General features: G+C 40.5%; 6 protein-coding genes across 6 annotated transcripts; 4 read left to right on the plus strand and 2 right to left on the minus strand.

The window, feature by feature from the left end:
- Positions 1–3,309: 3,309 nt before the first annotated feature.
- vps53 (VPS53 subunit of GARP complex) lies at positions 3,310–27,289 on the plus strand. Its single transcript, XM_076100093.1, has 22 exons — positions 3,310–3,455; positions 3,984–4,064; positions 4,627–4,676; positions 4,772–4,838; positions 10,367–10,453; positions 10,941–11,056; positions 11,659–11,778; positions 13,841–13,919; positions 14,067–14,210; positions 14,303–14,445; positions 14,974–15,115; positions 15,784–15,882; positions 16,470–16,564; positions 17,630–17,872; positions 19,572–19,719; positions 20,053–20,135; positions 20,248–20,326; positions 20,525–20,673; positions 20,780–20,849; positions 21,054–21,191; positions 25,312–25,416; positions 25,830–27,289. Exons 1-22 carry the CDS (start codon positions 3,339–3,341, stop codon positions 25,995–25,997), a joined length of 2,523 nt encoding a protein of 840 aa, XP_075956208.1. The 5' UTR covers positions 3,310–3,338; the 3' UTR covers positions 25,998–27,289.
- A 413-nt stretch (positions 27,290–27,702) lies between these two features.
- On the plus strand, positions 27,703–30,782 carry rflnb (refilin B). The gene is made up of 3 exons (XM_076100163.1): positions 27,703–28,410; positions 28,842–28,936; positions 29,200–30,782. Exons 1-3 carry the CDS (start codon positions 28,213–28,215, stop codon positions 29,516–29,518), a joined length of 612 nt encoding a protein of 203 aa, XP_075956278.1. The 5' UTR covers positions 27,703–28,212; the 3' UTR covers positions 29,519–30,782.
- Positions 30,783–32,024: 1,242 nt separating this feature from the next.
- On the plus strand, positions 32,025–34,318 carry dus4l (dihydrouridine synthase 4-like (S. cerevisiae)). The gene is made up of 6 exons (XM_076100164.1): positions 32,025–32,381; positions 32,529–32,650; positions 32,835–32,952; positions 33,227–33,349; positions 33,579–33,805; positions 33,931–34,318. The coding sequence occupies exons 1-6, from the start codon at positions 32,290–32,292 to the stop codon at positions 34,194–34,196; spliced, it is 948 nt and encodes a 315-aa protein (XP_075956279.1). The 5' UTR covers positions 32,025–32,289; the 3' UTR covers positions 34,197–34,318.
- A 706-nt stretch (positions 34,319–35,024) lies between these two features.
- Positions 35,025–38,982, plus strand: bcap29 (B cell receptor associated protein 29). Its single transcript, XM_076100165.1, has 8 exons — positions 35,025–35,172; positions 35,767–35,884; positions 36,018–36,118; positions 36,350–36,497; positions 36,583–36,718; positions 36,924–37,026; positions 37,136–37,236; positions 37,510–38,982. The coding sequence occupies exons 2-8, from the start codon at positions 35,793–35,795 to the stop codon at positions 37,543–37,545; spliced, it is 717 nt and encodes a 238-aa protein (XP_075956280.1). The 5' UTR covers positions 35,025–35,172; positions 35,767–35,792; the 3' UTR covers positions 37,546–38,982.
- Positions 38,983–40,261: 1,279 nt separating this feature from the next.
- Positions 40,262–57,109, minus strand: LOC142959155 (solute carrier organic anion transporter family member 1C1-like). The gene is made up of 14 exons (XM_076100355.1): positions 57,011–57,109; positions 51,343–51,484; positions 48,558–48,690; positions 47,933–48,054; positions 47,710–47,856; positions 46,681–46,779; positions 44,944–45,198; positions 44,301–44,465; positions 43,378–43,573; positions 42,649–42,814; positions 41,942–42,114; positions 41,618–41,682; positions 41,058–41,175; positions 40,262–40,499 (listed from the first exon to the last, which is right to left on the minus strand). The coding sequence occupies exons 1-14, from the start codon at positions 57,107–57,109 to the stop codon at positions 40,262–40,264; spliced, it is 2,118 nt and encodes a 705-aa protein (XP_075956470.1).
- A 13,836-nt stretch (positions 57,110–70,945) lies between these two features.
- On the minus strand, positions 70,946–111,122 carry LOC142959173 (cGMP-inhibited 3',5'-cyclic phosphodiesterase 3A-like). The gene is made up of 16 exons (XM_076100377.1): positions 110,214–111,122; positions 89,484–89,534; positions 81,627–81,869; positions 78,466–78,611; positions 78,262–78,377; positions 77,754–77,997; positions 77,444–77,520; positions 77,059–77,255; positions 76,569–76,706; positions 76,048–76,159; positions 75,339–75,446; positions 74,247–74,446; positions 73,800–74,003; positions 73,413–73,574; positions 72,093–72,354; positions 70,946–71,262 (listed from the first exon to the last, which is right to left on the minus strand). The coding sequence occupies exons 1-16, from the start codon at positions 111,120–111,122 to the stop codon at positions 70,946–70,948; spliced, it is 3,486 nt and encodes a 1,161-aa protein (XP_075956492.1).
- Between the last annotated feature and the right edge of the window lie 15,122 nt (positions 111,123–126,244).

Genomic DNA, 126,244 nt, shown 5'->3' on the forward strand with positions numbered 1-126,244 from the left:
ATTTAATGGTAGCATGGATAGCATTTCTAGATGAGTGGTGGAGCCCAATTGGGAAAAGTAAGAGCTCAAATGGCAAGATCTGAATGTTTAGTTTCATCCGTTTTCAAGCTTGATCAGAAAGCTGTCTGGATGCTGCTTGGAGGCTGGCAGCCTTGAATCTTGTTAGCAGCTAGCTCTTCACCTGTGATATTGGTGGTGGATTGTTTGTGCAGATTGTTTGTTTCATGCTGTTTTCCACTTCTGTGTGCCTTGTGATTTATGCATTGTTATTATCTTGAAGAGGACAGACAAGCTGTTCAAATGATCTAATCTGACTTTCATCAGTCCTGATCCAAACCATTCTAATCAACTATGAACACCTTTGCAATCAAAATTAATTTATGTTTATTAATCTAATGTTTGCATCTTACAGGTCTGTGCAGATTGCATGTTCCTTGTCACTCACCTAGAGCCAAGTGAGAGCACAGAACAAGAGAAGATGCAATAAATGTTTGTATGCATGTCATGTTACCTCGATGTCACAGGAGTACAAATCCTGAGCCAGTCAGAGATCTTAGCCAATTCGTTCTCAAGCTTTTTGAAGAAGTTGTTGAATTAACTGAACTTTTTCTCGTCAAGCAGAACATCTTGGACTGGATGTTGAGGGAAATTTGGTTCTGCTTACATCGTTCCTTTATTTTCTTCCAGGAGTTGTTAAACCCCTGGACCACACTCCATGACTGTTGCATCCACTTTGCAAATCTTCAGTGCTTTTCCAATTGAAAAGTATGCCAAAAGCTGCTGATTTTGGGGGAAAGACTTTCAACACAACTTTGGAGGTGGTGGTAAGTGGAGTTTTACATATTGGTATGTTGAAATAAACTGTGTACAGTGATGCTAGTAGAGTAGTTCAAAACACATGAATTATGATACATATCAAGGGTAGGGTCTCCTTCTCGGGGCTTTGAAACAGCTGTTCTCATAAATGCTCTGAATCTTAACTTACCGACCCTGAAAGACATCACATCCACAGCAAAGACCTTGATGACTTCATCCTGACATGCACTAATCTCATCTGCCTTTCTTTTTCTCTCCAGAAACTCAAGTATGCCTCGCCATGCTGAACCACTTGCTTTCGCTTGACCTTAAGTCTCTTGTTTCTTCAACTCTGCCGGCCAACAAGAAGAAAAGAAGCGGTTAGTGACAACAGTACAGCATAGTCAGCTCAAACATTAGCAGTAAATGGCTTTCCACAAGCTATCAGAAATTGTCTGGCTAATTAAATGCTATCATGTCTGTGGTTATCGACTCATTCTGTCGACCGAGCCTTTTCCAATCTGGTTGTGAATGTGTTTCTACTGTTGCTGACGAACAAATTTGTCTCAATTTCAACCACTGCAGATGTAAATTCAGCGGAATTATGAAGCCATTTTTCTTTTGTAGCTTATAGGCCTATCATACGCACTCTTAACCTAACCATGACTCACTGTTACACTCCATTTACATATCACAGTTATGTATTGCATTATCCCTACCACACTCATGTATACACACACACACACACACACTGCTTGTCTACGTTGTTAGCTGTGGCCCCTTGTGAGTTGTGCAACTTTATGTATTTTGACTGTGGGAGAGATATCGTCCGTCTCACAGCTGCTCTGTTCCACACTTACACAACACAACAGCTGTCTCTTCACTCTTCCTGCCCTCTTTCTCTCATTATTTTCTTTAACCTCTTCTGTGATCCAATCCCATTCTCTTTCACATTTCAGTACATTCCAGCACCCTTTAAAATGTCAATAAGCAAACAATGCCTGTTTGCTAATGAATTGTATGAATTTGATCAAAAGTCATTGCCACTTTGTCCTACGAGTTATGAAATCCTTTCGATGCTCCTTCAATGTCTTTGCACGATGTGTAAGATGAGGACATGTTACACCTGATCACCTCATGTCTTGTTCTACGTCTCCTTTTTATCCATAACCTATTGATTTTCATCCCTATAAATAATATGCTGTTAAACCTGATACTGTCATTTCTGTTTTCTTCTCTCTTTTCTGTCCATTTTTTTTCTCCTCAACCCCATTCTCGTTCTTTTAGACTTCGTCCTCTACTCTCCTTACTCTTCTATCATTCCTCCTCTCATTATTTTCATCTTTCTTGCCAAGCCTTTTCTCTTCTTCTGTCGAGTCCTTTAAATAACCTTTCTAAAAGCTCTCTTATGGGTTTATGTGCCTCTTTGGAATAAAACAGAACAGTATAATGATTAGAAGCTGCGGTTTATGGGAGCATTCGTGTGCGTGTGTTGCGTCTTCTATCAGCAGGGGGCACTGCTGCTTCTTAAATAGACTTGTGCGCCGATGATAGCAATATTTCACAGGAGGCAGGTTTCCTAATACAGTAGATGTGGTAGAGACAATTTTAGTTCCTAAAATTGTTACTGCAGGTCGCATTGTTAATTGAGAACATGTACAGGTCAGGATACCCCATGATGTATTAAGATCTGGGCAGACAATGTGGTGAGAGACTTCAAGACTGTGTAAAATTCAATTAAAATAGTTTGAGAAGGGATTTTCATCACCTTGGCTCACGTAGGGCTTCAGAGAAGCAGGTGGACTATAAAGTGAAAAGTGCATATGTTTTAATTGCACTTTATCTGCATTTGATGTAGGTTAATTTACCTGTAATGATTGTCAATATACAGCCATTGATGCAGTCAGCAGAATAAGTGGCATTTTGATGCATCCACAAGGTCTAATAAATTACTTTTAGTTGCCCTTGTGCACATTGGAGATCATGATACTGTTTCAATAAAAAATGAAATACTACCCTTATATCACTAAACCAAACAGACTTCGGCTGCACCCTGTGGAGTCTGAAGCCCACCTTAAACATATCGTGCTCCTGTGGGTGTATTAATTTGTAAAATGTGTAGAACTAATAATATAAACAGTTGTTATGTACTTCGAATGTCAGCCAACAATATGCTGCAAACATATAAAGGATTACAATTAATTATACTCGTCATTTTTTTGACTCCCTGCCTCTAATTCTTACATCTTGCCAACCAATAATTTATCAAAGGCCTAGTTATAAACCCATATAATCGACGTATTTACCACTTTGTTGGATCAAATGTTCATGTGCATTTTCAAAAGGGAGATGGATCTGACTAAAGATTAAAATTGCACCCAATGACAGGCAGGAAAGGGAAACGGGAGAAAGATGAAGCGAGAGACGTGTGTGGGTTAAAATAATCCGACACTCAAAATGTAGTTCAGATTTCCGATAGTCATGAAAGCACCGCTTTTCCAGCGTCGCCTGGTTTCCCAGAAGCCTCCTCACCAGGAAGTGGTATGCCGGAGAGCTCTGGTTATGTTTTGACAATGATGGAGGAAGAAGAATTGGAGTTTGCTGAGGATTTGGAGGCTATATTGCATCTAACCCCAGAGGTGCAACAAGCCATTGAACAGGTAGCCGTTTGACCTCGTTACCTTCGCGGGTTTTTAAACACTGTTCACCGGGTGTTGCTAACAGACCAGCTGTGTTATCAGGCTAGCTGGATGTGACACTAACGTTACTGTGTTATGGCCGCTAACGACAGCTTTAAAATCGATTATACTGTATATACTATATAAACATCGTTTAGCTTAAGAAACGTTTGTCGGGTAGTTTAACTACATATTGGGGTGACGTCAACGCTAGCTGGAAATAAAAAATGCGTTACAAAGCTGAATGTACCTGTTACTGTCACTTGTATGAGGCTTTCATAGTGAATGTTAGGAAAACATTGACATCTGTAGTTATTTATACATGACTCATTTAACGTTAACAACGTATAGCTATATGTACAGGTTGTCTGTAATGTAATGACCGTTGAATAACGACGACGTTAGCCAGTAGGAGTCATTAAGTCATCCCAATGAATACACCATTAAATATTCAGTGTAATTGTGCCTGTCACTCTCTGACTAACTGTTTTTTTGTCCCTTGTGAACAAGGTGTTCCCCAGCCAGGACCCGCTGGACAGAGCAGACTTCAATGCTGTAGAATACATCAACACACTGTTCCCCACCGAGCAGGTACACTGAAGTGACACAGAAATATCTGCAGCCAGACTCACCCTGGTGTCACGCAAACTGATATCCATTTTAGTGTGAAACCTAAAAGAATGTGTTTTTTTAAATTGTATATATGGTTTATAATATACTTAATCCGTATACATGTCTGTGTGTATACTCTATCACCATGAGGGGTCACTGTAGTTTGTGCTTATAATTAATAAAAGGGTTCCTAGTAGTCTGCATGCCTTTTTACCTAATTTGATTGTGTGTGTGTGTGGTTATTCAGCAGGTGAGGGGTTACACATGTAAATATAATATAACATCTTTTTTATAATTTAAAGCAAAGTAATCAGCTTGTTTAAGCACAAATGCATTAAACGCTACAAAGTATGTATTGCTTACAGATGTGTTTTGTTTTGTGTAAAATATAGGGTCCACAGCACAACATATTAAAGAGCAGGATCATATAATAAAGTGTATTACTGATAGAAAGGTGTTTGGTTGTTTATTCATCCATTCTCCTCTGTTTGTAAGGTTGCTTCATGTTTCCCTGATTTCTTGTCGTTGTGTCTCCCCTCAGTCTTTGGCTAACATTGATGACGTGGTAAACAAGATCCGACTGAAGATCCGGTGAGTCGACGTCAACGACTTGATAACGCATTTCTTACTTTTATCTGTAGTTTACCCTCAGTCTGACTTTTGTCATCTTGTGTAACATACGATAGGCGCCTGGATGACAACATCAGAACAGTTGTGAGAGGCCAGACCAATGTGGGCCAGGATGGCAGACAGGTGAGTCGAGCTGAAAGTCATCTGGGGACCAATGGTCATACAAACTTCATCAACAAAACTTCTTTTTCTGCAATGACGGTCACCTTTCAGACAGAAATATCACATTTCTTTTATTTTCGATACATTTTTCATTAGGTGTCGTACTTACAGAAGTTCTTGAATTATATTATTTTGTTATGATGGTCACTATAAACAGATTCTGCATTCATATGCAGATTCTGTAGGCAACGGGACAGGATTTTGACATCGGAAAAGTTCTGGTTTCCACTTGGAGACCGAGTAGTAGTGACCAATGACACGTGAGCAGGGTTTGGTTGGATGCAGGTAAACAGTCCGTGTGGAAAGTAAATGAAGTGGAATTGGCCAAAATGCAATCTCTGAACCCACCGGCTATTGTGTGACGATGTAAACACTGAGCAGCACACAGAAATGCTGGCTGTACCTGACCCCAAAACATATAGCCCCTTGCCCCCAGAGGCTTATCTGTTATGAGTTATTCACAAAGGCTGATCGATATTTGTGTTGGTCTTAGTTTGTAAACAGTATTGTTACTCACACATTATTGTAGAAACATGTAGACTTTGCATGTCCTGATGGGGGATAATGGGGGAGATTTCCAACTACTTTTGCATATTTTACTTACAAACCACCAGACCTGTTCATCACTTGTGGTGCTCAAAACAGTATCCTTAGAATAGTGCCACTGGTTGCTCCCAACTCAGAGTCAACCCGCTGGTCTGCTCATTCCGCTCTCCACATTGCTTCCATGGAAAAGGACAAGATGACTCAGAACCATTCCAACTGCTCAAACTGCCCCTCTCCACGGAAATCACGTCTGGGAACTATATTCTCGTATGTAAATACTTAAACTTCTTTTAAACCCAGGCTTTTGAGTCTTTGCCTTTTCTTGTGGGAGGATGACGGAAAAAAAAAACTGCCCTCGCTGATTCAATCCAAGTCCTCACTCTATCAAGGAGTGGTGGCTTTAAGGGAATGTGACACCTGACGGGTGAGTCGTGCACGTTGTGACCAGTTGACATGATTAGGTGTGCGTTGTCGTCAGGGTGTCTGGCCTGGTGGCCCCGTCTTTCCCAGTTAGCTGCCGTTTGGTAGCGGAAACACTCCAAATCCCCTCCAGACCAATAACATTATACAGTCGCACACAATCATTTTAGTTTGTTTTTCCAACCCCACAGTGCCATTCCAACATTTCCAGAGGGAAAATCCTTTCTGCAGACGGAAAGACGGGAGAGGTGTACATTTCAAGATGGCGATTGAAACATAAAGACTGCAGTAGAATAAAAGCAAAAGATCAGCAATTTAGTAATTTCTGCTGTTGACTGAACTCACTCACTGAGCTAAAAGCAATCCCATGGTTGAAATCCTAGACGGCAACATTTATGCAGGAGGGAGAGAGCAAGACAGGAGGAGAGAGAGCAAGACAGGAGGAGAGAGAGAGCAAGACAGGAGGAGAGAGCAAGACAGGAGGAGAGAGAGCAAGACAGGAGGAGAGAGAGAGCAAGACAGGAGGAGAGAGAGAGCAAGACAGGAGGAGAGAGAAAGTAGGGGGAGTCTGAGCTGGGGAGTGATTTGACCCTGACAGCTAATAGAGCTGATATTTAGTTTGTTGATGGCTGTGTTTCATTTGTAAGAAAACAAACAATAAACACTGAAATGTATATTGTATTACATTAGGATGGATGCATACATACAAGCCTAAATGGTGACGGTATGATTGACTGTGATACATGGTGTCCAGTGGCAGAGAGACAGACCCGTTTATAATGACGTCATTAAATAGAAATGATGGCAGTGCTCATATGCGGCTAATTTCTGCACAATCCAGACTAATCCCTTTTAATTTGGGACATTTCATGTGGTCAAAATATTACAGATGTTATTTCCTAAAGTGCTAAAGATGAGCGCAGTTTGTTGAATATCCCGACCACTCTGGTTGTATCTGGCAAATGTACACAACTTGACACACACACACACACACACACACACACACACACACACAGAAGATATCTGTATCTGGTTGTAGTCTGCCAGGTCAAGAGTTTATACCCCATATGCTGTTGTACAATTATAAAGTTTGATCTGAAAAGTAACTAAAGCTGTCAGACAAATAGTATTGGGGTAGAAGTAGAAAATTGCATAATATGGAAATAGTCAAGTAAAGTACAGGTAACTTGAATTTGTACCTGAGTACTTGAGTAAATGTACTTAGTTACATCTTCTCAGAACTCTTACTCTTATATGCTCTAAACACTTTCTTTCTTCTGCCTCCTAATTTATGATGTTTATGACTTTTTGTTTTCTGTATTTATATATTTTTTAAAGTGTCACACTCTACATACCTTATCAGTCTGTGCCTCTTATGTTTTTCCAGTATAGCCTATTAACTCTGACTCTAACATCATCTGCAAACACCAGCTGCGCCAAAATGTCGTTTCGCTTTGCAAATGGAAAAGCATTCAAGGAAATGTGTTGCAGCGTATTTATAACAAAGTACATTAGAAGAAGTGGTGCTTTGGGTATTATTTACTGTCAGGCTTAGCTATGGTTAAACAATTGTTTTAACACTAGGAGGGCTTCTATACAAAAGCACTTCATGTGCTATTCTTTCCTCTGTTAAGTGAAGCGCTCTTCTCTTTAAACTGTCTCTTTAAAAATGTTTACATGAAGCATTGTGCTCAGGCAATGATCCAACTGTCAAAATAAACCTGTTTGGTTGATCAGATTTATTCTATTTGGCCCTCAATTCAGAACTTACACTGATGTCTGTCAGAGGGGGAAGTGCATCCAAAGCCTGTTTAAGCTTCTCAATGGGAACTCCATAATACCACCTATATGTGCCTTGGGACCTGTGCTGCTCATTGCATGTTAGGGACACACGGACTTGGTGTGTTTGTGTGTGAGAGCAGATAACAATCTTGGGCAGGGAGGCGCCTGCAGGGCAGTGGTCTCTCTCTGCTTTCCTCAAGGCTAAATACAGGAAATGAGCGCTAGGAAGCGAGCCAGATTGACTCAGCTGAGTTTGCATGAGCGACAATTGCAGCCTTGGAGGTTCTGGCCTCTTCTGCATGCACTTTGTTTGCTCAAGAAGTCCTCCGGGGAACCGCTCTAAAGAGTCAATGGCACTCCCTTCCTCCTCACTCAGATCAAAGCGTAATCACATAACCTACCTGCCCCCCCTCCACCCCACCCCAATTCATTTATCCAATCACCCAACAACCAAAGGGTGGCTTAAATCATAAAAAGAAGGATGCATGCAAGCTACGGTCAGCTTCTGCTTATCTTTATTGAAGAAAGGTTCTCTGTCTGGCCTCCATGGCACAAAGTCATATTACACAGAGTAAATTCATTTTTAGCTGAGTTTAAGGACATTCAGGTTCACACTCTCCATGGAGGGATTAATGAAAGGAAATGAATCATAAACTCAATTAATAAATTATTATTATGTCAACATGTCTCTTTGGTGACTTCATGACCTGGTCGTATGGCGTCGTGTTGACTGTGTCTCCGCGACACTGTCACCACGTGCTGCAATCAGGAGGGAGAATTAATCCTCTGCTGCCAGTGCAAGCTGTATTTATGTTTGTGTAGAGGTGCTTGTAAACTCGGTAAATTCCTTGCACAGTTGGTGCCGGCTGTTAGCATTCCTTGAGAGAGAGAGAGAGAGAGAGAGAGAGAGAGAGAGAGAGAGAGAGAGAGAGAAGGGGGGGAGAGGAAGGGGGAGTGTGTGTGAATTTGAGGAGAGTCAAGTTGTGTCACAACAAATGGTCAAGTGAAGCCAATTACCTTAGCATCAGATGTCAGAGCACAATCTCTGTTTAGGACCATCAAAGAACAGCTGCCATGTCAGATGATGGGAAGATATTAAAATAGCAGGTTAACTATCTGACAATTGTAACTGTCTAATGTTATCTGATCCAGTCCGGCTTTTACAGGCTGTTAAAACTGCTAACAATCTCTCTTTAGCCTTTACGGCGACAGCCTTTATGCAGCGATTAGACTACATTACATTACAGTCATTTAGCAGACGCTTTTATCCAAAGCAACTTACAATAAGTGTATCGGTATTCAAGAGAACTACTAGTCACCAGAAGTCAAGTGCATCTCCTTTTTTAAACAAGCATCTAAGAGCATAAACCAGAGCAAAAGTACAGCGCAGAAACAAACTAATATGAATACAATAAGTGCAACAAACTAATATGAATACAATAGGTGCTAAGTGGAAGGCTCGGGGTAGTACTTCTTGAAGAGGTGAGTTTTCAGCCTGCGCCGAAAGATGGGCAGCGACTCTGCTGTCCTGAGGTCAGTGGGGAGTTCATTCCACCATTGTGGGGCCAGGACAGAAAACAGCCGTGACCGGGTCGATCGGCCGCAGGGACCTCTGAGCGACGGGGCGACCGATCGCCCCGAGGCAGCAGAGCCAAGTGGTCGGGCGGGGGTGTAGGGCTTGAGCATGGTCTGGAGATAGGAAGGAGCTGTTCCTTTCACTGCCCTGTCGGGCTAGCACCAGAGTCTTAAACTGGATGCGAGCTGTTACAGGGAGCCAGTGTAGAGAACGGAGAAGGGAAGTTGTGTGGGAGAACTAAGACCTATCAATGTCAGATATCTAGATAGCTCCACAATTAGTCTGTAAACCAGACCTGGAAACAGACATAAGCGGGGTTTTTTTGCCAGTGGTGCGTGGATAAGAAAATATCTTTGGAAAATATCTTTGGAAATTTGACCCAGGCTGGCACACAATGATTCCTCACACCGCCTTGCTTCTCACAACAAAGTATTATCAGTGTAGCATATTCTTAGGTAATTTAGGAAATTTAAAGGGACGCTTATATTTCATTTTTGGGATGACACATTTTCATGAAAAGGTTTCCATGTTCTCTGCCCATGAACTAAATCCAGAAAGAAAATCCAGACTGTCCCTTTTGTTTCATTTTTGACATTTCCAGCAGACACGGGAGGCGTTTGTTAAGTTTACTCATTCACAATTATAGCACAGTGCAGTCTGTTAGGATTTGTTTTCGGATGACGATAGAAACATATTTTATCCGCTGAAAGACACGCATGTATTGCATCTCGTGGAACCACCAAACAGCAGAAGACTTGTTTTATCTTGTCTGTACCGTTTGACTCGCCACTGCTCCACTGATTAACCAGCCAACAGATAGAAAACTCTGTAGCTGTCGGCTCAGTCGAGCTGAGGAGTGAGAAGTTTCTCATCCCTTTGTTCTTTTTAAAGGTTATGGTCCAACAGCTCTGTTTGGTTTTCCTTTTTGTCCTCCACTTCCTGCTGCTGTTCCTGCTTAGTGTGTTTGTCTGACATGATTAGTGATGGACTGAGCTGGACTTTGGTGCTAGAATTGGAACTTAAGTCCGAACTTAAAGCTTATTTCGTTGTGTTGCCCATTCCTAAGAATACAGACATACACACACTATCTGTGTCTTTTTTTTAAACCCCAGTTGAAATTGGGTCTTCTCTGTATATTTCATATTCCTCTGTTTGTTTTTGGCAGGCTTTGGAAGAGGCCCAGATCGCCATCCAGCAGCTCTTTGGCAAAATCAAAGACATCAAGGATAAGGCAGAGAAGTCTGAACAAATGGTATATACACACACACACACACACACACACACACACACACACACACACACAAAGCTGGCCTGTTAAAGCGTATAAGGGACATGATCCATGACCCTAGCACAGGGTAGATACACCCTGTATCCTTCCGTTACAATAGAGGACAGTGGGAGGAGTTATTTATAGTTGAGGTAATGCACCTTCCATGTGTGTGTGTGTGTGCGTGTGTGTCAGAGGAAGGCTAGTGGGCTGGGTGCGTAAAGAAAGGACGAGGGGGAGATTGGCAAGCAGACCCTCCCTCAGGAGGCATGTAGGAGCAATGATTTCCCAAACCAATGGGTGTGTTGTTCATCTGGCTCTGTTTCTCATTGTTCCATCACTCCATCCAGTGAATCACCTACATTTGTTCACCTTCTCCTGCTTCTTCTTTTCCCATCTCTGCACTTTTATCTTCTCCTGTCTTCATGCGATTTGCGACCAACCAGTCTGACTTGTTCCTCTTCCTGCACAGGTCAAGGAGATTACAAGGGACATAAAGCAGCTGGACCATGCCAAGCGCCACCTAACTACATCCATCACCACCCTCAACCACTTGCACATGTTGGCAAGGGGTGTTGACTCTTTAGAGTGGGTACAATCACATTTCACGATTCACCCTAAAACTTATTCGACCATAATAGAGTATTTGGGGTTGTTGAGTGTCTCTGTAGTTGTGACATGCCCTCTCTGTTTTAGGAAAAAGGATTAGTTGCTGCCAGTACAAAGCAGGTCTTGTATCAAACCTCATAAAACCCCGAAACCACAGAAGGTTCAAAAATCTGTTTTCAGCAATGTCGACAATTTCCAAAAACCTTGGGGTTAAAGCAGCTAACGTATATTGATGAAATTGACGAATTATCTGATTTAACTGCAAAACAAGAAGAAAATCCCATACGGGTGAAAAAGAACATCACACTGTCCAGTCCCCACAAAAGGGCTTAATCATTTTAATCTCTAGTATCCATATTCTGTATTCTGTATGCAAAGCCATGCTGGATTTATCTCACCTTCAGCTGATGTTATGAATGAATTTACACTTGTGAGAGATATACAGCTAGATTGATGCTTGGCTTATTTATTTACATAGCTGTGTGGCGTAACCACTTTACAATTCTAGTGTAGAGGATATAAACATAGATATTTTCTTTATATAATAATAGAAACAAATCACATGTTGTGTTCTGTTCCAGAGCCATAACCAGAAAAAGGCAGTATGGTGAGGTGGCCAACCTGCTGCAGGTAGTGGTCAACGTGCTTGAACATTTCCACAAGTACATGGGCATACCCCAGATCAGACAGCTTTCTGAGAGGTAACTAACACGCACACACACACACACACACATACTGTATGTGCTTACATTAAGTTATTTCTTCACGTATTTTACTCAGCTTCACTTTCTCTGAGTGCAGCATAGCTGTAATAACCGCTTATTTCCAGTAGCCAATTCAAAGCTCGATCTCTGCTTACAGCTGAAATATTCCATAGCTCGTCCGCTGAACTTGGCTGGAGGTATTTTGTGTATTACATCCTGTTTATGCAGATATTCACAAGCATGCACGCACAACCCCACACATACAGGAACTCACAGGAAGGAAACGCTGAATAGGGTCTTATTATGCCAGAATTTCTTTCATTGTGAGAGATTAGGGGCATAATTATCTGAGGATTTGTGTGTGTCTCCATATGTAGGTGTGTACGTGTGTGTGTGTTTGTATAAAACGCATTTAATACATTATGCACAGAACAAAGTGCATTGTTACAGTGTTGTTTCCCACAGTCCTGACTGATTAAATTTCCATTTTCATATTACTTTCCAAGGACATTGGAATCAATTTGGGACACATTGTCCAAGCTGATGTTCAAGTTCAAAGTAGTGCTGATCCCCAAAAAACAAAAAAAGGATGACCATCTGTTCTGTTGTGACTGAGGTGTGGCGGACTGTGTTCATACCGAACAACAGCTGTGTAGAAGAAGATACACTGCTGGAGAAACAGATGATAGGAGAGACATGGGGGGGGTACAGACAGACAGACAGCTGGACACAAACAGTTAATAGAAAGTAAGTAGAAAAACCTCTCTGACAAACAAGGGCAGGCTGGATATAGAGGCAGAATGTTGGATCAGATGGTGAGTTCACAGAATTACAGCCAGGAGGAAAAGTAACACCGGCGAGTATTGTTACCTACTGTATATAATCAAACCATTTCTGTATATTTAATGAGAGCAAGACAATAAAAGACACGTTTCTATTACATTCTGAATTCATACATGAAACAAAAGAGTAGACTTACTTTAAGATTTCTCATAAAAATATGTAAAAACAAAATTGAGTGGGAAGGTAGAATAATTTAGGTGGAATATTTCTGTATTAAAATAGAGTAAAGAGTTTTTGTTGTAAAAACTATACGGGAATTTTCCAGCTCAAAAAAGGCATGGTTCAGTTTTAACCAAATGTTAAATTCTACAGGGTTACAGTCTAAATGCATATTAGAGCCTTGATCTGACATTTTCCATATTCCTTCATTAATTCTGTGAAAGAAATTGGCCTTTTGTCCCGACAGTACTTTGAACCGTGACTAAATGGAGTCAGTGCAGCAGGATCAACTCAGATTATTCTTTAATAAGCCTTTTTTCTTTTCATCGCTCGATGCTTTCCTCACTGTCTGAACTACACGGTCACTGTCACGGTTCAGCTGACGGGAAGACAACATCTTTGGCTTTGTTGTATACTATGTGTTAACACACACAAACAAAAAGCAGCCACAGACTGGACACAGTCAGGCCGGCTGCTGACAGCTTGCTCTCTGTGACATCAGCTTATCAGAGTGTGAGGCGCATCTTAAACAGGAGCTGGAGAGTCTCATACTCAGTAGCTGGCCAGACACATGTGGGTACTTGAGTCGATAGCCGACAGCGAGCACTTGAAATGAAGGCTCGCAGTTCAGTTGCCATCCGTCTGTGATATTACCTTCCCTGTTTATTCTGGACGATTGTCATTGCTCTGGGTTGCTGTCCTCGGTTAACCCGGCCTGGATGAACACAGAATCGCTGGACAGGACTCAGATTGTCTAAGTAGCCCTCATTATATTTCCATTTCTCCACCATTCTTGTCGTTTTCCAAATATTTTAAAGTAGCGATTTTATGTGGGTGATGTGACACTTCAAAAACATTTTTGGTCTTGAGGTTTTCCAGCAAGTAACTTGTAAATAGCGCCTTTCTCTGCAATTCTTTGGAGAATCATTAAACTAGCCATAAAAGGTTTTTATATATTGGAAGCTTCCAACATGAAATTGCCACCATTCCAATATGACATTTGACTGATTGAGAAACCACTGAATCATTTTGTCTCATTGTTTTCTGTCCATTTCAGAGTGAAGGCAGCTCAGAGTGAGTTGGGGACTCAGATCCTGGCAGATTTTGAAGAATCTTTCCCCTCTCAAGGCTCCAAGGTAAATATGTTGTATGGGAATCTGGATTTTCAGATTTATTACGTTTCCATTTTATTTCTGGACACATTACTTCCATTGATCTCCATTTAGATAATGTTCTTGTCTTGTTCCCCCCCCCCCGTACAAAACTTTACGTCATCCATCCAGAGACCAGGTGGTCCCAGTAACGTGCTGAGAGATGCCTGTCTGGTGGCCAATGTGCTGGATCCGCGCATTAAACAGGAGATTATCAAAAAGTTCATCAGGCAACACCTCTCAGAGTACCTGGTATTATTCCAAGAAAACCAAGATGTGAGTAAGAATTTTACTTTTAATAATATAAATGATTGAAAAAAAGGTGGTATTTAGGTATCAATGAAACGGTATCGTACCCTGTTGCTCAGGTTGCATGGCTCGACAAGATTGATCGCCGCTACGCCTGGATCAAACGGCAGCTGGTGGACTATGAGGAGAAGTATGGACGCATGTTTCCTGAGGAGTGGTGCATGACGGAGCGTGTTGCTGTGGAGTTCTGCCACATCACCAGGTAAATACACACTCTGACACAGAGTATAAAAACCCATCGAGGAACAAGCGTCGCAATTTAAGTGATCTTAGACTATGAATCTTTGGGGTTTGTGGCTTTAGCCTATTTAATGACTATTACAAAGGCAGGAATTGAGAAATTGGTTGTGGGACTTCTCTGCATTATGAAGTGAACCACACTGGTATCGCGTGCCTGACTTGAGTCTGTGATTTGGCTTCTCGTACAGTTGAAGAAGGTGGCCTACATGAGCAGTGGCCTAGTGCGCACACTTCTCAGTCTTTTCCCCACAACTACACGAGGGAAGAAGGAGAGTGGGCATTGTTTGTGCGTTACTCCCAGCTCCAGCTGACAATAACAAAACATCTGGCAAAAATTGTCGTTGTGTTGTTAGAAAACAGACGTGTTTTTGCTAAAAGGACAAATGAAAAGATTGTGCACTAACAAGGATCATTGGAAACATTTTGGGATGTCAGAGCATAGAAGTCAAACTGATGATATGTCCAATTTCATTCCATGTGTGTTTCTAAGGGTGGAGCTGGCCAAAGTGATGCGGACACGCGCTAAGGAGATCGAAGTGAAGCTGCTTCTGTTTGCTATTCAGAGGACTACAAACTTCGAGGGTCTTCTGGCCAAACGTTTCACAGGATGCACCTTGACGGAGATACCTGGAGTGAGAAACTTACACACAGAAAAACAGTGCATACAGGTCTATTCATAATCAACTACAGCTGGAAACTTTTGGTGTTGTTTTAGCAAAATGGTAGCATGCAGATTTTACCCCATTAAGGCAAAATATTTCATCGAGGTTGCTGGTTTTGCAGATCCGTAGCTTGTTGTGTTCTACACTCACACACACAAAGAGTACTCTCTTTGTCACAGCTTGAAGAAACCTTTTAATCCAGGTCAAGTTGGCGTGTGGAGGTAAAAGCGATGCAAAGAGAATGGACGGATTATGATTATTTTGTCGGGGGACATCTAGGCCAAGCTTGTTCAGAACTGATAATATTTAGGATAGTCAGAGGCCCTTTTGTCCTCAGTTCAGTTCACACCCATGCCTGTTTGGTTCTGTAATTCAATCAGGGATTTGGTTGGGTGGAATTTTATAATTGGAGGTACAGTTTCACCAAAGCCTCCCATGAAAATGGTCTCCGTAAACATGGAAGCAAATGATGAAACCTGGATTGTATTTAAAAGAGTTTGTGATAATTACAGAAACAGTTCTGTCCATTAAGAGTATTCACAGCATGGAATGCCTTAGTGGCAGTAAAACCCTTAATGCTGCTCTTAATAATTGAGCAATAGAAAAAAAATACTAAAGTTTTATCTGTGCTTTTATAGCAGAAAAAGCCAGAGAGCCCTCTCGAGTCTACTAACCCCTTCCTGGAGGACGAGGGAGGTGAGGATGTGGGCGCAGATAAGGACGAGGATCTGGCTAAGGTGAGTTGGCCTGGAAGGACCCCATCGGACCTGTTATGGCATTCTCTGATGTGGAGCTTTCTTTAGGCAGCTATGAATGTTTTTTTGTTGTGCTCCTCATAAAGGGAATATGAGTAGAACAGTGGTGTAGCAGCCATATTTAAGTATTCTACCATGTTCTACCTCAAGTTACTACCATGTGCCTATGAGGCAGTAGTTTGAACACAAGAATACTATCGTGGCTGAAGGATGTTGGGTACACCAAAGGTGAAACTACTCCACTCTAATATAACTGAGGTTAAGAAATACTTCTCATTATAACACAACACCGTTCAACATAACCACAAACTACAGCCTCCGAAAGGATCATTAGGTTGAATCCACGCCTCTTTAAAATAGTATCAACAAAAAAATGACCATTATAGCCTTTATTCAGAGTTAGGTAGCTAAGTGTACTTTATGCATAGGAAGTACATTTCTTCAGTTTCTAACATGTGACACCACCTTATCCTTGAAAACTGTGTTTGGAGGCAAAATATAAAGTCACTGATCAGGAGCTGAACCTCAATCCTGTTTTTTCACGAACTCCTTCTCCTCATTCTTTTTAGCCAAGGAAGCCAAAAGCTCCGGACAACCCTTTCCATGGCATTGTCTCGAAGTGCTTTGAACCTCATCTCTACGTCTACATAGAATCCCAAGACAAGTGAGCAACACTCACTCATACAAGCCCACCGGGCCAAATTGGGTTGTGGTACACGCGGCCAGGATCAGGAGCTGGTTGTGTTTAAAGCTGGCACTTGCCTCCTTTTTCCATTGTCCACTCATCAATCAGATCCCCCACCTCTCATTCTACTTCATGGCCTCTTCTGTCTTTCCATCTCTTGTTGCTGTACATGCCTCTGTCTCCACTGTGGCAGAAATGTTTCCCATTAGCTACACGACCACAGACGCTGGGAGAAAGAAAGAGAGAGGGAGGTTGAATAAGTGCTGCCACAGCAGATCTGCCTATTTTCCTTCCCACCTCTTTATTTTAATTCCTTTTTGGTACCCCTCTTTTTTTCTGTGTAATCTTTGTTTCATTCTTTCTTTCTTCATCTCAATCCCTCTAAATATATATTTTTCGTATTTCTCTCCCTATTTTTTACAGTCTTTTTCTGTTTTCTTCCCGCCTCCCCTTCCTCTGTCTTCTACCACCATCCTTCACTTCTCCTCCATCAGTCCCCTTCCCCAGTCATGCTGATCGCTCCTCATACTGAGCACAGCTCTGGGACTGCTGTGCTTGCATGCAGCTCCTGGCTCTCTGGACCGTTAAATGCCGTTTGTCTCTCCGAGGGGACAGGATTGACCTATTCCGCAGCTACAACCTCAATTCAATCCAAAAGCCTTAAACAGGCAACAGCCAGATCAGCCTGTTCCCAGTGGGACATAGCAGGAGAGAACAGTGGCCTGCTTGTTTTGTCCTTGGCTTTAGTTCCAAGATTCAGTAGGATTGGACCACACCAACTGACTGTGGACCTGTTGACTGTAGTACTGAGGATTTTGATATGCTTGGAATATTTTCTCCTATTTATCCATGCGGCACTCTGTCTCTCTGCTTGTTATTTTATCCTTTTATTTATTCTTTGGGGTTTAGGAACCAATCACATGTTTTTAATGTTTATATTTGATTCATGTAATTCCTTTCATGTGCCTCTAATCCAAACCACCCGCGTGCGCATGTGTTTTTGAACCTATGTGGGTTTGGTTGTACATTTTCGGGCATCTGCAGGAACCTGGGCGAACTGATTGACCGGTTTGTGGCTGACTTCAGAGCTCAAGGTCCGCCCAAGGCAGGCACAGAGGAGGGCGGAGCAGTGCTGCCCAGCTGCGCTGACCTGTTTGTCTATTACAAGAAGTGCATGGTGCAGTGTTCCCAACTGAGCACCGGAGAGCCAATGATCGCCCTCACAACCATCTTCCAGAAATTCCTGAGAGAGTACGCTTGGAAGATCCTCTCTGGCAACCTGCCCAAGTAAGAATGGTTCAGGTTTGGTCATTTAAAAAAGTCCTATATTTGAATTGTCCTTTGTCATGTATGTGAGGTGACAGTCTTAACACGGAGCGAGGGATACTCGTGGTTTTCCGTGCGTACACTTTGTCCCATAGTAGAATTAAAACAAAGAGAGATTCAATGTAGCAACAGAAGGTCAGTCTGAGCATGACATTGTTGCAAGGTGCTGAATAGACGACAATAACGGTACATTTTACTGACATTCCTAAAGCACCCAGCTTCAATATGAAGACACGTCCAGAGTGACTTCAACACTCTATGCTTTGGCAGTTGCTGAAGCCAATATGAAAGAATTAATATGTTCTGTAATGGTCAGTAGATGCTGGCTCTAAGACAGTCTGACTGATTTGAATTGACAAGGAAAAGCCTAATTTTCTCTAATTTTTCTTCTTTTCAACGATTACCACTAACAGGCATAAGCCAACAATGGCTTACTCATACTGACAAGTATTGCCTGTGTATTTCTCTGTGGCATAGATCTCCATTACTTTCCAAAAACTATTCAAAACACAGCATTCATCAATCACACATACACCATCATGCTAACAAGAACACTCACTAGTACTTCAACTGTTTCCATCCATGAGAATCATTACATTTTCTGGGCGGTAACACTAACAGAGATTTAATTAGGATTCATTTTTCATAAACAAGTAAGTCATGCGCATATTTGTTCATTCTTTTGGTATGGTGATGGAGCCGTTTAGGAGTTTAGTTTAAAAACGTAATGTCTACAGTCCTCGCTGTGTTTGATGGATTGGAATGGCACGCTCTGAGGGATCTGGATTTGGTTATGTTGTGGTAAAGCCTAATATGCTACCAGTAAAAACATATCTGGCTCAGTGGCAACATCAGAAATCATCACTGGCTATGGTGAACACAAACACACAGGTGTGCTCTGTTTCTGTTTCTCATGCACGCTAATTACACTCTTGCGCTCGCTGACTAATGTATGTCATACTCTGAGCTGTATGCAAACACGATACTGAGATGCACTCAAAGGCTTCGCAGGAGCGTACACTTGCAGACGCGGTCGTCCAATGTGGTGTGCTATGAATTGGTTTTGCGAGGTTTGGAGAGAGGCCCTCGAAAGGAGCTTGGACTATGTTGTGGTTTTCCCCACGTCTCCGTTATGACGTTTATTAATGACTGGGCCGCTGCTGAAGCCTCGTCCGTGCAGCATCCGGACACTTGGGTCTGCTCGTAGTTATGCCTGTTGTGCCTCGGTTATTACTTCTTTACATGCGGTCACTCAAAGAGTTTTTCTTAAAGCGCAGTCGGCAAAGAAGGTCCACATCAGCCAGTTTTAGGAAAAGCAATACACAGCATCTTGGGGATCGTCTCAAACACTGATCCCTCTAATTCACCCTATAACTTAACGGCACACAGTGATCTGTGATCCGAATGTAAACAAAGAGAAGTCACCACGAAGCTTTAAAATACACAAGACTAAACCAGCAATCACTCAAACATTGATGGATACCGTAATACGAGTACTAACACTTTTACAACAGCTAAATATTCATTATTCATCATTAGTAGACTATTTCTTTACAGTTATGATCATTTGAGGCAGAAACTACTGATTGGACTTCAAGTAATATCCCACTCTTTCTCTGTTTTAGTGATGTTACGTCTATCTCTCTCTCTCTCTCTCCAGATCCAACAGTAACAGCGTGGGTCTGACCATCAGCAGTCTGCTGAAGGAGAAAGAAGGCTCAGAAGCTGCAAAGTTCACCGTGGACGAGCTCTGCCTGATCTGTAGCATCCTCAGCACTGCGGAGTACTGCCTGGCTACCACACAACAGGCATGTATACATATTCAGAATACAGACTTGAGGCCTGAAGAATCTATGAATCCATGCCTTAAGTTGAACTGCAGTGACTGTATATGATGGGGAACATAAGCGATGCCCATCATGTAGCAGTGACACAATGTTTGACCCGTGTTTCATCAGCGTTTTAAGGAACTCACAGTGGCAGTTCTGATTGCAATAAACCCTTAAAGGTTTCACCCATGCTGTTTTTCAACACACGCAATTTAATTCAGTATTTAAAAAAATAGACCAACAAACATTTGAAAGGGTGCACTCAAAGTACGCTTTTTATGTGTTTTATATTTGTGTTTTTGTATGTTCCAGTTGGAAGAGAAACTTAAGGAGAAGGTAGATAAACTCCTGGTGGAAAGAATTAATTTGACAGGAGAGATGGATACATTCAGCACGTAAGTGACAACTACCGGACCAGCAATGTTCCTCATATCAAAAAAGAGCCTACCTATAAATGTGAAGAGTATGTTTTAATGGTGTTAATTATTTACTGTCTTGTTTTCTCAGTGTGATCTCAAACAGTATCCAGCTACTCGTTCAAGATCTTGATGCTGCCTGTGACCCTGCTCTTACTGCTATGAGCAAGGTTTGACACACACACACACACACACACACACACACACACACACACACACAAATAGTCACACATTCAGGTCATAAAATATAAAGAGTTTGGAATCTAATACCATTGCCAATCATTAAAATTACATATTTTTGCCTCTCTTTTTCTTTCTCTCTCCTCTCTCTCTGTCTCTCTGTCTCTCTCTCTCTCTCTCTCTCTCAGATGCCGTGGCAGAGTGTGGAGCATGTGGGTGACCAGAGTCCTTATGTGACGTCAATCATCATGCACATTAAACAAAATGTGCCGAACATCAGAGACAATCTGGCCTCCACACGCAAATACTTCACACAATTCTGCATCAAGTTCACAAAGTAAGATACATGTACACACACACACATTCATATGCACATCATTGTTCTATAAATAAGCCATAATGTTCCCAAAGTTGATGTATTTCTCACTTCTTTCTTTCCTTAGTTCTTTCATTCCCAAATTTATCAACCACCTGTTCCGATGTAAGCCTATCAGCATGGTGGGCGCTGAACAAGTAAGTCTAATTTATGCTAACGCTTTCCCAAAGCTTCATTTGAGCTGCGCTGTGAGTCATCATCTTAAGGACATTTTAAACCGTACATGCATGTGCGATATTACACGTGTATTAATTCAGAAAATTCATGCTTTACACACGGATTTAATCTTGAATAACTGTTCTTATGCCGGAGTTTCTGACTTGTGTATCCAATTCAACCAGCTCCTCCTCGACACTCACTCCCTGAAGACCGTCTTGCTGGATCTGCCCTCCATAGGCTCCCAGGTTCTCCGCAAGGCACCTGCCAGCTACACCAAGATAGTGGTGAAAGGCATGACCCGTGCAGAGATGATCCTAAAGGTGAGGCGCCTTAGATGCAAGATGGAAAACCACTCAACCTTGCTCTTAAGGCCAGTCGAGAGATTGTTTCAAACAGTTTACCCATCACGTATAAACGCTGAATGAGCCCGTATCTTTAACTGATGGATTTTAATGAGAACTTGAGTTCTTCTCTAAATACAAAGTAGTTCAACTTAAACACATTATCAGAGCCACTTCATCTTTATGGGACACTTCAGGTTTTATCACATTTAATTTGGGTGGCTGAATTCATGCTGGCTATTTGTACAACCAAAGCTTCACTTTCTGACCTTTAAAGGCTCGGAACTTTCGATGGACCCTTTTGTCTGAGTGCGGTCTGAATGACTTGTCTTTATCTCTTGTTCGCCATTGTTCAGATTTGGTATTGAAATTCTGACATATCCAGTTAAACACGAGCTTTGGTGTTGACGCTAACGCTTCACCACGAACAGACAGACACATCCTGCAGCTAACTGTTTTTTCCACTGATTAAGGTTCCATCATAACAAGCAACAAAAGACAACATTTGTCCTTTGAGTGTTTGTGGTTTCATTGGCGAGCCAGTATTGAAGTGTTTGTTTTGAGTCATTCACACAGATTATCTACTTGGAGTTTATTTTGGGCGAAATAATCCTTTAATTGGGTCTTTAACCTCTCTCACAATAGCACTTTATGAGCATGTTCCTAGAAAATAACACACCTCGGGAATAGTAATCGAGCCCATGCACTACTGGTTTAATGAGTGGGAGACGGGCCAACACAAGACACACACACACACACACAAACATATTCCTAAACACAGTATGTGGTTGACCTTAAGCCAGTGGAAAGGTGTGAGTGAGTGAGTAAATACGTAGATACATGCAACCATGCGTCTACTCACGAAAACATGTCCAGTAAAACATGGTGTATGGAGGATGGACATGATTCTTAGCCTCGCCTCATAATTTACCTCATGAGACCCTGGAGGACAATGGTATGTGGCTGCCGTAGATACACCACACCCTAATTAACTGTCTCTGGAGTGTACAGAAATGCACACACACACACACGCCTGTCCCTTGATTTACCTTGGCCTTCCGGGAGGCCTTCTTTCCTTCCTGAAGTTATGCTGGTTGGACTGCCTTGACGTTTGTAGCAGTTAGTGTGACCTGCTCTAATCCTGCTATGCTGTGCTATAGTTAATGTAGTTATAATATTGCAACCACATCTTAAAACCTGTCCTAGATTTGGGACTTCAGGCACACTAGCTTTGCAAACCCCTCTCCCCTATTTCAGATTGGATAGCCTCTTCTTCTGTCGTTCTACTGGGATGCACGCTGGTCCATGTGTTCTGTTTAAGGCTTGTGTTTGTTCCCTGGAAAGATGCCCTGGATGCACTGTATATAAAAGAATTTCCACTCATCTGCCACACATTAAAAAGGCTTTCACATTATAGAATTATAGAATGCATTCACATCAGCATTCACTGTCTAGCTCTTTTTCTGGATCCGACTGCCAGTGGGCCCCTTCAGCTGGAATGTGATCTTCATGACTTGTGAAGAGGTCTCAAAGACGTGGCTAACACTCCATTAAGGCCTTCGAATGATTCGCATCGATTACTGTGACAGCGGAAGACATAATAATCATTCTGGAGGCTAGAAAGCTGATACTGCAAACAGCAAACATCCTTTTGAAGAAAAGTCTTAGTGATAATTCGAATGATAGACGAATAATGCAGTCCTAACCAATAAGATACAGGCAAACATTGCATTTTTCCCTGGTAGCAAGAAGGCATAAAATGATGAAAAAAAACCATTTTTGAACGAGCAAAGTGTCTTCTGTGAACGTTTCCGGCCTTTGAGAGAGAAAGCCCATATGAGTAAAGACAAGCATTTGTACTGTGGCCAGCATATTAGCCATCAACTGTGCGCAACATCAAGGTTCCTCACAGGTAATTGCTTCCACCTTGGGCTGAGGCTGAAGCCTCTGAAAGACAAACCCATCTAGAGAGGGTCAATACAAGAATTCCTCCGTCTAGCCTCAACAATAGTTTTAAATTACACTCTGTGATGTTGTGACTTGAAATCAAATCTGGCCTCCCCCCCCCCCCCACCAAGAAAGACTCGAAGGAGCACTTTAACATTTTCAAAGCTCACTTTGAGATTCCTGCCAATAGCCCGCTGCAGGATTCCTTGTACATTTCAAATAATTAAGCATAATGCTAATTCTGTGAAGTGGAACCGTGTTGTTTTTGCACGTTCTGATTTTATACACAGCTGCACATTTTGATGTTATGTTATGGTTCCACAGTTGATTTGATGATCTCAAACCAATCAAAACTGTCCTGTTGATGTTGCCAACAGGTGTGAAGCAACTATAACCTTGAGTACCATTCTTTTTTTAGATTTGTTACATGTTACACATTTAGCACACTTGGACTAACATGAATATTTATTTTGAGTTTGTGGTGTTGACTCCCGGAGGGGAATGTTTGTCTCTTTAGCTGCCAGTAGCTTCACAATGTTCACCAGCTAGCCGCTAACTTTGTCTCTCAGCTGTTTGGTGCTGGGCAGGCACCAAATCCATAGAGGTTTGTCAGAGCTTGTTTGCTAAAAGCAGCAGCCTGCTGCTGAAGTGAGAGGAAGACGGCACCAAAACAAGGAAGGTCTGTGTCCTAAAACCAAAACAATGAGCTTAAAGCTGCTAAAACGGCCCATAAAGCTGAAGGGAACTGTGATATTAATACTAGCGATCCATTTCACATTACCCGCGCTCATTTAATTAATTGTTAATATAAGAATATTGATTGGTGAAGGTTTAAACTGAATATCTACTTGGGCTTCAGTTCAGTCTGAAGAGAATTATTACTGTAATTATTTTAAGTTTCCACTGCTTCCACCGTCTTTATGTAGCTGTCAGAGTAAGTACTTTCAGTGTTGAAGAATACATTTGTGTTGTCTGTTTTGAGAGCTAGTGCTCAGTTATGTTCGGAGTTCGTGGGATTCCGTGTGAGACGGCCTCTCCTGGCCGGTACGATGCCTGTGAGACGTGGCTGTTTTCCACGCTCCTCCAGCCCAGCCCAGCATAGCTCCAGCTCTCTCTCTCTCTCTCTCTCTCTCCAACCTCTAAAGTTTTCTTCTGGGAAATATTTAAAAGTCAAACCCCCCTTCCCCACTCTTGTTCAGCCTAAATGCCCCCCCCCCACTTCCCTCTCCTTACTCGGTTGCTCTCCCTCTCCCTTTTTATGCCCGTGTTCATTCTTAAACTCCCTCTCTTTCTTTCTCTTTTTTTTTTTTTTTTTTTTACAAGGTCCCTACAGGCCTTTCCTTTGGCCTGGCTCCAGGACAGTTGCTAAGTAAATCACTCAGTCAGCAGGGCTAGTAAGAAAGCGAAGAATTCCACACAATCCTGAGTCTTTCATGCCTGCTCTTCCCTCTCTTTCTACACTCTCTCCCTCCCTGTGCAGCTCACCTTCTCACATATGTTACCTTGTGTAGAAAAGAGTCAACACAGAAAGGACAGGTTGGGTCTTTTTTTATTATTATTTTAGAAGTGAAGGAAAAGAGAAAAACATTTTCTTAGATGATCCCTGCGTGCATGTGTATGCATGAGATGGGAGGTGGTGGTCTGTCGGCCATGTGTTGGTCTGCCTTCTTTGTAGCGGCTGCAAGAAATGCTACCCGATCCACGTTTTCCTCCCCAGTCTCTATTGTTAGGGAGGGAAAAAAAATAGAATCCAATCCAGAAAGACATGTGCCCCGTTTAAACCTTTTCTGCCTGGTCTTGACTAATGCAGATTTTTGCCCAGACTCGTTATAACCGCAAAATAATTACCGGTGAAACCAATTCTTGCCCACCGATGCGTGGAGTAATTGGCGTGTAAAAAGGGAAAAAAAATAATAAATGAGCATGAGTAGTGGGCTCCTAAATACAGAACCATAGTCTCAACTTTGTTTGCTGCTAGAACTATACTTGGTTTGTCAGTTGTAGCCCCCCCCCCCCCTCCCTCATTTGGGCCCTAGCTGCCCCATGTGGGATCATTTAAAGATCACTTGGGTCGTTCCATGATGGTTCACAGAAAAGGAAGGGAGGGGGGGTGGGGGGAAGAGAACCAACATTAAACTCTACTTTTCCGCAGGTGGTGATGGCCCCACATGAACCGCCAGTGGTGTTTGTTGATAACTACATCAAGCTCCTGGCTGATGGAAATCCTGAGACCTTCCAGAAGATTCTGGACATGAAGGTCAGTAGGTTCACTAATCAACATCTGCTCATAACCATCCATAAAACTACAAGTTGTAGTATTTATCACTTTGTTTTTTGTATTAATTAGTGAACTTTAGAGGTGCTGGTAAGTGGATTTTTTTTTTACCTCTGGACAGAACCAGGCTTGTATTTATCTTGTCATCTTACTTTAGTAAAAAAAAAAAAAAAAGCATACAATCATGTTTCCAGAATAATGTAATATTACATTATGTCTCTAAGTTATCTCGTCTTTTTTTAATTTTTCCCATAATTCTGTTTAGCATATGTTTTCTAGCATGTTCCTGTGAACCAACCATTTTCCTCTTGTTTTTGCGTTCTAAGATTTTAATTTTTTTTAATATCTTGTGATTTCCCCTGTTTGTGTGTACTTGTGTGTGGATGTCTGTGTAGGGTCTGAAGCGCAGTGAACAGAGCAGCATGCTGGAGCTCTTCAGGCAGAGGCTACCCACTCCACCTTCCGGGGCCGACGGCGGGCCCTCTCTCTTCAGTTTCCCCACCCCTGAACAGGAGTCCTCTCGCATCCGCAAACTAGAGAAACTCATCAAGAATAGACTGTGAACAGAGGCACATTGAAATTGCATCGTGAAAATGAAAAAGGGCTGCTGGCTGGGATGGTAGTCACGGCTTTTTTTTTTTACTGTAATTCATCTCAAAGACATTCAGTTATCGTGGAGAAAGAGCAAAAAGTTGACTGACAGTAATAAGAACCCAAGCTGACGTCGGAATATGAAGAAACATCCTCAAATGCTACTTGTTCCATATGTAACTTACTTCTGCAACTTCCTACCTTTCTTTTCATGACACCAATGTCTTGAGTTTTGTAACATTACTACATCATTGCACATTACTACATGCACTCAGAAAAACTATTGTAGTGCTATTAGCTAAAGTGTGCTCAGAGAGCCTCTGGCTGCCTCTCCGGGACATGTCTAATCCACAATGATTACAGGATACCAGGTTGAAATTCATGTGCATGTCTGTCAGCCATTGAAGTGGACACAGGTGATGGGGTTGTTTGTGTGAACGGTGGCCTAAAATGAATCACTGACTCCGGGTTTAGAGTCCCCACGTCTGGGACGAATAGAATCTTTTGATTTCCTGCATCATCAGTCCGATGTGACTGTGATTTCTCTTAATATTTAAAATCCATCTAGGTTGACTTGAAAATGAGAACCAAGTCTTTTCACTTGGGCCGTTGCCTGGGCAGTATACTAAGTATATGTACATAAGTATGTTAGTATACTAAGTATAAGCATGTGTACATAAGAGCACATATGTGCGGTCAGTCAGTCTAATTTGTTTAACGGTCCAAAAATATTCTTTGATAATTTAGTCCTCCGTCTCCTTTGCAGTGACACGTAAACAAGGTTTAGTTCTAGTGTATCCAACATATCCAACATATCCATAGGACAACAAAATGCTCAGTGTTCTCTGAAGCTGCTCCCTCACGAATCCTCTTCAATGTCCAATACATCACAGTCTGGAAGAAAGCAAAAATCAGCTATTTATTTGAAGTCAATGCCCTGATCGCTGATTTTAATGCCAGTGCCTCTCAGTTGTAGTAACTCAAGTCAATGTAACTGCATTAGTGTACACCAAGGGGTAGGCAACGGTAGCGTAACCAATGACACACTAAGTGTGCAAGAGAGTTTTTTGGAAATGTTTGATTTTTTTTTTTTCCTGACAGGAAGACCCACCATACTCTGCCTCTGATTGGCTAGTACTTGTTGTCTTCTTTGCTGAATTGTATTACTGATTAACAAGATTGGTGGTATTAATGATTTCAACTCAGATATGGTTGTTCTCATCAGCCTTCTTGTATACTATCGAATAAAATTACAATGACCTGATTTTGGGAGAAAATTTGTGTTTTTTTTAACTATTACTAAATTACAGATCCATTGGATATTTAATTTTTGATGTGCCATAATTCAACTTAAAGGTAACTTTGATGTTGATATTTCACACAAAAAAAAAAATGGCACATCTTATCAAAAAGGTTGCCTGCCCCATGGCGTACACATCAACGCCTTCAGGTACAAGACGTTGCTTCTTTGTATTGTCTGAATTGTATGCTACACGCGCAATTGTTGAACACTATTAAAATATTACCGCCTTGTGCGTCATGAAATGTGTGTACACTCTGTCAATTTGCACAATATGCACAATACCAGGAAAAAATGATAACCTGATTTTTACCAGGATTCCACTTTTGAATGAGGGGGCTGGAAAAGTTCCCATGAGCAGCTCCGGCTCTGGTTGCCACTTATCCTCCATCCAATCGGGGGCGTGTAAATGCTTCACGGGGCGTTTCCTCTGGTGCGTTCGTGGATCTGAAGGCCCCTTTGAGGGAGATCAGTTCGAAGCCGAGCCGCGGGTGGCTGCAGGATCCCCCTCGCATCCTCTCTGCTCAACTCAACAGCGGACGAAATTTTCCATCTTTTTATACACATGTACTGCGGAGCTGGGTTGTGCTTTGGTATTTTTTAATGTCAAAGTAACTTTTTTAATTGTCGTATTTTTAAGGTCTGGCGGGGGACTCAATTACCGCCGAGTTGACACACATTTCCACCGGACGGCAGTGCATCCTGTCCCGGGAAGAGGTTTGCAGTAACACCCCGTTTGGACGTTGATTGCAACAAACCCCGAGGACGAAAACAACTCGTAAGGAAGTTACAATCTGGAAGTATTTCTCTGTCGAAATCTGCGTTTCAGTCGCTGGACTTTTGCAACTTTTTTTTTTTTTTTTTTTTTTTTTTTTTTTTAACTAGAAATGGTTGGCAGGTTGAACTTGCCAAATGCATGTGAAGGAGATCCACTGGATATGAGCTGCAGGGCTGATAGAGGACTTGACAGCCCGGACTCCGGGTTACCCCCGAGCCCGAGCCCCAGCGCATGGCTGCTGCCGGTGTGCGCGGACAAACCCGGGGGCGTGAGCCCGGTGTCTGAAGACGAGGGAAGGGGCTCTTTGGTTGGTAACACAACTACCTGACTAACGCTGTGATTTCAGTTTATATACTCTCTTTAAAGTCAGGCCACCGACCACTAAATGCATATGAACACATTTATATATATATATATAGTATATGGATGAGTTGCTGTACTAACGTTGCATGTTCTAGGAACTTAGTATTGCAAGCCTGCTGGTTTCCACACAGGATAAATGTTATGTGGTAGTTTTTCCTACAAATTGCAGGTTTTCTTGCATTGGAATAGCTGTTTCCTCTGAACATCAGTGTGTTGCTAACTCTGCAGTTTGTATAACTTTAAACCAAATGTTTGTGGATGTTCTTGACAATAACACTTGTGACATCCTGTGAGAAGAAGAGGAACACTCCAGCCCTATGAGTTGCAGTATTGGGTCCTCATGTGTTGACTGTGGGACTGATTTTATCGTTGCAGGTTCCAGTTTTACCCTCTGGCTCGTTCCAGCAGCTACACCCACTGTCCTACGGGGAAGGCATAGCACTTGATCCGTTACCGTCGAAGGAAATAAGGTGGGTTTTGCTGTGCCCTGTTCTGTGCTGCATTAGACCCGCTGGAGGATGTGCTCAAAAGTGACACGCCATAGGGACATGCAGGCTGTAATATTTGAATATGCACCAAGATGGCTAACCAATGCAAAGTGTGTCCATAAGTAGACAAGAGAAACGTGGGACTGGGACAAACATTGCTTTGTAGTGTTATGGATAGTTGGCGCAGGAGGCTGCAGACTAGTTTACCTCTGTTTTCAAACCGTGACACTTTCCCTCTTCCACAGGTTTACCTCATCCGTGCACTACGGCTCGGACCGCCACTTCATCCAGGGCGTGGTCCTGCAGCCCACGGGCCAGGGCCTTGAACACTGCAGGCAGACCATTATGGCCGTGCCCCACAGTACCTGGCGCCACTACAAGACACAGCTGGATTTCCAGCCTCGCCATCGGCCACAGTGCTTCAAGAGCACCACCATTGTCTACCCCAAGAAAACCAGTGCCCTCTACACCACAGAGCTGAGCTACGACTGCCACCGATTATCCAAACGTTTCTTCTCCAGTGTGGAGCTGGAGGCGGTCGGTCGCAGAGAGCTACCTCAGTGAGGGAGGGGACAGGTGGCTGGAGACACACAGCCCCTATACTGTAGCCCCCCCCCCAAGGCTGGCTGTCTTTGACCTGCTGTGTTGTCTTTGTACAGTTGTGTAGCCTGTTTTCTTTTTTAAGTACCATTCCAAGCTGTGGACAGGAAGCGCCTGTGATGTTATGGATATAAGAAATGACAAGACATGAACAAAGTGGATAAAATATCCATTCAGTCCATGTCTTCGTGGTTATATTCCTGACATCAGTTGGAGTGGATTTTTCATTAAATGCTTCGCGTTGCAGAGTGATTGGTTTTAAATTCAAACGATGAGGCCTGTCTCAGTTCAGGTGATTTGTTTGCGATCATAGAGAAGCTTTCTTTAAAAACTGCTATCTTATTATATGGTTCAAAGCTACTCGTATGTAAGGCAGAGGAAGGGAAAATGAAATGTGTAAATGTGCTTGAGTTTTGACTGCATGCTAAGAAATCACTACTTTATTCCACACTGTACAAAGGATGTGGTGAAAATACTAAACACGTGTTTTGTTTGTTCACAGGGTATTGTGTGTTTCTGCACGACAGGCACAAGCTAAGCACTTCCCAAGCCTTTTTTCTGACCACTGTCTATGGCTGCGATTCTTAATGTGTTATGAACATGTTGGTAAATTAAGTACGCTTTTCTTTGTTGGGATGTGTAAGCGTAAACAAACTAATTAAATAGGTAGTATAGATGGATCATGAGTGTGGAGTTTACTGAAAAGTGGATATTGTTTTTGATATCACTCACTGGCTTAGTAGTGAAAATAACAAGCTGCATTCCACTGCCATTACTTTCTTTGGCTTGGCTTGGATTGAAATTGTATTTATTCTGTTGGAGTTCTAGGGTTTTATCCGCTGTTTAATGGGTCTCTCCAGTCATGCAGGGGCTATTTTTTGTGATGCCCTTTGTGCCTTATTGATGTGGCTGTTGATTCTTCTTTTTGATAATAGGCACTAATTCAGTGCAAGTTTGAAATAAAATGTTCAACAATTTGATATTTTAAGAGGTATTACGTGTTCGTTTCAAAAGTTGACAGCAGAAAGTGGTATTTTTTTGTTATTTTGGCCTGCAAAATAACAAACGTGGTGACACAATTTGACCACGGGAATGTTGTGTAAACAAATTTACTGTTCACATGGTTTTTGAGGTTATCAAGTAATTAATTCACATTGTACTTCAGAGGAGAAACATTTGGAGGTTTCTGCTGCATTGATGTCCTAGAATCTAGATTGATGTTTTCTGTTCAGGGTGAAATGTCCCATTTAGACCTCGTGCTGCTTTAACGCCCTCTTGTGGCCAAAGAGGGAAGGTACAACAGGGAACTTGCTTTAATTCCAGGTCGAGGTTGATTCTGTGCTTCAAATCATATTTTCAACATCATAAATGTATATATTTTTAATTTATAAAGATTTTCTGATGACTTGGCGCTACACAAGGGAGACAGAAAAACGGGGATAATTAAAATAACGTGCAATTGAGCAAGTATCAAAATTACACTATAAATCATTCTTGGGAGAAAACAGAACAGTAACAAATAAAAAATGCAGCCCCGGTCTTTAGGAAATGTGTCATCTGGGAAAATGTATCTAGTAGTCACTGTAAATTACTAGGAGGAAATATAAAACGTATCAGGAAGTCCCTTCTGATATCAGCCAGCAGCACCTTTTTGGCTTTTTACCTATTTCACAAACAACATACAAAGTTAAACATGACATAAATCATGTTTACGCTCTATCTTGTGACCGCTGAGTTTGTTCTTTACTGATTGGTTTTAGTGTGTGTAAAAAAATAATAAAATAAAAAAAATTCTGCAGGATTAGTGCTTATTCCCTAAATTCAAGGTTTCATGAGCATTTTGGGAGTTTCCTCAGAAGATCCCAGCACCATCCTGACTGGTGAACGGTAGGTATTCGGTAACCTCTTGCAGCATCTTTTAGGTGTATTTTTCTTTTTTTGTCTTTTCACAACACATCTGACCCACTGTTGCACTAATAATTGAGTTTATTCGTTTGAATTGGCGGTTTTTAATATTGAAGTTAAAGAACTTTGTTCTGAACACTGGGATTGATTATATTTTCCCAGCTTGTCTATTTGTATATTGCCTTCATATCTAGTTATCTGTAAATGTCTGACAATAAAAGCTCTTTTTGAGGACATTGGAATCGTTCGTATGTCCAATGGGCCCGTTTTCAGCAAGTTATTCTATTCGGACAAACTCAATGAAATAGTATCTGCTTTGATTTGACAGCTGAAGATCTACATTTCTCCCACATAACCTGAAAGCAGCATTGCACCGATGCGTGTGACGTATCGGTACATATTTTAAAACACAAAATGAAAACAACATACAGCCTAAACTGTTTACATTGGTATATGGGCGTTCAATAATTAAAATTATTATATATATAATTATTATTATAAGAATTATTAAAATAATACAAGCACAAACACTTTGCGTTGTATGACGTGTTATGGGTTCAGAGGTCGTAAACACGCCCACATGTCTTTCCAGCATGGTGGACTAAAGCGTCGTTGTTTATTATTGTTACAAAGTAAACATAGCTAACGTTATATATATATATATATATATGTGTGTGTGTGCATCTTTATGTGACTGTGGGGGATTTCATGGCGCATATCCGGTTGTCTCTCGTCTTTGAAACGAGGAAATAGATGTCAGACGATAGAATCCCTGCTTAAACTCTACTGTCGCTTGTTAGCTTGTTATGCTAACGTTAGCCGGCTGAAGAATGAAGACCTCCAACGGAAACAGCACCGTCATGGACATGTTTGAAAAGGGAAAGGTCCTGAAAATATGTGCGCCAATGGTTCGATATTCAAAGTAAGTGGAGTCTTTGTTCTTTCTGTAATTGCATTTATTCGTTTTTATTCCTGTACCATCTACGTGAAAATTCTGCAGGTACAGTTATCCTTTACCGTGTGTCTTCTACAAACTATATGCTCAATAAAGTCGTTTTTTTCCCTGTAGGCTTGCATTCAGGTCCCTGGTGAGGAAATACGACTGTGATATCTGCTTCACCCCAATGATAGTTGCTTCTGACTTCATGCGATCTGTGAAAGCCAGGGACAGTGAATTCACAACCAATGAGAGTGAGTAGCAACATGATCTGTAACAGTGCTACACACTCCAGTGAACCGCCTCTTGTAATGCACAGCATCCTCACACAAACATGTCTTATCTTCCACATGATGAATGTGCTGTTAATTGTGAGTGTTGTACATAATGCCATATTGCTTAAACTTTCAGAACTAAGACTTTCTTTTTCCTCCTCAGGTGACCGGCCCTTGATCGTGCAGTTTGCGGCCCCTGATGCCCAGACTCTGGCTGATGCAGCCTGTGTGGTCGCACCTTTCTCAGATGGGGTTGACCTCAACTGTGGCTGTCCACAGAGGTACAGTTACAGTAGGCCTTGATACATTTTGGCCTCCTTTCTTTTTTTTTATTACTCTGTTATTTCAGATCAAAAGCAAACAGTTTGTTTGAATTATTAATTTCTAATAAAAACAGAATGTTTCTGTTTTCATCACTAGTATTTTGAATACTAATGAAGTGTTAGCGTATTGTATTCCTGTACAAAGATCTATTAAACCCTGTGCCCACTGAACATGCTTGCAAGTCTTTATTTAGGTTGTTTGATTATTGATTTATTGTTGTTGTTTTTTCAGATGGGCTATGTCATCCGGGTTTGGTGCGTGCCTCATCAACAAGCCTGAACTTGTGAAAGACATGGTCAGACATGTCAGAAATCAAGTGGGCAATCCAAACTATACAGCGTCCATCAAAATTAGGTAAAAAAAATGAACCAGTTTGACATTTAATTTGATTAAACATGAGAAAGTTTGTCCACTGACAAGTTTATGTTCAACTTTAAAATGTCCAATATTCTTGGTCAAGATAATAATAAAAAAATAAATCCAAGGTGTCATGTAACTCCATTTTTAATGTGTTAACAGTGCTCCGTTGTGTTACAATCACGTAATAATAACAACAATTAAGAGAAATTCACTTCACCCACAGAATTCACAATGACCTGAGGCAGACAGTGGATCTGTGCCAGAAGGCTGAATCAGCAGGTGTGTCATGGATAACGGTCCACGGCCGCACAGCAGAAGAACGCCACCAGCCAGTCCATTATGACGCCATCAAGACAATCAAAGACAGCCTATCCATCCCGGTAATCGCCAATGGGGACATAAAGTACCTCCGCGATGTGGAGTCCACTCACCAGCTCACTGGTGTCGATGGTAGGTTTGCTTTCAACCAAGTACACGTCTCAATTTATGACCGATTTTAAAAAAAAACAAAAAAAACTACAATATTCCTTTTTAATTTGTTATTTTTTGTTTGTTTGTTTGGATTTGCTCATTAGGTGTGATGGCTGCGCGGGGGTTGCTTGCAAACCCTGCCATGTTCTCCGGCTATGAGGACACTCCTTTGGAGTGTATATGGGACTGGGTGGACATCTCTATTGAGCAAGGCACTCAATTCACCTGCTTCCACCACCATCTTATCTACATGCTGGAGAGGGTTAGCTCCCAGCCTGAGAGAAAAGTGTTTAATTCTCTATCCAGTACCTCAGCTGTAATAGATTACCTCGAGAACACATACGGGTCAGTGCGTGATCTGGGAGCATAACCATATTTATGTGATACAAATACAAATGTGATATTTTTAAGATTTGAAATGTGATATTTTAAGACATTTTTTTAACTTTGTTTTATTTTTATGCCAAATAAAACTGCAAAGGTACAGAGGTGTGTCACTGTCACGGTCCGTCTTCTTTATTGCTGTATTTTCATGATCATGTAGCTAATTATATCTAGTGATTATTAATTATTGTGTTACACAGTAAGGAGTACATACTGAGACTTGAGTTTTTTTGCTTCTCACTGAATATTTACCACATGGAACATGTAGCTGCACACCCTGAAAGATCACAAGAATTTGAATCATTTTTATCAACAAGACAATTTCCTATAGTGCAATATTCTAAGTCATCATCAAATATAAAGGATATTACAACTAGTGATAGAAAAAAATAATTTAAATAATGACTAAAATGAACAATGTGATACTGGTACAATGATTATTTTTCATGCAAGTTCTGTGTAATCTTTATTGACGATGATTACTTTGTGTGTTGATATTTTAGCAGCATAATCGATATAAGTACTGTTTTTAAAGAAACAACATCATTTAAATGTATTTTAGGTTTTAATTATTCAGAGTATTTAAAAGGTATATGCCGGAAGTAGTGCAATTTTGCCTTCAAAGTGATTACAATGAATCCATGTGAAAAGGAGGGGTCGATGGGTTGTACAGACAATAGTCAGAACAGACGGTTTTAATTTCAGAAGGTATTACCGAACCACGTATTTCGCAGCCAAATTCATTTTTTTGTGTCAATATGCCCATAAAAAAAGATCATCTTGAAATTCGTTTTATTTCGAAGAAAAAATAGGACCGGAAGCTATGTCTGAGCTGACTGGAACCAACGACAGGAACAGGAAGTGGGACGTGGACATACAAACTTTTTTGGTGATCGATTTCAAAAGTTAACTCCCTCTTAATAACGTGTTCTGTTTAAATTCGTATTTTTGGTGATTTGCTGGTAAGTTGTGACTCTTTATGCCTGGATACTGATATTATCTTATTGCCATTTTAAAATGTGTAACGCTAGCTAGTTAGCGTTAACCTAGCTATTTCTGAATCGCGCAGGATAGTTTGCCGTTAAGTTAGCTTTTAGTTAAGGTGTCGTTAGCTCGTGTTAATGGAGCATTTGATATATGATTTTGAACATGGATAAGGGATGAAAAGAGTGAAATAATAATTTAAAGCACATGCTATCAGTATTAATCCCTAATGAGCATATAAACACACTTTTTTTTGTCGTCACCTATTGCTTGTGGTGACACGGATGTAACGTAACGTTAAGCAATAGCGTGCGTTTGACAGAGTACCTAGCTTTTGAGAGTTTACGTTGAGGTATGCGCACTTTGAACAGCGCCAATAAGGAGCTTAAGTTAGCATGTTTTTCAACTGAGGCTGCATTGTTGGAATAGAAGCAATGCACGCTAGCTAAACCTCGCCGCTGTACCAACGTTACTGACCGAGCTTTGTGATCTTGACAGTTTGTTGTCGCTGTTTCGACAGAGAGGCTGGTCAGAAACCAGTTCTTAACTGGTTTTGTGTCTATCTTTGTCAGGTTAACGCCAGAGGCCCTCGCTTGAGATGACGCTGCAATGGACTGCTGTGGCTCTCTTTCTCTATGTGGAGATGGGCATCCTCGTTATCCTCTGTTTACCCTTCATCTCTGCCAGGAGGTACGTAACAGTCATACGCGACGAGTGATTTTAAGATGATCGGGATTGTGTGTCGCATAGTGAGTCCTTGACACACTCGAACATGCTGCCCGTCTATACATTATTGTGATGTTGTGTCTGTGTGTGGTTGCAGATGGCAGAGTATTTTCCAGCTGAGGATCTGGAACTGTGTGACAAGGTTCTGGAACAAAGTGTTTCTCACAATGATCATCATACTCATTGTCCTCTTCCTTGGTAAGTGAAGCATAAAGAGTGCCCGTGTTTTTCTTACATCCTTGTAGATCATTTTGGGAGTCATTTCAAGTTGGACCACTTGATATTCTGTGAACTGTCTAGTCTCAAAACAACAGTCAGCTGGGGGGGAAATTGGGGCGTCTTGGTGTACTTTTGAATGCTGTAACATAAACTAGGTACATAGCAGAAAAGGAGTAACATTTTGTTAATTTCTTACATCTTTTCCTTTAGATGCAGTGCGTGAGGTGAGGAAATATTCAGCTAAAGAACTCGGCACAGACACCAAGCTGCTACCGAACATGTTTGATCACCTGCACATGAAGCTGTTCAGAGCCCAGAGGAACCTCTACATCTCCGGCTTCGCTCTCTTCCTCTGGCTGTGAGTCTTTGCTCTCTTACACTGATACCCAGATGACCTGTCAGAGGTGTTTCTCAATCCCCCTGTTATTTAATTCTATTTGCAGGGTTATGAAGCGAGTGATCACCTTGATTAACCAACTGGCATCGGTGTCTGGCTCTACGGCTGCTCTTCAGGCGCAGGCTGAGAACTCTACCCAGGCTGCCAAGAAATGCAAAGAGGACAATGAGCTGCTGAAACAGGTAGACTTCACATTGATAGGGCGAAGACTCAAAGCTGCAAACAACTGCAAAATATACCACAGACAATGAATTGATCAGACAATACTATTGAATGATGAAATGGATTTGTATGTACCTGAAATATAAAAGTTTAGTGTCAAATTGTAGGTGTGGATGTGTTGAGTTTTCATGTACTTGAGGTTCATTTTTATTTGATGTATTTCAGACTCTGATGGAAGGGAAGGGTGATAAGGCTACCGGAGAGGGCATGAAGCTGTTGCGAGAAGAGGTGGAGAAACTGCGTGAAGAACTGAGGACCTCAGGAGATGGTTAGTATCCACGTACATGTAGTGTTTGGGTTAGTGTTGTTTTTATATAGAACTGTAAACTTTAAAACTATTCACTTCCTGTGCTGATGTGTGTGTGTTTCCTTTCCAGCACTGAAGAACTCCCAGTTAGAGGCAGATGTAATGAAGAAGCAGATGGATGGCTACGCCAGGGAGTACGAACGACTGCTGAAAGAACATCAGGAGCTCCAGGTGATGCTTAGTCCTAAACACAGCAGGATAAGGACTTGTTAGGTCGCTCGCCACCTCAATAATTCACGTTTTTTGAGAAGCCACCATCAACTCAAATGCTATATTATATTAAACAAATATTATTAATCGTAGTGAAGAGAACAAATCCAATTTATTTCCAGGATATCCACTAAAGAAACACATACAAGTTAGATTTACATTAGATAAATGGAATACATTTTGTTTCTATAATACATAACATATTAACTGTCTTGTTTTTTTTTGTCTTTTCAGAATCTTCAAGATAGTGGAAACAAAAAAGACGACTAGTTATTGTAAGAAACTTAAAGGGTGAAGTGTTTACGCAGAAAATTAGCCCAATCACGAGAGAGCCACTGCAACGCATGCTTCACCTTCATACAGCACCTTGTGTCACACAGCATATCATAAAGCCACCATTGGCTCCCCTGGGATAATGGCCTGACTGGTATCCGTAATGGTTTTAAAGCATGGAGGTGGATTTTGTTATTGAAGGAGTAATATTGGATGCTTTCTTGTTTCTGCCTGCTGTAGTGTGACTTTGCAGCCTGGATAGAGTTCAGTCAGTAGTTGATCCGGGTCTGATCACAGAGCACTTGATATGTTAAAAGAAATATGCAGCAAGGACGGCTACATAGAGTGCAAGACTTGTCCACAGCTGGAGCAGCGACGGCTATGAATGTATTTTGATACGTCTTTCTGTCTGTAGCAGGGACACCTGCTGCACCCGCTTTGAGCTTAACAGTATGTAAATTCAGCCAGCGCTTGCATGGCTGTGCAAATCTATTTGGCATATACAGTTGCACTTCACATGTTTTTGTTGTATTCCAGCTGATGATCTGTTTGGCTGGTATATACGTTTTGTTTTCTTTTTTTGTTCCCTTCTTAACTTGAACTTGTAAATGTTGAAGATGGATAGAGATACAACTGAATATCTGTGGGCATAGAAAATTGGTTTCAACCACTTAGATCTTACTTAAGGTTTAAATGTCTTCACTTCAAACCTTTACGGTCCAGGTTGTCGTATATTTGCTGCACTGCGTGTTGTACTGTGTTTGTAGTGAAGCGGGGCTGTGGGGGTTTTGCTGCCTTATCACTGTGAAAGAGGAGATGAGATTATAATCATCGGATGCTTCAAGTTTTTTATTGATAAATGAATAGGTTATTGGGTTTATCAAAGTAACTTTTCAGGTGATAAAATTGCAAAAAGACCTTTTTCAAGTTGTATTCTGTTGAAGAAAGAAATCACATAGAAGTGCCTTTTAGGTACACTTTCTTCAATAAAGAATTTCTCTCTGCCACGCCTTGTTTTGAATAAATAACACAAAACACATAATTTCATTGGATATTAAAAGTTTTATTTTAGTATTACATTTAAGATATTCTTTGAAATTTTACAAAAATAATTCAAGAAAATGATTTACATTCTGATTTCGTGAATGCAAGTAAATGCCTTTACATTATTGAGATAATGACTTCCTTCCTCTCCGAGTCTGTGCCTGAAACTAAACCTGAATTGAAAAGACGATTCAATCAACAAAATGGTACACGTCCATTTTGGAAAAGTCTTACAAAATGATATGCTGTACATTTACAAAGACAAAATAAATGCTTACAGTAGCTAGTCGATGTATTTTTGCTTCAGAGGTTATGACATGTTTCAAGGAAATGGGTTCTGTTTCTGGAATGAAGCCGTTTGAGAATAAAATGGATAGAAAAACCTGAGAATAGACCATGATCTTTCTGTTTGTAGGTTTATGCACACTCAGAAATACAAACACAAAAAAACACACCTAAAAATCGACTGACCAGTGAAACATATCGACAGAGCTTATATACATCAATAACATAAATGCACATTTCCTGTGGTGATATCTTTTATCAATGTTGCAACAGTACAAATTCTGCCTTTTCCAAGGCACCAAAAAGAGCGAGCATTCTCCTCAGCCATCTGTTTCAACAGGAAACATTGTATTATACCAGAGCCTGCTGACGTGCATTGAGATATTCTGAGCAGATTTAGTCCAATCTTAACAGTGTCGTGACAAAGTTGAATATGCTGTGTTATTTGTGAGTTGGCACTGATGCTGGTTGAAAGTATACAAATATGGAGCAGCCTCCAGTAGACAAACAGGTAAGCAAATCTCACTTTAATACAATTTCCATTTTTAGTATGAGTACCAAAGGAACAAGTTCAGATCCAGAAAGTGAACAGCACAAAGTGAAATACAATCACAGCTGACTTTGGGCTTAAAGCAATACACAAAACTCTTAGTCAGTCAGAAATTAAGCATTTTTCTGAGCGAGTGTTAAGACTTGCATTCAGTCTGAGATGAGTGAAAGCAAAATGAAACCGTTCATATATCTGTTCAAAGTGTGAGACGCATGATTTAGAGGTAACTGTTGAGTGAGTGAGGCACATACGTCGTATCAACCTCTGACAAGCCTTTTAGAAGTTACTGAAATATATATTCATACGCATATCTTTTCTATTTTTCTGATAAAAATACATCCTTACTTCCTGTCTCTTAATTTTCCTCACCTTAATTCTACTTTTTTTGTTTAAATTTAGTGCTGCACCTCTGGTTTATAAGGCCACGTTTCCTCTCGTTATTTCAGGAAGAAAAAGTTAATTTGAAAGAAAAATCCAAAGAGGCAGCTTTATAAGTGCTGGTAGTAGTCTACACAAGTCCCAGTTCCCATCGAATCTCTCGTGCAACCATTAAAATGTGAAAAATATTGTTATATTGAAGAAAAATAAAAGGATTCAAGAAATATTTCAGTTATATCAAATTCCTGTCAAATTCACAAAGCCTTCACAGGTTCAGTAGTACAAATATAGAATGTATGCTTTATATGAGATGATCGGATACAACATGTCATTCCCTGCAAATTCTATTTGAGTGTGTGTGTATATGTACGTGTATGGTTGTATTTTTTCACCTGTGGTGTGTGTGTGTGTGTGTGTGTGAGATGGAGACGAGGTGAGTCAGTTCTGCTGGATCTGTCACAGCCGTGTCTCCCTGTCTGTGCTGTTGTCTGGTGTTTGTTGTGATTGGTCAGAATTAGAAGTCACAAACTCTTCCTTCCTGAGTGCCTCCAGTTCTGTTCCGCCGTTGGCCAGATCACCGTGGATGGCATTCCGTTCCTCCTTCCTCAGCTGTCGACTGAGTAGAATGAAGCCCGGGATGCAAACAATGAACGAAACAGTCCGTAGGCTCAGAGTCAGACCCAGGTACGCTATCCTGAGAAGTCAAGATGTTTCGTTAAAGATTTATGGATTTATGGATTTCTTTATGAGGGGACATCAAGGACAATGACATCGTTAAGTGTAAGTTCCAATCATGTCTGTGTGTTCGGATTTGATTGATTGACTGTCCCTGTTTGCATTGAATCATGCTCCTTATGGGAGTCATAAGGAGCATGATTTAATGGGGACAGTGTAGACAAGTTAAAGCTACTGTAACCAAAAGACATATGGCAGACAATGTGCAGCAGCAATTACAGCACAGAATGTGTTACTTCAAAGTTTACCACCAAGTGTTTATGGTATATTACTTATGCTTTGCATTGCAATCAAATATATCAGTGAGAAATTAACAGAAATGTCAAACGTGGCAATATCATGGCGCTCAGTTGTTATTTTTGTTTAAATCGGTTTGAAATTACATTTCTTTTTTGTTCATTGCCAGATAAAATATTATAAACCTGCCACATACAATATGGCATTGCCTGAAACAGTGATATTAACTTTATTTTACAAATACAGAAAATTATAGATCTATAAAACTCGTCTTTACTACCTGTATGCAGTGGTGTTGTAGATCCGACAGGCTCCAATGACTCCACATCTTTTCTGACCCCATTTTAAGCATGTGGTGTCAATGATTGCTCCAAAGTAGATGGGTGCTGGGATCCCTGCTGTAAGACCAAAATCATATTTTCACAACCACATCCCCAAGAACTGAAACACAATAGATTCTACTGTTCTAAGCAGTCAAGTACGACTGAAACACTGACATTTCTTATATTGGTAGTTCAAGTGACAGGAAAGTTTGAAAGAAAGATAGAACTAAACCCGAGATAACGCATTTACAGAGTTTGCATCCTAACCCTGACATTACATTACAGTCATTTAGCAGACGCTTTTATCCAAAGCGAAGTCAGATTCTATCACATGTGTAGGCACAGCTATGGGAGCAATTTTGGGGTTAAGTGTCTTACTCAAGGACACGTCGACATGCAACCAGCAATCCTCTGATTGAAGGACGGCCCTGCTATCCACTTAGCCACAGTCGCCCACAGTCGAACCACTCGAACCACTCGAACATGCTTGATAAAGGATGTTTTGAAAAAGACTTACCGAGGGTACGTGTTGCCATAGCATGGAACCCCAACGCCAAAGATTTTAGCTGTGGTTTGATGCACCTTCATGAAGAGAAATTGCAGACATTTTTCAGGAAATATCATTTTTTTTAAATGGTTAGAAAATGTCAGTTATACTCTTTTAAACAACTCAAAAATTATTTAACATGTCAAGGGGTAAAATCTGGGAAAAATCCTTACAGACAAAAAAAGTGAAATAATGGCCATGATGGCATGAGAGCTAACATGACCCTTTGTAGCAGTGTGAGTGATGGCAATGTAGTAACTTTAAAGTCTTTTTTCATTACAATTTGAATCTGACCTGATGAGAAACATGTAGCCTGGTGTGCCCCCAAGGGAGATGATAAAGGAAGTGACGACGGAGAGAGCCAGGAAGTACGGGAACATCATGTCACAGTCATCCTTGTGAGGGCACTGACCTGTACTGGCCGTAAAATTACCAGCCGCACCGACACAGCTGCAGTTAGAGAAGACCTGGAGAGACATGCATAGTTGCTCACACGTGACCATGTATAGCAGGACATAGACACACATATACACATACTGTATATTCACAAACACATGAGGCTGCAGATCAACAAAATTACTGCAGTTGCTAATGATCCATAAGAAGTTTTTTAAAAGCCAACCAGGCACAGTAAAGACAACATGGCTCCTTTGACAGCACTCACATAATCTACTAAAATATTATGGGATCTCATTTATAAGAAAATGAAATAACTCAAAAATATGGTATGTGTATAACCTTCTCATTTATGAACACAAAAAAATGTACTGCATAGGTGATAATTCGTGATGGCTCATGGATCATACAGTAACGTTAATATCTTATCGACAAACATCAACAGTGTATTTGAACACCCATAACGTTCAGTTTTAGGTATGTACCAATATTGTGAACCTGTCAAAGTTGTGCTACGCAGCATGCACAATACTACGGTACCTAATACCGGAAATACATTTTCCATTTGTAATATTTCTCATAGCTTGAGTACCTTGTCAACTTACTGTGTTTTTCCCTGAGCCAGCAGAGGTGGTGCAGCCAGCAAGACAGGGAGAAGCATATGTGACGCCATTCTCTCCACAGACTGGGTCCCAATCACTCGTTGAACAAAAACAGTCTGAGTTGCAGGCTGCAAACACCGAGTGTTTATCATAAGATATGGTATCCATGCTGGAAGCAATAGAGCAAGAGAAAAGTACACATTGAATATGCCATTACATACCTATATATGAGTACTCTTTACATAATTATAATTTAAAAGAAAACTTAGCATTATACCATTAGTAAGATAAACAATGATGGCCAAAGTCTACTAGTAGCTAGCAGAAACTGTTACATATTTTAATACATTTGGTGAAAAAAAGAGAATGTAGCTTTGAGAGAAAATTATTCATTTAATCTTAATGTTGCTTTCTCACACAAATTCGAACTCTTAATTTATCTCTTACACACCTTACTTGGTGTGTGATTCTGTCTCTGTTGTACATGTACAATAATAGCAGAATATCTGATGCAATTCATTATCTTTAGAGGGTGTAATTCATGATACGAAAACAATCAAAAAGATGCATTTTGTTACATCCAGCCATATGTACTTGAATGCCCCAATCCTAGAAGCAGGAACTCATGAGGTGCATTTAAGGTACAGTAAGTAGTGACCTGTCTGTTACATCAATAATTGTACTGTGAAGTACAGAAACCCTGATAACACCATGTGATTTTCTATGACTCACCTGTTGTATGAAAGTGTCACACCGGCTACCTTGGCATTCTCGCAGCTCATTGCGAAGAAGAACAGCGACAGGAAGTAACCGATCAGAGATGTGCCAAAGGCCAACCTGGCTGCCCCCATGATGTTCAGCTTAAGCCTCTTCATCAGTAGCCCTCCAGAAAACATCCCCAGTGCCACAGCTGGGATATTGATCACACCTATCAAGAGTGACAGCAAAGCACAAGATCAATATTATATGAAATGAAATGTTAAAGCTTAATCTGGATAGGAAAAAGACAGACAATATAATCGGACTTTTCACACTTGCTAAAACCGAGAGGGGTAAAACAAGTCTCTTCTCTTACATGTACTTTCATTTAACATCAATCTGAAGACATGCTCTTTTATCTACACCCATGTCATTTGCTCTGGTCACTAATATTGCATTCTCTTTCATATGCAGCCAGTCTATTCAATGCAGGCATCTCCTTTGATGAGACCGGATGCAAAGACTTTCATCTTCTGTTATCAGCTTCATTAGATATTTCATTTTATATGCAAAGCACTTTCCATATCCACTAAGCTCACCTCTCTGCAGCTGTTGCGGTTTGTAGGCTGCATTACAACCCAGACCCAGTTCTCCTATCTTTAATGATATCTCCCCCCTTCATCATTTTTTTTTTTTTTTGCTTTATTCAACAAATGCAAAATACCATAAATTAACTGGGAACACAACACTGACCTGTAGTTACATTATAATAAACATAAACATGTTAAATATGTAAGCTTTACAGTGTATCTTGTGTACGTACGTCACACTAAAATTGATTTGAGATAACTAGGCAAATGCAAGCAGAAAAGCCTTTCCTGGGTCTGTTATGTGCCGATTTTCCAGGTTGTATAATAGACAAATAATTTATGTGACACGGACCACATGTGCCATACCCATGAGAAAGTTGGCCTTTGAGGCAGACTGCCTGAAGTGCTGCTCGATGTACTTGGGCTTGTAGGTGACCATGCCAATGAGAGAGTTCAGCTGGATGATTGTCACACACAGGTAGATCAAATACACAGGGTGTCCCAGCAGAGTTCGCAGGGTAGGAATAAAGTCTGGAGAGGGATAAAAATCTGAGTTGAAACACACCTGTCCAAAGAAATATGCAATTTCTCGATGTAAAAGTGACTACTGACTGTAAAAATCTCTGATTATTGCTATGATATGAAGTTTGCTTTTTCCGTCTACGTGAAGTATCAGGAAGTGAAGGAGTATTGTATGTGGTGACTTTCAATTTAAAGGTAGCCCATGGAATTTTCGGGCACTAGGAGCAATGTTTTTACGTATGGATCTGCATTTTGTTTGCATTGTGCACACTCAAGCACATGGTCGTCACAATTCACATCCTTCTGTTGGTGCCACACTATTCCGCTGATTGACAGTTGGTGACGGTAACGCTTCAACAAACCTGGTAATGCGCCAACAAAGGCAGTGACCAAGATTTCTAGCGAGTAAACATAGATATAAATATGACAAATGTGAACATTTCACACTCATTGTTAAATGACTACAAACCTCTATATCCATCCTTACCTTTGGCCATCTCTATGAATGTAGTATTTTCTTCTGTAGGATACTTGTGCTTCAGAAGAGGAGGGTCTTTAATGAAACTTGTCTGCTCTGGCGTGCATTTCTCTGGGCCCTGGGGCCCTGATACGGGTAGGGGTAGGGAGCGGGGCAGAAACCAGAATGGGATAGCAGAGAACAGGGTGATGACCCCAGCTATGAGGTAGCCCAGCCACCAGGCCCCCACCCAGCGAGAATCTGCTGGGGTGATGGTGATAGTTTCTGTGTTGGGGGTACAGATGATGTAATAAATGCTCAGTGATACACATATGGGTAAACACAGATCCTGTATGGTTTAGTGGGATCATTTAATAATATGATATGCAGTTTTTTGTATACTTTCTAAAGCTTACTGAACTCTTTACGCTTGACTGGATACCCAAATGAAAGGATGCAAAGATGGACCAATGAGGGCAGTTTCGACCATAAGGCATAACAGACTTCATCAGAACAGCCCTAACAACCTGTAGTCAGCCTTTTCATAGCTACAATTTCTGAAATTAAAAGCCCAACATGGAATTCTGTCATCCTTTATAGCCTTGGTTAGCTTTTTTTAATAAACTTATTTTCATCACCAGGGAATGTTTTTATTTTTATTGGTTTATTAACTGGTCTTCTCATAAGACTTGTTTAGTCATTTGTTTCCTCCGATGCTCCTTTTTTCCTTCTTTTTTTCTGTTGCTGGTTACATTCCCCCTTTCCTGTCTTTATCTCTCTTCTTTTCTGTCTTTTCTCTCTATAGTTCATTTCTTTTGCTACTTTTCTATTTGTCTGTCTTGGTTCTCCTTCTCCGCCTGCTGCACTCTATTTGATTGGGCTTCGTCCTTCTTATCGCCCACCGTACCTTGTTCATTAGCTAATTGATGCTAATCCTGTACACCTGCTCTGGGTCTGTGAGCCATACATATCCTGCCTGTGATCCCCCAGTAATTACATCTGATAATATCATGCCTCAGTTTTATGAATGAACAGGTCTTTGTTCAGAGCAGACATTTTAATCTGTAAAGGTTGAAAAGTTCAGGTTTGACTAATAACATTACCGATGACTCTGTTCTATTCAAGTGTCCCAGACAGACATGACAGTGAGACGGCACGCAATGTACCAGGACCCTGAAACCAGCTTCAGCCATCATTCATTGTATTACTTATACCGGTGCTTTTCAACCTGTGACAAATGTATTCCATGAAAAATACCTACTTTACATTTTTGGCCTTGAGAGAATTCTACTAACACTTAAATCATATCTAAATTATTTTATTACAATGTCTGAGTTGTGACCCACATACAGATTTTAGAGTTGCCAATAAGTCAAATATACATCTGTTAAAAAACTATTGTCAGCTGTCATGGTTGCTTTACTGGTGCAACACTGTAGCCTAATAATTATATTACATTATGACAGTATTATAAAAGATTGAATCTGACCTGAGTAAGTGTGTGAAACCGCAAATATACAAAGGGTTTTCCCAACTTATTCTGGTCACTAATATTACATGTCTTTCATAGGTAATTATGATACATACTGTCAGAATATTCCAAATTATGACTTTATAAAACAAGAAGCTTCCTAAGATGGGTTGATGTTGTAAGAAATTTAAGAAATTTAACACTCTTTAAGAGTCTTGGATGAGGGATTATTGACAACATTTCACATATTGGTCTGGCCTTAAAATATTTGGACATGTATTTATGTTTAAACTCACCCATTTTTACAAATCCAATGTCCACGTAGATCTTGGCACATAGGGAGCCTAACAGGTAGCCAAACACAGGTCCAACCACTGAAATGGTCTGCACACAGCCTAGGACACGGTAAACACACCCACAGAGAAACACAACACACAAGCCGTTTAGGATTCTAGCCATGTGTATTAACAACTGAGACACTGTAGATAGTACGCAAACAATATACTACAAATTGTACATACACATTGATTTACATCTCATCTGCTATTGTAGAACACTAAAGGGGATTTACCGCCTTGCTAATATCTGAGCAAAACACCACCGCATATGGCAGAGCTTTCAGCAAGCTTGGCATTATTGTGAGATACTGTATTGTGCTCCGAAGAAGGCAGTGCTGGCTGCTTCACACGAGGGTCGCAATAAGCATAAAACATCCATATTTTCTTAACGGGCTTTTACTCTGGAATGACCGTCCTTTGACTGTTTGGATTTGCTACCAAAGAGCACATTTACTCACAGTTTTGTGGACTACCAAGCATTCCAAACATTATTCTGCCTTTTTAAAGCTTTTTAGTACTTGAGTAGTAGCAATAATAATAAGTAGCTGTAGTATTTGATCAAGTATTGTGACCTTTGTCTCAGACTATTAAATCAGCTAATGTGACACTAATACCACACTTCTGGGCTCCTTTAGTCTGGGCATGCATTTTGCCTTGGGTGTTTCCGCAGTGTGCTGTGGTGATGACTGCATGGAAAATATGCTTTGCTTATTGTAAAATATCTTATGACATCAAGTTAGGCCTATTAAAAAATATCAGAGAGTATATAGCTTGATCATTTTGTCTGGTTTGTATTTGAATGGATCAAAGATATGTTTAACTAACATCAAGGTGCGTCTCTACAGAACCCCTGTCAACTGATTCTTTTGGTGGAGGTTTAAACACTTCAGAAATTACTTTTGTGGATCATGTCCATGTAATATCATCAATGATAGAGTGTGTTTACTGTTTAAGTATATCTCTACCACTGGGTGAGATTTTCCTTACCAACATATAGCGCGGCATTCTCCTCAGGAGCAAAATCATCTATATAAGAGATCCCAAGTGGCTGAACAGGCGTCTCTCCAATCCCCCGCAAGACATTTCCCAGGAGCACATAGATCCACATAGACAGGTTGGAGTCCCCCTCACAACCTGGAGGAAAAGATGAGTGCAATCTCAGACATGTTTACTTGTCAACACTAGTGTGTGTATGTGTAAAAGTGCTCACCTGTGGCTGGCACTTGAGACAGTTTACCATCTTGAGTCAGGTCTGCTGGTGAGCCCACCGGACAAGGAGAGGGGTTTTGTGTTGAGTTCACTACCCACCGCACCGATGTTTCGAATTCATAGCTGTACACAAAACACGAATGGAACTGTTAGAATACAGGGGACGGAGAAGAAATAAAAAAACACAGCCAAGACTCAGTGGAACAGCAATATGTTTGACCTGCATATCAGATCCACAACAAGACTCTTTATACAATATGCTGTATCACTAACCAATTAGATAAAGTCTGATTGACACCACATGAACATTTCCATAATATATTACTGCACCTTGTATAGCCCTGTAACTGGGTCACACTATGTACAATAATATTAATTTCATTAGATTTTTACAAGACTGTAAATCACATCGACAACGAATCAAAATTGCCACAGATTACCAAAGGTGCTACAGTATGTAGCTCCTGGGAAGCTCTTATTGATGGGTTGGAAACTCAAGCTTTACTTATATTAAATCTAAATGAATTCAATGTTTTTGTGTTTATTTTAATGCATTTAAAAATAAACAAGTATCTGAGATTTAGTGTTTAGTTGAAGTCATACAACAACCAGGCTTTTTAACTCACCGTCCGATGATGAAGTGAGGCAGAGCGATAATGAAGGTGCCAATGGACATCAGTACACAACCCACTGCAATGATCTTTGGCCGATGGAGCTTGGCCCCGAAGTAACTGACGAAAGCTATCACCAACAGGTTACCTGTGAGGAAAATCAGGATTTAACTAGTGCTACTGTACATCTCCACACGATGAAGAAAGGGCAGGAGTTTAAGGACATTTTGAGAAGGAACACAATCATTGCTTCATTATATTTGAGTTATACAGACGTGGCTATGTAAGGGTTCACACATGCATTTTGTGATTTATGTATATATAAACGATTCTTTCCGAAAAAAATATATTTCTCAAGACAGGCTCACAAATATATTTCTGATGTAGACACTAACAGTTCTTGTTTTAAGTAAATGTAACAAATAATAGCATTTTTAAAATTTAAATAAAGACATATTTGGATGTTGTTACATTTAGATACACACTGCTGAACCTGCATTTACAAACTGCGTGTCATGTGTGAACTTCACTGCATTTGTGTGTTTTTTTTATTATACTTTTATATATAATGATAACTATTTGTGTGTGCATTGAAAAATATTTTTGTTGAGCGACTAATTTGTTTTTAGCTTATACAAGCACACGTCATATTGTTTTACAGAAAGAAAAGACGATTGTATTTTGATATAAAAAAACTTAGAAATTTATTTTTTTGTAAATACTTTTGCATATTTTGTTAAATAGGCACTCAATTTGGGATAAAAATATATATTTGATTTCTCAACTTTTTGATCTACAGTAAGTAAGTACATGCTAAGAATTATTCGTGCAGCATTTACAAGAATGTGTGTGTATACATCAGCTGTGCCTCATCAGTCGTTCAATCACTCTGTACTCTTCTTTTTTTATTCTTTACTTCTCTCTTTGTCTTCTATCCTCTCCGCTCTGCTCTCCTCTCCTCTCTTGTTTCTTGCACTTTCCTCTCTCCCCCTTTTTCTTCCCCCTTCACGCCGCTCTGCCTCTATGTTACCCTGGTAACAGTCTTATAGAAAAAGCGTGTTGCCTAGAGCACGTGAGAGAAGCCGCTTTCACAGGAGATGGAGAGATACGGAAGGAGAGCGATCCGGGGTATTTAACTCTGACTGCACCTTTTCTGTCCAGCATATACACTCCTTCTCCATCAGAGTAACAGCAGTCTGCACAATCCACCATCAATTTAATGTTAATTATTCTTCACTACTATCGTGTCAACATGGGCTGAAACCGCCTCCCTGACAGCAAAATCACAGAAATACCGTGGATTATGATTTTTATCTTGTATGAATCATGTCTCAGGGTCTCGTCTCGCTCTTCAAGCTTTGTATAATTCATAACCGACAAAAGACACTTTAGTTGAATGGACTAGCCTTACATAACTGACCTAGGAACTGGTCAGGGGACAATCTTGTAACACACTTTGCTGAATGTTATCAAGAATTTCTCAGGGTTAAAACGAACCACAGGTTACATACAGTACATGCAGAAGTTGTGGTATGTACTGTGAACCTGTAAACCTGTGGTTTGGTCCAATAATTTAAGTCAAACTAACTAAGAATCAGGTATTTCAACACAAGTAAATAATAAGTGGTACCTGAAAAAATGAAAATCATATTCCACGCATTCGTCTTCCTTGTTAAAACCTACATTTCCCACAATGCAACTAAACACAGTCGATCTCAGAGTTGGGTGTGTTATGCTAGTAGCGACTGATGTAGCCTTGAGCTGCTAGCCTCAAGCAGAGATGAGAAGCACGCTGCAGAGGTCTGCTAAGCTCACTTCTTTCTAACTTCATACCCCCAGATTTATTGTTATTGTATTCTTCAGCTCCAACTGACACTGACTCCAGTGACATCACTTGAGGACAATAACACAACGCAGACTTCAGACAGCCCCCTCTGGAGCCACCAAAGGCTTTATACAACTTTCCACATATGACATAGTACTCCGCAAGAGACCTGTTAACAGACTTTGATGTATAAAATCAGTTGAGTTCATCTTTAAAAGCAGCTGCTTCATAATTTTGCAAATTTCCAGGTGGACTGGGATTGGCATAACGCCCTGAGACACAGTTTCAAAATCACATATCTTTCGCTTTTCTGAGAAGCAATTTCTTGTTACTCATGAGCAAACATATACATGGACACACATATAGTATCTGAGATGAGTACAAATTGGCTGATAGTATCAGTCAATATGCTCTGATAAGGAAAATTGCTTTTTATCCATTTTTTTTTTATCACTTTTTGCATCTACCTCATTTTGTATTGAAAAGATTATTTGTCTCTCAGATAATTTGTCACTAGTGAGTGGGACAGAGAAGGGTGAATGCGATATTTTATGTAAATATCTGCACAGAACAGTTTGTGTTGCACTTATAAAACATGTTTTTTAAAGTTGGTAAATGTCAGCTGAATTCCCATGTATATTATTATAGTATAGAGACGTTATCGCATAACAAAACCTTACAAATTATTGAGTCCGACTGTCTACAGCAAAGAGAGAGCTTGGAGCCTGCTCTGTCCCTGCTTGACACCATGACTCACTATACACACACACGTATACACACACACACACACACACACACATTGCCCTGTCCTCTTCTTGGAAGCCTGATGAATCCTTTATCTGCAGCTTAAACACCTGAGTGACCCATTCATGTTTCCGTCCCAAAGACAGAAAGAGAGAAGGGAGGGGAGCCCATGAAACAGAGGCTGTGAACAGAACAACAACATAACAACAGTGACATGGCAGGTCTATTCACCTATCTCGAAGCTCCCATCAATGACACCTATTAGGTAACTGGGGATGTCAAAGCGCCTCTCCAGCTGAGTTATTGTGCTCTTCATGTAGCTCCCCGACAGAGCCTTTGCAAAATAGGCAAATGACAAAGCCACCAGAAACATCTGGTAGAGGAGAGTGAGATGAGGAAAAAAAGAGAGAAAGGGAAACAAAGAAAGGGAATTTACATTAACATGCACTAATAATAATCTACTTGATTGAATGATGTTCACGCTTGTGTTTTGTCCGCTGGGAACGAACAAAAAAGGATGAATTCATTGATAAACAAGGGAAGGTAATCCATGTAGGATGGACTGATTTGCAGTGGGGCTTAATGGAAGTTCCTCATAATAAAATAAGTCAAAACCAATGCGTGACAACAAATGACAGGCAGCTCAAACTTTGCAACCAATAGCTGAGACAGAGAAAGAATCCCCATGGATATATATTTTTTTCATCTTGATTGTTTTGAACCTGTGCTATAATGAGACTGAAACGCTGTGAGCCACCTCCAACAGTGACTGGGACCAGATCAACAATTCTCACAGAGTTATGATCAAAGGCAATCTAATAAACTCATGCATTCACTGATGACAGAGGTCCAAAGAAAACACACACATTCAGTTTCTTTAGTCCCGACACCTATATTTTTACTTTTGTCTTTTTTTGACTGAGAGGGAATTAAATGAGACCAAAAAGAATACATTTACAAAATGTGTTGAGTCTGTTTGTTACTGGATACAACAGTCGCAATAACTTACACATTCCAATTCACCTCCAATGCAAGAGAAACAGATTATAAATAATAGATATTCTTATTGACAGTTGTTGTTTTTTCACACAGAACAGATCCTAAAATAATCAATCTTTAAAGAGCTGTGATCTACTTGAACTACCATCAAGCTCCTCTTCTGTGGAACCTGCTTCCCGTTTCAATCCTAGGATACACTGAGCTCCTCTTTCCTCTTCTCTCTCTCTCCTTCTGTATTAATTCATGTCCCATTAATGCACATTACTAACTTTACTTTAGAACAAAATACAGTGGCGTCCTTCAATGAAGGAATAAAGTCTTAGTTGTCCCCAGCTTTGCTTCTTTATCCTCTGTACATTTGTGGTTGCATTTATATGTTTTGGGATGTTTATGATTTGGTGTGTAGATCATTATTAAAACTGTTCTTAAAGAGAACACAAAATAAACACTTTAACACAGAAATAGAAATAGACTAGTTTAATCTAATCTGGAGTCACATGTTTGCCCCTATACTTGTACTTGTAGTGTGCACATGGCCACACAACTCTCTTTCTTTTACTCATGCTTCCTTGGTTCTCTTACTCCTGATTGACTCTCATTCCACTTCATATAAGTACTTGCTCCTTTTTTTTACCAATTTGCCTTGAAAACAAAATGACAGAGGTTTCACACGGAGTTTGACAAGAGGAGAATAAAGGAGAATAGTCTAATATTGTTCAGTCTCCCTGAATGCTTGTAAATAAGTAATGGTTTGTGGCCTTTGTCATGGTTCTTGTACTGCATCTCATCCCCTTACTGAGTATCCAGTACTGTTGTAAGAAAAGCAGCGCACACGAGAGTCAATTTACACAAACGATCAGGCAAAGACACATGGTTTGGAAGTATTATTCACTTATAACATATCCCAACAAAATCGCTCAAAAAGTGCAGACAATCAGTTTGACCTTGTGAACATTTAGTGGTAGTTGAATTAGAGGCAGCTGACTATGCTAACTGCGCTGATAAAACCACGTTAACAAAGTTAGAGAGGGAAAGAGAAGCATTGGGTAGAAGTCTATTCAGCATGTACGACAACAGTTGTGTGATAATCAGGAGTTTTACTGTAACAGCTTGTCTTATACAAAGTGTCCATTTACATGATATGATGGGATCAATGCAAACAGACCTCTGTAGAGATCACGCTAACCACCAGTCCCGACTGTGGGGCATTAACGAAAGTAGCTCATTACATGTGTATTTCCTGGGGGGATTAACGTGCAAGCAAGCATGCATACAATTAACGTTTACCTCCCAAACAAGGAAAAGGCTTTTATTATTTACTATTTCCAGTCTACTTCTCACTCATTTTGTTGGTGAACTTGTGCACTTGCAAGGAATTGTCAGTAAATCCAGTGGTTGCTTTCCTCCAAACCCATTCTTAGTCACATTTTTAGTTATTCTATTTCACATTTAAAGCTGTTTGGGTCAGCGCAATATGCTCAAATTGACACAAGCTCTGCACTAAAATGTCAATTTTGGCAGACACAGGTGTATTAAATTCTGCTGGCACCTGTTCAGCTATGTAGTGGCTCACTATGACATTGTTCGTACCAGAGTGGGTAACAGAGTCCGTTTAGAAACTCATGTTTGCAAAAAATAATTTCAATATCAAAGATACTTTTACATTTGAACTTTTTTGAACTGTTCTCAGATGACACATCTTTTTTTTCAGTTGACTCGTCAACCGCAACCTCTTAATGTACCATGGCGGGGACAACACGGCTTTTAAAGGAAATGGGAACAGATAAGTTGTTTCAGATGGCTGATGCATGTCGGCCCCTCACACACATTCCCCTCACATTTATAATTTTTTGTAAATTAATTGTAGTGTATTTTTACATTTGTTATTCGATATTTTCCACTTTAGAGTGAAAAAATAACCTGAGACAGAAATAGCATTTTGTTACCTTCTGACAGAGCCAAGCTAGCTGTGTCACCCTGTTTCCAGTCTTTGTGCTAAGCTAAGCCAACTGACTGCTCGTTGATGCCTTACATTTAATGGACAGATGTATTCTCATATTCTCAGAAAGACGGCAAAGTAATTACTTTCCTTACTGATTACATCATGAGTCATGAATTACCTTTTCTTAAAAACATCTTGCTCATTTGGGGATTTGCAACAATGGTATGCACTGTGAGATTTTCATTCTGTTATGTTAATTGGTTTTAGCAAGTGCCAAATAAGCAGTGGCCTCTTTGGGATCAAAGGTCATTGAAAACGGATTCACAGTAAGTGTGTTTGAAAATTTAAACAAAGCCTCCTCCTGACCTGCGATTAGCTTCTGTTCTTAGCTCATTGATGTCACACACCACGCTTAGACTCACATCATGAGTCTGCCGCATACACAGTTTTCTGCTATTTGCAGGAGTGACGTCAAAAAGCAGAAAATAACTTATTATACAATGCATAACATGACTAGAAAGTGTTTAGGGAGTTGAGATGGTGTTTGAAGCAAGAAAAGAATGAGAAAAAAATGCACCAAAGTTCTAGTCTTTTTGATGGAATTAACAAAAAAGCAGAAAATATCACAGAGCACAGGATTAGAGTCGATGCCATGTCCCACCCAGCCGGTCAGGGAATCAAACAATTCTGAGAAGAAATACAAGTCTGTCCTACCACCGCAGTCTGTATTATCATAAGCTGCTTGAACACCATTGTCTCACATGACTTTCATGTAGGGGGAGAGCAACAAGATTGTCTGATATGTCTGATCCATTTTTTTATTTTTTTGAGAAGGTTGTTTGAAGGTGGAGAAAGAAAATAGAAAGAAGAAAAGCCGTAGGTGGTCTATTTATAATAATATGAGATTTACTGATGTTCTGGCTTATTTTCTTACTGAAATAGAAAGCCATTCGTTTAAGTTTGCTTAATTAAAGGGTCTTTTGATTTCATGTTCACAGTTATACATAATACAAGGGCTGTGGCAGGATATCTGTTTCCCTAAATGCAATAGACATATCATGAGTTATTTGAAGGAGCCTTTTTAAAAGTTTGGAAAATGTTAACCTTTATTTGGAAAACTTAAATTTGTTTTTATTTTCCCATACTTTGTGTGTAAGTGACAAATGTGGACAACTTTCTTTTCAAACTAGTCCAGTAATGAGTGGGTACTCTGCAGCAGGCAGCAGCAAAACAGGTTGTTCTGAAATCTTAATTGGCATCCACATTGTCAAAATCAGCTTTGTAGTGTCTGCCGGCTGCAGAGCTAACGCTCAATACAGTACCAAGTTCAAAAATAATTTTCCCCATTTGTCCTTTAGATGCAAAAACATGGGAAAATAGGCTCAAGGTTGAAACTACATCAGTACATCACCTATGTAGGTATTCAGAATCAACTGCTGCTGTAGTCACAAGTGACAATTATTGGATAATGGTACATGCTAAATATTATGGATCAGTAGCAAAAGTAAAAGAAGAGTATTGGGGCGCCCTGGTGGCCTCGGGGTCAGCAAATTGACTCATCCATGTTTGTTGTACACTAATGTCACATACAAAACATTAGCTAACATTAGCCACCTAAGCTACTGCTCAGTGAACCGTCAGCTTTTTCTTTAAAAAGTTGTACATATGTCTTGAACTATACCAATATGTATATGTATATGAACTTTACCAAACAAATAGTGAATCCCTGACAGTGCACGCTCTGAGGTTGTGTTTCCACTACTTTCATTGACTTAAGGCAGCCCATCACATCTGAAGTTTGAATTTTGTCACAGCAGGAGCCCAATATTATTCTGTTCAACTGTGTTCATGACAGTTAGCTACTGTAATGCATAAAAGTTACAGTTGACTCTTAATCGCCACTTTCTGCATCTGCTTCACTTTACAGATAAAGAATAATTATTTGAAACTTTCCCAGGTCAAAAAAGATCGTGTGATATGATCAACAGCTCCAGAACAGATTCTAAATGAACCTTGTTTTGTCAATTGCCTTCTTTTGAGCCAATATGAAAGAAAAATCCTTGAAGTACTAAGAACAGCTGAGCAAACTCCATCTGCTGTGAGAGTGGATCTGTAGTGTTTTGTTTTGTGAGCAGAAAGGAAGGAAGCATCAGCACTGTATAGCCTTACCTTCTTCCAGAATTCATTTGGCAGAAGGCAAGGATTTATATAAAAGTGGCAACAAGATAAGTGCCAACAGACGGGTTTCCTGTTAAGAAAACAATTGTGCAGCAGTGTGGTGGAAAACTCATTCCAAAGTCATGATAACTTATACAGTATATGGGTATATTCATTATTTAGAGAAAAAGCAATTTGCTGGAAACCGGTACAATGACTGTTTAGAGTTAAATGTTTAGGTGGCACTCATCGTAGCATTTACAAAACGTAGCTATTCCAGGTAGTGAGAAATGAAACGGCATTATGGGTCAATAGCACAGAAGCCAAACAAGTAACATTAGCATGTAGCGTGAGCATATACTGTATGTTAAGAGCACAGAAGACCACTCATTCTGTATATTACATTAGTAATGTCAGCAAGACCTTTGAAAACCCAGACATAGTGACCGGTATATTTGCCAGATGTATACAGCCAGATGTGCAAAATGCAAAACCTTGTATTAGACGACTACAGTGTACAAATAGAATAACGATCCATTTCCTCTGGCATCCTATGACTGTGCATTATTAAGACAGAGAGGTTAAGAACTATCAGGTTAAAAACTACAACATCCCTCACTGACACACACATCACCCTTGTGGAAGTGACTGTTTGAGCTGTAATTTGGTTATTTACTTAGTACAGGTCTCTACACACAGAGATGCATGCAACACACACACACACACACACACATACGGCATCTACAAGCGAAATAGGGGTCAACTGAAACACCTTCATCCTTGACATGTTAACCTGTGTACCTTAAGGCTTCTGCAGGGAGAGGAGTGCGGTTCTCTGGCCGTGGCGTCGCTGCGTCCGTTCCCCTGAGAGCGTCCTTGCTCAGCTCCCACGTCCATCATTCAGAAACGTCTCTGTGTCTCCTTTGCAGAAGTCCCCCACGTAATGCAGTTTCTTGGCACTGATGCATGCAACCCTGCAAATGGATAATTCAAGCATGTGACCCACTTCTCATCCTCTGCACACAAACAGCCGTGCGCCGGCCGAGGGGACACACAGACACAAACAATAGTCCCTGTATGTGTTCTAGAGATCTTAAGACTTAAATCACAACTAAACATTGTAATGACACAGTTGATGTGTGCACTCTTTTAGAATAAAAGGTTTTCATTGTTTTTTTTTTAGCCACAGTATCAGAACTCTGAGATAGCATTCCTACATATCACAACAACATGCTTTGTTGTGTTGTTCGGCCGGTAACTGACAGCATGTGACAAAATGCTATGAAGCAAAAACCCGGGTTGTGAAGCGTGGTAATAGAATTAAACCTAAAATCAACTTAAGAGGATATTCGATTTACTATAAGATTGATATGGTGAACATCCGTTGCTTTTGAGATAGGAACTACTCACCATCAGTGGGGAAAGGTTTTGTAACCAGCGTGAAAATATGTGTCCGAATCTCACCAATACCGACAGCACTGCTGTTCCATATATATGCTCTCATGTTCACTCTATTGGCAGTGATCTGCCTATGCCATGTAAGTTGGTAGGAGGGAAATGGATGTAACTTATTACGTACTGGCTACTATTCATGTTTTGTTTTGTTTTTTCCCAACATCTGTTAATAAGGCTATAGGAATGCAAAAAGTAGTATGAGTGCTCAGCTTCACCAAACGCAGTTCTGATGCAGAGCCAACATGGTGCCATTTAACTAAGCTTGGCTCGTCTTTTTTGCTACCTCCACTACCTTTTAATATCTTTTTTTTAAGTGGCAAACATGTATGCATGATGTGTGGAATACATGTGTTGGACTTATGTTACATATAAATATTAGAGGTGTAATGTAAACAAATATATAAATAAGGGAAAGAGTGCCATTGTTTGCCACATGGTTGTATTGTAGGCAGTACATGGCGAAAATGCAACAATGGCTGGATGATGTAAATGTACTTTACTTGAACCACTTTAACTAGCATGGTATTACCGACTTTAGGTGTTGTGCCAATATGTTCCATAATGAATTTGCAGCAGGAAATTCCTGAGCCAACCTATGCAGTATCCATGCAGTGCTTGTGAACAGGGCCAAAGCATGATTGTGGAGTGGCTCCAATGAACAAAAGAAAGGCATCACTAAAAACACTATTTCACTTGTTGCCCTCTCCTCCCCCCTCAGTTCATTTCCAGTAGTGATGTGACACTGTGAATGTAATTGCTCAAGGGGACGAGGTTAGTGAAGGCCATGCAGCAAAGAACACAACCACATTACCATCCCCATTTCTGTCAATGATACGGAATCTAGTACCAAATGTAACACGCTCTGATTTCTCCCTGAATAATTTTTGTCTTGAAGACCACAGCAACGGGTTTGACCTACTTTCAAGGAATTAGAACAGCAGCTTTAAGTAGGCCAATATGAAGCAGTAGTGTACTGCTTTTTCCTGTGTACCACCAATGATTCTTCTCATTTGAACCTCTTTCTCTCATTCTCACTCAGTACAGTATTATATTAAACAACATTGTTCTGTCACTGTTATGTAATGTCTGGACTTCTTTATTCAGACTCAAACTTAGTCACTGCAGCAGGGATGAAAGTGGGTGATTTCATCCACGAGACCACCAGGTTACGGTGACTTGTTCTAATGATATAGTAAACATAAATTATATAGTATATGAATATATGTCACAAGCCTAATTACTAGCGTCAGAGCTTTAACTCAAGCTCTGTAGCCGCAGCAAGAGGATCCCTGTGCTTAGTGTATCTTTACAATATATTGTTCTCAAAAGGTTAGGAATGCAAATACATGCTCAAATCACAACCTTGCATTCACTGCATAAGCACTGGTTATGCTTTGCTCCAACATGTTTCATGCTGCTGCAACACATTTGTTATTATTAAGACAAGGGAGTGATAGTAACTGTACCTAAGGAAGAAGAGAGCGAGCCAATAAGCAACATCAGTCTCTCACTCTGTGACATCTGAAGTCACTAAACAGTTCATTAGTATGATAGAATGAGCACACTTTGCTTTGCATTTAGTGTTCCTGTCAACAACAACAACAAATGTAACCAATGAGGAAAAACAAATTCATTTTTTACAGTGTCATATAAGCCCCCCCTGATTGCAGTAAATTAAACTCAGATAAAACCCAAATTTAGTGTCACTAGTCAGTTCACTTGTAACATAGGCTTTGTTTTTCAAGGGTGTGCCCCTTAAAGGCCCCTTGTAATCAGCTAAGATAGAATGCAGCTAGAAAATGCCATTCATACTGAATAAGGCAAGCGTTACGTGTGAATAGTTGCTGTTGTTCACAGATCTTTCCTTTATGTGAAAAATACATGTAGGAGTAAATGCAACTTATTTCATTCCATGTCAAGCACTGGGGCCAGCATGAACTGACGCCCACCCTCCTCAGAGTTAAATGTGGTCACCACATTACTTCCCTTTCTCTATAAACATAGATATCACAATGGCAATAATTAAAAATCAACATCATCATACCAAGCATGAACAGCAAATGGCTGTTTGTGCCGCTGACTCCCTCCACCAGCCCAGACTCCTCCTTCATCTCTTGCTTATTAATAATTATATACATGAAATGGCATTTGTCTTCTCTCTCATATACCTTATATGAATGTCACTGTTCGGTATATCTCAAGGGCTGTTGACTGAGCTCCCCGCTGTATCATTAGTATTCTGCTAAAGGGCAATATACATGTGGTTCTATAGATTCATGATGTCAGAATAGCCAACTGAATGTACTGAGAAGTATAGGGTGCAGAGCAGGACTATTTAATGAATACTTTCTTCTAACTCTTCACATTCTCTTCACATACATTGTAAAAATAGAGTACTGTAGCAGACAATGGCAACTCGAGCATCCATGTTGTTGCACACAATATTCCATCAATTACAATGCATGTTGAGAGAAAACTAAACATGAAAATCACTAATTTGCACAAGAAAAGCTTTTGAGATTGTTTAATGAAAATATTTCACAGGGTTTACAGCCTAAATGTTATTAAGGCACTCACTCAACACATTAGCCGGGCAATGTTGCCTTCAGTATGGAGTGATGGGTATTGGTGGAACGAAAGAGCAATACATTTAACCAGTAAAAAACAGTGTTTTACTACAATACTGTATATGATGTTTCACATATATAATTTTCAAAACTGGCATGTATTTGCAACAATTGCACACTTACAATGATCAGTCTATCTGTCCGGTCCATTTTTGGTAACGCAGTATCTCAGGTACACCTAAAGGGAATTTACACAAAGTTCGCAACCTGCACTCAAGGATGAACCAGCGCCCCTACACCAGGATGCTTTGTCGGTACAGCAGGTGCCTTAAGGTGAATCCCCCCGTCCACATTTACAGCCTGTTCACTGTTGACCAATGCTGTTCACTACATGAACGTGTATCACAGTTCATAAAATAATCAAAATAAGCCTACGTTTTCATTAAAATACTCTTTCCACTCGGATGAACATTTTCTGGAGGAATCATTGGCCTTTAATTCGATATTAATTATTCACAACACATTAAGTCAAAAAGTGGTAGCCTACCTACAAAAATAAGTGCAATGAAGTCAGACTGTGACGGCGTAATAGCGCAGACACACGAGACAAATGCCATTTTTCATTAGACATTCTAATTAGGATTTCAAACAAATAGCACCAGGATGAGAAGGACGCACCACTTACCACGCTGTCCCGTGAAACAGTCTTCCAGTTGCTTGAGCTACAAATATTTACCAGCCAATCGGAAACACGGGAAGCCTCCCTTCAACCAGCTCCGGTCAAACTTCTCATGGGAAGGAAAGCGGAGGAGAAGCGTCGACTCTTCTCATGAATGCTCTTACACCGACATGTATCTCCAGAGTTCATTTCCAGCCGACTTCACGGTAACTGCCAAGAAGACTAACCCAGACCAAATGGGGATTGTTATCTCCTGAAGCATTTTTCTGGTTGGTGTTCATCCGTGAAACGCAGCTTGGAGATATGTAACGCACCCCGGCGAGGTGACCCCTACTGCTACCTCTATTTCTCGAACTGATTCTGCAGATGGATGGGCTTCAGTGGAACAGTTCTCTCGCGTTCTCCTCTCTTTCTTTCTGTCTCCCACCGATGAGCCTCCCCCTTTCTCTCCCTCTCTCTTTCTCCCTCTCTCATTTCTGTACAATTCAACGAAGCTTTATTAGAATCATAGCATTTACAGTGACGTGCATTTGTCAATAGGCTGCTGTAATGTTATTAAAACACGTGGATTTGAAAGCACCGTGCTTGTCAGGAAACTAAGATTTAAAGTAATAAATAACATTTGTCTGATAGCTGCGTTTTCATTTTTGATTTTGTTTATGAGATTTCATCGCTGCTGTGTATCCCCCTCTTGAGCTGTGTCATGGTCACATGGTCAGGCTACATTTTGTAATCAATTTCCCAGATTTAATTCATTCTAAGATGACTGCTTAGTCCATGTTTATAAAAGTATTCATTTTGTCTCTTGCCCTGAAAAAAATTGAAATATCCTCTCCTCTTGTGCCAGCATCTGTAAAAGTCCTGCTTTCTGTTTACCTGTTCAACTTTTTATAATTGGCCTATCATTGAGTTCTGGATCAGACAATTCTCTTACTAATTGCATTTGCTAGAAGTGCAAAGTTAAGTTACCTTAAAGTTCAGACACAAAAGGAATTACCCATGTTTGTTTCTTTATTGCATTGTTATTTTATTACTTGACAATAAACACTGAAGTTATCCTCTCTGCGTTTTGGGACTAGTAGGACCTCTAACTCTGACTCACTGACAAACAAAAACTCCCCCTCTAAATATCAGTTTCAGTAGAACCATCTTTCTTTAAGGGGTGTTTGTATCACACGCCTAAAGTAGTTAAATGAAAAATGTTACTTGTAACACTTAACATCTGCAGTGTAAGAAATACTGTAAATCTACTACAAAGAACTTGCACTTTGTGTTGAATTTGGCGGTCCCTGTTGACAAAAGCGGTAGTGTTATCGAGCACCAGAATCTCTTTAGACAAATTGTACTGCAGCAGGGTCTGACAGTCTGTCCAGCTATTTCCTGGTTCTGGTTCTCCCGCGTTTAACTTTGTCTATTTCAAATGTCATTCATTTTGTCATTTTATATATATGTATATGTATGTATTCAATAATATGCCTATAAAATAAATGAGAAATGTCATTGGCTAGACAAATGTCGATTTTTATTCATGCTTAGTCTGAGCAATAAACGCCATACAATAGTTTAGGATTTTCAAAAACTAATTCTGCTTTCAGAAGGGTAATGTGCAAGGTCCAGTCATGTTGATCTAAGTGCAGATGTGATTGGTGGTAAGTGGTGATCCCTCATCCTGTCTCACAAGGCTTGATTCCTATGCATGCTCATTATCCACAGACGTCCCAAGGTTAGATCCAAGAAGGGCATTTCATGGTTACCGGGAGAGAAGCATGAACAAAGGGGAGGAATTGTGTGGATACAGAAAGATGGTGAAACGGGAGGGAGGGATCAAAACAGATTCTCAGCTGATTGCCAAAGCAACATTGAATGAAACTGCCGGGACATCATCTTCAACATGACTCACTGAATCCTTTCATTGGCAACCAAACGTCTCACTTTGTCAATTGAAAGGCATAGTTTTGCAGGCTGTCATTTTTAAAAAAAAATGAAAAAAAAGATTACCAAAGGGATTACTTTCAATCTCTACTAGACAGAACATTTAGTCAATTTATGAAATCCTCTGCCCTGGAAATACTAAAGACAAAATCTTAAAGATGTATTTGATGATATAGTCTTTGTAAGTTTGGAATGAACAGAAATAGTTTCAAATCCCAGGGGTCCGCCTGTGCATAACTCAAAATTATAACTGGCTCAGCATTAAAAAGAACATGAAGCAGAAGACAGTCACTGCAAACATTTAGTGAACATCACAACATTTCTGGCATCCTCGCATCCCACAACCTTCGGTCTCTCTTCCTTTTAGGCAGCCTTAACTAGCAATACACCAGTAGCATACAACAAGGTTACATACTCGCAACTCGACAGGCAGGAAATCTCTTAACACATTTAAGTATACAGACCCAGTTAAGCGTACATATTTTAAACATCTTGAATTTAAATTATTCTATACAATATTTGGTCGAATGTATTTTATAGAACATACATATAATTAAATTGATTCATCATTTAATCATGATTTTAAGAAACATACAGTATATCGCACATCTCATCTCCGCTTAAGGCTATATTATTGCTACTGCATTGTGGGTAATGAAGACGCGAGACACAATTTTACACTTTAAAACTGAACTATGGGGTTGAAGGTAGACAGAATGACAATAGCAAGGAGCATATGTGGGTCCTGTACCAACAATGAATAGATAATGTTCAGCTGTAATGTCTACGCCATGCTGCAAAGTGACTTACTTACCAATTAGATGTACTTGAAATCAGATGGTTAGTGTATGATCCTCTGTGGCTCCCTGTCTGTCTTTCCTCTCCAAACCCAACCTGTGAAAACAGTGTTTTTGCCACAACCACAAAGGCTCAGTGGTTGGCTGCAATACTGTGGGTGTTCTCGTTGACACCGACTGCTCTCTCGATAGTGTGTAGAGCAGTGTTACTATATTTCACTTAGCTGCACTTCCATTACACATATTGCGAGGTTAATTATGTATACATTAAAGTCTAACAGCATTATTTATTACAAAGTCATCAGCACATACGGTCAGAGTCACAATTGAATAGGCCAAAGGCAAAGAACTGTGCTTTATGTTAGTTAGGCTCGGCTAAACTGTGTGTCAAGTTGATTATGGACCAACAGGACTGTTGAACCGTGTAACCCATTCGGTATCTGACCAAATGTGAAATATGGTCACAATATTTAGTGTATGAATTCTTGAGTTATGGCCGAAAACATGTTTTGTGAGGTCACAGTTGCCTTTGACCATCAAAATCAAATCAGTTCATCCATGAGTGGACGTTTGTGCCAAATTTGAAAACATTCCCTCAAGACGTTCCTGAAATATCGCTTTCATGGGACGGACAGAGAGACAACCCGGAAACATAATGCCTAAGGCCACGGCTGTTGCTGTTTCAACAATTGCAACTTATATGAAGTCAAACTCATATGTTACAGTGTCTAATTACAATTTAAACTTTTGAATTTTGTTTGAAACATGTCGTAAAGTCGAACAGAAACTTTGAGAAATGGCTAAAGAACCAGACAAACACGTGTGCAGCATTTATAAATCTTATTATTCAACAATATTCACATTACAACATCAACACTGCTCTGCTAGTGACAGGTTCTAATAATCCCAATATATTGTATAGTTACTTTGTAATACATTATCGAGAGGCACTTCCAGTAAGTCTGGCAATAGAGGAGCTACAGTATTGTGTCTAAATTACAAAACAGTAAAAATAAATATTTTTCTAAAAGTTTTTTGTTATAATATACTTTAGAATCTGTACAGTATATATTTTTATACAAAGTCAAACAATATCTAGAAATAAAATGTCATATTCCACTTAAACAAATACTGGTGAATCACACAATTTCCCCATCCTGTAGGTATTGCTACATGTGTTAAGTGCAAGATACTGGAGAGAAGAAAAGAATTGAATCTGTGAAGTGCCTGCCATTGAAAATAAAAACATACCAGTCTTGATTTTCTTGCTTTCAAGGTATGAAAAAAAGTTTGTTTTGGTTTCCCTTGTGACAGACAAGGAAAGCTGATGAATGTAGCATTCAAGCAATGTAGACATACATCCATACATGTGAAAATGGTATGGCACAGGAGCATAGCCCCGTTTTTAAACCAGTGAAACAACAAACAATAGAAAAAAAAGGAATGTTTTTGGTTTAAACCATCAAAAGAAACTACAAGGGCTTTAGTCAGAACAGTGCGTCAGTTGCACTGAAGTGCTACTGCTGCCTATTGACACGGCAGTGAAATAACAACAGACAGCAAGGACAGCTCTGGTCTGTTATTGACTAAATGGTTATTATGTTGCTTTAATCTGCCCTGTCTTCACATGAGAACTGTTAAAAAATATATGCATATCCAGACGTTCCTCCCCATGTTTTGGATAAAACTGACAAATAAGAAGATGCAAAACAAATGCTCCTTTGAGGGCTCATTTTGTGCAAATCACAAAAAAAAAACACAGAGTTTAAAAAGTTTCTTTGGTTTGCACAAGTTAATCCAGTGTGCAGCAATCCCCTTCTTCTCATAGTCATTTCAAATAAACCACTGACATTGGCTTTTAGAAACTAATATGATTTTGTTGTAGACCCTGTACGTTCGTTGTTTTCTGGCCCAGTTTTTACACAAAGATGAAGGACACACCAATTTTGAGAGCAGGCAGGAAGTTGATATTAGTCAAATGAAATTGAAGAGCAACACCCTCTGAAAGTCTTGTTGTTGCTGACCTCCAGTGGTTTAACTTTTCACCTCGCTGCAGTGATGTAGTAGTGCACTCGAGGGTGTGAGTACACAGTGGCATCACTGCTGGGTGTGGTTACAGGTTGAACAAAGACAATCCCATACCACTGATGCTGTGTGCGGTCGCAGTGAAACACTGCTTTTCAGACTGCTGATAAGTTACTTCAAACTGAGACCATGTTTTAGGCCCTTTTACTAAATCCCTTAAACTTGACATTACAAGTGACCATTTTGCAAACAATGCTGCCGTGTTTCAATTTGTCAACATTTGTTCAAATTTAGATTATTTGATCAACTGTTCCAACGAAGATCAAGTCTGCATTACTTTTTGCAAGTTGCATTGTTGTTCTGAAGTAATGCGGTGCAGACTTTTGAAATTAAACTGCCGAATCAAGCACATCAATTCAAACAAATGTTCACCGTTTTGGACTGTGCTAAAGGACTTTACACTGTCGAGAAATACATGAAAAAAAATGGCTTGGCCTGGGAACAAAACATTTAGAAAATCAAAATATGTTAAGTATACATTTCTGGCAAACACCGGCAAAAACACTGGTATGGTCCTTTCATTTCATTGCAAAAACAACGGAAACCTGTTCTTAGAAGGTTGAAGGAGACAACCAGTAAGCCACTCCCTTGTTTCTCATTTTTTAAAAACCAAATGGCTACACACAGCTTTGGATTATCAATGAAAAATATAGCAACCCCCAAATTCTACCACAGCTTTGATTAAGTCTCTTTGATTACTGCACTGTTGTGAACACAGTAAGTGAGGCAGGGCTGAAAGGGGATCAGAGGTGGGAGGAGTCCATTGTGACTAACTGGAACCCTAGTGAGCTTTGAATTCTCTGATCACATAGAGTTCAAGCATAAATAAAGTGAAAGGAGTGAAAGGAAGTCTACAAATTCCCAAACATATAGGTGGAGCATGGGATGATACAAGATGTAAGATATAAGAAATAAAATTCATAGCAAGAGTATGCACATTAGACTGCAAGTGAAGCATCGATATACTGTATGGTGCATCAGGTATTTACAGTGCAGGAGCACAAGCCCCTTCATGTGGGCTCATGTGCCTGTTTACAGGAGGCAGGATGCTTGCAGAGCTTTTTACAGTATTGGTTAGTTTAAGAATGACTGAAGATTAAAAACTATGTTGCTGTACAGAGCTTCAAAAAATGCTCGAGTAAAAGACTCCAGTCGATGCCTCACATGAACCACAGACGTGTCAATCAGTCGAGTATCAGCTGGTGTTTCCAGATCATTTCTACTGCTACAGGTAGACTTATAGTGACAAGCCAATGCAAGGCTATTGGAAGACATTGTGTCCAGGTGGGGACTTGGATAAATCCAACTGCATCTTGCTGCATAAGCTACAAATACACTGCTGCACTTTGTGTTGGCAGGTCATTCAGGTGCCAAGCAACATTATGGACTTTCTTTTTGTCTGAGGTTCCCGTCAAATTCACTTCAACACTGGAGGTACAATTGTCTTTTAATAAATTCACTTACAGTTTGTAAAATCTTTTAGACCACAAATAAAGCCAGAAATCTTGGTGTAGTCATGGATTCAGACTTAAATTTTGAGAGCCACATTATGACAAATACTAAATCAGCAAACTATCACCTTAAGAATCAATCAAAAGTTAAAATACTTGTGTCGCAGCAGGATTTAGAAAAACATCTCCATTCGTTTATCTTCGGTAGGCTCTCTCTAAAAGTTGATCAAACAGCTGCAGGTGGTTCAGAACACCGAGTCCTCATTAAGACCACAAGAGACCGGTACAGTTATCAGATCTTTGCACTGGGTTCCTGTCCGTCAAATAATTTACTTTAAAATACTACCGTTGGTTTGTAAAGCACTGAATGGTTTAGGGTCAAAATACATTTCTGATCTGCTGCTCCTTTGTGAACCGTCCAGATGTCTCAGATCATCTGGGACAGGTCTGCTTACTGTCGCCAAAGTCAAAACTAAATACGAAGAAGCAGCTTTTTCTGCATCGCATATCTGGAACAAACTCTTGTTTGAAAACCCGGAAAACCAGTTTTCCAACTCTTTGTTCTTATAAATCAGGGCTTAAGAACTTTAATTCTATTTCACAATTGAATTCCTATTGAAATGTTTTTTTTTATATTGCCTTGTGTCTCTTTTCTGAATGTCTTCCATGTCTTACGTGAAGCACTTTGAATTGCCTTATTGAAAGGCGCTAACTTGCCTTTCCTCTCAATTACACAAACAATAAGCTCAGGCTTTGGTTAGCACAGGCTTTCTCGTTTATAGCAGTAAAAACAAGCTCAACCAATGCACCCTTTTGTAAGTACAGTGAATAAGCAGTCAATGGCATTATGTTGCAGTTTAGCCCATCATTGCACAATGGACGTTTTGATAACAGTGCAATGGATACAGCTGTGGATTTAGACAGTATTAACGTTAGCTTAACTCTAATTGAGTTAAGAAATTGGGTCACAGTAGGGCAAGTTTAGCCAGTAACAACTTAGTGTCTGTAAACAAGCCTGTTAAATTGATTGCTTTGTCGGTTTTTAGCGAGTGTATTTGAATAATGTCGAATGGACTGGTTGCATTTGCAAGTATATCGTATCCTTGGCGGATGTTTGTATTTCTATCTTATGCTGTGGTTGCTGTTTCAATTTTTAAGTTTCATCATCTCATCTCAGGTAGTGATCTCAGTTGTCAGCCCTCGCCCAGCAACTCACCAGCCACCAGCAACTTACATGGCTTCAAATTGTCCGTTTGCTATTTTGTTTTTGAATGTTTACGGATACGTAAGAAATACCAATACTTCCTGGCATTTTGCGTCGTCTCCTGAGCACCTCAGCTAATCGTTAAGGGATTTACAACTGCAATGTTGCAAATAACCTACGTGCTACAGAGCTGAAACTAAATGGACAGATCAATGCTACTTAAAAGCTTCCGACAACTAGTGCCACTGCAGATATAACCACACACTCCCTAGCTGCTCCAAAAAAAAGCTGTCAAAATCCAAGAAAGTCTTTCAACTGAATTAAAATGCGCCCTTATTCACGCTGCAATTTTGAAACAAAGTACCTGCTACAGATCAGTAAGTGAAGACACAAAGTATTCTTAAATCTCTGGATCTGAATCCCCAGAGTTCCCCTGTTGCTTTTCCAACGTCAGATCACATCGCATCGCATATCCCTGTAACACATTTTGCAGACTTGTAGATGTATATATCATCACATGATTTTGAATCCGACCGAACCGGCTCATCTTCAAAGAGTTACATCTCGAGGAATTTACAGAAACGTGAAAAAGATCTAAGACCCCCCCCCTGACCCTTCATAAGCAGCTACAAGTCAAGCTAAAAGGCTTCTCCCTCTCCTCCTTCCTCTTTCATCACTAAGTCTCATTACTGTGGCTGTTCTCCTTGTTCACACTTCCCTCCATCACCACCAATCTGAATCTGAGGACATCAAAGGAGAGCACAGACACAACGTGTTAACCCATAGGCTTCGTCAGGAGTAAGGACTACAAAATGAAAGGAAAAAAAAAAAACAGAGGTCTGCTGACCTATGATCCTCTTACGCTATTGCACTTTGGCTTAAAAAGAAACCACGCAAAACGCAGACGTCATCTTCAATGACAGCTTGTGTCAAAGCACATTTCTCTCCTTATCTGCAAGTAAAATCCGTGCATCTCTCATTCTGGCTTTTATATTTGCTGTCTTTGATTTCCTCAGTGTAGGAAAAGAAAACCCTGATTACAGACAACAGCAATTGAGATTACAACAAATGAATGCTTTGGATCTGATGGAGACCTGCAGATAGTTTCTTGAGAGTACACAGCGCCCCCCCCTGGATGGCAGTAGGCTCCCCAGGGTAGCGTTTTCTTTTATGCCTTATTGATGTAAATCCTCTTGGGTGATTTGGAGGTGTGAGTCAGCTCTGGCCTGGGCCACTATGGCTTACGGGATTACTTTACTTTCTGAAACATTTGACCTACATACCAGACTGTAAATTATATTGCAAAGAAGGAAGAATTCTTGTCGTTACTGTAAAAGTAAGAAAGCACACGTTGGGAAGTGAGGAAATGTGGACACAAATTCTATTTTCTTAGAAAAACAACATTCCATATTATTAGCTGTGTTGAGTCTTGTAAGTTAGTTTTAAACATGATTAACAGTATGATCTGCTGTGTTGGGGCATAGTATAATATACAGTATAATGTGATCAATAATCTTCTTTCTCTTGTGGTTCCTTTGTGATCCGCAAAGGAAACTGCATGTCTCAGTCAACATGTAAATGAATAAGTGAATTAATAGCGGCGCAAACAGCAGAGATAGAAAATCTTGAAGCAGTGGCAAGCAAAAGGAGAAGGAAACTGCAAGTCCTCTTCTGTTTCATTTTCTCTACGGGTTTCTGCCTTCCTGAGTTATGTGGCCTGGAAACGTGTAGGTGTGCTGGACTGACTTTGAGTAACAAAAGACAGGGAGAAAACATGCGGACCAACATTGTTTTACATCAAGAAACACTTGTTTTGTATGTTTTTCCTTGAGCGAGAATAAAGCTGTTAGAGCAACAGGGTTCTTTGTTAAACTTCCTATCTATTATGAGAATACGAAATGTGTTTCTACAGTCGCTGCATGTGTACAGTATATGTGTCTGTGAAGCTTGTGTGGGTGTGTGTTTGTATACACAATAGACTACAACTGGCCCTTTTTTCCGTCTCCTTCTGAAATCCACACGGCTGAGCCTCAGCGGACACAGCTTTTTCCCTGGCTTTCATCCCATTGTCTTAAAGGAGAAAGGACTTGTTACACATCCTCAACCAGCTGGGTGGCTCTACAGTGTGCTGATAACACAGGAGAAACAAAACGGGGGGGGGGGGGGTAGGGTGACAGTGTATTACTCACTGGTGGAGTGAATCTGTGAATCAGCATGGTTGGCCTGTAGTGCAGGATGGGCAGCCTGGGTAAGGGCAGGGAAGCAGATCCAGACTAAAACAAATACGATAGCAAAAACAAGTACAGTCCCAATCATTCTCTTTTTTTCTTTTTCTTCTTCTTCTACTACTCTGCTGCCTGCTGACTCTTCTCATCAGATGAACTGGGCATGCATCATCCCTGTCCTCCCAGTTTTTGTTAGGCACGTATTACCCAAAAAATCTTCTACAGTGTTGTGTCGACGTGATGTGCTGGCTACCATATCAAGAGTTTAGTTAGGAAAGAAACAAACATTTTTAGACAATGTTCAGATCCCTGGTTATAAGAGGAGTTCAAAGTTCATAATATCACTCTGGATCCTCCTCTTTTTCCCCTGAGGTCTCTGATTGCGGAAGGATTTCTTCTTCCTCTATAACCGGCTCCTCTTCCCTTTCATCAAGGCCGTCAATCAACTCCTCCTCTTTGCTTGCTTGCTCCTCCTCTTCCTCATGAATGGCTGTGATTGGATCTGTGGGGCTGCCGATGCAGTTCGGGTCCCCTCTCTCAGCCTCTTCCTTGGCCTCTGCAGCAATGACTCTTTTCCACATTTCATGGTTTTCCAGAATATGCTGTGTTATCTGGCAAAACACTTTCCCCCTGCTCACCTTTTTGGTTTCTCTTTGCTCTGTCAGACACAAATCAACAGTTAGACAAAATCCTGGAAGAAATGGCCATGACTTTGCTTTCTTGCCAAGAGTTAGATGAACAGATTTTTTACACTCTGATGTCTGCTCTATAAATATAAATATGAAGCTACAGCCTTGAGTCTGTTAACAGCTCATCATTAAGAGTGCAAACGAGGTGAAACAGCTTGATTGACTGTCCAACGTTTGGAAAATTAGCCAACAGCACATTAAGGCCCTCCAATCAACAATTCTATCTCGTTAGTCTAATACATGCAAAAATCTAAATGTTCCGATCGTTACCTGGCAACCTCACATTGACAACAAGACTACAAGAAGTTGTTGTTTCTTACAGATTAAAGAAACAAATTTGATTAATTTTTATTGTTGCGTTTTAGCGGCGCTTTTCTTTTTAACCCTTGAACAGGTTTAGGTTTGCTGTTTCCCTCTGTTTCCTGTCTTTATGCTAAACTAAGCTAAGCTAACCGTCTCCTGGCTTTAGCATCATATTATCACAGAAAGATATGAGGTCGTATCAATCTTTGAATCTAAATCTCAGGAAGAAAGCGAATAAGTGTATTCCCCAAAATGTAAAATTGTTAATTTCATTCAAATGGGTCATTCAGTATGTTAGCTATATAACAACTATTGCCAGTTTCATAGTTAGAATCTCTGTTGGCATTATTTCCAAGTATATACACAGTTGAATGAAGCGGCTCAAGTGGTGCAATCGGCATTCAATAAATGTAAATAATTTCTATTTTAAAAAAATGACAGAGACAGATCTGTGAGATATTTTCTGCAACATTGATTATTAAAGAGGTTGTCATACGGGAGGTATCGGAACTTGTTGATGTGTCCTCATCTGCCACATCCTCCTCTTCTGTATCATGTCCCTCCTTCGTGTCTTCTGGCTCCGTCTCTCCCTCAGGTGGGTCAACCCAGCGTCCCGGCATAAGAGCAGCAGAGTCATAGGATGAGCACAGAGGTCCCACTATGTGAGTGATGAACGACTCCTGTAGTTTAGCGAGCTGCGGAGCGGAGCGGTCCATGAACGGGCTGATGGGAAGGCCCAGGTTTGCTTCTTCGTCACCCTGGAGGGGTTAAAACATGGCAAATATGTGAGAAGCACGGAAATGATAAACTGTCAATGTGCTGGAAAACGGTACAAACACATGTTTCTCTACTGCCCTATATTTGTATAGTTTCAAGACGAAAAAAGCTATAGACTTGAAGTTAATCCTGTAGTCTTTTCAATCAAATGAATATCACTTATTATCAATTCATAATATTTGAATTCAAACTTTGCAAACAGTCTTCAAATAGAATAAAGTAGAGAAAACAGGAGTTTTACTCACTGCAGACCTAATAAATGCAACATTTGGTACAATTACTCGTCGGGGGGAGAGAGAGGGAATTGTTTATCATAACCAGAAATTGCTAATAATTTGAATGTTAAAGTGGTGCAGGCGCCCGTCTGCAGTAGTCTCTAACAAAATCATCATAATCCAATCCAGTAGGCAAGTCTTCTGACTATTGTATTTCTGTTCAAAGGGAACATCCAGTCGCACACATAAAGCACTTGCTGAGGGGTCCCCGAGCAAATAAGTAAATCACTATCATCTGCAGAGGTGCTGTTATGCAGTTGACCCGGACCTCGCTGTGGAGGATGTGAGCAAAAAGATGAATTGCCTCTTGGGAGCAATGGAACATGACAATTACATCTCTATCCCTATGAGCATTTTCACACATTTCCAGAATCTGATGACAGTTTGTGGGTTGTTGGTCACTGTCGATCAAATCTGATCAAACCACAGTCATGATTTAGCAGATACACATACCGTAAGATGTTTTTTTCTAGCCACAACGCTAGTATTGTTTTCAGCTGGTGAGTCTGTGTGTGTCATCAAGGCAAGATGTGGTCCTAGATACACGATTTTTCTTAAGGGGGCCAAGCACACGCTCCGAACAGCCTTATTCTTGGCTAGTGCTCGTTGCTTTCATTGGTTGCCCCCTGACAGCCCTAAAAGCAGCAGTACTCGGAGCCAAGCTCGGAGTCCCCTTACGGCCACGCCTCGAACGGACAACGCACTAGTCTGTCTAAATGCTAATAACTTGAAAGTAAGATTTTGAGGGAGATTTATAAGCATACTTGTTCGTAGAACTCGTTGACAATCCCCTCTGTCCACTGCAGGTGCAGCTCCTTGCACTTCAGCGGCCCGTTGACATCAGCCAGCTTGATGCACATCTGGCACACCAGCAATCGGTCGTTTTCGTTGGTCCAATCAATACCAGTCACCCCTTCATCACCCACCTGCAGATGTGCACAGGAAGGTTTGTGTGAAAAAGAAACACACAGCTATGGATTGTCTAGAATTCCCCACTGATTGGTTGTCAGCTTTACTTCTGGACTAAAATACTTTTTTTTGTTACAGGAACAGAACAAATTGACAAACAGGAGCTGAGAACAGACAATCACTGCAGATAGATAAAGGATGCTACATTTTTTTGTTTTACATTTTATTATAGAAATCTTTACCTTTGCATTAAACTCTGCCAGGAAGTCAAAGTGCTTTTTGAGGTCGGTGGCCAGAATGGCTTCAATGACTAAGAAGCGGAAGCGCTTGAACTCCACATGTTCAAGGTTAGCTAGGAAGTTATACTCAGGTCGAGACATGAAGAGGTTCCACGCTGAAGCTGCATGGTGATTTTCCAAGACTGAACGATCATTGTACAGAAGAGCCTACAATGGAAGGACAGAGGAGAAAATTAAATGAATATACAGTCTTGGAATTTAAGATGTAAGCTGCTATGTGTTTCACCAAAGACGTTTTGGTATTGGTTGTGAATTGCTGTCTTGTAGAGGTTGAGCTTATTGGTCTTTTGGTTGTTGGTTGGTACATACACTGCAAAATACAAATACTCTTCTTCATATCATCTAAACTGGGCTCTTATTGTAAAGATGTATGCTGCTGCACTCATTTACCTGTGGTGCACTAGTAGCTACTAGAAAGGCGTTGGTTCTTCCAGGATGGTCATAATCGTGCATGGCGGCAGCTACATACAGGGCCATGAGCTCCAGGCCAGGGATAAGGCTAGCCAGGGAGCCATAGCCGTCCTCCAGCACAGAGTTCATCTTGGACACAAGGAAGCCTGTGGCACCAGCGTTAATGCCATTCTCTGAGTCTACTGGCGACAAACAAAACACAGCACACTCCCCAGTCACTGATGGTGATCTTTGCGCAAATACTGCCACCTCATTGGCTGCTGTACTGTTCTGTATTGTATTGTACTGTATTGTTTCTGTATTGTATTGTACTGTACTGTATTGTTCTGTTGGACGTATTCAGGAAAAAAACGTTCAGCATGTTGACTCATTACATCTACATTATCTATCAACAGGATGTCGTTGACTATAAAATGAGCCAAGTGACAAAACAATATCATGCCACAACAGGTGAGAATAATAAAAATAAATAGGAGGTATGCTATCACACTATACTAGTGACTTTGTAAATGAACACAAACATGAGAACAATTCAACTTTTTTGTAAGTTTTTAAAGCTTCTTCTGTGAATGTGTGTGAATATGACTTCTGTATTACATGTTTTATTGGGACACAAGAGTTAACACGCAACTGAGCCTCCCCACTCAATTACAGTATCACAAAAAGGGGCAGAGAAAACGCACAAATTCGACAAATCAACACGAGGTTGGATTTCTTTTTCTTTTTATCTAATTGTTTTTGGGGGCACTTTATGACTTTATCGGATAGTGATAACAGAGAGGGATGACAAAATCAGGGACATTGTAATTCATGTTCAGCATCTTAGTTCCTGAACCACAGGGGTGAACTGAGAGTGGATTTGTTTGATATTGACAGAGAACTAATACATCCTTGATTGACATCACTCCAGTCAATCAAAATGTCGCTCCTAAAGTCTAAGAGTGGAACATTCTTGCAGGTAGGTATAAGGGGACTGGACTAGGACTGCAGATGGAAATGAGCTAGTAGCTAAATCTGGTAGAAAGCATAGTTTTTTCTTTTTCTTAACCTGTATGTATCAACCATCCTCACCAGTGTGTATCCCATTCTCAGTCAGCAGGGTGGGTAGGCCTGGTACAGGCTGAGTGGTGAGGTACCAAACAGCATGTAGCACGTCAGTGGCATGGATGCGGTTGTGATCTGGGGAGAGTAAGATAAAATGCTTATTCACACCAGTGGAGGGCAGTAAGACCTTTGTATTCAAATCCCAGCTCGAGCGGTAATAAACATTCTTTTTTTGTACGTTGTTTTTTTTAATTCTGAAGTGTAACACTATAATAAATAAACAACTAAAGCCCCTTCCAGACGAGGAATATAACATTGCCGAAGCCTTCTGCCTTTTAAAATAGATCTATTTTATGGGAAAGTTTCATGTCGACCCATGTTTAAATATGAGTGAACACAAAATGGACAATAGAGACAATGTTATTTGGAATGCGGCTCAGGACTAGGCAATAGATGTTAATGGCAGTAAATGTAGAGGACAAAAGGCTGTTTACTTGGTATCTCATCTGTCTGAAGGAGAGCAAACCAGACATTTTTACAAAACGTAGAATGTCCCCCTGAAACTGTTAATAAGTATAAAACTGAATACAACTACAGTATAAAAAAGTCAGAAAGTGGGCCTGGTGTTTTATTACTATGACAATGCAATGCATCCCCCTTGTGGCAGATAAAGGTAATGCTGCGGTATCAATACATTACTTGAAGAATTTGATAAAAATGGAGATCTTCTACTCACAAGGAATGACCCTGTATCCGTTCTCCAAAGCATGGAAGTAGTTCATGAACTCTTGTACAGGAATTCTGAAGGTCTCAAATAGACCTGCGTCCTCAAAGAGCTTATAGGAAACCTGGGATATAACATGAGGAAAACACACTGCGAGTCATATCTAATCTTTGTAGAGGTTCAGATGTAAAGCTGGGTCTGGTCACTTCCCGTTTCAGAGCACACCTTTTCTTATAGAAAGGTCTAGTATCTGCTAACACAAAATTGTTTCTGGAACTGATGACATCTTGGCGAACACTGCATGTCTGATTTTTCCTTTCACTTGCTAGCGTTGTTGTGGCTGCAAGCGTGAAATGCAAATCCAGTCTTTCCATCGCCTGCACAGCTGACATCACTACCACATTAAGCTTCTAATTACATACATGTGAACATTTCCATCAATACGAGATCATTTTGATTGAAACAGTATTGATGTGTTTTCATTACATAAATGCCACCTGGGTTTCAACATTTCCTCACTAATCGGTGTTTACCTGACTGAGGATGCAGCCTGTCTTGCCATGAGTCTTCTCCACAAGACTGAAAATGGGAAAGTTCCAGTTGTTGAGTTGACTCATCAGAGGCTCCAGCGCTGGCAATGCTAAAGGCTCCTCGGCCAAGGTTGGTTTGTCCTATCAGGTAGGAGGAGCGGTCAGAAAGATACTTGCAAGTACAGTAAAATAACCTTTATGTTACCACAGTTTGATGCTCAACAACAGACTCGTAGATTATTAGACTGCACCGCTGCTTGGTTTTCTAGCATTTTGCAAAAGCATTTTCAAAAATATATGATGTTAACTGAGCAGTATTTCTATCTAATGACATTGGATAAATCATTGTAAAAACAATCCTAATCAAAGGATATAATCAATCTTCTTTAGTTCTCCTTGTCTTTGGAGGGTTTTGAAGCACATTAAAGCACATAAAAGATAACAGATTTGTTTTTCCCCGTTGCCAAATGAAGCCTCTCTGATTGCCTACTACCTCTGGTGATGGCAGGAGTGGGTGAAGAACGATGCCCTCTGCCAGATACTCCCTGCAACCTTCCCTTGCTTCAGGCAGCTTCTTGCCTCCCTCTCCCTCCTCTTCGTTCTGTGCAAAGTCACTGCTGTCACTGTGGTTGGTCTCATAGGTGCTGTCGTAGGTGCTGTCATAATCCGAAGAAGCTATGGCACGCTCATCTGGGGAGACATTACATTGTTAGACGTGCTATTTAATGTAACCATGTGACGGTTAAACAAAGATACAATGAGGGCAGTTAAGATGGAAGAATAGTCTATATTTATCAACCAGGTTAGATTCTGGAAGCATTTTCTTGTACATCACACTCATAGGCTGCTATCATAAGCTGTAGTTGTTACCCGTTTACCTGGATGGGGTATTCTGTCCCCTTTGTCGACAGATTCTACTCTGTGGTTTAGTCGATTGTTGAACGGCCTGCCACAGCTGATGGAAAGAGAGCAGAGAAACACCAACCCATTTAGAGGATAAGCTAGTCAATCCGGATCATTCTCTCTCATCTGATAATCAAAACAAGTCCTGTCCCACTAGCACAAACTGATGATTGACTAATTTCCCTAATTTTCTTGCAAATACACAACTTGAACTGTCTATATTTATAACTGCTCATCAAAGTGTAACAGGAGAATTAATCCAGTGTGCGATCGCATGTATGTTACCTGCCGCAGAGTGATGGAGGCCGCCAGTAAGGGGTGGTGGAGCTCGGGGCGCTCTGACTGTGAGTCAAGGCTCTGTGGTGGCTCTTGTGGGCCACAGAGCCAGGGGTTCGCTCTGTCTGGAGCCCAGACAGCTCAGGAAGCTGCACTGGACATGTTTTGATGGTGGGGCTTGAGACAGGCGTGCCCTGGTTGGGAGGAGATGGGCACGGAGAGCCCAGAGGTGATACGTTGGAGGGGGGGAAACCTGAGAAAGAGAGCGTTTCAGTCTTTGTGTGATTTGCTCTTGATACTAGGATTCATCTATCTTTGAACTATGTGCAGTGAATAGTCAAGCTGAGATGAATTTTCGTAAAAATGCTTTCCAATTTAAAACTAGTGTAAACAAGGATGCCTTTTACCCATGTAACATACTCAACGTACTCAACTTGTCTCAGTGTGTTAAGTACATTAGCGCACCCACACACACACACACGCACACACACACACACACACACACACGCACACACACCTGGACTTCCCAGTGGTTTGCTGTAGAGGTGGTTGGAGGTGACAGAGGGAGCACAGGAGGCAGACATGGAGCGACTCTTTGAGATGGTCATCATCACTGAGTTGTTCCATGATTCACTGATTTAATGTAAGAAAACCAGCACTGTTACAGTTTAAAAAATACTGTAGTCCGGTTGATTGTAGTGCGTGAGTGAGTGAGAATCACCTGTCTGTGGTGTGTTTGATGCTGGCTGAGCGGTCTCGGCGTACAGGGCCCGGCTCTAAGGTAGGCAGCCCTGTAGCTGAGGTGGTCGTGGTCCAAGTTGACGAGATTCTCCTCAGCAAACCTGGGGGCAGACTCCGTCTTATACGCTGTAATAAAGATAAACAAACACATGTTTGCAATCAGAAGCTACTAATATTTGCACCTTTTTGGAAACTACAAAGATATGGCCTTGTCTGTGTGTTTGTATGAAAAGTATATGTTGTGATACATGTATGTGGAACTAATGTTGAACATTTATTTGAGTACATTTTGAGTAAATTTCTTACTTGCTGTCTTTTCACATCTGCTCCAATTTCTTCATATACATCAGGATTTTTTGTAATGATTAGAACTCTTGATAATCCTCCACTTGTTTATAATTCACAAAAATCTCAATGTTGTGTCACAGTAGGATGATTTGCAACAGTTTCATAGTATTTATAAAGCAAATACTGTTAATGTGACAAAATTCTTATATACAGTACATCACAATATATACTGCAATGGTGTAATTATACATCATTTTTTCCAAAATAATTAAAGTCTGACCTTGTCTCATCTTCTAAACAAGAATGTTTTGAGAACGTCAGGCAAGGTTGACAAAGAGTAACATTTACTCTCTGACCATAAACAAGCCAAAAATACCCTAAAAGTCACACACAGTGTGCACAGCAAGAGACTAAATAGAACATCAGGAAAAGAAAGGCAGATACAGTAGCTCACAAATATTGCTCTACTGAGTACGTAAAGTGACATCTCAGCCTCGGGAACATGTTTTAACCAATAAACGGAGCTTTATTGTCCTACAGAAACGTAAAGACATCAAACTACAAGGATGCCATATTTGTTCTTCCAGTCCATTCCTGCTTTTTAAAAATATGTAAAAGACTGAATGGTAAGTAGAAAAGAGGCGCTTGTTCCCCCTGTGGTGTCAATATACAGTATATCCAATTTCTCTCTCTCACACACTCACACACACACACACACAGGACTATAGAGGGCAGCAGAGGATTTAACTTCTTCTACTGAAGGAAAGCATGTCCATCCCTCTTGGTATGTTCACTTCTTAGGCAAATAAACACAAACACACACACACACACACACATGACCTCATAGTGGTCTGTGGTAAACCTCCCTCCTGTAGTTAAGAAAAGCTAATCAAAGCCATCAATTACTATGTCAAAGAAAGACTTGTTGTATAATTACTGTGAACATGCATGTCTGCTTTTGCCATTGTGAATTGTATAACTGTGAGGGAATAAAGCTTTAAGTGCAGATCTGAAACATCTGCTCTGCATTATCATGCAATAATGTAGCTGACAATCAGAAGACTTGATGTTGGCTGTGATGGATTGTTGCGCGTCATCTTGTATGTTTTCACATGAAGCCTCTTTATTTTCGTACTGTAGCAAAATAAATATAAATCACTATGGTACGCTGCGGGAAATGTGTGGCTGTAATATGAGATGTTTTAAAGACAAATCTGTGCACCAGAAGTGTGGGTACATTTGTAGGAGATGCAATAAACTTGACAAATAGCCAGAACTGTTGGAGTTAAATTAGGTGGAAGCCAAATTGTTCCCTGGATTTAATAAGAAATGAAACTTTGTTTTGCTGCCCCGTTAACCTACGTCAAAACGAGAGAAACAAATGCTCCTCAGTCATCAACAATTCTGAAATGTCTGTCCTCCAGAGCTACACAACAGGGCAGCACGAGTAAGCTGAATCACCAACTTTAACCATTGCTTTATGCAGACTCACAAATCTCCAATGAGCTAAAATGAGACAGTATCTCATTGAGTTTCACTACATGGGTCGAGCATTTGAGTGCAACCAGGCAGTTTTAAAGCTGCTTGTCACTTTCCTGGTGGGCTATCCTGCATTGCATCACACGCTTTATTTAGTTCCCTCGCCTCCCTAAGTGAACGCACACATTTTGAAGCACTGGCCTTGTAAAACATTAAAAAGCCCTCTGGAAGCCCGTGCGTCACACTACGCCAGCAGTGACGGAGGAAATGGAGGTGATGACTGCAGGAAGAGCTACACCAGACCATACGCACAAGTGTTTAATGATGTTCTGCAGAATACAACAAAACTTAACTTTGATACAACCGTGTCTGTTTCAAATAAACACACGTCTGGTAATACATCTAGCTTCACTAATTCAGAGATATTTTTGTTTGTAATATTTTATGGTGGTGAACATTAGTTTAGTCTGAAGGGGAACTTCAACGATTTTACACATCAAGGTCTGTTTATAATTCATTGGCAGTACTGCTACATATGAAAAAATGGTTGCCTTTTGTGGCTCCGGGAGGAGCTGCATGAAATCTGATCAAGGGTTTGAACACTACAAGAGTCCGGGGGTGTTGAGTTAAAAAGATATGAGCATACCAGACCTCTGCAGCTCCCTCCTCATTTCAGCTTTAGCTGCTATACAAGCATAACACCCCCGAATTTTCAACGGAACTGTCGACGGTTGAGATGCATTACACACGTAATGTAGGCGCAAGGTATTGACAAGGAAGGAGATGGCGTAAAATGAAAAAGAGATCTCTCTGGTTGCGCTGCATTGATTTTTATATTTTTCTTGTCAAATGTGAGTCTCACCATGTCCTTGAGGTGCAACACTAAATCTGTGGAGTACTCTTTTCAAATGAAGTGATATCTAATTGTGATGAATTGTAAGCAGCTCAACCAAAAAACGATTACTGCTTCTTAGAAAATACAGTAGAGAGGCTTGGGGAGGTAAGAGCATATTTGTTATTGCACAAGAAGATACAAGCTAAAATAATTTCTTGTTTCTTTCTAATCTTTTTATTCATTTTGTGATGCCTCAGATTTCTTCGGGGATCATTTGGGGGGTCCTGACCCTCAGGTTGGAAAATTAATCAGCTTTATACAACAGACCAGAGATGTGATTGAGCACAATTACAGTAATTCCTACAATCAGTCTTCAGTCATTCTGGGTGGCCAATCAATGCTTCTTATTAGCTGGTGAGTAAACTTCCAATTCAAATCCTTATATCATTGAAATTTGAAATTGGGGTTCAGCCATTGGAAATGATCTCAAACACCTAACCAAAGACACAGAAATGAAAAGAAACACATTCAACATTTACCTTTGGAATGGCCAGTCTCTCTGCTTTGTCTGGCCCCTCCTCAGAGTCAGAGCAGGTGTGTGTGTCTGCAGGGATGCGAAGCCGGTGGAGCGGCTGGAGGCTGATCTGGGTGCTGAGGAGGTTGCTGACGGCCTTCAGAGAGCTGCAGGTGTTAGGGGGCAGCGAGGGGTCTGCCAGCAGGTCTGAGATCAGACCGTGGGCCTCGCCCATCACCGCGATGTCCACGACCACGCTCGTGCTCGACTGGAGAAGAGAGGAAGAGATAGAGAATGAGATAATCATTCTTCGTTCATCTTCTCTAGTGTAATGCAATGGCGATGCGGTGAACACACGTCACACCACACTGACGCACACAGCGTCTTTATCTTCATACCTGAGCGAGAACGAGGATGTGTTTGTGTGTGTGCTGTAGATGGCACATGTACTGTGTGTGTGTGTGTGTGTGTGTGTGTGTGTGTGTGTGTGAGCATCTGTCTTTATAATAAATGAAACATGTTATGGTCCCAGAAGGAACACACTATGACATCTTGTCTATTGCTTGGTCATGTGATGTGAAAGTCTTAAAATGTGATAGAAAATAAAGCTAATAGCATGATGGCTTCATGTGGTGTAGAGGTTAGTGACAGTGTTAAACATATCATAGCCATAAAAACATAATTAATAGACATCCTAACACACTCCACTCCCACGCCAACCCCCCACTGCCTACATTTAGCTGTCACTGATTCATCATATTGACTGATAAGCCCAAAGGTTCATCTATGTCAAAGGTCAACCATGTTAGGTTTCTGTAATGGATTCCACCATTAATGTCACAATTTGCTAATCAGCTCCTCTTTAGCTTATAATCAGTTTTCAGACACACACACATGTATATACGTGTACAGTATATTTAAGAGCATGCAAGCAACATTTAGCATTTGTAATTAGCAAAGTTAATGCATATGAATGCGGCAAAAGCTAAAGAACGCATGAAAAAGGAGTAGTTGATTCTGTAGACTTTGGATGTAACTCACACATCTTGCAAAAATGCAATCATGGAAAACGTTGTGTTTGATAGTATAAGGATGACACACACACACACACAAGCACAAACACTCCCAGCAGCACATAGAACCCTACGTAACAACAGTCTAAAAAGTTAAAATCAGTAATAATGAATGGACCCATGTTTATGTGTCACAGTTGTCAGCAATGACTTAAATTGTGTTTTTAGGATGTATTACAACACATTGCAACCTATTTTCATCAACTTGCACTGATTTTTTTAAGTCACAAAGAAAAAGAAAAGAAACGGATTAACTACACAACTAGTGATTTGAGGTAGTTAACCTTAGTTAACCTTAACCCAGCCCCCTAACAAAACAAAAATACTTCTTTGACTGTACCACAAACAGAAATTGATTTCTGTTTGAAAAAAACAGACAAAAAAAATGTTTTCTTTTCACATTTCTGCTGCAACTTCTGTGGAACAATTAAAGGAAAACGCACCATTTGGTAACATAGAAGAGTGCACTGCAGAAAGAGATGGAGTTGAGTGAACTTTGTAAGAGTCAGCTGAGCTTCTGTCTCCCCACTGAACCCTGGATGAACTGTGTTATAAAACAATACTGTCAAACTCGTGGCTGATCACACAGTTTTTCTGTTTACTTTCCATTCTTCATACTCATTTTTTCAAAGCAGTGTTTCTCCCACTTATGCCTGTGATGTTGACACTTCAAGATACAATCATAAAGCTTTGTGAATGTTTAAAATAATCTTGGGAATGACTGGCAGTGACAAGACCAGAAAGCTAAAGTTTTACTACAGTGATTGGCAATGTCTTTCTTCAGCCGAACACTAGCGGTGGATATTGATTGTCGATACAAGTGATGAAACAATACCCAAGTCTTTGATAACTTACATTAAGACATATTAAGACATGTTTTATTCAAGAAAAGAAAGAAATATACATCTCAGAAGATAAATATTGTCCCAAGACAAGCAACAGTACAAGAACAGGACAACAATCAAGTTCCTCTGCCTCTTTCTAATGCTCCTAATGGAATTTGCAAGATTCCACTGCACCAGAAGAAAAACAACCAATGAGAGCTAAGGAGTCTCTTACAAAGTGACTCAAAGTTATTCTTATTAAAGTTGCCAACAGTAGCTTTAAACCAGGAACTATCTGATCTAAAAATATATAAACAAGATTACAAGCACATTCGATGCCAGTTTTCAGTACTTGGCAGTTTTCCTCAGCGCTACAGACACATTTTAGTTGGTTCAATATCTAACAACCAGGATGTGTGTTCATGCCTCAAGTTTAAGGTGCGCTTGTATTTGGATAATATCGATGTAACTGTCTCTACATTGACAGCTTGAGGAAAGCAAATCGCAAACAAAAATAAAATGCTCTAAATGTAAAATGAAAAAGTTTTGAAATGGAAATGATAGGAAAGCTCACGGAACAATGGCAGGGTGGGTTTAAAAGAGAGTCAAACTAGACGTCATGTTTTGTCATCTTCCAATCCTGCTCTCCTCCTGCATCCTTCTCTCCCCCACTGTGCCAACACATGAAGCGAATAAGCTCACGTGATCACTCCATCCATAAGCCTTCACTCTCCCATCTGCCTGCCTCCCCAGGCTACTAGGCTTGGCGACTAGCAGCAACCTCTGCTTTTTGGCTCTCTGCTTGTATCTGTGCCTTTTTTACTTTTTATGTCTCACTTAACTCACGCTATCACTTTTCTGTCCGTATATCTGTCTCTGAAATTACTCTCAGGTAAAAAAAAAAGTGCAGGTGGAGTAAAGGGGAAAACATAAACTGTAACCACCCTTCTGTTTTAAAACAAAGCGACAGATGACTCATTATATGCTTCCTTAAACAGATTGTATTAGCTCTTCAAACATGTCACAGATCAGAGCTGTGATGTGATGAGTAAATGCATCAAGCACCTAGGAAGATAGTTTCCAGGAAGAGCGCGTGTCTGTATGTGCGAGTGTGCATGTGTCACCTCAACCTGAACAAAACCCATTAGACCACTCCAGAGCTTTATGACATCCTGCTATTGTGACATTTACCTATTAACTGACAGTAATGGTCTCGGTTCAGCTAATGTCAGGGAGAGAGTGAGATAGAGGGAGCATGACTGTGTGTGTGTGTGTGTGTGTGTGTGTGTGTGTGTGTGTGTGTGTGTGTGTGTGTGTTTAGGACACTTTAATCTGTTAGATTTCTGATATTTGGGCATTTACAAAAGAACAAGCCTACGGCATATGTGTACATTTGCAAGCTCATTCAGTGCAACATGCATAAGCATTTGAGCTGATGTGGTGTTACAGAGCACCGTTCTGGTAGAGACACAGTGGAGAGGCAAGGCGAGGAAGAAGGTTATCGATTCCTCCCAGCATAAAGGCCCACAGGAGACAGCAGGCGGAGCGATGGTCAATGAGTAAATCAACAGTGGGAACAGATGAGTGTTGACACACACCCACACACACACACACACACAGGCATGTGTGTACCAGAATTGGCTTTCAGAGTAATACAGTACATGCTGTGCACAGAAAGATGGGTCATAATCCCTCAACAAATGCAGTGCACTGTAACAGAAGATAATATTAAACCACTGGTATATGATGATGAACACAGATAAACAAGCTGCCAAGAATAGAACCACTGATTTGGATCTCTAGTCAAAGCCACATGACATCATCAATGTTAAAAGGTAAACAAACATTCATTCAGAGAGAGGTTGTGCATTTAGATGGATACATACAAAATGTGAGCCTTAAAAGTTTGTATACATTACAGAACGACCATAATGTTGAGTCAATATATGTCCGACATCTAAATAAACAGCTTTATAGCAGTTATTGCTGGACTATGTAATCTAAGTAGATTGCATTACATTGTTTTTAAGCCAAGAAAAGTAAGAAAGCAGCAGTGAATGAAATGATTCACCACTATAATATTTTTTCTCTATTAAATTACCTTGATATTTGATCAAAGGCAACCTAGGACAAGAAACTTGAATAAGGACGTCTGCATATGCACAAAAAACAGATAACGCGACTGGAAGACAACTCACGCATTTAATATTCGGTTTTGATTCCAGTCAACATGCCTGAACCACGCACACTATTGGATTATTCCCTTTGTCTTTGTTATTTTCATGGTGACGTACACTATCACTCCCTTTCTCTCTACCTTTTGTAATTATTATCCTCCAGTTTCCTAGATCCCCTCTTCCTTTTTCTCATATCTGCCTTTTCCCCCTTTCTCACTATTTCAGTTTTCCGTCTCTACCCCCATCCCCCAGCCCTCTACTGAGAAACAGTTAGGAGATATGTCGGCAGATCAGGCATAAAGGCAGATGGTGAGAGCAGAGACGGAGCGATAAAGAGCGACAGAGAGAGAAAGAGAGAGAGAGAGCGAAAGAGAGAGCTGAGTCCACGGGCAGGCCATGGCCAGTCAAGTGAAAAAGAGAACAGCTCACTCGAGCAGGCCAGCTGAGCTCCTCCACAGACATATCTACAACAACTGTAAATACAGCACGACAGTGGGGAGCTTCCCATTGTTTCTGTACTACTACACCAGCCGTACAGAAAAAAAATTAAATAAGGAGAAAGCCTTCACACCTCTCGCTGCTTTAATATTAATGCTGAAGCAGTAGTAGCCAAACAAAACATGCCAGAGGCCAAGTTCACGTTCTGGAAACCGGAGGATGATTGCAGAATTGCAAACAGTTGCGGGATTACAGGAGCGTCTCGCAGTACCAAGGCTATTAATCATTAACAAACATTGATTTGGTAACAATGATGTGGTAAGTATGTGTTTTGGACGGAGTACAGACTAGCTAAGGTGCGTTTTCTGAGCTGGTCAAGATGTATGAACGCCAGACACTACTATTTGTTCGTCAATTTGCAATGAATCTACCTGTCTCTCATCTTCACGATGTGCAGAGGTGGTGCTAACGCAAAATCAATAGATATCGATGGAATTGCTCTTCCAGTTTGAGTTGAAGATAGTGAAACTATGCAAACCCTTGTGTTAGTGTGAGGTAACGCATATCTATAAACACATCCGCTACTATGACATGCTGCTCAACAAATAGAACAAGAGTGGCACTGAATCTCTCAACAGTGGCTTCACTCTCCTGCCTACGAACACCAGTCTCTCACATGCGTAGTTGACCTAAAAACTCAGGATGCTTAATTTAGACATTGCTTCAAGTTGTCCTATTTAAACAATCTCATCATCACTGATTAAATGGCTCTCCTTTTCCTGCACACACACACACACACACACACACAGACAAAGCGCATACACATGTACATAGAGCACATACACTCAGACTAAAGGGGAGAGACTCCAGTTAAGCCAATACTGCACCTGTTTGGGAGGGTGTCTATTGTCCTGATGGCGTCCCATGATACTTGCTGAGTGCCTTCTCTGCATCCTTTGCGTTTGGTTTAAACACAACTGCTCAATCCTGATCTTGCTATCTAGATTCCTATAGATACGATACAGAAGCGTTATGCTCTCTTTGCTTCCTTAAACCCTAATTCAAATGTCACAGTCGTAAGAATCTCAATCCAAAGCAACTGACATTTCAATAATGTAGTCCACGAACACTTCCTCGCCCTCTCCTCTCCTCTTCTCTGCTGCTTCATGAACCTCCCTCTGTCCTCTCACCCGCCCCTGCCTCTGCATCTGCCAATTGCAAATGTTCACTGGTGGTTCAGGGATGAGAGTACCTGCAGTACACTGAAATCAGTTGTATTGAAAATACCTGGTTGCTCGGCTACATCGGGACAAAGATCAAAGTGACTCGACTACGGACCATAAAATTGTCGTTTGGGGCTCAGTTGGCCACAGTCATACTACGCCCACTACTTGTCAAGTGTTTCCTGTCATAGCAGATGATGCATGACAACCGAGCAGCAAGTAATGTGCATTATCAGAAGAGGGCTTTCTGCATCAGGAAACTGAGGTACATATTGATTCATTAAAAGTCTATTAAGATGGTAGGTTTGTTGTTGGCTAAAGCTGGAGATGCATGTCAAGTATGAGAGACGATTATGGATGATTCAAATATGAAATCTAAACCAATGTAATACATAGGTGGAGAGTATAATATAAAGTCAGTTTGCAATTGTTTGTCTAAAAGATCATGCTGACTTTAAAAATCTGGGAGCCTTGGTGTGAAAAGTCAAACAACTAGTCACTGATGTCACTTTTTCCCCCAAAATGTCTATGAATGAACTTGTATTTTTATGATTTTCTTTCTTAACCAAGTATCTGTATTTACCTTGCTTTGCATGCTTATGACAATTAAAAAAATGTATCCTGGCCCAATTAGCGGAGAGGGAGATGTGTGACCAGTTCAACGAGCAGCATCTCGTTTCAGCATTAAAAACAACCTGTTTTTACACTTTAAAGAACGGGGTAAACTTTATTTTGAATCCCAGAAAGTTTGTGTTTATTTCATTACAACACGGCTAGGTCAGTGGAATTAGACTAATATTAGTACAGATGTGGCAAAGGTGCAAAAAAACAGTACAGTACACAACTTTACATACAATTACAATGTAGGCCGACTGTATGGCCTATTTATCAACTGCACAACTTTTGGGAAGAAACTCTAGTTAAGGTATTCTGTCCTGCTTCTGCCAGAGGGGAGACGCTGAAAAAGATCCCATGAAGATGAACTTCTTGTTTTCTTTTACTTCGCCATGAGTTGCTTTGACAAACTCTGTCAAAGCAATGAACAAAAAACAAAATATCATCATAGTAATGTTTCTTCATTATGTTTTTTTGTGTCCTTGTTGAGCATCAACGGTTTTACTTTTCCACTGTCAAAATTCAGTCCATCTTGTACCTGGGTGGTTTTGGTCTTGGCTTGAAAGCACTGTCTTATTGTTAAGCTAACACTAAGCCAAGCTAAGCTAATGTGATACATTGAGTAATATGTTTATATTGATATTTAATCAACTGACTCCCAGTTATGTGAAAGTGTCGTAGCGCTGCTGATACAATTGAAGAACATCCGACTTTGCTGCTTTAAATTTCAGCAGCTTTTAGTTTATTATTTGAGTGAGCTGGCTTAACTGGACAAACACCAAACCAAAACAATGGTGCTTTGTAAAAAAAACTTGGCCAGCTACTAGTAAAAAATGAAATTTCACTGCTAGAAAGAGCCATAGAGACAAAACAATGTGACGTGAAGAATGTCAAACATTAAGCTGGCCAAAAAGAGACAGATATTTCCTGCATTAGTACCTAAACCAAATCATGGCAACAAGGCCATGGGCATGAAGAATATTCCAAGAGGATGCCAACGTTGTTCTGGTTTTTCTTGATGCGCAAGAAGTAAGCCATTTGCTAGTCTTACATAGCCAGACTTTTCTCCAAAGTGCTGTGTCAGCGCTAAAGAAAGGTCTGGCTACACACATTATAATTCCAGCATAGTCTCACTCCCTGGGCAGTGACCTGCGGGGACTTGATAAGGATGCAAAAGGCACCCAGGCTTTCAGCTAATTCCAACGCAAACCAAGGTAACATTGAAGACTGAAATAAGATCATCTCAAGCTGCATGATTTAACACCTATTTGAGAAAACAAAGTTACTTCATTGCTAAACTTAATTACTTAACTAAAAGAGTTCTTCATACAGATTGGACAGGCAAATCAACTGACGAAAGTAGATGGATATACTGACCTAAACCTTAAAGAGACTAAAAAGACTCGCAAATGAATCAAAATGAGTTGCTTAAAAATGTCACGCAGTAACGAGTCAAGTGCTATTCGATTACACAAAGCTTGGAAAAGTTATGCCAAACACACGCACACAACATTCCTCAGGGCTGCACTGACCTGAGATCTGCTCAGAGCTCTCTTGAAGTCCCATTCTGGCTGGCACATAATCTGGAGCTAGAAGCATACAAACAGAAGCTACTTTCAGAGACCTGTCCACTCTGTGACACAGTACAGCACTACTGTGTCTACGCACATAACTTCTCTCCTTTACTTCCTCCTCCCTCCATCCCTCTCTCCATCAAGCCATCTAAAAATAAAAAAGAGCAGGCGCTGCTGATGAAGAAAAAAAAAAGAACACATCACTCTTAATGCCGGAGGGCTGATCTACATACGGCTCCCCACCACCCTCTATCTGTCCCCTCACCGCAATGATTTTCCATTTTTGTTCAATAAGAGGAAACTGTAATTCAATTTCACAGGCAGACAATGAGTTTCCGAGTGGCTTTTCCTAAATACGACATCTTTGAAGTGTTTGGGCGGCACCTTTAACAGAGCTAGGTTAACCGTTTCCTCCCGTTTCTAGTATTTGTGCATAGCAAGATTAAAACATACTCATCCCAGACCAACCTCTGCACTGCACCCAGAATATAAGAGGGGTAATATAAAGCTGCAATAGACAACTAGTGACCCAATATGACAGCAAGATGTAACTGTTTGAATTGTTGTTGAATTTGGAAAAATCAAGACAGTGAAGAAATCATGAGTTATACTCTGACCTACATTTCATGTTACAGTTGGTGAAGTGGGGATGAAGAAGACCGAAAAATGTGAAGACCATCTCAGACTAAATTAAAAACTAACTATTGCTGTGTTGGAGCACGTTTACCATTTTGCACTTTAATCTTGATAAATGATGTCAGGTATAGAGGGCTTGACACTAGTAATCACACTGTACCTGACAGCAGAGGTTAATATGGAAGCTATGGCATCTCAGTTAGGATGCTGTGTTGCATCCCCCACTGCGTGAACTATAAATGAGTGTTGTTGTTTTTTTTGCATTACAAAATGTTGTCCAATGGAGTTTCACACTGCACTGAATTAAATGCTTTACAGGGCCTGTCACCACAACTAAGAACAAAGGTTGACACAATAATCACCGGCATGCAACCTTGTTAAAGTTCTGTTGCTATAGATTTAAAATAATACATTTATAAAACAAAATAACAAGGTCAATGCAACTATTGTAGTTATGTAATATTTAATATATACACTATTAAAAAACAATATTATAGTTCTCTTGTATTTTGTCATTTCAACTGGACATGAAATAAAGACTACCCTTTTCATTCAAATACAACAAGCACTGTTAAATATTCAAACAAACATGAAGTCTTTATGACATTCATGTCATTCATTAAGAGCATAACATTGTATTTACTTTAGCTTTGGCTTTACTGTATCTTCCATTTAATTGAATAAGGTCAATGTGCAGAATGTTTCTTGTGCAAAAAGAAATTGGTAATTTCAATGATAGATGTTGCTGAATTTCTGATAATAATGATCATTTTAATAACTGGTCCCAGACAAACTGTAGTGTGCATGCCTGTGTGTGTCTGTGAGTGTGTTGTGTCTGTGGACTGCCCTAGCTGTCATAGTTTGTGGGCTTATGTATAAAATGGCATAAAGTGAGATGACCTGACAGTGCAACTGTCATCCACTGGGGATGACTTTGCATTTTGAATGGCAGAGGAGATAATCTGCCTAATACAGTGGATTCATGTTTTATGTGAGCCCCACAGGATGGGAGGGAGGTTGTTTGCACTGTGATGCTGAATCACACTGAACTCCATCATCATATAAAATAATCATACCTCATTTCAGAATACTGTGTGTGCCGTTCCTTTTTGTTGATAATGTTTATTTAAGAGCCATTTAACATGGTGCCATATTAAAGTAATGAGGCAGTTACAGTGCTGCATCATGGCAGAAATCAGACTTGAGAAAACCAAATGAGCCCCTTTTCTCTCTCTCACAAACTGCACACACATTTCAGCTTCCATCATTTACCCAGGCTCTTAAATCCTCCTCTGTGCTCTGCTGTTCCTTAAAGGCCTCCATTACGGCTCAAATACACTTCGCATGTCAAGTCTATAAGAGTCTGGGAAATCACAGAGGCCTAATGCACTTCTGAGCCACATAATCTTTGACAGCTCCATCATTCAGTCTTAAGTAGACTGCTTCTAATTGCACTCATGCAAATTTATGCATAGTTCATATCAGCATAGGTAAAAAAAAAAAAAAATGTCAACATCGTGTGCAAGTAAGGGTGGTTCATCTTCTCACACACACACCTGAGTGTTAGATTGCTGGGAAAGTCAGCACATGCATGAACACACTGCAGTCTGCAGGGAGAGCTCTTTTTGTTTAAATGAACACTGCTGGTCTCAGGGCTGTTTCTGCGGCATGCAGAACTTAAATCTGTTGACAAGGAAAAGCCTCCTGCATATGTGATAAGATCCATACGTTTAACAAAAACATAAAAGTTAAAAACCTTTAGATGCATGTAAAAACAACCATGATTCTATATAATTCTGCAGTTATGTCAATTTGTTTTTAAAGGAACGACCGGAATGAACTCAAATCCTCCGTGAATTCACAAAAGTCAACACATTAAAAAATAAAGATGTTCAAGTTCAAAGGAGACTGGATCCCATTCCATCAAGCACTGGACGGACAGCAGTATTGCAACCTTGACAGCGAGGTCATCCGTCCTAACACAGACACCAAAACTCTTTATACCTTAGTATTCACCTGAATTGCATGTATTTTTAATTTAAAAAACCCACTATATCTCCATCCAGAGAGTACCAGTGTTCCAAACGTCATATTACAAACCACAGAACTGTCATCTGTTACAAATTAGAGCTTTGTCCTAGAGAGACATTATTTATCAAGCTCTCCCAATTAAAGAAGACAAATAATACAAGAAACACTGTAGTCCATTACTCACATCATAGATTATATATATTAATCTTATTTTAAATGGCATGTAGTAGTGCATCAATCTCTAATTCATTATGAAATATTATAACAACATGACACCATTCTAAACCACATAACACGTAGCTTTTCTTGGGCAGCCCATTAGGGTTAAGGAAAACATCCTTGTTTTGCATTGTAAAAATGATTACATATGGAAATAAGATGAATTTGTGTATACTTACTACTTTCTTTTCTTGAATTGCTCTTTAAGTACTTTATATGAAATCTATTCTGTCAAAGTGAAATCATTTTGGGTTGTTTACAGGACTGACACACATTGTGTGACTGTCCTTAAACCCTGGGTTCTTATTTAAACTAACTAGCAGTGTGTGTGTGTGTGTGTGTGTGTGTGTCTGTGCATGTTAGGGCATACTATTACAAAGCCATGCAGGGGTTAATGAGACCAAAGATCTACCGGGATGAATGTATGTGAGTCTATCTTTACGCACACACTCCAACACACTTGCACACACAGGCAAAAATGAACACATTAACACACACACACACGCATGCTCTCTGTTTGTCACGACTCAGACACTCCAGTCGTGAAGAACCCAGCAAGCCAGACCAAAACCCCTACTGGCCAGCAACTGTTCTCACTAGATCCCAGCCGAAGCAGAAAAAGAGACAGCAGGGAGAGACATAAAACAACATAGAGTAGAATAAAGAAATAGTTATTCTATAAATACATTACCATGATGAACTACTGTATAATCTCAATAATTAAAGTGAAAACAATAAAAGATGCCAAAGAGCGTATAATGTATCTGAGCTGATATATCATTACCTCATCCCACCTCTTTTCATCTAGTGATATGGCAAACGTGTAAAATATGTGAACTGTGCTCCACTGTAATGCATTACATGGGGCAAAGCTGTGATGCACATGCAAACATTTTTCATTATAGCTTACTTGGAAAGTCAAATGTAATAAATGATAACATAATATGTTCAAATTGTCACAATCCAATTCACCAAAAAGTCAATAATACAATAATATTTAGTACTTAGTATTGCCCATATCAGGTGTGAAAAGATAATGTCAAATGATCTGAGGGAACATCTCCCTTCATCTCATCTCATCTTCAACCCAATCACGCTAAATCAAAGCTCCGTGTTGTTGCATTAAGGCTGCCGACAAAGGCTTGTCACAATTTTGTTGCATTCCTTACGGTGAGGTAAAAGCAGATTCATTAGATTGAATGATGATACAGCACATAATGTTTTCTATACCGTCTAGTTTATAGTAACCCCAAGAGTCACTATCTGCCCACTCAACACAGCTTTGCCAAAAGGATTTGGCAAAGCTGCCTGTGTGTTCATCTATGTGTGTGTGTGTGTGTGTGTGTGTGTGTGTGTGTGTGTGTGTGTGTGTGTGTTTGTTCATATATGTGTGTGTGTGTGTGTGTGTGCATTAGCGGGAGAGAGATGGGCCTCCTGGGCTGGATGATGATGACTCACCCACCCACACACTCACAAACATGAGTTCATACATGCACTCATCACCGTCATCACTCAAAACCATGTTAGCGCGGCTGATGCTAATTGTTTCCAATCAGCGTATCAGGGGTCCTGTCAATGCACTGGGAAGCCAGACCACACCAGCGATTGCTTATTGATCTCATTACACGCTCACGTCACTCCGTCAAGCAAGCCTTTGTGTGCCTGTGAGCACATGTGAGAGAGACGATTGACGGATCAATCAGAGCTCGATGACTGTGCCCAACGCTACAACTATTTAAAACTACGGAAGGTCCGTATGATCAATACAAAACATGTGAACACAGTTTTATTTCTTGAAACAAGACTAAGAGTCTGCAGCCATGCGAGCAGCTATGTGAGGCAGTACTTTAAATAATAAATGCTAACATGCCCACAATGACATTGCTAACATGCTGATGTTTAGGTATACAGCACAATTGCCACCATCTTAGTTTAGTGCTAACACATGCTAATTAGCACTAATCATAAAGTGCGATGGAGGCTGATGGGAATGTCATATGGTTTGCTGACATTTAGTCAAAAAACGAAGTATTGAACTGAGTGAAATATCTACCTGATTATGGCACTAGATAGGGAAGTTAAGGCTTCCTGGGAGACATGAATGTCAGTACCGAATTTCACGTCAATCCGTCCTATATTGATTTCCCTAAAAAACATAAATGCTAATCTCATGGTGGCTTTATAGAAAATGTATTACACAAGTCAGTAGGCGTAATCTTCTGGGCACTATGAATGTCTGTATACAATTTCTTGGCAATCCATTCATGCAAGTTCCCCTAAATTTGCTGCATTCCCAGAAGTCACAGTAAGATGGCTTGTTCCCAGTAGCTATGAATAAGTAAAAGTAGGCTAGAGAGCTAGGGGAAAGACCGTTTTCAAAAGCCTTTCTCTCACTTTGTGGTACATGTATTGTACAAAATATGTGCTTAAATGAAAAACAAGTTAATATATAGATAGAATATTAGTGTTTGAGTCGTAAAATAGCAAATTATGTTCATCTTTATATTTGTATCTCTACCCTCTTTTGTCCCCAATGAATGAATTGGGCTGATGGCTGCCACCAACATCCTCAGGCAAGTGTGTGTGTGTGTGTGTGTGTGTGTGTGTGTGTGTGTGTGTGTGTGTGTGTTTCACAGCAGAGTTGCATGACTAAGCCTTTGCATGCACTGTCAAGTAAATGCATGCATGCATCTGTCAGCATATTTACATTTACATCTTTGTAATTTCCTTCTCATGTGTGCCTCATAAACAACTGCTCACAAAACAGTGGTTTTGCGGTTGCGTGTGATTATATGTCTTTTATCTGCTGATGTGTTAAATGCTTAATATAACTGTGCCCGGAGTAATTACACTACATGCTCCAAATCTCAACACCGTAAATAAATAAGATAGGAGTTGTCTTTGTTGACTGACTCTTCAAATACGTATGTATGCTTTTAAAAGGCAAAAACAGTAATCATTACACTCAAGATGCCAACGTGTCCTTACCTGCTCTGAAACTGCACTTGATGTATTAAAGGCTATTCTTTTTAATAAGCATTGAATCACATGATACTTGACAAATGGTAATGTTACTAGTATTACCAATAAAACTGAGAATCAACACCCAACTCTGCAGCTCTGCTAAGCTTTCAGACAGTTTCAGTTCAATGCTTTGGTTTTCTGGACCAACAAAAACATCATAATACTGCATTATATATAACCGTGCATTAGCACAGGAGCTTACTCATGTAAACTGTATAGTACATTTGAGGACTGGTGAAAAAATTGAAACAAAAAGTTGTATCTTGTAATGTTTCAAATCCTTGCAATGAAATTCATTGTTTTTTTTTGTTTCTTTTAGGTTTTTAACTCACTGGACTAGCTGAGAAGGGACATTCCCATCTGATTATTTCATCTGTAAATTGTTTCTCAATTGGATCTCCAGATGTACTATTTCATGATATATCACTGTATCAAAATGATGTATAGGCTATACCGTAAGAGATTTTATACATATCACACAACCCTGTTGAATTAAAAAAAGAATCATCATTTATTTTTTGTGAGACATTTGTGCAGTAAAAGAAGATCTTTTGACTTGATGGTGTACAGAATGTGGCCTACAAAATACATTTAAACATACACAACAGTAAGAACGATAACAGGGTGCATTCATATTCTTGCACGATCTACTTCATCTTTACTTCACTGAGTAAGCTGAATCACATGCAAACGGGACCTCATGCATGCACATAACTCATCTGAACACACACACACACACACACACACACACACACACACACACACACACACACACACCTCCTCCCTCCCTCCCCTCCTCCCTCCAAGGCTCCACGGCTAAGTGGAGTGCTTTTCCCTCGTGTTGTTGTACCCATGTTAGGCTACTGACGCCAGCTTGTCATTCTCTACTCCTATTACTGTGAGATGGGAGTGCGTCACAGCTCCCACTACCCACTTCTCTCTGTCAGCTTTCTGCTCTCGCTGATTGACACCGACGTTGCCGGGCGTTAGCATTTCCGGCTGAGTCCCATGAGAAAACAACGCGAGCGTGCAGACATTGGTCTTCCATTTGGAGCTGCATGTATAATGACTTACATCCCACTTTGCGTCTGTGCTTCTTGAAGTTTTTCTTCTTAACGTTTCCCTCACCAAAATCTCCTAGACGATACTCTTCAAGGGAGATAACTCATAATAGACATTTGTGCCACAATACTGTTTCTGTTATACTTCAGATTCAGATTTGTGCTGCAAACATTTTAGTTTTGTGCTAGTGAACATGTATTTTTGATAGGTGTTCTATGGACAGTCATAGGTGAAAAAACACATTGTTGTACTGTAATAACTTGTGTGAGAGGTACTGTAGCAGCATAATAACATTAAAGCAATCATAAAAGGGATAACAATAATCACTTTGAAACCCTTCAAGACCATATAGCAACAGTTTTCATTATTAGTCTACAATACATAAAATTAGAAAAGGTTTTGTCTTTCTGTCTGCTTTTACAAATCCCTTAATTATTGTGCTCTGTCTGTCTGATTTATGATGCAAAATAAAATAAAGACTTAGCATTAGGACCCAGTGGAGTGTTTGTTGTTAGAATCGATCACCGGTACATTTTTTTAGAACAATGTACAGTGCATCGGTGTGTCCATCTTACTGTAGATTAAAATGCACAAGCTCAATGCATGATTGGAAAGGACTGGCTTCACCCTGAACTCAGCTGTCTGATCAACAACAGGATCAACATCTGCTACAAACAAAAACCGAAAATATGCTTTCAACTGAAATGCTATCGTAAATATACACAGCATGTACAAGGCTCATTATGTGATCAATTGCTTGACCATGCAGACCCACACAGGTGTTTTCACTCACTCTGACTGATTACACCTCTAGTCAGCGATTAATAGGCTGGTTCGGGATGACCTGCGCCTCGCCTGGAAAGTGGATGAGAGCAGGCGGTAGCAGCAGGGGTCGTTGACAAAAAAACTGCGGTAAAGTCCGACAGTTTTCAGCTGCCTTCAAAGAATGAACAGGAAGTCAAAGAAACAGTTACTTCCTGTTAGATCCGATCTGTAGGCTACTTGTAGTTTACAGACCTCGTTCAGATTCATTCATGTGCGTTTGTAAATATAGATTTATGTGGAAACTGGCGTGTATTTGCATTGTATGCTATCCTTTTGCCATTTTGGACTTTAAACGCCAATGAATATGTGGCCATGGATGTATAAAGATATCTGTAAATCAGAGGACCTTTTATTTAGGTAATTCCACTTCCCAGAACAAACACTTAAAAAGCCCTCATTTACATCATCATGTCTTAATAGTTGTACAGTTCACAAATAGCCGAACATAGCGTCATTTTCGAAGGCATAATGAACGACCTTTCCGACCTGCACGCTCAATATGACATATCCGGTTCTGCCGGCTTCCTACCAGCTGTATGCAGCTGTAAAAATGGAGATATTGGCAGTACTTCATCACTTTTTTTATTTTATAATACACTCATGCCCATGGGGAGCGGGGCAAAAAGTTCAGTAAATAAGTAAGTACATAAATATTCACAATAGTATGCATATTTATAATATTTTCATTGTTCAACAGAGGCCATGTCGGTTAGCCACATTTAAGTCTAAATTAAATAAGTAAGTGTTTAAGTCACAGCCCAGGTCATATTATGTGCCAATTTATTTTTTACAACATATGACATTTTTTTATTTCATAAATCTTTAATTCTTGTAAAACAAAACATAATGCGTGCTTACGTAAGCTAGTACCAACCAGTTTCAACCAATAATGTCATGATATTCATCCATCGATCATTGTGCAACTTTCAGCGACAAGGGAGGTGTGTCATACATTCTAAGCCAGCCCACTTTTATAATTATTTCTCTGTATCAATTCATGGAGATGCATACAGAGGCTGGTATATAGTCCATACAAAAGCTATGACCTTTTTGTGTGTGTGTGTGTGTTGTGTGTGTACACAAAAGATAATGCTTTGGAAACACTGGTCTGAGAGACCAACAACAAAAAGAAAGACACCGAATATGAAACTTGGAGAACAAATCCATAGAAAGAAAGCGGCTTTTCTGGGTAGCCTTGTCTTCAGGCTAAACCAAAGACACTCAGCCTGTTTTACACCAGTGCAGCTTCATCCAACAAGGACTTGCTCATTGAATTCCTTGTTAAATGAGATTGAACAGAAAAGGAAAAAAGTGGGAGGTGGATGAAGAGAGTGAAAGATGTTGGTGAAAATAAGCTGGAACGCGTGGACATTAGCACAAGCTGCATCAGGCCTAAAGGAACCAAACAGGTCACACATACAGTAAATGTGCGTGTGTATATGTAGCTCTATGTGTGAGTGCATTATTGAGACAGAGTGAGAAAGAGACAGAGGGTAAGAGAGAGTCTGTATGTGCACTGTGTGTACCATCCTGTACGCACATCACAGCTCAAGGCTAACACCTTCTTCTGCTCTTCAGATGAGAACCAAGCTCTCACTTCATAGTGCTTTACCACAGCTCGCAGAGAAAACAGTATATAGAAGGGATCCAATTATTTCTGAAGATTGAAACTTGACCTGAAATAGACTCTCTGCTTCTGCTTCAGAAAAATGGGAAAAGCATTCATGTGAAATGTAAAAAAACGGGTACCCTTTCTTTCCATCATGATGGCTTTACTTCTCCTACACTCAGGTTGGTTGACTTACCCCTTGTCACTGTAGCTGCTTTCCTCTCCTCACACACTCTCACCCCCGTCTCATGGGTTGTATTTTAACACATTGTGTGTTTTGCTTGAACAGTTTAAAATCATAATAAGGCTTTTTAACGAAGCAGGTGCAATTCTGGATGGATACCAAAGCTTGTATCTAAAGCATTTAGTTAGACACACCTTGTCTAATAAGGTACAAAACATCAGCTGCTTATGATATCGAATATCTGCTTTAAAATACAGTGTATTGAAGTACTACAACCTGCATCATTTAGATAAAGATGGATCTCTTTACTAACTCCACCACACTCCTGCCATTCTTATATAGATTTAAAACTGAGCGCAGCCATAGAACAAGAGCATACGTCTAGTCCTGAAACAAGCCGGACTGTAGTTTGGATACGCTGGAATGATTGTGAATTCAGAGAAGACATATCAGATATGAAGCGAGGCAACAACACAAGCACACATGCACAGACACACACACACACACACATACAAGCATATCAACAGTGTCTTACATAACACAGTGAGTGATGGCAGCTGAGGACACAATAATACCGCCTTTGGCATTTGTCCTGTGAAAGTTGGATAGAGAGGAAATCGGGTGAGCGGGAGAGAAAACAGACAGAAAGTGTGTGTGTGAGTGTGAGAGAGAGAGAGAGAGAGAGAGAGAGAGAGAGAGAGAGAGAGAGAACGTCAGAGAAATGCTGAGAGAATGAAAGAGATAGAAACAAAGAAAGGGAGAGAGGCTTTTTTCTTCTTTTTACTACAGATGCCTATGGCCTGACGCAAAATGCCCTGAGGGAAAGTATTACCCAAATGAATCCTGCAGTCCAGTCATTTTCATGTCTTCTCAACTTTCTATTTCATCATGAGTTGCTAGAGCCTTTCCCCTTTGACTATGCTCTGCAGCTCGAGACTATGAATTAATGCACCAAAGTACTTTTATACTTAACTATATTTTATGCATTATTTCAATACCCTTCACTGCTTAGAGCAAGTTCATACTCAAATATAACAACTCAATACACAAATACACAAACCTCCCCCGACCTCATTTTGAGGTGAGGTCAGGGGAGGTTTGTGTATTGTCTATCAAAGGGGAGGGGGCTCAGATATAATGAGTGAATGACAGATTTGCAACCAAATGAAAAACACTTCATGAATGAACAATAGTATTGCATATTGAACTCTATAAGACGATGAAAAGAAAGGGCTGGATATATTAAAATGTGTACAATTCTCCTGACACAAGGTCTACTTGGGAAGTAAAATGTATTTACAGACTTGGGAAATGCACATTTCTAATTTAAGATGACTCCTCATTAATGTTTCATCAGAGTTTTTCATCATGTCAACTTAAAAACAATTCCTTTTAATTTTAAGACAGGAGATCAGATGCATCCTAATTTAGACCGTAGGGACATCTGATGTAGGCTTATCTAATAGCTGCTTAGCTTTGCTCAGAATTTCAGATGTCATGTTTTCAAAAACAGTAGCATCTCAGAGTAAGGTACATTTGGGGTTTTGTAGCAACCTAATGCACAAGAAAGGGTCTGATACTCAATGTACAACCCAGATCCAGGTGGAGCGTAGTTCCAATCTGGATCCGAGAAGTTTTAAGTGACATATCTGCCCTTTGAAGACTGTGATGTCTGCATATCTACTGTGGTTACACAGTGGTGTGTAATATTCATGGGCACAAACAAGTGTTTTATGTGTATCTATGTGTTATTCAGTTGTACTTAGCTTGTACTCAGTGTTAGTTCCAGTATTAAAAGACCTGCCAACAGATTTGGGAATGAGATTCCAATCCTGTGTTTTGATGATAAGTTATGAAATACACTTATGTAACTTATATCAAACTAACACCCTACTAAGTCAATTACATTGCATCACAAAATGCCATTGCGTTGGTAATCAATGATGCATGTGATAGCGTGAGTAATAAATGTCTTCCAGTGACGGACCAAATGTTGAAATGTAAAAACCTTGCTCATTGGTACAACGTAACTAAATGAGTCCATCGCATCACCAAAAGAGGGCCATTTCATAGACTGAAATATCCCTTGCGAGTTATTTTAAACATCAGAGGCAAAGTAACATTGTATTCTGTTATCCATCATTTCACGGTCCACTTCCCCATCATTATAATAACTTCGGGCCCAGTTTCAAAGGAGCAGGTATGCCAGAGTCTCTCTTAGTGACACTCTCCTGTCGAAACAGAGTGCAGCACGTAAAGATGCAGCTCTCGCATCTGTATGTCCAGATGACGACGAATAGACTTATCGTCTCACAACACAGACAACCTCTGGCAATTAAATGCTGTATGTACGTCATCAATTTGTGTCTGCAGCGTGTGTGTGTGTGTGTGTGTGTGTGTGTGACGTATATGCATGCATTATGAGGGATAATGGAAGGGAAAAACACTTCCAGATGCATGTGATGCAATTATACCCTTGATTATCTGATTGGGTAATCTACAGGCAGGCTGGAGGCGTCCAAGGCAAACACACTGTCAGCAGACTGTTGACCTAGCATAAACCACTAGGAAGCGTGCGCGCACACTCACACATACACACACACACACACACACGCCTGTATTTGAGCAGTGCTCAACGATGCATAGATATAGTGAATGCCAAGCTGAAAGGCTGTGATGAAAGCAGCAGTGATTTGTATACATCCCAAAAACAAATTGCATTTGGGGGCCTTCTCTATATTGCAGGTGCGTGCGAGGTCGAGGGAATGCGTGATTTTCCATGGAAGCTGTGTATTAAGGAGGCGAGCTGAGGAAACCGAGCTGCTGATTGTATCGTAACATTTGTGACAAACATACATATGAGGCTGACAGCTGACAGTATGTGCTGTGTGTGTGCGTGCATGAACAAGAGACAAAGGCATCGCTTGACTGGGTCAGTGATCTAACCCACAATGGCACTTCAACTCAATTTGAATAGAGGTCCTGCTTTACGAGGACACAGCACATCTGGGAGCTTCACGAAGGCCAGGCTCAGTGTGTGTGTGTGTGTGTGTGTGTACAGTTTTTGTCCGCACGTGTCTTTGTGCTGTGCAGAATACACACCAAATAGGATGTAGTAAAGGGAAGATGTTTAGCTTTAATTTGCCAACAGTGGGCACTTTAAGTGCAGTACGTAAAAAATATACGATGGCCAATTGGAGAATTACACACATCTTTTTAGGACTAACACAAGACAAAATAGGGTAACTTAACTCTTTGAGTGCTGATTGCAAAGAAATTAACTCATCTTAAAATGTGGCATAATCTCTTGAATATGGAGTTTTAAACACAGTCTCATCATTGATCACATGAGAGCACTTGGCAAAGATGTTTTGGGAACAATATTTTCATTAGACTTGCAGAAATGAGGGGAACTGCATAATTATCTGTGAGTGTGTTACTATACGAACAATACCTTCACAAATCATTTGATTCAGTGTAAATAATGACGGCTAGGGTCATGTTACCTCAGTAAACATTGTAAACATGAGTTTATGATCTCAATCGCTATAGTTTCAGGTCCTCTTCAATACAGTAATGAGGAGGAAATGACGGTCCCATTTAGAGTAAAATAGACCATAATGCAGGGTAGGCGTTAGGGCGGGGCTACCTTGGGATTGTCAGGTTGCTACTGTAACCAAACCCGTAGATGGTGTCTCTTTGTAACTCCCCGCAGTCCAAATATGGCCGCTTCCGTTCACTGGTTGCAAAAAGCCAAGATGGCCGCATTCCAAGATGGCGGCCATCAAAACGGCAGTCAACAAACCTATGGGTGACGTCATGATGACTACGTTGACTTCTTATATGTATACTGTCTGTGCGTGTAACCTCATTTACCCCTCGTTATTTCCCCAGTTTTACACTTGGTGCCAGGGCTGTAAAACACGAGTCCATTCAGGCTTCAGGTGTTTTTTCCTGTCATCCTGTTTTTTTTTACTTTGTCACAGGTTGAACACACTTGTGGCCTAAAGTTAAACTGAAACTGAGACTTAAATAATGTTGTTTTTCAATTAGATGGGAGTGCTAAAGTGTTGTGAATAAATAATCTCACTTATCTATAAAGAAACAGAGGTTTGGAGAAATTGTCGTCATACAACGCAGGATAATAAAGGCCAAAGGCAGAATTTTTAATTGGTTCTACATTTAAATGAGGATTCTTACAAATGGCCTCCGAAATTGTGTCACTGTGCGAGATTACTGAATAAGTAATGCCCTCTCCTCCAAGATCAGCAATAATTGCTTTTAGGCTGTTTTATCTTTTTATTATTTTCAACAAATCCAATGAAAATACCAAAACACATACAATGAATTTATCCTGCTAACAAGAGGAAATACATGTAACACAGATGAGCTGAGATTAAATTATATTATCAGTATGCATCATCCAGTGCAACTGCATGGCTCTTTAATGTGTTTTGAATAGGTTTTGGAAGATAATGGCACTGAGGCCTATAGCCTGAAGCTGCTTGTTAACAGGATACATTCTGTGTTGGTTTTCATGGGATTTGCTGATACTTATAAAAAGACAAACTAAAACCAGTATGATTCTTTCAGCTAGGTAGCTCAGTCAGTAACACTGCAACACTGTAGTACTATTGGGCATCTCCCAGCTAGGTCAGTAGGTGTCAACTAATGGAGGACGCAAAAATGCACAGGCTGCTGTCCAAACACTTTAGAAATACAACTATCATTACATGTCATCATCATTAAGTCCTATGTGGGGTCACATCTTCAACATCTGCTAAGATTGGAAAAATCTTTTAGGGCGGGTCAGCCTTAAGTCTGCAAAGCAAAGGCATAGCTGTCAAAGAACACATAGGAGTAAATGCCAAACATTCCTGTATAAAAAACTGCTCAAAGATCTTGCCTTTTATGATTCTACGCTTCACAAACTGCCCATGCTGTGTCCAGACTCTACACAGAAAAACAAATAGGTAAAAATGTGAAATTCCTAATTGTGTTGTGTGAAATTGATTTACTTAAAAGCTCAAACTGACAAATGTCATTAAAAGTAAAGCACTCACAGTAAACAGTCTGAGCAGACCTGTATATAACTCTCTCCTACTGACTGAGAATTTACTGTTGTGCAAAAGAAACGTAGACAGACATGCAGACGGACGTATGGACAGATCTAGATTCTGCACGACGATGCTGCCCCCTGCCCAGGCCAACCGCCCCCCCCTCCTCTCACCTCTCACCAAGCATATTTTGGAGCTAAAACACACCATTGAATCAAGTAACAAGGCCATCCTTGTCCAAGGGCCACCAAACCTCATCTCGACAGCCAGCAGGGAAGCCACTGTATGTGTGTGTTTGTAGGTGTGTGTGTGTGTGTGTGTGTGTGTGTCTGTGAGCAAGTGTATACAGTGGTGGCCAGGCCAGGTTAAAATCATTTGCTGCTGCCTTTCAGAAGCAAGCAGTGGAGGCCACTCTCTCTTTCACACACATACACACATTTTGTTTTGCTCTCTTTCCCCGGCCCTCTCCTCTCGCTGTGGGAGCATGTGGCATAGAGCCATATTCACATCATGCGGAGACAAAACACACAAACTCACACATGCAATATCTGTTGCACAAAACCACATGCGATCAACACAAACTTGCCTCATCAGTGTTGTCTGTGAGTCTGTGTTCGTGCTCGGAGCGACGGTGTGTTTAGAAACGGCAGAAGAGAGGTTGGTCAGAGGGACCAGATAGTTGTCCTTTTACCATCAACACTTCTGCTGCGCTTGGCAGCAAACCTCCTCTCACTCCCCCTCCCTTCCCTCACCCTCCTCAGCAAATCTTTCAACACTCTCTCTTTCCCCTACTCTCCCTCCCTCCCTGCTCCTCTCTCACGCAGTAGCTCATTAGGTCCCCTCAAGCTAGTTTGTCCACCCCCCTCCTTCTCCTCTCTATCTCATACACACACACACACACACACACACACACACACACACACACACACACACACACACACACACACACACACACACACACACACTTGTCTATTTGTCTGCTGCTTGGGCTGGATGCAGCCTGTGCTAATGCCAGTGTGTTCTTTTCCTTCAATCACTTCTTTTTTTATAACCCATCTTTCCATCTCTGTTCCACTGTCTTCAGTGGCTGTCCCTCTGTCGAGCTTTCCAGTTTTTCTCTGTGTTTCTCTTAAATGAAATGATCCATTGAAGAAGGCCACAGCTACATCTCCGGCAACACAGACCTGGCTACTGAATTCAAACCATGTTTTTGCTTAACCATGCCTAAATTCTGCACATCTCACTCTACTTCTTTCTCTGCTTAACACTTTCATTCCCTTATTCCAGCAACAAACAATCAAGAGTAGACACTTGGTATTTCATCGGATTATGCACTTGCACTTTTGGCCCCTGATTGAATTAGCATTCAACTGTCTTTTTTACTGAGAAATTAACACCAGAAGTTTTATCTATAACTAATCTGCATGTATTTTGAATGAAAGTATCATCATTTTTCAAAAGAGCCATCTATAGAGGGGTGTGTACTGTATATTTATTGTGAAAGATGGGTAATGTCTTGTGTTGTTTGTATATGCATTCACACTTGTATCCAATCTCATGAAAATAAAAGTCCAATACAAATAATCTCTCTGGTGAAATGGGTTGTTTAAACCTTCATGTGTTATGTATTCATGGAGATATATTCCCCATTATCTCATTAAAAGGTATAATAAGCCTCAATGTTACACAAAGTCAGATAGCTCCGGCAACCAGAACAGGTTGCGTGTCTCCCTGGAAATGTATTTGCGTCAATGAGAGAATATGGGCCTTCCCTCAAATAGACCTCTGAGCACATGTCTCTACTTTAAAATCTCCTCTTCTCTCACACACAGTGTATATGATGATGAGATGATGAATATGTTATGCAACGTGGCCTTATTCAAGGTCTGACCTCCAAATTTAAATGAACAAAGTTTTAGAAATGAATTCATTTGTTTCACTCTACTAAGGCATTGTACTTTAACATGTTTCCATTCGTAGTGCAACTTATCAGAGAGAAACTTTGTCATCTTTTATGGCCTTGGATGAAAGAAGGTACTGAATGTTAACATTTCTGTAATAAACTGTTGTGACTGTGCAACAGAGAGGAAAAGAAACCGCAAGAAAAAAAAAGAATACACTTGGAAAACATTGCTGCTTTTTTTAGACATTCTATTGATAGCTATCGTTAATTCAATTGCAGGTGACCCAAAAAACACTATCAGAAGCCTCCCCCCCCCCCCCCCATGAAATCCCCATTCCACTGAGACCCTGGCTAAAAGACAAACACCTTCGGCCAAAACGCAATGCCTCTGTCTGGAGCCAGCCCTGACAGATCACAGTGGAGTACAATTCATGTCAAAATCCTAAAATATTAAGACTCACACTTGGCATCATATTGATAGTATAGACACCTCTCATTACATTTATATAATATAATTTGCTCTGCATAGCAATCCAACACCAAAACAATACATCCTTCTCAACTAAAAAACACAGAAGTACAGCAACACAGCGGACGCTATATTCCAGCTACTAGTTCAGCAGAGTGCCTGGCTTGCCTCTGGCTTGGCACGCTGCACCAGCCTGCTTCATAAATACTGCACAACCAGCGCTTGATGAAAACCCCCCCGCTTCTCTCAGGTACACTCTGGAGAGCTTCATTATCTACAGTACAGATAAACTGTACCTACAAACTCTGTGTGTGTTTGTGTCAGAGAGAGACTTTCTGAAAGAAGGAAAGGAGGGATTTAGAAAAAGCAAATGTAACTGATTTGACTAGTTAGTTAGATGTCTGTTCTGTAACACAACAAGCGAATGGCAAAATTTGAGGTCCACAAACACAAAAAAAAAAAGGTTTATGAGTGTGGTCATGCAAAGGAACAATCATTTCAGTTCGACAACATGCTGTAGTAATAGGAGGACTCACAAGATGTAATATGTATTATTAAATCATTATAGAGGTATTTCTTACTTTCTTACAATTGGGTCACGGTCCCATATGGGGTGGTTTGATATGCAGACTGTGTTCGAAATCACTCCCTTGTTCACTCATTCATCATTTAGCAAAACGTCATGTACATGGTGCACATTTTCATTCCATCATGTAGGCTTTTGAGGTCAACGGTGACTTTTCTTTACACTTGGTCACTTAAGTTAAATGTTCACAGCTGCAGCAGACAACTATTTTTTAACACACAAGCTCGGACAACAAGCTGTATATTGATTTCCCAGTACCAAACAGCAGCAGAAGGACAAACGTTAGCGACTAAATGGTGAAGAAAGTAAAATCTCTTGGAAAATAAAAGACCATAATAGAGCTAAAAGGACAAGATTGACATTGAATTCACATGTGTCAATAGGCCAGAAACTGGCCTATTGACACACTTGAGACAAAAATGAAGTACAAGGAATCAACAAATTATAAAATGGCACCATTTTGGAAATTTCTTTTACTTCTTTGAAACCCAAGGTTCAATCCATTTGTTTGTGTTTCTGTTCCAGACATGATAGGATAGAACGGGTAATGGAGCTGTTCTAATAGTGCACTAACTCGGCGTTCCCTGGATACCAATTAGCAATGAACAACCAAGCATCCAAAGCCGGACAGCTGATGTGGGATCAGCGCTAGCTAAATGAGAGAATGAAATGCATGTGATGGGACAGCATGTATGATTCTGGATCAGGGCACTCTGAAAGGTGTATGTGATCTGGTGTAGCAGGGCCATTAATGACTCACCATCACCTGCACAGACTACACATACAGACTAGTACAAGCTAAGATAAAGGTCCAATACTAATTTCAGGCTCTTTCATAAAAATCTAAATCTATAACCATTGCTAAACTGCACAGTGACAATTTTTTATCAGTGTATATTTTGATTAATAAAAACATGAGGAAAAACATTTTTTAATTTTCTAAGACAATTAACACTACAAAAGTCTGATTGAAAATCTGATTTGAAAATGGCATGGAAGCTGTAAAAGTAGCTATAAAATGCTAAGGCTAACACGTAGCAAACAGAGTAACCAATCATCTATACCTCTGAACATTTACCCTGTCCGCTACATCAGAAACCATAAAAGAGGGCTAATGAACCATTTAATTACTGCTATTAAGGTTTTTTTTTCCCTCAGTCACACTTTCTTTCCTCCTCTAGTCTCAAAATCTGCAAATGAGATCAGCGCAACGTTGCCAAGAGAGGGAAAAGGCCAGTGTCATCAGTTAGGATTATGCTGCTTCTATACAGCTAACGCATACATGGGTGAGTATGACCAAAGCTCACCCATTTAGATTTATCTCTCTGAATTCCCCACTGCACATGCATGTGTATCGATCACTGTCTCTATTTCCCATGTGGCAAAAACATTGCCAACTCCTTGTTCATTCCCCACAAATCTCTTGGTGTTTATCTCATTTTGTCACTAGAGGGCAAGAGCACATTCAGGGGCAAAGACTGCAGGAGAGTAACCTTCAGTGGAGGAGGCATTCATGGGTGTAAAAGGATGATCAGTGGAAGCATCACTTGTTTCAGCGGGAGGTCAACACCCGGCCGTAAATAATATTATATCAAAATATGATTTGACATGTTTTCATGATATACGCAAATGTGAGCGAGTGAGCGGGTGACATGCCTACATATAAGATGCTTTGGTCCGTTGTGGAAAAATGCTTCAATGTAAGCTAGAAAACACAGAAATCATGGACCACTTAACAGCCTAGAAGATAATTATTGTTGGCCTTCTTTTGTCTGTTTAAGTAATACATTTACAGCCTTAAGTTTCCCTCTCTCATGACAGCTTTTTTTCCAAGCTCACTTTTAGCAATGTTATATGTCTTACTGTTCTTCAGTGACTATAAGATTTGATGTGAATGTAAGTTGAACCCTGCAGGGCATGCCAGTTGGTAGAGGCTCAGCTTAAGCTAAACATCGTAGATTGAACAGACAAAGAACCTGAGTGTACGTACATATATATATATTATATATATATAATATATATATATGTACCAGTGTACCAGTCCACAATCAGGAGTCAATCACAGTCAGACAAACATTTTAAAATCAGAACACAAGCTAGATGTTGACATGCTGATTCATCAAATTATCCTAAATAGTGTCTCACTTACATGCCAAAAATACAAAGTTTTTCAATGAAAGTTTAACCAACACAGTTTGTATGTTCAGAAGCTGAAATCAGTGCTATTTTTGGATGTGAGCAGAGTGTGCTTCAAGCTCCAAGTAAGCGCATCGAAAAAGTATTCAGGGCAGAGCACATCAACCTCATTCATGGCTTTTCGGTCACATCCAACAGAATTGTTGTAATGGGTCACAACATCTTCCCTCATCGCTGCATTCTCTACTCACAAAAAAGTACAGGTACCTCCAGGATCAACTAGGGACTCATTTGAACTAATACATCAGAGCAGTAGCCAATACAATGGAACTGTGACTATTCTGTCTTTTTTTATTTCCACTGCAAGAGGGGGTTCTTGTGAGGACACACTTGATTCAAATTTGGCTCCATCATGTGTTTGGAAACACATGCACCACACCACTCTAGCCAGCACCCAGGATAAACAGAGGCTTTCAAAATATTTACACGTGACCTCACACCTATGCGCGCACATACACACACACACACACACACACACACGTGCCCTCACAGGCACACAGTGACTTGGCAAGCTATGTGCATTTGATTATCAGCAGCACAAACACAGCACAACGATGACCAAATTAACAGCAGTATCAGAGAAAAGATAAACAGCAGTGTAAGCAGGCGTAACTCACAAAAACACTAGGCTAATAATGGGTCTTGGAAAGTGTAGATGTGGGTATATGAAGCACACACGTCATTAGTATCATAATAATAAAGTGTGCTATTACGATATGTTATCCCGACTTGCCCGTTGTCATGAAGGAAACGCGCGTAAAGGTGTCACATGCCATCAGCGAAAGAGACAAAGCGTTGCAGGTTTGCAGCAGCTGAAAGGTCATACGCAAATCAATAACAAAACCGTCATTCTCTGGTTCAGACGTCCGAAGCTGGACATGTATTACCTGGTCCCGCGGAATGCAAGGCAGCGAAGTCCTGCGGTGGGACTTGCTGTTGCTCTGACTGTGAGCCATCATTTCCGAGGCCGATATGGAGCTGGACCTCCGTCTCCTTTTGAAGACAGGGATGTCCTCCTCCTTCGCCCCGGTCACAGAGCCACAGCACCCCGTCCCGCTGGTCCCTGGGGCCGGCAGGAGCCGGTCAGCATACCTCGCAAGCAAAACCCCCAGCAGTCCCAGCAGGTAGGCCAGGTAGGGTCTCCAGCTGGCCCGGAATCTACCCAGAGAGACGAGAGAGACTGCCCTGATGACGCCAATGAAGACAATGATGGACACTCCCTGACGCAGCCGGACGACCAGCAGAGCCCCGCTGCCCAGGCAGCCAAGGACTACCAGGGTTGCGGGGTGGGACAGCAGCTGCTCCTCGGCGCCGCGCAGGAGGAACTGCGCCGCGGCTTCTCCCAAGTGGCACACGGCTAACAGAAAAACCGCGGTGCGGATGAGCACCCTGCAGCGAATCAGATACAGTCCGCCCCAGAAGAAGGCACATACAAGTGTAAAAACGGGGGATATGCAGTAGCACGCAGTCAACAGCAGCTCCACCGCGCAGCCCGCCGCGAAATGAAGACAAGAGCCGGAGCCGCTGCTATTTCCGTTGCTGCCGCTGCTGCCTGCATCCCAGTCGACCAATCTGAGTAGCAGAGCGAGAATAACGGAGACTGAGGCGACGCAGACCGCAGACGACACTCCTCTGCAAGTCCATGTCACAGCGAGTCTCAGCCACTGGCTCCCTGCGTCCCGGTGCAACGGGGTGACACATGTCTTCACGTAGCCGTTGCGCTCCAACGCTGCCCGGGGATATTTTTCATGAGCACTTCTTGATGAACCTCTGTCGCTGTCCGCCTCCAAGGCCATCGCTATATCAGTCAAGCGGAACGCTGCCCTGACCGTCCGGGAAGATAATAGATTTAGTCTCTGTGTCCGCGTCTCATCCTATGATTCCCATCATAACGCAATGTTGTGTGCGCCGCTGGCAGCAAAACAGTGGTCAGTGATGTGCTGCCTCCAAAACAAAAGTTCAATCAACTTAAAACGGCCAAATTATTGGGTTCGCAACTTTTCTTTAAGTTGTGTGGTTCAGAACTTCCCCATTACATTTGGTCTAGTATTGGGTTGCCTCTGGTAGACAACCAGTCAACCAAAAAAGTAACCCCTGGCGTTTCACACATAGGCCACTGCTTCCACTCCTTCACATAGTCCCTCGCTCACCCTCTCTATCTCTTTCTCTCTCCTCCCACTAGACATTAGCCTTATTTTGTGTGTTCATGTGTGTGTGTGTGTGTCTTTGTGTGCGCGTGTGTGTGTGCCACTCCGGTGATTCCTCCGTCAGCTCTTCCCCTTGTTTTTGTTCATTCTGCAGGCTGATGTGACTCAGTTCGCAGTGGATGATTGCCATGTTTATATGAAGATTTCCAGGCTTGTTCTGAAAGAGAGCTGCCTATAATGTGTATTAACTGTAATAATCTAATACATTTTGGAGGTTCTCCACTGTATGAATATGACAAGAGACCTCATACCACGTAACTTTAAACTATATAGTTTATTAGGCTCAGGTTATACTCAAAACTTCTTACATAGAAAGTGGTATGTCTTCAGAAAGCTACGTATTTTACTTTCCTTTACACTGTATGCAACCAGTGGTCATTTTCATGGATGTAGGCCTACTCCGAAAAACAATATTGTTTTGCTACCCATGATATATGTATTTCTTTTCCGGGATTAAAATCCTAAATCACATCATCCTCTGCCTCCTGAGTGGCAGAATGGCCGAGGACAAGTTAGCAGCTTTCACCTGTTTGCCCTACATTTTATGTGAGGATTTAAAATTATGCAATGTAATCGCATAAGTCTGTCATCTCTTTCTGTAGTATTATTAATACAACTAAATCACTCAAATTTGTTGTAGGAACATTTTTTGTTGTCATGACCTCCATGAGCTAGTACTAAACATCTCCAAATGGTTCAGAATGCGGTTTCTTTCATTATTTTTCCCATGAAAGTTATATTTTGTGGAGCGTTTACTTATCTGAACCGAGGGTCTAAGGGCCGAGGGTGTTGTATTCAGTACAGACTGTAAAGCCCCTATAGGCAAATTTGTGAAATTGGGTTGTTTAAATACAATTGACTTGACATGACAAATACTGCATTATGTCCGAATTGCTGTAGAAGTCATCTGTCAAAACATCTGTGTAAAACACTAGTACATTGATTTTGTTATGGGTAGCCAATATATGCACCAGAAAGTATGAGGTCTCTTGTTTCCCCCATTCGTAGTTTGAGTTATGATGAAACATAGGAACAGTGTTTTAAATACAGCGGCGTTACACAACATGGGTCAGTACAATCAGTCGAGTGCAATCAGGGCATAAATCTCAAGTTTGAGTCATCCCATCACAACGGACAGTGGATATTTGCCAGAACAAACTGTTCACTCTCATTCAAGCTCTAGGTTTGCATGTCAAGGAGGTTGACAGAGGAAAAATTAGGGCACAAAATGCCAAATGAGTTTTAACTTTATTTTGTTTTACTTTTTCATACTGGTTGACAACTTTCCAAAGTGAAAAACAGCACAGTCCACGTCACAATCCAATTGTTCGGACATTTGACTGGTCAAAGGATGTTAACAGGTACACGGTTGTTTCGCACTCGCTGACTGTTTACAAAGTCAGTCGCCAATTCAACCATCTCAGAGAAAAACCCCTGAATTGTGGGGACCCACAGGTGCGATTAAGAAGCGGACTCAGTGTGGGCCGGCTCTAGCAGGGTTTAGCCCCGTCTTTGCAGTACATCAGCACGAACACACTGTAAACCACATTTTGGCAAAGGTACCTATGATAATAACATCCATCGACCTTTGCCCTCAGAGATGTTGTCCAGACACACTCCTCCAGCTGTACTAAGGAAGTGTCATCTATCATTTTGAAGTGCTTAAAGAGAACTGGATGTAAGGGTGTGTGTGTTTCATTTTTGGCCTTCATCTGGTTATCTGTATCTGGTTTGCTTACAAAACCACACTTAGACATCCCGATAGAGACATTGTGCTATACCGCACTATGCCTTGCTGTCTTGCTGACGGAGCAAACAGTGTTTACCTGAAGGGGAACCGGAGGGTGGGTGCTATGTTTCTTCATTGACGCTGTCGGTCGGGACGGGGTTTATCAGCTGTAACCGCCATATGAGAACAGTGCAGAGCGGCGGCCGTGAGCGAACCAGTGGCGCATGCTCACATGCACTAACATGCAATAAAAGCAAGTGCGTCCAGCCTGGCTATGTCAACAAAGCTAAGGGATGCTCAGCTATAATACACTTCATTCTCTGCTCAGGTAGACATTACTCCACTATATATATACACATCTATATTTACATAGAAAAATTAAATTAAACGGACAGAACATCTTTGCTTGCATGAAATTGAGCTCAAGTAAATGAGATCTTGTCCTAGGTGTTGAGGTATGTCCCAGTATAACCAGTCCTCTCAGCCTCTCTGTCCCACTGAGCTTTTGTTCCTGACAAAAGACATTGTACTTTTAATGTGACTTTTGTTTTTACTCCGTAACGGATGCAACGTGAAATGTAGAAAAGTTACCTACAATACTCGTCATAGAATGAGTTTTTATGTGCATCAGAACAGCATGATGTGACTTTAGGGTGCAAGTGATGGAGTAGCAAAATCAGTTTAGTTATTCTCAAATTTTCCCCACATCAACTCAGGTATAATATGTTGTGTTAAAAAAACAAAGAGCCCTCAAAAATAGAACTCCACATATTTTCTGAACATATGGCTCCGATTTATTGGAACAAAAGTGCATAAAAAGTACACCAGGTGCAATCATGAGCACAAATAGTACTATGAAACAGCTAGAATTTTGCACTGCAAGTTATCCAAATTATGGAGTGACTCATAATGATAACAGATTTTATTTTTTGTTATGCTTCACTAATCAGCTTTTTCATGATTACCTTAGACCTCGGGGCTCTGAAGATATCTAAATATATCCTCCACACCACACAGAAGGACACCAAGAGGAATGTTCCAGGGTTGTGGGCCATTCTCAGTGGGTTTGGATTTAATTTATTTTCTCTTCTATCAGGCTTTTTGTTCAAATAGCTCCATTTCTGAGGAATAGACACATTTCAAGTTCAAGTATTTGTATAACTTCTGCTAATGAGGCAAGAATTTCTGAAAGCATACACGTTCAAACATACGCCATGCACAATGCCTTGGTACACATTGCATTGGCACATCATTATGTTTTATTTCGTGGCTGTAAAAATGTAAAGCAAACCTTTTTTTGGATAATGGCTCATTAAACTGTTCATCATGTGGACACACACTGGGCTAGAGAGACGTCACTGGCCAGCTGTTTGGCTACCAGGGACAAAAGACTGCCTGTGTTTGTGCTTGTTGAAGGAGACTGCAGGTTGTGCTTCTGCTCCTGTATGTGTGTATATGTAAAACTGTCTCCATGCGTTTGAGCGTCTCTACATGTGCAAAGGTGAGAAGGTGAGGAGAGAAGAGGCTACGGCTGCAGTTGAAAAGTCCTTTTTGCTTAGGAAGGTACATTAGTGTCAATGCTTCCTTTCTTAGCTCCATTAGGATACACTGGACCACCACAAGTCCTTGCAGCGGCACCATTCGGCCGTCCATGAAAGACAAACATGCCATGCACAGGTTTAACAACTATTTTCTTACAGTCATAAACTAATGTGATTCATGTTGATGAATATAATACACAATTCATTACATTTTATATGTATTTATTTACTTTGAACATGTAACAAATAAGTAAAAAGAACAAAACAAGAATAGGAAATCAAATGAACAGTTAATATAGCAGACTGCCAATGAACAAATTCTCAAGCTATGATAAATTATTAAACTGTTAAAAATCTAACATAACCGAACAGTTGAATCTCCATTATTGCACAAAGGAAATATTGATATTGAACAGTTTTATTGATATTGCACGAGTGAATTGTCAGTTTCTACTGGAAGCAGTGTTGATTGTTAAGTGTGACCTACGTCAGTGACCTCCGCCATCGCATAATAATTACGTAGCTTAGTGAAAGTGTAGTCGGTTTCTCTAAGTACCACGGTTGTCTTTTCCTAACTCGTGAATTCTCCTTCACATCTTTCCTGGACCCCGTGAGGTTTTCCATCGAGGTCAAGCAAAAGTAGTTAGGAGACGTTAGGAGGTCATTTTTGCAGCCTACGTCTCTGTGAGCTATGCAGCAGTGAGATGACTGTTCTCCCTCACATTTGTCCCTCTGCCTCTCCGTGTTTTGCGAAACATCAGAAATGTTGTGCTGCTCTGACACTTTCTCTGAGGGGGGAACTCTGTACCCATGGTGCTCTAGAGTTCTGGGTGCAGTGGCACACTCCAGTGACTGCATGCCAAGGAGACACAACTTACTGCTCTAAACACAGCACATCAAATTAGTGATCCCCTGCAGAGTTTGATCATACGAGAGGTTCAGAAAGAAGGCTTGTAATACCTTGGAGGGTAAAAAAGATGCTGTGTGGTTATAATTACTTTCTTTGTTTGTATATGTATGTGGGGAGTGGGGAAAAATAAAGATTATATAAAGAACATACAAAATATATTTACAAAATGCAATAAATCTCTGTAAGCCCTACTCTAAAATCTTAAAGGGAAGTGCATCTGTTTAGGCAACTTCCAACAAACAGATTTTGATGCCCATTCAAACATGCAGAAGGAGAATTTGAAAAGTTGCATTAGTTAAACATACAGAGCCAATCATGAGGTATGTTTGTGAAGATAACTCAGCTGAAGGACAGTTTATCTCAATGCAACTGTTTTCTTCTTTTCTTATTTGCTGTTGACGTAATTTTATTTAAATGGGCATTATTAATGTATTGCTTTAATTCTTTATCATTAACCAATGATGATTAAAAAAAGTCCTTGTTTAGAACCTATTAAAATGAATATAAAAGTAATTGTGAGTGAGTAACTGGTCCATCTATGCAAGAAGTGCAGTGATATATCATGTCATCTTTCTTTTGGCTCGACACCAAAATGTGTTGTGATGCCGGTCACTTGCTTGTAGCACCATCTGCCATCTCTGAGCAGCTGAAAATACACGGGATGCAAAACTGACAGCATGGAGAAAGTCTGCAGAGCCAGAAATCTGTTGATCATGAAAACATTTGTCTTTCCTTTAGAGAGTAAACAGCAACTCAGGTGACCTGTGTTAAAGTCAAAGGATTGTGACACACAGTTTCACAATCACAATTTGAATGAGACATTTGAAGCCAGGCCACTGAATTCTCATTAAATCTTTTACCATGACAAAGACAAACCTATCTTGTGAATTGAAAGGTCTAGTAGGAGGCTGAACAATAAAACCTGTCCAAAACATTATCTGCACTGAGAACTTTGAAGATCTCCATAACGGCTTTGTGCAATGAAAGTGCAAAAGTCTTTCATGCAAGAAACATTGACTGAATAGCAAATGATACAGGAAGCTATATGGACGACTCAGAAAATCAATTTTGCCTGAGATCTGTTACATGGAAGCAAAAGACATAAATACACTATGAGAAGAGAACAAGGCAGCACTCATGCACACACAGACAAGATGAACAGGATGCACGGTATTGTATCCACTGGTTTAAAGATATATCATCACTTTTTTAAGTAATAAGGAATGTATAGACGGCTGTTTTGTAGGTTTAAGATGAAGCTGTATCATTATGTCTTCAAGAAGTCATGTAGGCCTACAGCAAACTAAGATTTAAACAAATGTAAACATTAAAATTTTCTTCCTATTGGAGCCTAAATTTATCAGCGATGTCAACAATTATATGGTTGGAATACCCCAACCCGCACCACACACATATTATTCAGTCTAGCTCTGTCTCTCCTTAATTGTTACCATATGATGGATTAGGAGTTGTTTATGAGTGAGCACAGCAGAAAATGTACCATATCCTGTTTGGTACTCTCAGAAATAAATCTCCAACATTGGCCTGTTCGCACCAGTAATGACTTGGAACATGTAGCTCAAACACTCGCTCTTTGTAGGCCTGTATGTACGTGTATGGCAGCAGAGAGAGAGAGAAATTTACAACATGATAATGAAATATGCATTTTGTTCTGGTGTCTTTTTTCAAGACCTATCTATGTTTTACAAGGAGGAAAAGAATTGTAACCTTCTCTTCCAAACTGGCCCAGGCGCCTAACACGGGCTGCTGCTGCTTGATCTCATCAGACCAGACCAAGAGAACGCAACCAAACCAGTCAGTCCCTGTTAGTCAAACTAAAAAGAGTCTTTTTATTGGGCAGCATTGCGTCAGCAGCATGATAACATGATAAGTTGTGTCTTCTAACCCTTCAGGAATCTATGGACTGCTTATCAGGTCTGTGATAGTGGCCTCTGTGTGTGTGTGTGTGTGTGTGTGTGTGTGTGTGTGTGTGTAAGTATGTGTGTATGTATATGTATGATTATTATCGTTATTATTATTATATAATTTGTAACATATCAAAAAATCGTATTTGCCATGACTATCTTTCTAATTGCCTTCCAGTCAAAACATCATTCATCACATCATAATAAACGTTATCAGTGTTGACCTGCAATGGTCTGTGCCTGCTACGAAGCTGCTCTGCTCCTGATATTTAGCTAGCTAGCTTGGTGGAATTAACCATGCTTATAATGTAAAACAGAAACAATGAAATTAATGCTGTGATATCAGATTAGAAATAGAAAAGTAATTATTATTGCATTAATAAAGGCCCTTGTATTATCAACACGTTTTTAAAGAAGTCTAAAAGGGGGTAGCTAATGCTATTTGGGGGGCCTTGGCATTAAAAGGTTTGGGAACCCCTGATCTATGGGATTACAGGAGATGTAGTTAGAGTATTAATCCGCTCCTTTATTTGTTTGCATGGTACTGTGTGACCTCAGCGTATGAAGATACAGAGAAAAGGAAAGATGTGTTATCAGGAGTTGTACCTGTGCTTCACCGGTGGTCTCAGTCCAATTTATTTGCACACAATCTCTCCATTCTTGTGTGTCTCCCTCCCACTTCTGCCACCTCTGACTGACCTTCTCTCAATGTGTGTTTGTCTAGCTATCTACAAACCACTGTGATCCGCTGGGATAACACACACTTACAGACACAAACACATGTACACAAAGCAGGACTAGTCATCCCACTATGCTTTACAAATCCCACTTAAACAGAACAAATATATGGTCAAACCTAGTGTGACAGTATAAGTGGTGTGAGATGAAGAGACGTGAGGTGTGGCGGCCTACAGAAAATACCAATGAATTATATAGAAAGGCCTAATGTTATGAATATTTAACAGCCTGTTGCCTTATATGTTAGCGACAAGATCCGACTACTGATGCTACAAGATCAGGCTGCTGAACAGTGTTTACAGTGTTATGTAGTATGAAGCCCTTAGAAACATAAGTTTACTTAAAACAATGCTAATGAAAATGGTGCCAGTAAAATTATGAACTTGAACAATGAACTGAAAGATGCTATAAATATCTTCAGAGCTGAGGGGAACTAGGGGAATATAAAATATAGCTGACTAAAGTCTGATGACATAATTGTTAAATTGAATTTGCATAGAAACTCATGAAAAATCATTTTGGGATGCCTTGGGCTTTCATACAACTGAAGTTTGTCATCATGAAAGAAACAGAGCCGCTTGTGCAAGTTTCTGTAAGGGTTCAGTACGTGTGCATGCATCATGCATTCGTGTGTGTGTGCACACATGCAGACAACTGCTTATGGGTTCACCTCACAGTGAACAGAGTGATAGAAGACAAACCGACTGTTTCCGATTCTTCCATCTGATTAGACAGAGCAGTGCAGCACGCTTGTTGTCCCCAACTCCGTTCTGGGTACTTTTCAAGCTACAAAACACATGTTTTTGTACACATGTAAATCAGACAAATACATGGCAACACATGTATGTAAGCATACACCTAAGCCGTATTGGGCTAATACATCCTGCACACTCACAAGCACACACAAACCACACTCCATCGCAGACACACAGCTCACTACCTCACCAAGTCACCCAAATGGGCGTCATAATGAAGCACAGTGAGCAAGCGACCTCACATGGATTCATTGATAAAAACCAAACCAAATATGAACAGTAAGCTGCACCTACTCTCCCATTCCAGTAATACCAAATGAAACATTTGCATTTGTGTGGAACATGTGTCTCAGTGGCCTGATAAAAAATTGGGACTCAGAAAGAGAGGAGGCAAGGAGAGAGATGGAGGAGGGACTGTGTTTTTCACAGGCCATGCGTCTATGTGCTCGTGTGCTTTTATGTTTGCAACTCCAAGGGCTCTTGTTGTCCTCCTGACAAGTATCCAATTTAGCGTGAGTTGTTCTTTGCTTTTGAGCCTTATGCCAATAGTCTATTCATACCTGTGTGTTATTCACAATAACGTTTTGTTCATTGTTTGTCCCGCTACAGCAGACATTGCATATACAGTATGTGGGCAGCTGATTGAATAATTACTCATCTAATGAAGTGGTTTCACAATACTTACAGCATCTCATTATAATAATTATACAGCTTCTCCTTTCTTGACACAATACCAATATCATTGACGCATGTAACAATGCCATGAAAAGACAACACAAAAGGTCAGTTAGTCCTTACTGTATTATCATTGATCTGTCAAACATATGCAAACTTTTGGATATTTATATTTGATTATCTTTACCCACAAAGAATGACTTTTAAAGGAACAGTTTGACATTTTGAGAAATGTGCTTTTTAGCTTTCTTGCAGAGTTATTTCTCTTACTTCTGCTTGTTTGTCTCCATGTCAGTGCAGATTCTGTGTTGGCACATAACCAATCACTGCAATGTCAAACCTTGCATTCCTGGGGCTAAAGTACCTCCCTGGTGGTATGATTAGCATGCGGCTTTTTTGTTCCAATAGCAGGACTGACTGCAGCAACTTCATTCTTTTTCACACATTTTCTAGCTAATACATTTATTTTGTTAAGTTGCCAAATTAAATTGATAATCATCTTTTAATTTATTTGTGTTTTGCTAATTAAACTTGACACATCGTTCAACTAAAGCCTAAAGAGCTATGTGAACCTTAAACCTATCAGTACAGAGCTGCTGACAGACGGAGATGGTGGACAGAAAAAGCTGCAAGAGAGTCAAAGAAGGAGAGCGAGACTGTGGGGCCAGTGAAGTTAATGTAACTGTGTCAAGCTTGATTAACATCAAACCAGCTCAGTTTCCCTGACTACCTCCTTTACATACAGCCCAAGCACTTACACACACAAACTGGATAAACATGATTGCTACATGTTTTAGTTATCACTGATCAGCTTTTGTAATATCTTCATCAGCATCACATCACTCCCTTATACCACTGTCTATTTTCCACAGCAGAACTAGGGCAAGTGGATGGTAATATATGAAAACATATTAGCCATATAACTTGTTTTATCTAACATATCCCAACAAAGTGGGAGAATCTCTCTCTTAAAACGTCCAATAAACATAATCCCCATAACAAGATGACACCACAGCATGCAGCCATAGTTCTGAAACATTTTCTGACAAAGACCAAACGCTAAAATGAAGATGTATTCAGGCAGACAGGGAAACCCACTTCCATGCATGGTTGCACATGCTTGAAAAGTAACACCGGTACCCACAAATAAACAACCAAAGATACACAAATGTGACATAGAAGAAAGCACACACACACTTGGAGAAAAAGAGATGCAGCATCGATACAAACAGCCCTAGCTCTAAGGTCAGCATCAACTGAGGGCCTGGATGCTAAATAACTATCTTTCCACAACAATTATACCTCAATTTGGCCTTGTGTACCAGTTAAATGAGGAGGCCCAGACCTCGCATCCCTGCTGACGTTACTGTAAGTGACAAAACCAGTCCATTAAGCACAATCCTCCCTTCGTCCTAACATACCCTCCCTTACTGCTGTCCCTGGTTGAACTCTGGTCCACGCAGATCAGCAGTCCAAGCCTTCGTGCGTCCTTATGATCCAGGCTCTTCCCTGTCCTCATCATTACCTCACTGACTTGAACTCCTCTGTTATCCCCTGGTTCTCTCCCACCCACACAGCATGTAACATGCACATTGCTCCTACTTCACTAACAATCTCATCCATATGCTTGTCACCTGACAAACATACAAAATGCAAGAATAAAACAGCGAATAGCTCTAGGAAAAGCTATTATAAACTAATTCCATAACCCATCCCAAAGCAAGCTTTACAACAACTGCTAAAATAAAATGAGGCGCCCAGAACTGAGATCCTGAATGACAGCCACAATACAAAAATGCAACCTTGGCTGCACACCGGGCTGCCCCAATCCCTCTGTAAATACAGAGTTAAGGTATGCGATAAGCCTTCCAGGGAGATCTATTTGCCGATATATCAACAACAGTTTCCTGTGGATTGCATCAACCCTAGTACATAGGGGTAAAAGTGCAACTCCCACAGACAAAAGCAAGGGGATTTGACTGTTTTGCCAAAGTAACCCGGATCTCTGAAAATATGTTTTTTGTTGTTGGTTTTTTACAGTTGTCGTCATTGCTTTGTAAAGAACTCCAGCTGCATACATGTTGGATGGAGTGAATAGAGAGGCGATAAGTTAATTAACGCTGCAGTGAGACCTGGAAAGTGATGCAAAGTTTATATGCCAGGATCCATGTGGAGCTGAAAAAAGTTGCATCATTAAGTCAGATTAGAGGTGATATTTGCCTACACAAACAGAGCATAGATTTATGGGTTGCTGCCTCACACTGTAACAGAAAAGAGAACAAAGCTGTTTATTACTGGGCTTATTGTACTGTACCAAATAATACATGTATTTTGTTTAGGTCTAAGCATTCCGATCAGGATACGATCAAAGCTTCACAGCCAGAAAAAGTTGCCATGCAGGTTTGCTCTGGGATAAAATATTCCTGTCTTTCTCCTTCAAACCTCCTCCAATCACATCATCCATATCCATTGGCAGACAGTGTACTTACACTGAAATAGAAACCATTCCTGAGGGACATTGTGGTGGTTAAGCTTCTGCAGCACTTTCTATTCTGGACAGCTACCAATAACAGTGCTGTGCGACTGGCCTATGGATGTTTTAAGTTAGTCAATTTCCAGACAAAAGAGGGAAATGCTGCCACAGTAGATCATTATTTTGGCAATGCTAGTATGGCTTTGGCTATGATTGATGAAAAAAGCCAACTCTTTGGAAGCAATAGGCTTTGATGGTCAACACTGGCCAAATATGTGTGAGTGAATGAGTGACTTCCTGGTACAATCAGGTAGAACTGTTTGGATGTGAAACACTAGTCTGTTTTTCTTCTTCTGTGTCGATTCATCTCTTCTGCTCTATTGAATTAGTTTGTCACATTACCCCACACCTCTCCCTCATAAGAGCTTTGAAATGCATATGTGTGGAGGACTGAATTCCATCAAGCAGCCAGTCCTTTATTGCAGTCATTTGTTATACCCTGACAATCTCTACTAAAAGAAAGGAAGAAGCATAATACTGCTTTAATGTACCACATCTATCTTTTATCGGTCATAATATGGAACTGCTCTCTTCAGAACATATACAGAAAATGTCGTCTTTGTTGCAAATGTTTCTTACTCTGGTCAAATGCTAAACCTCAGATTCCAAATGAATTATGCAGATTCCATCCTGGTAGTTGAATGGTCCTCAACCTGTACACTGAGACCGGGTGCTGTGCATTGAGTCAAGCATCTTCAAGGTTGCTATCAGAATTTTGAAAGGACCTTATTCCCTCTCTTATTTGTGATGTCACCCTTGTGTCAGTTTGGTGACATAAGGGTGACTTCATTCTTCTTGCATTATTGGACTAAAATCTCTAAGATGCAATCAAGACACGATAAAAGCTTTGGAAACCCCCAACCCACCTTTCCAACAACTTCCCCAAACTGATAATCCAGAATTTAAACTCAGTTTACACAACTATTTCTGTTAGTTGTGTTCTGAGCACTGTTGTCCCCATATATCAATGACAACCAGGTTTCCCTACCTTACTATGATGGCTGGTTTTTCATTCTGTCTTCCAGTGTAGCCGTTCAGAAGAACTATACAAACCTTTGCTATCATGCAGGACAACAAATCACATGAAACTAGTTATTTTGGAGCCTAACCCTACCCTTATTCAAGTGACAGTTAGAAGCGTTGAGACATGAATTATTAATGAAGTGCTGCGGCTACATCATTGCCAGGTAGTGACCAAAAGACTGAGCTTGTGTATTCAAACTGCCCAACAGAGATTTCCCTGCAGTGTTGCTGGTCTGTTTGTGATCCTCAGGCTCCCCCGGTGCTCCTCAGTGGGGATACAGAGGCCACCAACTGGGAGGAAATGCAGCTAAAAATTAACTACATTTCCCCGCCGGCCTGGTATTACCTTACAAATGTTTTCTGGCTTGCTCTTTATTTCTAAAAAAAAAAAACACATACGTGTGCTCAATTACATACTGTACATTCATGTATGCATACCCACATGCACATGTACACACAACCAGCCATAGAAGCACTAAACAGCAGAGAAAGCAAGCAACTGGAGAGGCATAAGGAATAGCCTAGTCCATTTAGTCATCATCCTTATGGGCTTATTGCCCAGCAAGAGAGCCATTATTGGCCCATTGTACCAGTGTCACACTGGCTCACAGTAAGCAGGCATACCAGGAAGCACATGTAATTGGCCTTATTTTTAAAGCCATAAACCCAGCGGTGGGCATCCAGAGAGGTGAGGAGAAACATCCTGAAAGCATTTTTGAAAGATGATATAAGAGAAGAGAACATAAACTCCAAAGCTTTAAACATTAGCATTTACTTGCACATGTCCTCTTCTTATTTAATTTTGTTCTCACTTTAGTTAATTTCCTGATGGTTTGTACGATTCTATCTGGTGGATGTATTACATCTGAATCAAAGATCACAGAAAAGGCCTTTTTTAAATAAAACAACAAAACAATCTAACGATAAGTAGGTATATTGTAACACACACACACACACAAAGGATGTAATGCTCTACAATTGATGGAGGTAAACACAAGGTGACAGCACTGTGCGTGTGCCCACAAGGTGCCTTTTGCTCCTTAGAAAAGCAGCAAAAGGCTACAGAGAGAGTAAATGAGCAACACTCCCCTCTGTCTCACAGCTACTGTCACAATGGCACAGACTAAATGGTAAAAGAATGTCACCGTGCAGGGCAGTTCCTATGTAATTGCATGCTTTTTAACTTATAAATAAAGATATTACAGAGCCACTGGTGATGTCATTACCTCATACTGTACGCTTCTTCCTGCTTTCTCATGTTCTTACTGCCTGTTTTCTTTGTAAAGTAGTCCCTGAACATAACAACATGTTAAAGTTATGCAACAAAATGCACCACCTGGCGTTCTAGCTAAATTTGCTAGATGCTTAATGCACTCGAACAGGACATTTAGCAATTTATCCTGATGTGTGCGTCATGTGTCTGTGTGCATGTGTACATGGCTAAACCAGGATTTGCCTTACAAACATCTGGGAATCAAAAATAGAAAGAGAATAACGTGCTGCAAACAGCCGTAAAGGCCCCGCTCCCCCGCTCCATTCCTGCCTCTCCCCGCTCTCTAGACCGTTTCTTATCGTCCAAACACCTTCCCATAGGAGCTGTGGGCTTAAAGCAATAGAAAGCGGGAGGGAGGGTGAGAGAGAAAGAAAGAAAGTAGAAGGAAATGCAGATTTATGTACAGTAAAATCCCAGGGGTCTTTTCTATAGAGGGGTATGTTTTGTAACAATCACATAAGCTGCCCATGGAAAATTCACATCATTATTCTACATGTTGAAGTCATTCTGGACTTAATGTGCATTGTTTTTACTACTGTGAGTGTCTCCAGATGGTCAATGCTCAATTTGTTCCCAACACTTAAAAAGTAATGGTGTGTATTAGAAAACACTTTTTTTCTAATACATTATTGATATGACAAGGCGTTCTCTTTTAGGGTCTTAATTCACAGTGTGCACAGATAGCGACGGTTGACATAAGCAGTGTGAATGCAAGTTTAATGAACGCTTTGTACGACTTGTGTCCGTCTCATATCATTGCATAAAAACATATGTATGAACAAAGTAATGCCCAATTTGTCAGCATCAATTCAACAATGTGGGAACATAACTGGACAAGTTGACAGGCCCCTCTGATTAGCCACATCCCCTTTTGAGATGACGTCAGACGTCAGAAATTTCCCACAATCCTCGGAGGTATTTCTATTCAGAGTTTGTGAATCTCTCTCATTGCTGTTTCCTGAGTCACACTGAGCCTTTAGCAGTATCTAGACCCCTTCTTAGGAGACCTTGCCTTGGCCCCACGTTTTGCAATAGCTGATTAGGTTGTTATGAAACCATGAACACACAAAAATAATACCACTGACGCATAATACTATCAAGCACTATTGTTATGGATACATTCGATATGAAGCTCTAGCGCAAGTTCAGTCAGGAAGACTACACTCTTGCATTCCTAAGCCCTTAGTTTATTTCTCATACACTTCTCACGCATGCTCACTCGTAATTTATTTTCTCAGGGCTGTCAATCATGATATCCGCTGTTTAGATCAGCTGGTCTCTTCTATCCAATAGCACAACGACGTTATATGTCGTTTCTCTTTTTAACCTCTTAATCTCGGAGCCGTTTTTGAGGTCTCTGAGCGAAAAAGCATAGCCCTACAAAACTGACCATAGCTCTGTAACTACATAGCTCTGTAACTACAAGGTCAATTTTTGTTGATATAATCAGATCACAACACCTGTGACATAGTTTACATTGGTCATATTGTGAATATGTTGCTGGTTAATATAGAAAATAAGACATAACACAGCTGAAAGTGAAAATATTCAGCCTCGCCTGGGAAAAATGCACTTTCAGTGATAAAAGGTTATTGAAATAATGCAGCTA

The sequence above is a fragment of the Anarhichas minor genome, unplaced genomic scaffold (assembly GCF_050575085.1).
Source record: "Anarhichas minor isolate MPS153535 unplaced genomic scaffold, ASM5057508v1 ptg000026l, whole genome shotgun sequence".
NCBI lineage: Eukaryota > Metazoa > Chordata > Actinopteri > Perciformes > Anarhichadidae > Anarhichas > Anarhichas minor.

Excerpts from the sequence above, each read along its gene's own strand:
- dus4l (XM_076100164.1), top strand. The coding sequence starts at position 32,290 with ATGAAGACCTCCAACGGAAACAGCACCGTCATGGACATGTTTGAAAAG. Across the intron at positions 32,651-32,834 it reads TGAATTCACAACCAATGAGA|GTGACCGGCCCTTGATCGTG; the intron begins GTGAGTAGCAAC and ends TTTCCTCCTCAG. Across the intron at positions 32,953-33,226 it reads AACTGTGGCTGTCCACAGAG|ATGGGCTATGTCATCCGGGT; the intron begins GTACAGTTACAG and ends TTGTTTTTTCAG.
- rflnb (XM_076100163.1), top strand. The coding sequence starts at position 28,213 with ATGGTTGGCAGGTTGAACTTGCCAAATGCATGTGAAGGAGATCCACTG. Across the intron at positions 28,411-28,841 it reads ACGAGGGAAGGGGCTCTTTG|GTTCCAGTTTTACCCTCTGG; the intron begins GTTGGTAACACA and ends TTATCGTTGCAG. Across the intron at positions 28,937-29,199 it reads TTACCGTCGAAGGAAATAAG|GTTTACCTCATCCGTGCACT; the intron begins GTGGGTTTTGCT and ends CCTCTTCCACAG.
- LOC142959155 (XM_076100355.1), bottom strand. The coding sequence starts at position 57,109 with ATGATGGACGTGGGAGCTGAGCAAGGACGCTCTCAGGGGAACGGACGC. Across the intron at positions 43,574-44,300 it reads AAAGGCCAACTTTCTCATGG|GTGTGATCAATATCCCAGCT; the intron begins GTATGGCACATG and ends CACTCTTGATAG. Across the intron at positions 41,683-41,941 it reads GGCTACATGTTTCTCATCAG|GTGCATCAAACCACAGCTAA; the intron begins GTCAGATTCAAA and ends CTCTTCATGAAG.
- LOC142959173 (XM_076100377.1), bottom strand. The coding sequence starts at position 111,122 with ATGGCCTTGGAGGCGGACAGCGACAGAGGTTCATCAAGAAGTGCTCAT. Across the intron at positions 77,998-78,261 it reads CAAACCACTGGGAAGTCCAG|GTTTCCCCCCCTCCAACGTA; the intron begins GTGTGTGTGCGT and ends TCTCTTTCTCAG. Across the intron at positions 74,004-74,246 it reads TAGCTACTAGTGCACCACAG|GCTCTTCTGTACAATGATCG; the intron begins GTAAATGAGTGC and ends CTTCCATTGTAG.
- vps53 (XM_076100093.1), top strand. The coding sequence starts at position 3,339 with ATGCCGGAGAGCTCTGGTTATGTTTTGACAATGATGGAGGAAGAAGAA. Across the intron at positions 20,674-20,779 it reads TTCTGCATCAAGTTCACAAA|TTCTTTCATTCCCAAATTTA; the intron begins GTAAGATACATG and ends TTCTTTCCTTAG. Across the intron at positions 20,850-21,053 it reads GCATGGTGGGCGCTGAACAA|CTCCTCCTCGACACTCACTC; the intron begins GTAAGTCTAATT and ends CAATTCAACCAG.
- bcap29 (XM_076100165.1), top strand. The coding sequence starts at position 35,793 with ATGACGCTGCAATGGACTGCTGTGGCTCTCTTTCTCTATGTGGAGATG. Across the intron at positions 35,885-36,017 it reads CCCTTCATCTCTGCCAGGAG|ATGGCAGAGTATTTTCCAGC; the intron begins GTACGTAACAGT and ends GTGTGGTTGCAG. Across the intron at positions 37,237-37,509 it reads AAGAACATCAGGAGCTCCAG|AATCTTCAAGATAGTGGAAA; the intron begins GTGATGCTTAGT and ends TTGTCTTTTCAG.